This window comes from Coregonus clupeaformis, chromosome 8, assembly GCF_020615455.1.
Source record: "Coregonus clupeaformis isolate EN_2021a chromosome 8, ASM2061545v1, whole genome shotgun sequence".
NCBI classification, from domain to species: Eukaryota; Metazoa; Chordata; class Actinopteri; order Salmoniformes; family Salmonidae; genus Coregonus; species Coregonus clupeaformis.
Window position 1 is genome coordinate 45,115,518 of NC_059199.1, and position 120,199 is coordinate 45,235,716.

The window sequence follows — 120,199 nt, forward strand, 5'->3', positions numbered from 1 at the left end:
ACAAAAGTTTTATCAGTTGGAATTAGCTTTGGTTAGATGTGGTTCTGGGTGCCGAGATTACCTCCATACTGATGACAGTGCTCTTGTCAAAACATATTAATAACTCACTGTTGGAGCCTTGAAGGACTCCGTGGCTGCAATTTGGAGACAGAGGAGGGACTTCTGATTTACAGAGCAGGGCACGGGCCAGACCACCACATGACTAGCCTAAAGGGGGACAAACACTTCTGTACTCAGCCTTCCTCCTCCATCCTCGCACCTGGTTTTCATCAAGAAGGACGATCTCAGTCAGTCAATGTGCTTATCTTTCCCTGGCGGGACACACACACAGACACCACGCACTAACCCCAGCGCCTAAGCTTTAGCATTCAGCACCTGGGTCAGGGATTGGAGGAAATTAGAGGAGTGGGGAGTCTGTGATGTGGATGCATGAATTCTCTGATTCGATAACATCTTCACTGATTTTCACACAACCTGGTCTGAGGTAGGATCACTGGTTTGACCCTCCATCCTTTCTTTGCCTTATCTGAAAAGCTTAAACTCAATCATATCTTTCTGCCATATTTTGTAAAGATAAATGGGATGTGGGCTATGAAAAATAACAGTATGTACCAGGTACCATAAGGCACAAACTACCTGCTGGGATCAACATGTACACTCTTAGAAAAAAAGGTGCTATCTAGAACCTTAAAAGGTTATTCGGCTGTCCCCATAGGAGAATCCTTTGAAAAACCCTTTTTGGTTGTAGGTAAAACCATTTTGGTAGAGCTCCTTTGAACCAAAAAGGATTCTACCTGGAACCAAAAAAAAGTTATTCTATGGAGACAGCCGAAGAACTCTTTTGGAACCCTTTTTTCTAAGAGTGTATCTACAAACAAACTGTTAACATCTGATCCTTGAGTATGCTTTAGAGCCAGTGCCTTGGTTATGCACCACAAACTTAAAATAAGTATACTCAGTACAGAATGTGTTTAGTATGTGTGCATTCATATATAGTAGGTACAAGTTGGACAACAAATTAGCTGCCCACACGTTCTGCTTATGTTCATTTATCTTTTTCTTCATTTGCAACCCATCTGGAGCACAGCTGTTTATGTACTCTTTATGGAAAGAGAGAGTGTCTCCAGCAGACTCCATCTTCTTGATAACCTGTAGTCTGCTTGCTGTCTGGGATGTTACAGGTCATAACTCTTGTGCCGTTTGAATGATGGTACCACGTACTATCCAACCCAGCCAGGTCATTCTGGTTCGTTGGAACCATAAACGTCCTCCCTCAATCAGCCCGTCTCAGGTATTCTTAGAAAACTGCATATATCTTGACTTTCCCTGTGGAAATGTATTCCAAGTTTAAATAGTCTATTTTTGACATTGTCTCTCTTTTGTCTTTAAGGTGAAGTATTTTCTTCCATATGAATGCACTTAGCTAGCTACAAATGGTTGAATAGGCCTTCCATATTTTGAAATGCTGTGACCAAACATACGGTGAGTAATGTAATGTGCATACAATATAAAGGACATTTAAATAGTTTATTTCAGAAGCATTTCTCTCAGTAAGGAACAATTAAAACAATTAAAGGAATGACTCATTGTTTGTCCCCTTTGAGTTTATTTTGTAGTTCTTGGTAGTTATCTTGGTTTATTGTCTCACATAAGTGGAACTTTACAGCGGAATCTGCAAGCAATTTCAGTGCCGGGAGAATGCTGCAACTTTTACACCACACCACGCAGAGCAGACAGGATCATTTGCATATAATATCCTTCTCTCTCTGCATGTGAACTGAGCCGTTTACAGGAAACCTTGTTGACATTCTCCCCAGTGACGAGCGTTGGTGTATTCCTTTAGGTACAATTCTGTACTCTTAATAGTGCTTCTACATCTGCATTGCTTGCTTTTTGGTGTTTTAGGCTGGGTTTCTGCACAGCACTTTGTGACATCTGCTGATGTAAAAAGGGCTTTATAAAGACATTTGATTGATTGATTTTATCAATACTGTATTATTTCCTTTCGGAGAGTGTGATGTCACTGTTTTGTAGATGGCTTGTGTGTAAATGCACTCACTGTCTTGTCAATTGTGTGTGTGTATTCAGCACTACAGAAAGTGCCTGTTTTTGAGACTACCCAGTGTCCTATAGGCTACACTACAAAGGACCATAGCAACCAAATAAGAGACAACAGGCTGACTACCACTGACCACACTGAGCTGTAGGCTATTTGTTCTCTGTGTAGAGCTAAAGGTGTTCTCACTGTATATAAGTAACAGTCACATGAATAGAAATTGACCTTTTACATACGTAGCCTACACTTCAGGGTGCTCCTTACATGTTTAATGGAATGAGAAAAGACACCCAGGGGTTTCGTTTAGAACTCCCAAAACTCTGTTGAGGTTATGGAGTTACAACCACTCTTCTGGAGTCTGGAATGTTTTGTTAGTTTTCCTCTGACTCTCTTGACAGAGTTGGACATGGTTGTATGTGTTGGCTGAGGCTTTTTGTTTGACTTGAAATTACAGCTTGTCATGTGTTGCTGAAAGAGTTTAAAATGTTGTACATTTCAGGAAAGTCCTCCTGCAACAAGGTAATCAAATTAAGATCCTACATCTGTATTGGACAATGATTGAACAATAAACTATATTTGAACTCACTAGCAGCTGCAAGTTCCAAATACATACTACTGATCGATGTTATAGATTATTCTAAGGTTGCTATGTACAGTATAACAGTCAATAGCCTTCCACACTGAGAGTTGATTCTGTTTGTTTCATGAGTAGAGGACAGGGGAATGTATGTTGGCTTCCAAATAGCACTTTACAAAGTCAAGTATATTTGTCCAGGCTTCAATTGTTCCTTGACTAGCACCATTCATTCTCGCTGTCTATAATTCTAATGTTATAACTTCTAATAGTAACTGTATCCACTGGTTAAATGTGAGAGAGTTAGTAGCAGTGCTGCCTGCCAGCAGTAATCTTCTCTGATTGATTGACAGATTCAAGGGGCCATTATCATTAAGTAACATAATAGATGAAAAGCATTGAATATTTAAAATAATTTTGTAACTTTGCCTCAGAAGCATTTAACTGCAGGGCACTCCCACATCATGTGAAGGAATGTGCCTAACTGATTTAGGGGACACAGTGAACCGTTGGGAGTTAGGGCCAATTTCATCGTAAAACGTTTCCTTGGTGTTAAATACAGTCTGTGAACAAACTTAAAATGTATAAATTGATGGTTCGGATTGCGGGATGCCAAGGTCATATTTTTCCATATTCTGTTCCAGTTAAAGCGAGGTTCAGATTCAATTAGATCTGTGGACCATACTTTTTTAATGGCTAGCTCCGAATATTAGTTTTCCGAAAGTTGTTTATATATTATAGAGATCAGTCTTTCAGGAGCCCAGATAGTTTATTTATGAATCCCATCATTGGATGTTTCGGTAGTTGGGTTTCCCAAGGGACTCCATAAGCCAGCATAGCTGACCTAAGTTGTAAATATAAAAAAAAGGAGTTGCCTGGTAATGTGTATGTATCTTTAAATCTTGGAATGATTTCAAAGCATTACTGTCCATGTTATTGGTAAGGGTACGGATTCCACATCTGGAGCATTGGGGGGATGCAAAAGGCCGCCCTCCAGATCGCAAGGCATTATTGTGAAATATTGGAGTATGGGCATGCCATTTTGATTCCCAGTGACATTGTTTTTCAATTTTGCGCCAAATATAAATTGTGTGAGCAATAATAGGACCAAAGCCTAGTTTACATTGTTTAAAGGATAAATCAGTGAAGACCACCTCTTCCAGGGCAATAGGAGACACAATATTACATTGTTTAAGGGATAAATCAGTGACCACCTCTTCCAGGGCAATAGGATACACCATATTACATTGTTTAAGGGATAAATCAGTGACCACCTCTTCCAGGGCAATATGATACACCATATTACATTGTTTAAAGGATATATCAGTGAAGACCACCTCTTCCAGGGCAATATGATAAACCATATTACATTGTTTAAGGAATAAATCAGTGACCACCTCTTCCAGGGCAATATGATACGCCATATTACATTGTTTAAGGGATATACAGTTGAAGTCGGAAGTTTACATACACCTTAGCCAAATACATTTAAACTCAGTTTTTCACAATTCCTGATATTTAATCCTAGTAAAGATTCCCTGTCTTAGGTCAGTTAGGATCACCACTTTATTTTAAGAATGTTAAATGTCAGAATAATAGTAGAGAGAATGATTTATTTCAGCTTTTATTTCTTTCATCACATTCCCAGTGGGTCAGAAGTTTACATACACTCAATTAGTATTTGGTAGCATTGCCTTTAAATTGTTTAACTTGGGTTTCGGGTAGCCTTCCACAAGCTTCCCACAATAAGTTGGGTGAATTTTGGCCCATTCCTCCTGACAGAGCTGGTGTAACTGAGTCAGGTTTGTAGGCCTCCTTGCAGGCACACGCTTTTTCAGTTCTGCCCATAAATGTTCTATAGGATTGAGGTCAGGGCTTTGTGATGGCCACTCCAATACCTTGACTTTGTTGTCCTTAAGCCATTTTGCAACAACTTTGGAAGTATGCTTGGGGTCATTGTCCATTTGGAAGACCCATTTGCGACCAATCTTTAACTTCCTGACTGATGTCTTGAGATGTTGCTTCAATATATCCACATAATTTTCCTTCCTAATGATGCCATCTATTTTGTGAAGTACACCAGTCCCTCCTGCAGCAAAGCACCCACACAGCATGATGCTGCCACCCCCGTGCTTCATGGTTGGGATGGTGTTCTTCGGCTTGCAAGCAACCCCCTTTTTCCTCCAAACATAACGATGGTCATTATGGCCAAACAGTTCTATTTTTGTTTCATCGGAGCAGAGGACATTTCTCCAGAAAGTACGATCTTTGTCCACATGTGCAGTTGCAAACCGTAGTCTGGCTTTTTTATGGCGGTTTTGGAGCAGTGGCTTCTTCCTTGCTGAGTGGCCTTTCAGGTTATGTCGATGTAGGACTCGTTTTACTGTGGATATAGATACTTTTGTACCTGTTTCCTCCAGCATCTTCACAAGGTCCTTTGCTGTTGTTCTGGGATTGATTTGCACTTTTCACACCAAAGTACGTTCATCTCTAGGAGACAGAAAACGTCTCCTTCCTGAGCGGTATGACGGCTGCGTGGTCCCATGGTGTTTATACTTGCGTACTATTGTTTGTACAGATGAACGTGGTACCTTCAGGTGTTTGGAAATTGCTCCCAAGGATGAACCAGACTTGTGGAGGCCTACAATTTTTTTTCTGAGGTCTTGGCTGATTTCTTTTGATTTTCCCATGATGTCAAGCAAAGAGGTACTGAGTATGAAGGTAGGCCTTGAAATACATCCACAGGTACACCTCCAATTGACTCAAATGATGTCAATTAGCCTATCAGAAGCTTCTAAAGCCATGACATCATTTTCTGGAATTTTCCAAGCTGTTTAAAGGCACAGTCAACTTAGTGTATGTAAACTTCTGACCCACTGGAATTGTGATACAGTGAATTATAAGTGAAATAATCTGTCTGTAAACAATTGTTGGAAAAATTACTTGTGTCACGCACAAAGTAGATGTCCTAACCGACTTGCCAAAACTATAGTTTGTTAACAAGAAATTTGTGGAGCGGTTGAAAAACACGTTTTAATGACTCCAACGTAAGTGTATGTAAACTTCCGACTTCAACTGTATCAGTGACGACCACCTCTTCCAGGGCAAAAGGAGACACAATATTCCTCTCTATTCTCAGCCAGGGTATGTCTTAACCAATTTGATGCCTACCCTTCTCATGTGAAAAGGAAAAGTGAAGAATTAGGGTTGCGTCCCAAATGGCACCCTATCTTTTAACCACGGCCCATACAGTAGGGCTCTGGTCAAAGTAGTGCATGTAGGGTATAGGGTGCCATTTGGGTCGTAGCCTAGGTCCTGATGTAATTAAGAAAAGGGGAAAGACATAGTGCCCCTCTTCATGATTGACGAAAGCAAACATTTATCCGGATTTTGTCAAGGCACGCCAGGGTTGAGCATCCAGAGCCTGATGTTGTCAGACGTTTGGACAGCTGGGTCTGCTCTCGCTCTGGGGCTTCTGAGTTGAGGATGTGGCTAGATTAGAAAGGCCTGATTACATAACGCTAACTGCTGCTAGCTCAACACAGCTCTCACTGCCTCTCGGGACGAGAGAGGGTCTAAAGAGATGAGAAAGAGGGGGAGGGGGAGGGGGGGAATGAAAGATGGAGACTTACAGTGTGACACTGGCTCCATCAGCACTCTTTTGTTTTCCTTCTTATTCAGGGAAAATACGTAACGTATTGTTCCACCATGTTTTCCTTGGTGCCTTAGATCCAGTGTAACATCAAACAGACCTCAGGAATGGAATGGTGGAATCAGAACTGGAAGACAGGAGAAAGTGTCGTTTGTTATCTCTCCACAGCCTTTCTAGTCACATCTGAAACAGGGTCGACCTTGAGGTCTATCCGGGATAGAAGAGAACGCCTTCTCCTGTGAGGGTGTCCAGTTCTTCAGTTTGTTAATGTTGAACTGATTCTCATTTCCGCTCTCTTCCCCGTTGTGTCCCTTTGTTTTGGTCGACACATCCTCACGGCTGTGTGATCGTTGGCAGAGTAGTGAGGTATTCCTTTACATATCTGTATTTGTTAAACACTTAAACACTTCCATGATATCTGGGAAATGCAGTCATTTCTTGTTAGATGTTTGCTTGTGAAAATGTGAAATCCATGGGAAAGGGCTTGGCCTATTTTCACATTACAAGGACATTTGTTTCTAAATAACTCATAGCATAAATATAAGTATAAGTCATATTTACTCAGGGTGCTACCACACCTATAAACTTATATTGAAAGTTTATATGAAATCGCCCTTGAAAATACAAGACTGTATTTCAAGGTTCAGAGATCAGCTGGAGTCTGCATCACCAGGCAGGCGATGCTTTAGCAATGACGCTAGCTAATGCATTGTGTTATGCCCTGCTCATAATGCAAAGTACAGCCGCCGACTGTTTCACATACGGACACACACACACACACACACACACAAAATCAGCTGAATTTGTTTGCCTTGCAGATGTTTAATGGGGATATTAAAAGCAGAGAAAACAAATATTTGATCCTGTTATGAATTCAATAAAGAAAAAGTGTTGAGTTTGTCCCAAGGAGTCAGATCTCACTGTGCAGAGTTCCTACAGCTGGCAAAAAAATCTCATGAAATGTAATGAATCAAATGGGCCATGTTGCTGACTTTGTAACACCAATGGGCTCCAGATACAACATTTGCAGCCTGCCAAGTTCAGAGGTAATGATCTTGCATCTTTTGGTATTTTCTGGCTTTCACTGGTGATCATCTTGAGGAAGTGGATGAACGGACAGTCATAAGGTTCCTCGTAAACTTAATGTCTAAAATATAAACTATTTTGGGTTAAGATGGAAAAGTTCACTGTACAAACTTCAGTGAGTCACTTCTAGCAATTTGATCAGCATGAGCAGAGAATTACATGACTACACAGTTTGCATTGTCAGACATGAAAAATGTATGCACTCACTAACTGTAAGTCGCTCTGGATAAGAGCGTCTGCTAAATGACTAAAATGTCAAATGTAATGGTTATCGCTGCTGTCCTCTGTATGACTCAGGTGGACCAGAGTTACCCACAGATTTTGAGATTTCGGTTGTTTTTCTACTTACCCAGAGTCAGTTAACATTTTGATGTCTCTGCGTGCAGTTTGGAGATGATTGAAGTGAGCATATTTTAAGTTTAGTGCATTTGCTGGTAGTGTCCCGGTACAATAGCCAGCTCCTCTCAAAAGCAGGGAAATAGACCTTCTAACTACTCTAAAGCTGGGTGGTTGGTCATTTATAGTTTTACAAAGCTATACATAGTAATCAATAATTTATACATTTGTTAATTTGACTGATAATCATAAGAAACAAGATTCAATCCACTTCCTCATTCTGTCCCGTTGTCACATAGAGATGTATAGAGATCGCACCGTTGCATCTGTCCCATTATGGAGTCTGTGAGTGCACAGGCAGTGCCACTGAGACAGATACAATGTTGTGATCTCTTTACATCTCTATGCAAGAGAACTGCATCAGAGAATTGATTAGTTAACATCCTCAGATATCAGACAGCACCCACTGGGCACAACTGGTTGAAACAACATTGTTTCAATGTAATTTGTCAACATATTGTGACATGGAATCTATTTGGAAAATACATTGGATAAAAAAAAAAAAGTAATCAACGTAAAACTGTTGTTTTGAGCTTTAAATTTCAACCAGAGGATTATGTCAACATGGTAACCAAATTTCAACATAGACAAACCAACGTCCAGATTTTCAACATTATTCAAAAAAATATAGGCTGGGCAGCACCTCCAGCTAGAGAATTGATCTATGTACAGCTACCCTTTGGTCTTCCAATCCAAGGTTTTAACCAAGCCCAGCCCTGCTTAGCTATGATATTTTTCAGTGACTATTGCCAATGTGCTATCGTGAGAATGATTGTTTAGAAAGCTCCACTTAAAAAACGAAATACATTCACTGTTGCAATCGAAGTCATTCCAAAGGGTAGGTTTAACAGAGTAAATGAAATGTGGCCATACTCAATCATCAATTATGATATTTAGGCCTATATAACATTTGCAAAGTCATCAACAGCAACTTTTCAACCCAGAATTCAACTAAATAATAGACAATACAATAGGCCTAGGATTTCAACCTCTGGTTGATTTCAAATGTAATGATATTAAGTGATATTGAATTGTGTTTGGTTGTCAATGCAACCAAATATCAACATTTGAAGGAGATGTATCTTCTGCTTGGATAGTTCCATCTGTGCCACTGACTTTGTCATTTTTAATTAAATCCAGTTTGTCTACAAATAAAAAATGTGTATGTTGGATTCACGTTTTCATCTCAACCAAAAATCTAACTTAAAGAATTTGGCAAAATCATATCAAACTTTATTTAAAGTGCATCAGAGTCTCCAACTCAACCAAAAATAAAAGTAAAATAATGGGATTAAGCCAATTGAACTATCCAAGCAGTAGATACAGTGGCTTGCGAAAGTATTCAACCCCCTTGGCATTTTTCCTATTTTGTTGCCATACAACCTGGGGGGTTTGTATCATTTGATTTACACAACATGCCTACCACTTTGAAGATGCAAAATATATTTTTTTTGTGAAACAAACAAGAAATAATACAAAAAAACAGAAAACTTGAGTGTGCATAACTATACATTTCCCTGTATTTATCACCATCCATCATTCCTTCAATTCTGACCAGTTTCCCAGCCCAGCTCTGTGGAGTGTACGGCTTAAAGTGGTCCTATGGACAGATACTCCAATCTCCGCTGTGGAGCTTTGCAGCTCCTTCAGGGTTATCTTTGGTTTCTTTGTTGCCTCTCTAATTAATGCCCTCCTTGCCTGGTCCGTGAGTTTTGGTGGGCGGCCCTCTCTTGGCAGGTTTGTTGTGGTGCTATATTCTTTCAATTTTTTAATAATGGATTTTATGGTGCTCCGTGGGATGTTCAAAGTTTCACATATTATTTTATAACCCAACCCTGATCTGTACTTCTCCACAACTTTGTCCCTGACCTGTTTGGAGAGCTCCTTGGTCTTCATGGTGCCGCTTGCTTGGTGGTGCCCCTTGCTTAGTGGTGTTGCAGACTCTGGGGCCTTTCAGAAGAGGTGTATATATACTGAGATCATGTGACACTTAGATTGCACACAGGTGGACTTTATTTAACTAATTATGTGACTTCTGAAGGTAACTGGTTGCACCATATCTTATTTAGGGGCTTCATAGCAAAGGGGGTGAATACATATGCACGCACCACTTTCCGTTACTTATTTTTTAGACGTTTCTGTAACAAGTTCTTTTTTTCATTTCACTTCACCAATTTGGACTATTTTGTGTATGTCCATTATATGAAATCCAAATAAAAATCCATTTAAATTACAGGTTGTAATGCAACAAAATAGGAAAAACGCCAAGTTGGCTGAATACTTTTGCAAGGCACTGTACATCTCCTTTAAATGTTGATATTTGGTTGAGTAACACATCCATGGCCACATTTGGAGGTAACTGTAACTATACGTTTCTTCTTATGTAACCATATAAAGCGTGCATCTTCAAGATAGCATGTAGTCATTGCAGGTCTGTGGAGATCTTCACAATTGCTTTAATAATCTGCGCAGAATCTCGAACGGCACTGATCACTTGCAACATGTACTTTTAATGTAATCTCAACTGCAATCCAGGACATTTGGTTCTGCTATTACTGTAGATGAAGTACAGTGATATCACAGTCATCTGTTGTATAAATAAACAAAATATCTGACATAGTATTCCCATTTGAACTTTAAAGAGTGACAACTAAACCAAAATTCTGATGTTGTTTTTCCATTGGAATTTGGTTGTGCTTTTAGATGGTTGAAGTCAGAGTGATGACACATTGGAAATTCAACTAACTTTTGGCTGTCTTTTTGAGTGGGTGAATATAGGTTGTAATCTCATTGATCAAAGTCTCAACCAAATATTATCAAATTATCCATGTTGAAATTTCGTAGTGTGCCCAGTAGGCACCTTTCACAGTCACAATGAACCTATCAGCATCGCATATGGCCGTCATGAGGCCTTGGCGAGACAACAACAGCAAACAACACAATCTACTGAGATTCAGACTGAGGTAAACCAGAGTATTTTCACTGTGCTGTTTTCCCCAATGTTTGTTTGGATTCAGGAATGCTATGTTGATTCTTATTCAATTTGGTGCATACTTGAAGCCCTGGGTTACATTCAAGAGGTCATCTTCTAACGTGATGTTTTATCAACTTATTATGGCTTCTCTGGACATAAATCCCCATTTCCCTTCCAGAAAGAACCTTGTTATGTTATGGCTAGTCGCTCATGACAGACGAGCTGGCCAGACCAGTGCACACACAAGAATTGGTTCTGGGTGCCGAGATTATATGATAATTTACTTTTATTTATATGAACAATGTGTACACTCAACTGAAATCAGTTTGCAAGGGTTAGGCTAAAGGTTCTGAAACTGTAACCATTGACATATACGTGCTGACAGACACACACATCCATAAATTACACATTTACACATACAGTAAACACCCATAACATAGCATTCAAGTCTTACATCGATCAACTGTGATGACACTAACATGTTTGTCACGTTTGTTGAATGACGGGACAGACCAAGGCGCAGCGTGATATACGTACATGTTTATTCAACTAAATAAACACACGACAAAACAAGAAACGAAACGTGAAGTCCTAAGGTAGATACACACAACATACCTTACACGGAACAAGATCCCACAACTCAATAGTGCCAATAGGCTGCCTAAGTATGGTCCCCAATCAGAGACAACGAGCGACAGCAGAACTATGCATACTAGATCCCACATAGAAAATACTACATAACAAAGAATATACACACCCTGACTCAACATATACGAGTCCCCTGAGTCAGGGCGTGACAATGTTTTGTACTCTGGCAGGACACTTGGTCAGTGTTCTGGACTCTGGACGGACTTGAACGTCACTGTTGATTTACCCCACGGAAAATTCATTCTCAGTTCAATCCCAAAGGCTCAGATAAGGACCAATGTGTGCTTTGGTGGAAAAGTAGACTCGTAACAGACATTAATATCCTAAATATAGTAGCTGGCCTCTAAGTCTCTTAGTCCTTCTTTTAAACATATTTGCTGTATGCTTTATGTTATTGAGATAGGACAGTGAAGAGGAGACAGGAAAGATAGCAAGTCAGAAGGACAGTGGTTCAGATTCAAACTCATACCGACTCTGGTAGCCTAGGCCAGCACTTCTCAAACCTCTCCTCTGGGACCCCCAGACGTGTCACAATTGAGTTGTAGCCCTGAACTAGCTCACGTGATTCCCCTAGTCAAGGGCATGTTGATTAGTTGAAAAGTTTAATCAGGTGTGCTAGCTCTAGAATAGATAAAATACCTGGAACATCTGGGGGTCCCTGAGGAGAGGTTTTTAGAATGTAATGTTATGACTATAACTACCCTTCCCTGAAGGAGGGAAACGAGGTACAACATACAATGGGGAGTCGCACTCTCGCGACATTGCTTGAAGGATATACAATTGCGCCTGACAAAGCCAATGAAATCCACACCTCGCTGGAAGACCCGCCTTCCACAGGTGATATGTGTGAGACTCGGATTCATTCCTTCAAACTGCTCTTCACTGAGCCCAGGAATGGGCGGTGTGGGGGCCAAACAGGTGTTTTATCTAATTTCCCTCCTTCAGGGAACAGTAGTTATAGTCATAGCGTTAGATTTCCTTTCAGTCAGTCAACATACTATGGGGAAATATAATCACGCCCCAAGCAGACCCCAACAGATACTAAATGAAACGGCCCATGGTAGACCACCCAGACGTGACCTCACCAGATGCGGCAGTCTGGGTATTGTGCACACGGCATGCTGCCTAGTGACTTTCACCTGTACCAGCTGTAGGCATGCTGTGGGCTACACTGGGAGAAGTGACATCCAAGTGATAAAACTTCACAAAAGTGTGTGGTGATGCCAAACTGGCCGCAGCACAAATATCTCCTAGAGTCAACCCTTTAAACAATGCCCAAAACTCTGCCAGACCCCTGGTGGAGTGGGCGCGTATACCACTAGGTAACCCTTGTCCCTTGCTCTTTTATGGCAGGAGATAGCCTCCACAATCCAGTGGGAGAGACGCTGCTTAGAGAGTGCCCTGCAGCTGAGCTGGATTAACAAAACAGACAAAAAGCTGGTCACACAACCAGAAATCCCAGGTTGTTCAATGTACGTGCGTAAAGCTCGCACCAGACACAGGGCACGTAACCCATGTTGCTATTCAGAAGCAAACGGAGGAGGCGAAAAGGGAAAAACCTAAAAAGCTAAGGACTTGTAGGGCATAGCCAGGACTTTTGGGGCGAAGGCCGCATTTGGACACAACGTCACCTTAGAGTCGACCAGGGCGAACTGAGTACAGGAAGGGTGTACGGATAACGCGTGGAGGTCCCCAACACATTTAGCAAAGGCCTAAGCCATGAGTAGGGAGGTTTTGTAGGAGAGGATTTTCAGATCCACCGACTCCAGAGGCTCAAAGGGGGCCCACACAGTTCCTCCAAAACCACTGCCAAGTCCCATGTGGGCGAAATAGGTTTAGAGACCGATCTGAGAAGACATACACCTTTCAGGAACCGCAACACCAGGGTGTGAGCCCCCGGTGAGGCTCCGTCAATTCCCACATGCTGAGATAGCGGCCTTGTACACTTTTAAAGTGGAGAATGCTTGAAAAGCTCCTGTAGGAACAAAACTATTTCCCTCACAGAGCACTGAAAAGGAACCAGCCTTTTATCTTGGCACCAGAGCTCAAACACTTGCTACTTATACACATACAGCTCTTTCGTGGAGGGAGCACTTGCTGACTGAATGGTAGCAATAACATTCAGACGTAAACCTCTAGCCATCAGATCGGCCCTCTCAGGGGCCAGGTCCATAGTAACCAAATCTCCGGCCTCGCGTGCCAAACCTGCCCGTGCACCTGGGATAACAGATCATTGTGCTACCAGGAGTTGCCACGGGTCCCCACCTAAAAGGCAAACAATCTCCACGAACCAAGGCTGCCTGAGCCACAGGAAGCCACAAGAATCAATGATAAACCTTCCCGCAGCACCCTCTCCAATGTGTGCTGAATCCAAACCACTGGCGGAAATGCATAAAGGAAGGTCTGAGGCCACTGGTGCGCCAGAGCGCCCGTTCCCAACAGGGCACTTGGGTCCCTCATCGAGAAAAATAGACGCCTGCTCGTTTTCTCATGATGCTTAAAGATCTACGTCGGCACTGCCGAACATTTCCCATATTAGGGAGACCACCCAGGGGTGTAGCCTCCACTCCTGAGAGAGAGGGTCCCACCTGGATAAAATATCTGCACCTCTACTAGACACCTCATAGAGCTACAGGCAGGAATCAGCAATGAATCTTAGTAATGAGCCACCTATCGGGGAGGGGTGCCTCCTTGTGGACAGAGACCCAACTTATCACTCTCACCCTGGGGAGATTGATATTCCCCTTGAACCCCGTGAACACTGTGGAATGTGGGGTAACAGAGGGGACAGCATCAAACATGAACAAGTTTCCAATATACGTTGTGGTTCCATGAAACTATATAGCCTGCATGAAGCCCGGCCCCTAAGGGCACAGGGGGCTCTGGCAATGGCTTAGGTAGTACCCCGTTTAGCCAAAAGTGGGGGCACTGTTGTCACGGTAATGTTTTTGTGGAGGGGCACACTGGTCATTCAGATCCGTGCCAAGGCCCCTCGCTCGGGTGGTTACCCCAACCAAGTGCTAGGGGGGCTGCTTCCTCATCGGAGGTGCACGCAAACCCCTCTTCCTCCACTCCCTCCAACTCCAGGAATTGAAAATAGGAATGGGGTTGCCACAATGCCGGGGAAAAGCTAGTAAGTTTCACTCACCAGAAGTTAAGCATGATAGCCAACGTTAGCCAGGAGGCTTTTTATCCTAAGCCAGGCTAGCTAGCCAGGCTTTGATAGCAGCGTAGTCTGTTTAGAATCACCAAGCAACTTAACGGTATGTATACTGAACAAGAGAGCTACCCCAGGAACTTCACCGTGGGGTGACAGGAATAGCTAGTAATAGCTAGCTCCTCTCGGCGAATTAGCCAACCTGACTAGTACCACAGGAGGTTGGTGGCACCTTAATTGGGGAGGACGGGCTCGTGGTAATGGCTGGAGCGGCATAAGTAGAATAGTGTCAAATACATCAAACACATACTTTGATGCCATTCCATTTGCTCCGTTCCAAACATTATTATGAGCCATCCTCCCCTCAGCAGCCTCCACTGGCTAGCACGCTATGCAGCACTCATTTAGCTAGCCCGGTCTCGAAAGTCCACGTAGGACCGGAACACCGAGGTGTAGCTCAGTTGGTAGAGCATGGCGCTTGCAACGCCAGGGTTGTGGGTTCATTTCCCATGGGGGGCCAGTATGAAAAAATGTATGCACTAGCTAACTCTGGATAAGAGCGTCTGCTAAATGACTAAAATGTAAATGTGGGACCGAACCCTTCCTCAACAAGTCTGGGAAGAGAGGTAAGCGGTGCTTGACCGAGGCAGACACAGGTGGCGGGGGGTACCCACCAAACCTGGCCACCCTCTTTCTTCGAGTACCCTCCCGTAACCGGTGACAGAGCGCACAGGTTGATAGTCTCGTTTTCCAATTGTTTCTTTTAGTAGCGTGAATCGTTCCTGTTCACACCAAGGTGAAGAATGGAATAATTGAAAGAATGAATCCGAGCCCCACGTTTATCACCTGTGGAAGGCAGGACTTCCAGCGAGGTGCGGATTTCATTGGCCTTCTCAGGCGTGATTGTATATCCTTCAACCGAAGTAGCGAGAGTGTGACTCCCCATAGTATGTTGTACCGAAGTTGACTGACTGAAGGGAACCACTAGCCTAGGCTATATATGTGTGCTGGGGTCCGCAGAACTAAGTGTTGCACCACCCAGGCCACTACGTCTCATAGTCCTCATCCAGGTGCAAATGGCTGAGGCTGTGGTCGGGTATCACGCAGACAGATTTGCTCTTCTGCTTACGGTTCTTCTTCTGCTGTCCTGGGTCCTGATCCCCGGCCAGAGAGAGGTAAGAGGCCATGCTGTTTCTGACACCGTAACTCACCATGGCATCCCTGTTCTGCTGTCCCTGGGCAGCCCCTGCGCTGATCAGATCTTTCCTGTTGATTGGTTCATAAATATAGAGACAGGGGTGATTAGAACATGTTTGAGCCAATCATCAGGATTCAGGATGCAGAGTCACATCTTCCCAGTTTTCCCACAAGCCAAGTTTTCCATTGGCCAAAAAGCAGGACTACAATTTGATTGCAGAGATAAGAAAGCTACAACGAATGGGTCTGTACCTGTCTACTTTCTTCCAGTCAAAGTTGTTGTGTCGCATCACTACAGGGGGTGGCTGAGAGGTGATGTCGAGGGGGCTGAAAGTCCCAGACAGACACGGGCCAGTGAGAACACAACACAGTCCATCTGCAGAGTCTACAGATCAGAAAAGGACTGTGTTAGACACAGACATATACAAATGCACATACACTACCAGTCAAAAGTTTGGACACACCTACTCATTCAAAGGTTTTTCTTTATTTTGACTTTTTTTTACATTGTAGAATAATAGTGAAGACATCAAAACTATGAAATAACACATATGGAATCATGTAGTAACCAAAAAAGTGTTAAACAAATCAAAATATATTTTATATTTGAGATTCTTCAAATAGCCACCCTTTGCCTTGATGACAGCTTTGCACACTCTTGGCATTCTCTAAACCAGCTGTATGAGGTAGTCACCTGGAATGCATTTAAATTAACAGGTGTGCCTTCTTAAAAGTTAATTTGTGGAATTTCTCTCCTTCTAAATGTGTTTGAGCCAATCAGTTGTGTTGTGACAATGTATAGGGAGGTATACAGAAGATAGCCCTATTTGGTAAAAGACCAAGTCCATATTATGTCAAGAACAGCTCAAATAAGCAAAGAGAAATGACAGTCCATCATTACTTTAAGACATGAAGGTCAGTCAATCGGAACATTTCAAGAACTTTGAACGTTTTTTCAAGTGCAGTACCAAAAACCATCAAGCGCTATGATGAAACTGGCTCTCATGAGGACCGCCACAGGAATGGAAGACCCAGTTACCTCTGCTGCAGAGGATAAATTCATTGGAGTTATCAGAAATTGCAGCCCAAATAAATGCTTCACAGAGTTCAAGTCACAGACACATCTCAACATCAACTGTTCAGAGGAGACTGTGTGAATCAATGGGACCCATCTCGTCCAAAAAGTTGACTCAAGTTTGCCAAAAAGCACCTGGATGATCATCAAGACTCTTGAAAGAACGTTCTATGGACAGATGATTCAAAAGTATAACTTTTTGGACAACATGGTTCCAGTAATGCCTGGCAAAAACCAAACTCTGCATTCCACAGTAAGAACATCATACCAAAGGTCAAGCATGGTGGTGGTGGTGTGATGGTTTGGGGATGCTTTGCTGCCTCAGGACCTGGACCTCTTGCCTTAATAGAATGAACCATTAATTCTGCTCTGTATCAGAGAATTCTACAGGAGAATGTCAGACCAGCCGTCTGTGAGCTGAAGCTGAAGCGCAGCTGGGTCATGCAGCAAGACAATGATCCAAAACACACAATCTACATGAAAATTGCTAAAACCAACAAATTGGAAGTTTTGGAATGGCCTAGTCAAAGTCCAGACCTAATCCCAATTGAGATGTTGTGGCAGGACTTGAAACGAGCAGTTCATGCTTGAAAACCCACACGTCACTGAGTTAAAGCACTTCTGCATGGAAGAGTGGGCCAAAATTCCTCCACAGCGACGTGAGAGACTGATCAACAACTACAGGAAGCATTTGGTTGGAGTCATTGCAGCTAAAGGTGGCACAACCAGTTATTGAGTGTAAGGGGGCAATTACTTTTTCACACAGGGGAATTGGGTGTTGCATAACTTTGTTTATGAAATAAATGAAATAAATATGTAATTGTTGTGTTATTTGTCCACTTATGTTCCCTTTATCTAATATTAGGTTTTGGTTGAAGATCTGATAACATTCAGTATCATAAATATGCAAAAGTAGAGAAAATTAGAAAGGGGGCAAATACTTTTTCATAGCACTGTATATGTAAAAGACAGCCAACAAAGTTTAAATTAAGCCTCTAAAATCGATAGATCAATATATCCCCAAGCAACTGGGAGAGAGCGAGTTAGTTAGGAACAACAGCAAACCAATCATTATTTTTATTTATTATTTTCCCCTAACTCTACCACTCCTCCACTAATTGGAGTAAACTAATGGACAACAACACTTAGGCTTCTACTTCCAGTTTATACATACTATATACATTTTACGGACACAGAATATTGTACATTAGTTTGTTTTTAGTCCCATCCTTCAGCTACCCTCAACCCCTCCCATCTATCTCTGAAGACCATTTCTATTTGCCATATATTTTTCAACTGTGCTGTGATGTTTCACAAATGTTCTGAACCTATATACATTTTACGGACACAGTATATTTTACATTAGTTATCTTGTTTTTGTTATTTTTAGTTCCACCCTTCAACTCCGCTCCACCCCTCCTATCTATCTCCGAACTAATCAGTTGGTAAAGTGGCGCAGCGACACAAATCCAACAAGCCATGGCTTCCCCCAGAGCAAAAGACAAGGAGCAACTTGGAGATGCAAACGAGAGTAATGAATAGCTAAAGGATATCCAGGAAAAGATAGCTAAAATGCTCTCAATGCACACTGGAACAAACAAACTGCTACAATCTGTTGTTAAGAAAGTAGATTTGTTGAAAAGAAAGTAGAGTCTATCGTCAGACATGCACATATGAGGCATGCACAAGAACAAACAAGACAACAAAATTAGCCTTCTGGAAACAAAGTAACAAACTTTAGTAACTGTTGAAAAACAAATGATAGTCCCACTAAGCACAAATCAGATGGGATGGCGTATCGCTGCAGAATGCTGTGGTAGCCATGCTGGTTAAGTGTGCCTTGAATTCTAAATAAATCACAGACAGTGTCACCAGCAAAGCACCCCCACACCATCACACCTCCTCTTCCATACTTCACGGTGGGAACCACACATGCGGAGATAATCCTTCACCTACTCTGCGTCCCACAAAGACATGGGGATTGGAACCAAAAATCTCAAATTTGGACTCATCAGACCAAAGGACAGATTTCCACCGGTCTAATGTCCAATCCTCGTGTTTCTTGGCCCAAGCAGGTCTCTTCTTATTATTGGTGTCCTTTGGAAGTGGTTTCTTTGCATCAATTCGACCATGAAGGCCTGATTCACACAGTCTCCTCTGAACAGTTGATGTTGAGATGTATCTGTTACTTGAACTCTGTGAAGCATTTATTTGGGATGCAATCTGAGGAGCAGTTAAGTCTAATTAACTTATCCTCTGCAGCAGAGGTAACTCTGGGTCTTATAATATAGTCTTCCTTCCCTGTGGTAGTATCTCATGCGAGCCAGTTTCATCATGACGCTTGATGGTTTTTGCGACTGCACATTAAGAAACTTTCAAAGTTCTTGAAATGTTCCATATTGACTGACCTTCATGTCTTAAAGTAATGATGGACTGTCTTTTCTCTTTGCTTATTTGAGCTGTTCTTGCCATAATATGGACTTGGTCTTTTACCAAATAGGGCTATCTTATGTATACCAATCCTACCTTGTCACAACACAACGAGGAAGAGCTTGGATTTGTTGTTTTGAAAAGTTTGTTGTTTTGAAAGTGTTTTGGGAAGTTATTTGTAGCTAGCTAACTTTTTAGTTTGGATCCCGCGACACAGTTGGCATCAGTTGCTGGGATTGCTAGTCTCTGTCCAGTGATCCTGCCGACCAAGGACGAGTCTGAGGAGCTATTTGGCGTTGCAGCTAGCCTAGCTGCTAGCTAGCAGCATATCAAGCTAGCTGGGTTTTCTTGAGGGCTTGAATGCAGCCTGTGACGTGGTTAGCCATTGTGGCTGGGCCCGCGGATTGTTCCGGGTTTGTGGATGTCTTGATCCCTGCTGTTTGTTGTTTTCAATCTTCGCTGTGACCTGCCCTGTCTGGAACTGCGAGGAGTAACAGCGTAACCTACATTGCTAGCTACCATGACAAAGACCAAAGCCGGCGGGAGTACTATTGTCGAGTACAGTGGTGTCTCTCTATCACACGTGAAGGATCTTTTAAACAAACAAAAAGAGTTCTACAAGCAGTTGTTACAACAACAATAAAATAGCTTCAAGTGCTTTGTCCAAATACTGGTGGATTCGACTAATAAAAGAATGTACGACCTGACCAGAGAGGTCCAGGACATAAAGAACAGTTTGCAGTTCTTCCAGGGTCAGATCGATGAGTTGAAACAGGAGAACGGCAAGATTACAGTAATCTGTAAGTAATTGAGAGAGGACATCAGTTCTGTCTGCGAATCATTGATAACAATGACAGATAAATAAGACTATCTCGAGGGACAATCAAGGCGTAACAACATGGTTGTGGACGGAATTGCAGAATCTCCACGAGACCTGGACAGAGTCTGAGGACAAAGTGAGGGAAATTATCTCTGAGAAATTGAAGATGGACCATTCATTCTTTAAACTGGTATCGGGGGACCTTCAGACGAGTCTTGTGAGGCCTGTGGCATCCTAGAGCGCACAGCCGACATGTGCGTGTTCGTGGGAGTCTCACCTTTCCACAGAGGGGTCATATTAGTGTCTCATGGTCTGACAAACATCGCTCTAGCTCTGTAGATAGTAAGTATTGGCTGGAAGTAGAGGCCTGGGCATTGTTGTTCACTAATTTACCCTAAGACAATTACATTGATAGAAGTTACAATCTATCTGCAATATTAAGCTGATCTACCCCCAGAAATAAAAACATTATTAAAAAAATATATCGGCGGATGTGGTGGATTGAGACACATCCAATGCAAACAAACGGATATCTCTAGCATAAATTGATGAATTTGTATGGGGATTTTGTTATTATGCCGCGGAAATCGACTCTAGGTTAGGCTCCTACTCCTCCCCTAATGTACCAAAAATCTGTGGATTATGTCATTGTACATACATTGGAGAAAGACTGCCACTTAAAAGCACTAAAAAGGCATAGCGCCTCAAAGTACAAGGAAGTACTTGCTTTATGTTTTTTGTGTATCCTCTGTTAAATGTTTGCTCAGCCTACATGTTCTTACATGTTCTGGCAATTGAACCACTTGCAGAAAGAATTAGACAGGACCCAAATGTAACAGGTATCAGTATTGATAAACATGAATATAAACTAAACGTATTTGCTGACCGTCTCCTGATATACAGTTGAAGTCGGAAGTTTACATACACCTTAGCCAAATACATTTAAACTCAGTTTGTCACAATTCCTGACATTTAATCCTAGTAAAAATGCCCTGTCTTAGGTCAGTTAGGATCACCACTTTATTTAAGAATGTGACATGTCAGAATAATAGTAGAGATAATTATTTATTTCAGCTTTTATTTCTTTCATCACATTCCCAGTGGGTCAGAAGTTTACATACGCTCAATTAGTATTTGCTAGCATTGCCTTTAAATTGTTTAACTTAGGTCAAACATTTCGGGTAGCCTTCCACAAGCCCATTCCTCCTGACAGAGCTGGTGTAACTGAGTCAGATCTGTAGGCCTCTTGCTCACACACGCTTTCTCAGTTCTGCCCACAAATGTTCTATAGAATTGAGGTCAGGGCTTTGTGATGGCCACTCCAATACCTTGACTTTGTTGTCCTTAAGCCATTTTGCCACAACTTTGGAAGTATGCTTTGGGTCATTGTCCATTTGGAAGACCCATTTCCGACCAAGCTTTAACTTCCTGACTGATGTCTTGAGATGTTGCTTCAATATATCCACATAATTTTCCTTCCTCATGATGCCATCTATTTTGTGAAGTGCACCAGTCCCACCTGCAGCAAAGCACCCCCACAACATGATGCTGCTACCCCCGTGCTTCACGGTTAGGTTGGCATTCTTCGGCTTGCAAGCATTTTTTTCCTCCAAACAAAACGATGGTCATTTTGGCCAAACAGTTCTATTTTTGTTTAATCAGAGCAGAGGACATTTCTCCAAAAAGTATGATCTTTGTCCCCATGTGCAGTTGCAAACCGTAGTCTGTCTTTTTTATGGCGGTTTTGGAGCAGTGGATTCTTCCTTGCTGAGCGGCCTTTCAGGTTATGTCGATATAGGACTCGTTTTACTGTGGATATAGATACTTTTGTACCTGTTTCCTCCAGCATCTTCACAAGGTCCTTTGCTGCTTTTCTGGGATTGATTTGCACTTTTCGCACCAAAGTACGTTCATCTCTAGGAGACAGAACGCGTCTCCTTCCTGAGCGGTATGACGGCTGCGTGGTCCCATGGTGTTTATACTTGCTTACTATTGTTTGTACAGGTGAACGTGGTACCTTCAGGTGTTTGGAAATTGCTCCCAAGGATGAACCAGACTTGTGGAGGTCTACATTTCTTTTTCTGAGGTCTTGGCTGATTTCTTTTGATTTTCCCATGATGTCAAGCAAAGAGGCACTGAGTTTGAAGATAGGCCTTGAAATACATCCACAGGTACACCTCCAATTGACTCAAATTATGTCAATTAGCCTATCAGAAGCTTCTAAAGCCATGACATAACTTTCTGGAATTTTCCAATCTTTTTAAAGGCACAGTCAACTTAGTGTATGTAAACTTCTGACCCACTGGAATTGTGATACAGTGAATTATAAGTGAAATAATCTGTCTGTAAACAATTGTTGGAAAAATTACTTGTGTCATGCACAAAGTAGATGTCCTAACCGACTTGCCAAAACTATAGTTTGTTAACAAGAAATGTGTGGATTGGTTGAAAAATGAGTTTTAATGACTCCAACCTAAGTGTATGTAAACTTCCGTCTTCAATTGTACCTGACCAATATTGAAAACTCAATATTTATTATCGGTAATACCAATTACCCCACCGAAGACATTCTTTAAAACAAGTATACTCAGCACAGTACCATAATATACTTTATATGGGCAAATTAAACTCATAGAATAAAAAGGAAAGTTTTACATCTTTCTAAGTCTAAGGCTGCTTTTAACCTTTCAGACTTGGAATTGTATCAACTCTTTGTAAGGGTTGGTGTGAGGTGTGACCCAGGTGCGGTGCAGGATAGACAGTAGGCAGTAGGCAAGGATGGTGAAAGAAGGATCTTTACTGATGGTCCAAAAGCCAGGATACAAAACAACGGACTAAAACATGAAAACAAATGAGGAGCACATACAGTGGGGAGAACAAGTATTTGATACACTGCCGATTTTGCAGGTTTCACTACTTACAAAGCATGTAGAGGTCTGTAATTTTTATCATAGGTACACTTCAACTGTGAGAGACGGAATCTAAAACAAAAATCCAGAAAAACACATTGTATGATTTTTAAGTAATTAATTTGCATTTTATTGCATGACTTAAGTATTTGATCACCTACCAACCAGTAAGAATTCCGTCTCTCACAGACCTGTTAGTTTTTCTTTAAGAAGCCCTCCTGTTCTCCACTAATTACCTGTATTAACTGCACCTGTTTGAACTCGTTACCTGTATAAAAGACACCTGTCCACACACTCAATCAAACAGACTCCAACCTCTCCACAATGGCCAATACCAGAGAGCTGTGTAAGGACATCAGGGCTAAAATTGTAGACCTGCACAAGGCTGGGATGGGCTACAGGACAATAGGCAAGCAGCTTGGTGAGAAGGCAACAACTGTTGGCGCAATTATTAGAAAATGGAAGAAGTTCAAGATGACGGTCAATCACCCTCGGTCTGGGGCTCCATGCAAGATCTCACCTCGTGGGGCATCAATGATCATGAGGAAGGTGAGGGATCAGCCCAGAACTACACGGCAGGACCTGGTCAATGACCTGAAGAGAGCTGGGACCACAGTCTCAAAGAAAACCATTAGTAACACACTACGCCGTCATGGATTAAAATCCTGCAGCGCACGCAAGGTCCCCCTGCTCAAGCCAGTGCATGTCCAGGCCCGTCTGAAGTTTGCCAATGACCATCTGGATGATCCAGAGGAGGAATGGGAGAAGGTCATGTGGTCTGATGAGAAAAAAATAGAGCTTTTGGTCTAAACTCCACTCGCCGTGTTTGGAGGAAGAAGAAGGATGAGTACAACCCCAAGAACACCATCCCAACCATGAAGCATGGAGGCGGAAACATCATTCTTTGGGGATGCTTTTCTGCAAAGGGGACAGGACAACTGCACCGTATTTAGGGGAGGATGGATGGGGCCATGTATCGCGAGATCTTGGCCAACAACCTCCTTCCCTCAGTAAGAGCATTGAAGATGGGTCGTGGCTGGGTCTTCCAGCATGACAACGACCCGAAACACACAGCCAGGGCAACTAAGGAGTGGCTCCGTAAGAAGCATCTCAAGGTCCTGGAGTGGCCTAGCCAGTCTCCAGACCTGAACCCAATAGAAAATCTTTGGAGGGAGCTGAAAGTCCGTATTGCCCAGCGACAGCCCCAAAACCTGAAGGATCTGGAGAAGGTCTGTATGGAGGAGTGGGCCAAAATCCCTGCTGCAGTGTGTGCAAACCTGGTCAAGACCTACAGGAAACATATGATCTCTGTAATTGCAAACTAAGGTTTCTGTACCAAATATTAAGTTCTGCTTTTCTGATGTATCAAATACTTATGTCATGCAATAAAATGCAAATTAATTACTTAAAAATCATACAATGTGATTTTCTGGATTTTTGTTTTAGATTCCGTCTCTCACAGTTGAAGTGTACCTATGATACAAATTACAGACCTCTACATGCTTTGTAAGTAGGAAAACCTGCAAAATCGGCAGTGTATCAAATACTTGTTCTCCCCAAATACTTGTTCTCCGTCGTCCAGGGTAGGGGAGGGAATGGCCGGCAGGCATGTAGCTCAGTTGGTAGAGCATGGGTTGTGGGTTCGTTTCCCACCGGGTTTCAGTATGAAAAATCAAATAAAAAATAATGTATGCACTCACTAACTGTAAATCGCTCTGGATAAGAGCGACTGCTAAATGACTAAAATGTAAATGTAAATGTCTCCAAAAAACAGGCTGACAACAAACAATACGAAATACTAACTCTGACTGGAAAACACAATCACACAGGAAAGGGTCCGACCTGTCAACAGAGTGATAATGTAGGCCACCCGGCCCTGCTCCGTTGGGAAGGAGGAGGGTTGCAGGCTGAACATCAGGGAACACTGGGTGAGGAATTCCCTGCAGCCCTCTGGACGTCCGTTGTACCTCTCCGGAGGTGGTAGTCGGGGTTCCTGTGATGTCGCAGGCGAGACTGAAGATGCCGCTGCCGCGGCTTCCGCTCCGCCGGCTGCCGGGGCTGGGCAGGTGCCCACCTGGCTCTGCACGGCGATCCCTCCTGGGCACCCCGGACTGCTCCACTGGCCCATAACCCTCCCAGTCCACCAGAAATAGGAGACCCCTCCCCACCCGCCGGCAGTCCAGGATCCTGTCCACCGTAAAAGCTGGCTGCCCTCCGACGAGGCGCAGCGGGGTAACAGGACGAGGAGGGGGAGCCAGGGGACAGGTGGCGACGGGCTAGAGGAGGGACATATGGAACATGGGATGCATCCGCATGGTGGGGGGAAGTTGCAGGCGGTAGGTCACTGGATTGACTTGCCGGACCACGCAATGGCCCGACGGGACCGCCACCTCCTTCTCTTGCTCAGGGAATAGGGGCGCTTGGGGATAGGCTGGGGTCGGAGCAGCCCTGCCGTGGGATGACGTGAGCTCTTCGTGCGTGCGCACACTGGGCAAGCAGCCACGAAGGCGTGCGTATCCCCCTCAGCAGATGGCCACCAGAACCTCCTACGCAGGAACTCCAAAATCCTGGTGCTTTCCGGATGGCTGGTGAGGTCAGACGCATGCGCTCACTGAAGCAGTCGCGAACACGCAGTCTTGGGTACGCACATCCTCCCCGATGGACCTCCGCCCGGATCGGGCTCCCGCCATAGCGCTGCTCTGACCAGCCTATCAATTCCCCATTAAACTGGGGCAGCCATCAGGGCATTGGGGACAATGGGGTCGTCCCTCATGGCCAGCGTCTCCGGCTGGGACAAGAAAAGCCATCGCCCTCGTGAACTGCGACCCAACCCTGTAACAGCTTTTACTTGAAACATATTGTTAAATGGACTAAAGAGGAACAATGGGTACATATTGAAGATGTGCATGCTCATCCTCAGAATATTTTTATGAGTCTATTTTCAAAGTATAAAGCTAAGAACATTAACAACTTCGTAGTTAAGAACACTATAACAATATGGGAGAAAATGAAACAATTCTACAAGAACCAATATCACTCCCTGAAAACAATCCTTAGATATCACTAATAAATCGGAAAAGTGGAAAACTAAAGGCATAGAAACCGTAAATGACTTGGTAATAGGATTTTTATTTATTCCATTTCGGATTGACCAATGTAGACATTTTCAAATACGTAGACATTTTCAAAAAAGTTTATGTCATGATTTTTCGACCTGAAATCTTTGGACATCAGAGCAATGTTGAGGGAATCCTATTTGACTCAGAACAGGATCCTTATATGATAGGCTTTCTGCAAGGTTTTGTATATATTACCTATCTAACTGACAATTTCTTAGAAAAAAAGACTTTAAAATAACGGATATAGGCACAAGATGGAGGGAGTGTTGGAACATAACTAACGAAATTACAGTTAATGAAAATGTACTCTTAATCCAGTATAAACGAATGTATAGAATGTATTATACAAAATACAAAACAAAAAAATTCTACAGCACATTGGCAGAGTCATGTCTTAAGTGTAAAACGAATAATGACTCAATAATCCATGCTTTCTGGGAATGCTATAAAGTCTGGAAGACGTATTACAATGTAAACTTATTTTTAATCCGTCTATCTGCATATTTCAAGACATGGCATATTGGGGTGTAGTGAGATAAGCAATGGGCTGGACCATGCTTTACTCGTCAATGATTTTGAAAAACATTCTACTCAAAAACTGGAAATGGAATGATCCTCCATCACTACGACAGTGGATGAATCAAATGTATTAATATTGAAATATTGAAAAGGTGTGGGCTACGGAGAAAAATAAAACAGTGCAATTTGAGGCCATATGGCATAGAGTGCTACAAGTACAGGAAAGTTGAAGGATGAGGGGGAGTGTGATTGTGAGAAATGTGTGTGTGTTTGTTTATTGTCTTTTGTTTTGTATGGTTGTTATTGTTTGAGAAAATAAATCAAAATAAAACATTAATGTGACAGTCGATATGAAAGACCTAGTCTCAGCACAAATATGTTCAAATGGTCATCATCAACAACACCATTACTTCCTGTTTTGTTCTTAGTGTATGTACTCTCAGAGCTAGGCAACGCACAGTGGAAAGATGGCTAGAATCTGATAAGAACAAAGCTATTTAAAAATGCTTGAGGTTATTTTCAGTGTGTGTGTCTGTCTCGTTGTTGGAATCACTAGAGAAGGGGTTGACCATACCTTCAGGTTATTTTCAGTGTGTGTCTGTCTCTGTGTTGGACCCCACAGAGTAGTGGTTGACCATCTCTTCAGCTTAGTTTTAGTGTGTGTGTCTGTCTCTGTCATGGACTCACCAGAGTAGTGGTTGACCATCTCTTCCAGGCACTGGAAAGTCAGACGAGGAGAGATATAGTACCAGCTGTTCTCCAGGCGATAGATTTTATAGTGCTTGATGGATCTGTGCTTTACAGACATGGAGTAGACACCTGCAAATGTAATATAACATAAAAGGCATTAGATATAGGCCTAGATAGAACCAATAGATACCCATCTCCTATCATCCTACTGACGTCCAGTTAATAACCCCCTTGAGTTGATGTCTGTACCAGGAAAATCAAATTAGCGGAAATCAAATTAGCATAATAATAATAAATAAATAAATAAATAAACGTCTGTTCAATCCACCGCCTCCAGCAATTGGCAGCCTTCCGCATCTGTGGTGGAAGGTGGCTGAGCTACAGCGGTGTTTGTCATGAGACCATGAGACATCCCGAAAATCGGTCTTCTCACTAAAACGTCTGTAGCGTCCGAACGGTTTGACCTAGAAACTAATAATAATGACCACTCTATGATCGGACGAAAGATGAGACACTCACGAACACAATGATGTTCACCGTTTTGCTCTACGACCCTCACAAGCGTCACAGGACTCGTCTGAAGTCGGTACCGCCGATCTGCCAATTTCTTTCTGTAGCATCCAAACAGTTTGGGCTAAAAAACACTAATATGATCCTTCAATGGAAAGGTAACTCTCACGAACACGTACACTACCGTTCAAAAGTTTGGGGTCACTTAGAAATGTCCTTGTTTTCCATGAAAACATACATGAAATGAGTTTGAATAGGAAATATAGCAAAATACATAGGAAATGTAGTCATTGACAAGGTTAGAAATAATGATTTTTAATATAAATAATAATTGTGTCCTTCAAACTTTGCTTTCGTCAAAGAATCCTCCACTTGCAGCAATTACAGCCTTGCAGACCTTTGGCATTCTAGTTGTCAATTTGTTGAGGTAATCTGAAGAGATTTCACCCCATGCTTCCTGAACCACCTCCCACAAGTTGGATTGGCTTGATGGGCACTTCTTACATACCATACGGTCAAGCTGCTCCCACAACAGCTCAATGCGGTTGAGATCCGGTGACTGTGCTGGCTACTCCATTATAGACAAAATACCAGCTGACTTCTTCTTCCCTAAATAGTTATTGCATAGTTTGGAGCTGTGCTTTGGGTCATTGCCCTGTTGTAGGAGGAAATTGGCTCCAATCAAGCGCCGTCCACAGGGTATGGCATGGCGTTACAAAATGGAGTGATAGCCTTCCTTCTTCAAGATCCCTTTTACCCTGTACAAATCTCCCACTTTACCACCACCAAAGCACCCCCAGACCATCACATTGCCTCCACCATGCTTGACAGATGGCATCAAGCACTCCTCCAGCATATTTTCATTTGGTCTGCATCTCACAAATGTTCTTCTTTGTGATCCGAACACCTCAAACTTCGATTCGTCTGTCCATAACACTTTTTTCCAATCTTCCTCTGTCCAGTGTCTGTGTTATTTTTCCCATCTTAATCTTTTCTTTTTATTGGCCAGTCTGAGATATGGCTTTTTCTTTGCAACTCTGCCTAGAAGGTCAGCATCCCGGAGTCGCCCCTTCACTGTTGACGTTGAGACTGGTGTTTTGTGGGTACTATTTAATGAAGCTGCCAGTTGAGGACCTGTGAGGCATCTGTTTCTCAAACTAGACATTCTAATGTATTTGTCCTCTTGCTCAGTTGTGCACCGGGGCCTCCCAATCCTCTTTCTATTCTGGTTAGAGCCAGTTTGTGCTGTTCTGTGAAGGGAGTAGTACACAGCGTTGTACGAGATCTTCAGTTTCTTGGCAATTTCTCGCATGGAATAGCCTTCATGTCACGAACGTCTACTAGGTGAGTGGACCAAGGCGCAGCGTGCGATACGAACATGACTTTATTAAATTAAAGTACTCAATACAAAACAACAAACAATGACGAATCGTGAAGTCCTCAGTTACAATGACTGATACGGAACAAAAACCCACAACACTAAGGTGAACACTGACAGTTTAAATATGGCTCCCAATCAGAGATAACGAGCCGACAGCTGACACTCGTTACCACTGATTGGGAGTCACACGACCAAACAAGGAAACACAACCAAATACAACACAACCAATACCAAACACAACCAAATGAACACACCCTGGCTCAAAATACACAGTCCCGGAGCCAGAGCGTGACAGTACCCCCCCCTAAAGGCGCGGACTCCGACCGCGCCTACACCCCAAATAGGGGAGGGCTGGGTGGGTGTTGCTCCTCGGAGGCGGCTCCGGCTCCGGGCTTGACCACCACCCTACTACAATCCCCCCGTAGTGCCCCCAGTCCGATCTGACCCAGTTAGCTGGATCAGGACTGCCGACGCGCACCCCCTGGCTTGGCGCGTGAGGCAGGAATGGACCGGACCTGGCAGACGATACGCACCCTTTGCATGGTGCGTGGAGCCGGAACAGGCCTCACCAGGCTGAAGACTCGCATCCCTGGCTTGGTGCGAGTAGCAGGAATGGGCTGAATCCGGCTGACGACTCGCACCCTTGGCTTGGTGCGAGTAGCAGGAATGGGCTGAATCCGGCTGACGACTCGCACCCTTGACTTGGTGCGAGTAGCAGGAATGGGCTGAATCCGGCTGACGACTCGCACCCTTGACTTGGTGCGAGTGGCAGGAACAGGCTGAATCCGGCTGACGACTCGCACCCTTGGCTTGGTGCGAGTGGCAGGAACAGGCCGGGTTGGGCCGGCGACGCACACCGTGGACCTAGTGCGTGGAGCAGGGACGGGCTGGACCAGGCTGACGACTCGCACCCTTGGCTTGGTGCGAGTAGCAGGAACGGGCTGGACCAGGCCGACGACGCACACCGTAGGCTTTGTGCGTAGAGCAGGGACAGGCCGGGCTGGGCTGGCGACGCACACCGTAGGCTTTGTGCGTGGAGCAGGGACAGGCCGGGCTGGGCTGGTGACGCACACCATAGGCTTTGTGCGTAGAGCAGGGACAGGCCGGGCTGGGCTGGCGACGCACACCGTAGGCTTTGTGCGTGGAGCAGGGACAGGCCGGGCTGGGCTGGCGACGCACACCGTAGGCTTTGTGCGTGGAGCAGGAACAGGCCGGGCTGGGCTGGCGACGCACACCGTAGGCTTTGTGCATGGAGCAGGAACAGGCCGGGCTGGGCTGGCGACGCACACCGTGGGCTTGGTGCGTGGAGTAGGAACAGGCCGGTCCGTACTGGGAACACACACCACTGGCCTTAACCGGGGATCAGGAACGGGCCGGACCGGACTGGTAACACACCTCAGTCTTTCACGCCGTGCCTCAACTACTTCCCTCCCTCTACTCGCCAATGGCTCCCGTAATCCGGTAGCCTTCTCTCCACGTCTCCCTGTGGCAGCCTCCTGCTGCCCAGCCGCCCAAGCCATGTGCCCCCCCCAAAAAACTTTTTGGGGTTGCCTCTCGTCCTTCCGACGATGGCCCTGCTGACGCCGTTGCTCCTCTCTCAGTCGCCTCTCCACTGTTTTACTCCATGGCCGGCGATCCATCCCCTCCAGGATTTCCTCCCAAGTCCAAGACCCTTTACCATCCAAAATCTCCTCCCATGTCCAGACCCTTGGCTCCTGGACACGCTGCTTGGTCCTGGTACGGTGGGTTTTTCTGTCACGAACGTCTACTAGGTGAGTGGACCAAGGCGCAGCGTGCGATACGAACATGACTTTATTAAATTAAAGTACTCAATACAAAACAACAAACAATGACGAATCGTGAAGTCCTCAGTTACAATGACTGATACGGAACAAAAACCCACAACACTAAGGTGAACACTGACAGTTTAAATATGGCTCCCAATCAGAGATAACGAGCCGACAGCTGACACTCGTTACCACTGATTGGGAGTCACACGACCAAACAAGGAAACACAACCAAATACAACACAACCAATACCAAACACAACCAAATGAACACACCCTGGCTCAAAATACACAGTCCCGGAGCCAGAGCGTGACACTTCATTTCTCAGAACAAGAATAGACTGATGAGTTTCAGAAGAAAGTTATTTGTTTCTGGCCATTTTGATTCTGTAATCGAACACACAATTGCTGATGCTCCAGGGACTCAACTAATCTCAAGAAGGCCAGTTTTATTGCTTCTTTAATCAGCACAACAGTTTTCAGCTGTGTTAACGTAATTGCAAAAGGGTTTTCTAATGATCAATTAGCCTTTTAATATGATAAACTTGGATTAGCAAACACAACGTGCCATTGGAACACAGGACTGTTGGTTGCTGATAATGGGCCTCTGTACGCCTATGTAAATATTCCATTAAATATCAGCCGTTTCCAGCTACAATAGCCATTTACAACATTAACAATGTCTACACTGTATTTCTGATCAATTTGATATTATTTTAATGGACAAAAAAATTGCTTATCTTTCGAAAACCAGGACATTTCTAAGTGACCCCAAACTTTTGAACGGTAGTGTACATGTCAGTACATCTTCTGCTTTAGGATGCCCACAAACCTCCCAAGACTTACTTGTCTGAAGGTAGCTAGGTACCAGTTAAAAAAATGAATGTAAGTACAGTGCCTTCAGAAAGTATTCACATCCCTTGACACTTTGTTGTGTTACACTGTGAATTTAAAATTGATTAAATTGAGATTTGTGTCACTGGCCAACACACAATACCCCATAATGTCAAAGTGGAATTATGTTTTTAGAAATTTTTACAAATCAATAAAAATTAATAGCTGAAATGTCTTGAGTCAATAAGTATTCAACCCCTATGTTATGGCAAGCCTAAGGTCCCTCAGTCGAGCAGTGAATTTCAAACACAGAAACCGAGGAGGTTTAGCAATGCCCCACAAAGAATGGACACCTATTGGTAGATGTGTAAAAAAAACTAAACAGACATTGAATATCCCTTTGAGCATGGTGAAGTTATTAATTACACTTTGGATGGTGTATCAATACATTCAGTCAATACAAAGATACAGGTGTCGTTCCTAACTCAGTTGCCGGAGAGGAAGGAAACCGCTCAGGGATTTCACTATGAGGCCAATGGTGACTTTAAAACAGTTACAGAGTTTAATGGCTGTGATACGAGAAAACTGAGGATGGATAAATAACATTGTAGTTACTCCACAATACTAACCTAAATGAAAGAGTGAAAAGAAGGAACCCTGTACAGAATAAATATATTCCAAAACATGCATCCTGTTTGCAATAAGTTAGTTTTGACTTAAATCGGTTTGAAAATCTATGGCAAGATTTGAAAATAGCTGTCCAACTTGACAGAGCTTGAAGAATTAAACAAGAAATTATGTGCAAATATTGTACAATCCATGTGTGCAAAGCTCTTAAAGACTTACCCAGAAAGACTCACCACTGTAATCGCTGCCAAAGGTGATTCTAACATGTATTGACTCAGGGGTGTGAATACTTATGTAAATTCGATTTTTATGTATTTAATTTTCAATACATTTTTTAAAAAATGGTAAAAACATGTTTTCACTTTGTCAAATCAAATCAAATCAAATTGTATTTGTCATATACACGTGTTTAGCAGATGTTAGAGCGGGTTTAGCGAAATGCTTGTGTTTCTAGCTCCGACAGTGCAGTAATATCTAACATTTACCCAAAAAAGTAAGGAATGGGATTTAAGAATATATACAGATATGGACAAGCAATGACAGAGCGGCATGGACTAAGATACAGAATAATATTATAGAATAGAATGCAGTATATACATATGAGATGAATAGTGCAAGATATGTAAACATTATTAAAGTGACTAGTGATCAATTTCTTAAAGTGGCCAGTGATTTCAATAGGCAGCAGCAGCCTCTAATGTGCTAGTGATGGCTATTTAACAGTCTGATGGCCTTGAGATAGAAGCTGTTTTTCATTCTCTCGGTCCCAGCTTTGATGCACCTGTACTGACCTCGCCTTCTGGATGATAGCGGGGTGAACAGGCAGTGGCTCGGGTGGTTGATGTCCTTGATGATCTTTTTGGCATTCCTGTGACATCGGGTGCTGTATGTGTCTTGGAGGGCGGGTAGTTTGTCCCCGGTAATGCGTTCGGCAGACCGCACCACCCTCTGGAGAGCCCTGCGGTTGTGGGCGGTGCAGTTGCCGTACCAGGCGGTGATACAGCCCGAAAGGATGCTCTCAATTGTGCATCTGTAAAAGTTTGTGAGGGTTTTAGGTGATAAGCCAAATTTCTTCAGCCTCCTGAGGTTGAAGAGGCTCTGTTGCGCCTGTGGACACACTGTCTGCGTGGGTGGACCATTTAAATTTGTTGGTGATGTGTACGCCAAGGAACTTGAAGCTTTCCACCTTCTCCACTGCGGTCCCGTCGATGTGGATAGGGGGGTGCACCCTCTGCTGTTTCCTGAAGTCCACGATCATCTGCTTTGTTTTGTTGATGTTGAGTGAGAGGTTATTTTCCTGGCACCACACTCCCAGAGCCCTCACCTCCTCCCTGTAGGCGGTCTCGTCATTGTTGGTAGTCAATCCTACTACTGTTGTGTCGTCTGCAAACTTGATGATTGAGTTGGAGGCGTGCTTGGCCACGCAGTCATGGGTAAACAGGGAGTACAGGAGGGTCTGAGCACGCACCCTTGTGGGGCCCCAGTGTTGAGGATCAGCGAAGTGGAGATGTTGTTTCCAACCTTCACCACCTGGGGGCGGCCCGTCAGGAAGTCCAGGACCCAGTTGCACAGGGCGGGGTTCAGACCCAGGGCCTCAAGCTTAATGATGAGCTTGGAGGGTACTATGGTGTTGAATGCTGAGCTATAGTCAATGAACAGCATGCTTACATAGGTATTCCTCTTGTCCAGATGGGATAGGGCAGTGTGCAGTGTGATGGCAATTGCATCGTCTGTGGATCTATTGGGGAAGTAAGCAAATTGAAGTGGGTCTAGGGTGACAAGTAAGATAGAGGTGATATGATCCTTGACTCTCAAAGCACTTCATGATGACAGAGGTGAGTGCTACAGGCCGATAGTCATTTAGTTCAGTTACCTTTGCTTTCTTGGGTACAGGAACAATGGTGGCCATCTTGAAGCATGTGGGAACAGCAGACTGGTAAAGGGAGAGATTGAATATGTCCATGAACACACCAGCCAGCTGGTCTGCGCATGCTCTGAGGACGCGGCTAGGGAAGACGTCTTGGCCGGCAGCCTTGCGGGGGTTAACATGCTTAAATGTCTTAATTACGTCGGCCATGGAGTCCTTGGTAGTGGGCCTCATCAATGGCACTGTGTTATCCTCAAAGCGGGCGAAGAAGGTGTTTAGCTTGTCTGGAAGCGAGACGTCGGTGTCGGCGATGTGGCTGGTTTTCTTTTTGTAGTCCGTGATTGTCTGTAGACCCTGCCACATACGTCTCGGGTCTGAGCCGTTGAATTGCGACTCCACTTTGTCTCTATACTGATGTTTTGCCAGTTTAATTGCCTTGCGGAGTGAGTAACTACACTGTTTGTATTCTGCCATATTCCCAGTCACCTTGCCATGGTTGAATGCGGTGGTTCGCGCTTTCAGATTTGCGCGAATGCTGCCGTCTATCCACGGTTTCTGGTTAGGGTAGGTTTTAATAGTCACAGTGGACACAACATCACCTATACACTTCCTGATAAACTCTGTCACCGTTTCAGTGTATATGTCGAAATTATTTTCGGAAGCTACCCGGAACATATCCCAGTCCGCGTGATCAAAACAATCTTGAAGCGTGGATTCCGATTGGTCAGACCAGCGTTGAATAGTCCTTAGCACAGGTACTTCCTGTTCGAGTTTCTGCCTATAGGAAGGGAGAAGCAAAATTGAGTCGTGGTCAGATTTGCAGAAAGGAGGGCGGGGGAGGGCCTTATAACCATCCCGGAAGTTTGAATAGCAATGTTCGAGGATTTTAGGAGAGCGAGTACAACAGTCGATATGTTGATAGAACTTCGGCAGCCTAGTCCTCAAATTTGCTTTGTTAAAATCCCCGGCTACAATAAATGCAGCCTCAGGATATGTGGTTTCCAGTTTGCATGAGGTCCAGTGAAGTTCTTTGAGGGCCGTCGTGGTATCGGCTTGAGGGGTGATATACACGGCCGTGACTATAACCGAAGAGAATTCTCTTGGGAGATAATACGGTCGGCATTTGATTGTGAGAAATTCTAGGTCGGGTGAACAGAAGGACTCGAGTTCCTCTATGTTACTACAATTACACCATGAGTCATTAATCATGAAACGCACACCTCCGCCCTTCTGCTTCCCGGAGAGATATTTATTCCTGTCTGCGCGATGAACTGAGAACCAATCTGGCTGGACCGATTCCGACAGAATATCCCAAGAGAGCCATGTTTCCGTGAAACAGAGTATGTTACAGGCCTGGATGTCTCTCTGGAAAGACATTTTTGCCCGTAGTTCGTCAACTTTGTTAACCAGAGATTGAAGATTAGCGAGTAGAATACTTGGAAGCGGTGGGTGGTGTGCGCACCTCCTAATTCGAACCAGCAGGCCGCTCCGAGTGCCTCTCCTCCGCCTGGCGATGTTTTGGGTCAGCCGCTGGAATCAGTTCAGTTGCCCTGAGGAGATCAAACAAAGGATCTGCTTCGGGAAAGTCGTATTCCTGATCGTAATGCTGGTGAGTTACCGCCGCTCTGATATCCAATAGTTTTTCTTGGCTGTATGTAATGATTCACTTTCTGAGCTAATAATGTAAAAAATAATACATAAAAAAAACAAAATACAGCAAAGAGGCCGCCATCTTCGTCGGCGCCAGGTACGTTTGTGGGGTATTGTGTGTAAAATCAATTGAATCCATTTTGAATTCAGGCTGTAACACAACAAAATGTGGAATAAGTCAAGGGGTATGAATACTTTCTGAAGGCACTGTAGATATGGAAGTAGTTTAGTGCCCCCAAAACTTTTTGGGTGACCCGACTATAGTGAGTTATAGAGCTGTCATTCTTATTGAAAGCAAGTCTAAGAAGCAAGATCTACGCGCGCTATTTCTATGCTTCCCGTTCTTAAGTTTTGTTTTTGCGACTTTTGCATTCGGTTTTGTACACCAGCTTCAAACAGTTGAAAATACAATATCTTTGGTTATTGAAAATATATTTCACAGCGGTTTGCATGGTACAATGATTTTCTACATAAACTGAAATGAGGTGAACTACTATAATTTTAGCAACCAGGAAATGGCGAAGTGATTTCTGCATATTGCACCTTTAAATATAGGTAATAAAAATGTATTATTACCGCTATATATATATATATACTCTACCAGTCAAAAGTTTGAACACACCTACTCATTCAAGGGGTTTTCTTTCTTTTTACTATTTTTACATTGTAGAATAATAGCGTATGGAATCATGTAGTAACCGTTTGAGCCAATCAGTTGTGTTGTGACAAGGTAGGGGGGGTATACAGAAGATAGCTCTATTTGGTAAAAGATCAAGTCCATATTATGTCAAGAATAGCTAAAATATGCAAAGAGAAACGACAGTCCATCATTACTTTAAGACATGAAGATCAGCCAATACGGAACATTTCAAGAACTTTGAACGTTTCTTCAAGTGCAGTACCAAAAACCATCAAGCGCTATGATGAAACTGGCTCTCATGAGGACCACCACAGGAATGGAAGACCCAGAGTTACCTCTGCTGCAGAGGATAAGTTCATTAGAGTTACCAATCTCAGAAATTGCAGCCCAAATAAATGCTTCACAGAATTGAAGTCACAGACACATCTCAACATCAACTGTTCAGAGGGGACTGTGTGAATCAGGCCTTCATTGTCGAATTGCTGCAAAGAAACCACTACTAAAGGATGCCAATAAGAAGAAGGGACTTGCTTGGGCCAAGAAACACGAGCAATGGACATTAGACAGGTGGAAATTTGTCCCTGGAGTCCAAATTTGAGATTGTTGGTTCCAACCGCCATGTCTTTGTGAGACGCGGTGTGGGTGAATGGATGATCTCCACATGTGTAGTTCCCACCATAAAGCATGGAGGAGGAGGTGTTATGGTGTGGGGGTGCTTTGCTGGTGACACTGTCTGTGATTTATTTAGAATTCAAGGCACACTTAACCAGCATGGCTACCACAGCATTCTGCAGCGATATGCCATCCCATGTGGTTTGGGCTTAGTGGGACTATCATTTGTTTTTCAACAGGACAATGACCCAACACACCTCCAGGCTGTGTAAGGGCTATTTTACCAAGAAGGAGAGTGATGGAGTGCTGCATCAGATGGCCTGGCCTCCACAATCCCCCGACCTCAACCCAGTTGAGATGGTTTGGGATGAGTCGGACGGCAGAGTGAAGGAAAAGCAGCTAACAAGTGCTCAGCATATGTGGGAACTCCTTCAAAACTGTTGGAAAAGCATTCCAGGTGAAGCTGGTTGAGAGAATCCCAAGAATGTGCAAAGCTGTCATCAAGGCAAAGGGTGGCTATTTGAAGAATCTCAAATCTAAAATATATTTTGATTTGTTTAACACTTTTTTGGTTACTACATGATTCCATATGTGCTATTTCATAGTTTTGATATCTTCACTATTATTCTGCAATGTAGAAAATAGTAAAAATAAAGAAAAACCCTTGAATGAGTAGGTGTGTCCAAACTTTTGACTGGTACTGTGTATATCTCAGATATAGGACAGACTCTATAAAACAAGCTTCCTTTTGATTAATGTTTTTACTATCTGTTTTTCCATGTATGAATCTGTTATTCAATGTGTTTCTATGGGCTAATAGCAGTAAGGCCAAATTCAATGTTTCATCCAATAATTTGTATATATATATATATATATTTACACCTAAAGGGGTATCAAAAAAATACCCAACAAGCTTAGACTCTTAAGGAATAACTTGGTAGGGCTTTAAAAGTTAATGGACTCACCTCTCTGCTTGGTGCTCTCTCTGACCATGAAGGAACCCACTCTGTTTTCAGGGAGACTAAGTAGTTCCTCTGCCTTCTGCCTCACCACTCCCTCAAACAGCCATCTTAAAACAGCACACACACACACCCACACCCACACATGCACACACGGTGACGGTATACAGTACATTATATCACTGTACAGAACCAAGTCAACACAGCCTTTAATTATGACAATATAGAACATCATTTTTTACATTGCTTACCCATGGTAGACTTTGGTGATGTAGTTATTAGGGATGTAGTTCTCACTTCCTGATTGGACAGACCGGACTCTCCACCAGTTGCCTTCCCTGAAGAACACAGATTAAAGGAGACCTTCAATAGGCTACACTGTAACGGAAACAAAATCTGAAATTGTAGTTCCCCCCCCTATTTGTATAAGTGTTAAGTGTTATGCATCGGATTCATCCCAATGTGTTCATTATTTGTTGTGTGCAAAATGTTAGAGATTGTGTAGTGTTGTTTTGTATTATTGCATGCTTTGTTGTTCTACTGTATGCAGAGCATTGCATTTTGTTTTGGAAAGCACTGTGGCTGTCCTCTTTTGTTATCTCGGTATCTATATCTGTAACTGTGCATCTATCAATTTCTGCCCTAGGTAGCTTTTAGTACATGTACAGTATGTGCAAGGTAGGGTTGCAAAACTACCGGTAATTTACCAAAGTAACTGTAATCTATGGTAATTCATACTCAAATAACTTTTTTAAATATATATTCATACTGTATATAGTATACGTTTTTTATATATGTCCATATTGTCCATGTGTTTCTAGTGGATATATAGACCATATGGTTCAAATATCATAATTAATGAAGAAAGCATCTAATCAACAATGGCATTGTTTTTATTAACTCAGCAACTCTTCCAACTATTGACTTTTTTCACAACTGCCCCCAGTTTGGTGCCAAAACATTTAAAACAAAGACATATTGACATAGTAAAATAAATAAAAGTGTAAAGAAAGAAATAAAGGATATTTCATGCTAAAACCTTCATATTAAACAACAATGTTATTTACTTTTATTTTATTTTTTTTGTCTTTTTTAAATATTATTTTATTTTTTTTGGGGGGGGGGGGATGGATCAGCTTAATATTGCAGATAGATTGTATCTTCTATCAATGTAATTGTCTGCATCACTTCCAATCCCCCATGTTTTTTTTTTTTTTTTTTGTATATATATACTCCCCTTTATTACAAATAAATGCTTCACAGAGTTCAAGTAACAGACACATCTCAACATCAACTGTTCAGAGGGGACTGTGTGAATCAGGCCTTCATGGTCAAATTGCTGCAAAGAAACCACTATTAAAGGACACCAATAATAAGAAGAAACCTGCTTGGGCCAAGAAACACGAGCAATGGACATTAACCAGCATGGCTACCACAGCATTCTGCAGCGATACACCATCCCATCTGGTTTGGGCTTAGTGGGACTATAATTTGTTTTTCAACAGGACAATGACCCAAAACACCTCCAGGCTGTGTAAAGCTTATTTTACCAAGAAGGAGAGCGATGGAGTGCTACATCAGATGACCTGGCCTCCACAATCCACCGATCTTAACCCAGTTGAGATGGTTTGGGATGAGTCGGATGGCAGAGTGAAGGAAAAGCAGCCAACAAATGCTCAGCATATGTGGGAACTCCTTCAAGACTGTTGGAAAAGCATTCTAGGTGAAGCTGGTTGAGAGAATACCAAGAATGTGCAAATCTGTCATCAAGGCAAAGGGTGGCTATTTGAGGAATCTGAAATATAAAATATATTTTGATTTGTTTAACACTTTTTTGGTTACTACATTATTCCTTATGTGTTATTTCATAGTTTTGATGTCTTCACTATTATTTTACGATGTAATAAATAGTAAAAAATAAAGAAAAACCCTTGAATGAGTAGGTGTGTCCACACTTTTGATTGGGACTGTATATTTGATACCCTCCCTTTGCAACCCTAGTGCAGAGACTACGGGTTTGTAATTACCTTAACAGACAGACAAAGTACTGACTCTACTTACTGAGACAAGACCCTCAGCTTCTCCCCCATTCTGAAGATCGGCTCACTGATGTCTGGAGAAGGATAGTCATGGAGAACGACAAGCGTGACTTCTTCTCCTGCTGAAGAACCGCCAGTGTTACCCAATTAGATAGACGTTAACACAGAGACACAATTTGCCTATACACGTTCTGAAATATAGGAAACAACTGTCTTAATGTAACTTCTAATTCAAATGAATGGTATGAAACATTTAGACACTTGGGTAAAGAGTGTGTCGACTAAAAAGTCCTCGAGTCAGCTTTTGAAGCTGTGTGAACATCATATATTTTGTACAGCCTCAACACATTGCAGTATCACAAACTGCAGTATCACAAAGAAATGGCAAATAACTGCTTAATATCTCAAAAAAGATTGAAGCTTTACCCTTTAATGCACTGTCATGGTAGCTTGTATTTGTTTTGTTCTCAGCTTCCTGGCCCCATATCACATTCCCCATAGCCGCACTCTGATGAGCCTGAGGACAGACAGACATACGGTATATCTGGTCATCAAGCTAATCATCATCACGTATTTCCTATAGCAGACAGAGAGTAATCTTGCTGGCCAGTGAAGCCCCCATCCAGCACCTTCGTCCCTGTCATGTGTGTGCATGTGTGCATGTTGTAACTTCCCTATTAACGGCCACAGTGCTATCTCGACCAGGACATACGCAGTAGACCGCAAAACCTGAGGGTTGGCTCTGAGTCAACCACAACTTTCCATCCTACCCCCTCTTTCTAAATAAAGGAAATACTGCAATTAATTTTGCAAAATGCGTTGACAAATTGGAAGGTCCATTTGTGTCTACAGCAGTTGGCTATATTGTGTAGCCTATATGTTTTTACTTCACCCATTACCCACAGTGAAAACTACAGGGTTTCCAAATGATTTGTCGAATCCTGATTAAATTCAGCATTTCCAGGTTTCTATCTAGCACATATTTTAAGCATACAGTGGGGAGAACAAGTATTTAATACACTGCCGATTTTGCAGGTTTTCCTACTTACAAAGCATGTAGAGGTCTGTAATTTTTATCATAGGTACACTTCAACTGTGAGAGGCGGAATGTAAAACAAAAATCCAGAAAATCCAAGATGACGGTCAATCACCCTCGGTCTGGGGCTCCATGCAAGATCTCACCTCGTGGGGCATCAATGATCATGAGGAAGGTGAGGGATCAGCCCAGAACTACACGGCAGGACCTGGTCAATGACCTGAAGAGAGCTGGGACCACAGTCTCAAAGAAAACCATTAGTAACACACTACGCCGTCATGGATTAAAATCCTGCAGCGCACGCAAGGTCCCCCTGCTCAAGCCAGTGCATGTCCAGGCCAGTCTAAAGTTTGCCAATGACCATCTGGATGATCCAGAGGAGGAATGGGAGAAGGTCATGTGGTCTGATGAGACAAAAATAGAGCTTTTTGGTCTAAACTCCACTCACCGTGTTTGGAGGAAGAAGAAGGATGAGTACAACCCCAAGACACCATCCCAACCGTGAAGCATGGAGGTGGAAACATCATTCTTTGGGGATGCTTTTCTGCAAAGGGGACAGGACGACTGCACCGTATTGAGGGGAGGATGGATGGGGCCATGTATCGCGAGATCTTGGCCAACAACCTCCTTACCTCAGTAAGAGCATTGAAGATGGGTCGTGGCTGGGTCTTCCAGCATGACAACGACCCGAAACACACAGCCAGGGCAACTAAGGAGTGGCTCCGTAAGAAGCATCTCAAGGTCCTGGAGTGGCCTAGCCAGTCTCCAGACCTGAACCAAATAGAAAATCTTTGGAGGGAGCTGAAAGTCCGTATTGCCCAGCGACAGCCCCAAAACCTGAAGGATCTGGAGAAGGTCTGTATGGAGGAGTGGGCTAAAATCCCTGCTGCAGTGTGTGCAAACCTGGTCAAGACCTACAGGAAACGTATGATCTCTGTAATTGCAAACAAAGGTTTCTCTACCAAATATTAAGTTCTGCTATTCTGATGTATCAAATACTTATGTCATGCAATTACTTAAAAATCATACAATGTGATTTTCTGGATTTTTGTTTTAGATTCCGTCTCTCACAGTTGAAGTGTACCTATGATAAAAAATTACAGACCTCTACATGCTTTGTAAGTAGGAAAACCTGCAAAATCGGCAGTGTGTCAAATACTTGTTCTCCCCACTGTAAACGCAACATGAACATTTTTGGTCTGAAATAAAATATCCCAGAAATGTTCCATATGCACAAAAAGCTTATTTCTCTCAAATGTTGTGCACAAATGTGTTTACATCACTGCAAGTTAGCATTTCTCCTTTGCCAAGATAATCCATCCACCTGACAGGTGTGGCATATCAAGAAGTTGATTAAACAGCATGATCATTACACAGGTGCACCTTGTGCTGCGGACAATAAAAGGCCACTCTAAAATGTGCTGAAGAGTATTTATGTCTGTAATAAAGCCCTTTTTTCTGAAAAACTCATTCTGATTCGCTGGGCCTGGCTCCTCAGTGGGTGGGCCTATGCCCTCCCAGGCCCACCAATGGCTGCGCCCCTGCCCAGTCATGTGAAATCCATAGATTAGGGCCTAATGAATTTATTTAAGTTGACTGATTTCCTTCTATGAACTGTAACTCAGTAAAATCTTTGAAATTGTTGCATTTTGCGTTCATATATAGGCTTAGTACACTTTTACCATACACATATTGCAATAAATGTATGACATAGCCTGCAAAACTCACCTAGCTGCTCCTGAGTCGTGTGGAGTCGTCAGGCTTAGTGGGCCAGTAGCAGGTGATTCTAGTTGAGCATGGTCTTTGGCTCTGTGTGTTGGAGATCAGACGCATGTCAGCCACACTGTTACACTATTATTAATGACCGTCAGAGTTTCACTGTTCACACCCTCAACTGATGCACTCACAGTGAGGCGAGACCACTTCCTCTGGCCAAACATACACACACACACACACACACACACACACACACACACACACACATGCACACACACACACACACTTCCTGTGAAGAAATAAGAAAGGAGAAGAGAACCAGAACAAAAGACCAATGAAAATGTTCCCGTTACAGAAAAGAGCAAAGAGAACGTTCTGACTAAAAGTACATACTGGTTTTAGCTTTTAGAAATGACACAAAAGTGCAAGGTTATTTCCATCCAAATATGTATGCTGTACGCATCACATACACTACCAGTCAAAAGATTTAGAACACCTACTCATTCAAGGGTTATTCTTTATTTTTACTATTTTCTACATTGTAGAATAGTAGTGAAGACATCAAAACTATGAAATAACACATATGGAATAATGTAGAAACCAAAAAACTTTTTTGGTTACTCCATGGTTCCATATGTGTTATTTCATAGTTTAATCACCAAAACAAAACATAATGATATCTTCTCAATTTTGTTATTTTAACTACCAGTTAATCCAATAGCAGAAAGGTAAGATACATGTTTCAAAATCGCCCTTTGAATGTAGTATGCTACAGTACTGAAAATTACAGTACATTACACTGTTTTCACATTGGCAATACACTTGCACTACCCATAAAAATGTACTGAACATCACATTTCCATTATTTCTATCCCATGTGTGATCAAAGGTGTGATAATTGAAGACATCTTTCACAATGTAATCAAATTAAAGAAATGAAAGAAATATAATGTTTAGCCGGCACTAGTTTGCATCAAGCAGGTCTTGAGCATTTGGCCATAGGTTCTCATTGAAATTGCAGTATATCCTTATTGTTCATGCACCTGGGGAAAAACTCCACTGGGCACACATGATTGAATCAACATTGTTTTCACGTCATTTCAATTAAATTACGTTGCACCAACGTGGGACCTGACATAGGTCTGAATTGATGTCATTGCATGCCTCATCCATGGCCTAAAGGAGGGTCGTAATTCTCATGGGGATGGCAATCACCTGTATTGTAATCATGTGTTTTACAGTATTGTATTGTACTTATGTATTGTAGTGGTCCTGTACATGGCTCAGTTCATAAGAGCATGGCATTAGCAACACCAGAGTTGTGGGGTCGATTCCCACTGGGGTCACGTACCAAAATGTGGACTGTTGTCCCTTTTGGGAAAAATGTGTCTGCTACGTAAATGGTATGTACAGTGGCTTGCGAAAGTATTCACCCCCCTTGGCATTTTTCCTATTTTGTTGCCTTACAACCTGGAATTAAAATGGATTTTTGGGGGGTTTGTATCATTTGATTTACACAACATGCCTACCACTTTGAAGATGCAAAATATTTTTTATTGTGAAACAAACAAGAAATAAGACAAAAAAACAGAAAACTTGAGTGTGCATAACTATTCACCCCCCCCAAAGTCAATACTTTGTAGAGCCACCTTTTGCAGCAATTACAGCTGCATGTCTCTTGGGGTATGTTTCTATAAGCTTTGCCCATTCTTCAAGGCAAAACTGCTCCAGCTCCTTCAAGTTGGATGGGTTCCGCTAGTGTACAGCAATCTTTAAGTCATAGCACAGATTCTCAATTGGATTGAGGTCTGGGCTTTGACTAGGCCATTCCAAGACATTTAAATGTTTCCCCTTAAACCACTCGAGTGTTGCTTTAGCAGTATGCTTAGGGTCATTGTCCTGCTGGAAGGTGAACCTCTGTCCCAGTCTCAAATCTCTGGAAGACTGAAATCTCTGGAAGAATTTTCCTGTATTCAGCACCATGGTGAATACATATGCAAGCACCACTTTTCCGTTCTGTATTTTTTAGAATGATTTGAAACAAGTTCACTTCAAGAACACTTCACCAATTTGGACTATTTTGTGTATGTCCATTACATGAAATCCAAATAAAAATCCATTAGGGGAAGTGTTAGCTAAACATGCTAAGTAGTTGAAAAGTAGCTAAAAAGTATTAAGTAGTTTCTAATTGGCTAAAATGCTACAGTTGTCAGTGATGAGTTTCGAACACGCATTATACGACCACCCATCCACCCTGACCAACCACTCTACTTTCGTTCTTGTCTTAGGTAACCTTCTGTCTTATGTAATAACATATCATAATAATTTGAACTTTCCAGATTTATGTTTCCTATGTTACGTCTAGTCTATGAGACTAGGCTGGAATGATAAATCATGTTTTCCTTCCAGGCTGCCTGCAGTTGCAAGATGTGCTACGCCATTTGGCAAATCTGACCATAACTATATCCTCCTGATTCCTGCTCAAACAGGAAGGACTGTTTTGCTAGCACAGACTGGAATGATCAAGCGTGTGATCAAAGGTGTGATCATTGAAGACATCTTTCACAATGTAATCAAATTAAAGAAATGAAAGAAACATAATGTTTAGCAGGCACTAGTTTGCATCAAGCCGGTCTTGAGGCGGTCAAGCCGTCATCCCCACAGTGACCATATGTATATATCCCAACCAGAAGCCATGGATTACAGGCAACATCCACACTGACCTAAAGGCTAGAGCTGCCACTTTCAAGGAGCGGGACACTAACCCCGGACGCTTATTAGAAATCAAACAGGCAAAGCGCCAATACAGGACTAAGATCGAATCCTACAACACCGGCTCTGACACTAGTCGGATGTGGCAGGGTTCGCAAACTATCACGGTTTATCACGGTTGCCCAGTGACACGAGCCTACCAGACAAACAAAATGCCTTCTATGCTCGCTTCGAGGCAAGCAACATTGAACCATACGTGAGAGCATCAGCTGATCCGGACGACTGTGTGATCACTCTCTCCATAGCCGATGTGAGTAAGACCTTTAAACAAGTTAACATTCACAAGGATTACCAGAACGGATTACCAGGACGTGTTCTCAGAGGATGCGCTGATCAGCTGGCAAGTGTCTTCACTGACATTTTCAACCTCTCCCTGACCCAGTCCATAATAACTATATGTTTCAAGCAGACCACCATAGTCCTTGTGCCCAAGAACGCCAATGTAACATGTCTAAATGACTATTGCCCCGTAGCACTCACATCTGTAGCCATGAAATGCTCTGAAAGGCTGGTCATGGCTCACATCAACACCATCATTCCAGACAACCAGGACCCACTCCAATTCGCATACCACCCCAAAAGATCCACAGATGACACAATCTCTATTGCACTCCACACTGCCCTTTCCCACTTGGACAAAAGGAACACCTACATGAAAATGCTGTTCATTGACTACAGCAAAACTAATCACTAAGCAAAGGTCCCTGGGAATGAACACTTCCCTCTGCAACTGGATCCTGGACTTCCTGATGGTCCACCCCCATGTGGTGAGGGTAGGCAATAGCACATCCACCACGCTGACCCTCAACACGGGGGCCCCTCAGGGGTGCGTGCTTAGTCCCCTCCTGTACTCCCCGTTCACCCACGACTGTGTGGCCTCACACGACTCCAACACCATCGTTAAGTTTGCTGACGACACGGCGGCGTTAGGGCTAATCACCAACCACGATGAGAGGGCCGAGCACGCCCCATTCACATTGACGGGGTTGTGGTGGAGTGGGTAGAGATCTTCACGTTCCTCTGTGTCGACATCACTAAGGACCTATCATGGTCTATTCACACCAACACAGTTGTGAAGAGGGCACAACAACGCCTCTTCCCCCCCAGGAGGCTGAAAAGATTTTGCATGGGCCCTCAGATCCTCTAAAAGTTATACAGCTTCGTCATCAAGAGCATCTTGGCTGGCTGCATCACCGCTTGGAATGGCAACTGCTTGGCATCCGACCGCAAGTCCCTACAAAGGGTAGTGTGTACAGCCCAGTACATCACTGATGCAGAGCTCCCTGCCATCCAGGACCTCTATACCAGGCGGTGTCAGAGGAAGGCCCATAAAAATGTAAAAGACTCCGGCCACCCAAGCCACAGACTGCTCTCTCTGCTACCGCACGGCAAGCGGTACCAATGCATCAAGTCTGTAACCAACAGGACCATGAACAGCTTCTACCCCCAAGCCAACAGACTTCTACAAGACTGATAAATAGCTAACAAAATGGCTACCTGGACTTCCAACTTCTGCGCTTTTTTGCAGTAACTCTCTTGCACTGACTCTATGCACACACACTGGACTCTACCCACACACCAGTGGTGGTCGGTGACGTTTAAGATGAGGGAGGATGATTATTTTTGAGCATGGCCTTATTTCTATTACAGCATATTCGATGACTGTCATTCATATTCCATTCACCCAGCTCAATGTAACATCGATAGGTTTAGGCTACTACATGATACTAGAATTTTCCCTATATCCATCATGAGGTTGCTTCAACCTAGCCTATGAAAGAAAGTTTACAACGTAGGTGCACAGGTCGAGAGAAGAATTAGAGTAATCAAGGGGTGCGTTTGTAAATTCCCTCTGGCTATCTACTCCAATTTCAGAGCACTCTCGTCTGTGTGCCAGAGTGCAGAATAACTGATTAATTTATGAATGCGCAACACCCATTGAATTTGACTGGTGTCAGTAAGCATTCGCAAAAAAACGTAATTACATTGTTGCCAGCAGCACAGTTACAGTCACTAACGCTCTGGATAACATGATAACAGCCTAACCAGCTCTGCTAGGGCGAATAAAATGATCAGAGTGAGGTGTTCTCTCATTTGTGTCTGGAAGTAAATAGCCAACTTTAGCCTGTTAGCTTTGGTGCTTGACTGCAGTTGTGAGGTCAGAACGCTCGGATCAACCCTACTGAATGCTCCCGAAAGCGACACGTCTGAATTTACAAACTGACAATCTGACAACGCTCTGAATTTACGAAACCTTCCTATCATGACCACTAACAGCTATCCAGAAAAATCCAGAAAAACGCATGTCAAAAATGTTATAAATTGATTTGCATTTTAATGAGGGAAATAAGTATTTGACCCCCTCTCAATCAGAAAGATTTCTGGCTCCCAGGTGTCTTTTATACAGGTAATGTGCTGAGATTAGGAGCACATTCTTAAAGGGAGTGCTCCTAATCTCAGCTTGTTACCTGTATAAAAGACACCTGTCCACAGAAGCAATCAATCATGGGCTACAAGACCATCGCCAAGCAGCTTGGTGAGAAGGTGACAACAGTTGGTGCGATTATTCGCAAATGGAAGAAACACAAAATAACTGTCAATCTCCCTCGGCCTGGGGCTCCATGCAAGATCTCACCTCGTGGAGTTACAATGATCATGAGAACGGCGAGGAATCAGCCCAGAACTACACGGGAGGATCTTGTCAATGATCTCAAGGCAGCTGGGACCATAGTCACCAAGAAAACAATTGGTAACACACTACGCCGTGAAGGACTGAAATCCTGCAGCGCCCGCAAGGTCCCCCTGCTCAAGAAAGCACATATACAGGCCTGTCTGAAGTTTGCCAATGAACATCTGAATGATTCAGAGGAGAACTGGGTGAAAGTATTGTGGTCAGACGAGACCAAAATCGAGCTCTTTGGCATCAACTCAACTCGCCGTGTTTGGAGGAGGAGGAATGCTGCCTATGACCCCAAGAACACCATCCCCAACGTCAAATATGGAGGTGGAAACATTATGCTTTGGGGGTGTTTTTCTGCTAAGAGGACAGGACAACTTCACCGCATCAAAGGGACAATGGATGGAGCCATGTACCGTCAAATCTTGGGTGAGAACCTCCTTCCCTCAGCCAGGGCATTGAAAAACTTACAAAATCAGCAGGGGATCAAATACTTTTTTCCCTCACTGTACAGGTCTGCTCTCTATGTGTTTGTGTATGAAGTAGACATGCTGCACATTTCTCTGTGTAGATCAAAAAAGTTCGAAAATGATGAATGAGTGGATTTTTTACTGCTCTGGAAAAATGCTTTTTTTGACCCCAGTAACCGTTTTTGATTGAATATGGTGCCTTGTTTTTTCATAAAATAGTGCCTTAGTGAAACTAATGTGACATTTTCCCTCTTTGAACAGAGGTAGATAATATCTACATAAAGTAGGCCTAAATAATAAGTACCTATAGTTCACACACAATGAAGAATATATTTTATTCCCATTTGTTGCATAATACCAGTCAGGCTGAGCCTGTGCCACCTCTTTTACCCAAGTGCCACTTAAGTTCAATTCACTTCACTCCTAAGACATTAGGTCATTTATTTTCCATTTATAAACTTGGATCTGTCCGTTTGAAACCATCAGGTCTTGTCCCTTTGACACCTTCCTGCCTTTTTATTGGAGGATATACAGTGCATTCGGAAAATATTCAGACCCCTTCACTTTTTCCACATTTTGTTACGTTACAGCCTTATTCTAAAATTGATTAAATACAAAAATCCTCATCAATTTACACACAATACCCCATAATAATGTAGCTAATTTCTAAAAAGCAAACAGAAATACCTTATTTACATAAGTATTCAGACCCTTTGCTATGAGACTCGAAATTGAGCTCAGGTGCATCCTGTTTTCATTGATCATCCTTGAGATGTTTCTAAAATTCAATTGATTGGACATGATTTGGAAAGGCACACACCTGTCTATATAAGGTCCCACAGTTGACAGTGCATGTCAGAGCAAGAACCAAGCCATGAGGTCAAAGGAATTGTCCGTAGAGCTCCGAGACAGGATTGTGTCGAGGGAAGATCTGGGGAAGGGTACCAAACAATGTCTGTAGCATTGAAGGTCCCCAAGAATTCTTAAATGGAAGACGTTTGGAACCACCAAGACTCTTCCTAGAGCTGGCTGCCCGGCCAAACGGAGCAATCGGGGTAGAAGGGCCTTGGTCAGGGAGGTGACCAAGAACCCGATGGTCACTCTTACAGAGCTCCAGAGTTCCTCTGTGGAGATGGGAGAACCTTCCAGAAGGACAACCATCTCTGCAGCACTCTACCAATCAGGCCTTTATGGTAAAGTGGCCAGACGGAAGCCATTCCTCAGTAAAAGGCACATGACAGCCAACTTGGAGTTTGCCAAAAGGCACCTAAAGGACTCACAAGATTCTCTGGTCTGATGAAACCAAGATTGAACTCTTTGTCCTGAATGTCAAGCGTCACGTCTGGAGGAAACCTGGCACTATCCCTACGGTGAAGTATGGTGGTGGCAGCATCATGCTGCAGGGATGTTTTTCAGCAGCAGGGACTGGGAGACTAGACAGGATCGAGGGAAAGATGAATGGAGCAAAGTACAGAGAAATCCTTGATGAAAACCTACTCCAGAACGCTCAGGACCTCAGACTGGGGTGAAGGTTCACCTTCCAACAGGACAACGACCCTAAGCACACAGCCAAGACAACGAAGGAGTGGCTTCGGGACAAGTCTCTGAATGTCCTTCAGTGGCCCAGCCAGAGTCCGGACTTGAACCTGATTGAACATCTCTGGAGAGACCTGAAAATAGCTGTGCAGCGACGCTCCCCATCCAACCTGACAGAGCTTGAGAGGATCTGCAGAGAAGAATGGGAGAAATTCCCCAAATACAGGTGTGCCAAGCTTGTAGCGTCATACCCAAGAAGACTCAAGGCTGTAATCGCTGCCAAAGGTGCTTCAACAAAGTACTGAGTAAATGGTCTGAATACTTATGTAAATGTCATATTTCAGTTTATTTTATTTTACAAATTTGCACAAATTTATAAAAACCTGTTTTGCAACTCAATATTAGGAAGGTGTTCTTAATGTTTTGTAATGTTGAGTGCATTTTTGGAAATAGAAATGTAGTCACTTCTTGAATAGCTTTTCTTACTTTGAGAAAAAAAGGAGTAGTCTTTTGTATTTGGGAATAATAATCTCCAGGTGTCCTGTAAAATATGTGTAGAGATAATGTTCAGCCTCTTTGGAGGTTCCTTGAATTTTCATTTTTTACTGCTATGTCAATATTAGGAAGGTGTTCTTAATATTTGGTATACTCAGTGTATAACTCTTCGTTATCTAAGACTGTCGAATTCATGAAGTTTTGGAAGTTGTTTTGGAACTAAGACTTTTACTGCTTCGAATGAGATAAAGAGGAGAGACTCAGTATAGCATAGAGCAGAAGTTGGCAGGTAGGCTATTGGTTTAAGGCTGTTCCAGTTTTGGACTGCTGCTGTCTCTATCTGGTTTCCTGCACATGTGTGAGGACTGAGGTTAGAGACACTGAGTGATATGTGGACATACCATAGACTGATCCTTTAAGGTCTTACAACCACTAGCGGTTCTGGGGGGCAGGGGGGGCCAGTGCCCCTGTGACAACAAGCTTGGACCCCCTTGTGGCCCCCTAAATGCGGTGTCTGAAATAATTATCACAGAATTAATATCGTTCATCAAGAAGAAGGAAATAAAGAGAGGTGAGCAAAATGTTTAATATGTTGTATTTGTAACATCGTTAACTATTAAATGCATTACAGAAGTGTAACGTTAGATCAGCTAATGTTAACCTGGCCGTTTGTTACTTTCTTTGTGAATTAATTAATGAATTGGCTTGAATCCTGGGCTATGCATTCATTTGCATTGTTTTTGGTTTAGTTTTGTCGGAAATTCTAACAGTCAGGCATCGAAAATGTATGGCAATATAAAAAATTATATAATATTTGATCAAAAATGCATGGTGCTGAGTGCTTTTACTTAAACCACACTCAGTAAACGCATTGTAACGTTAAAAGGTTAGACATGAAATCTAGCTACCTAGCAAGTCAGTTATTTTCAGTAAATGAATGAATAAGCTTGGTCCCCATTGCTTTTGCTCTATAGTTCTCACCAAAATGAAGAGGAAAAAGGACATAATGTCCTTCTTCCAAAGAAAAGACAAGGCAGAAAGTCAGACAGCCAGAGGGTTCAGGTGTGGAGAGAGCAAGAGAGAGCAGAGAGCCTGCAGAGAGAGAGCAGGAAGACTTGTCCATTGGAGAGACTGAGAGTGAAGGCATAGTAGAGCAGGAAAGTGAGACAGATGGAGAGACTGAGGCTGAGGGGGACGTAGAGGCTAAGAGTGAGACACCAACAGAGGAGCCATGTGTGTCCACGAGCAGTGGACCATCAGGTTTGTGATGTTGAATAAATCTGTGGTTACTTGTAAAGCAGTGCAATTAGTCAGTTTATATGGTGTGTAGAAATGTGTCGGTTTATGATTGAAATGAATGATCTCATTTAACATGCTATTGGGCATGTGATATAGATATCAGATGGATTTCAGAAGTTGTCTGATGGCTATGGTATGCGTCTAAAATTACCCAAATAGATACTTTTAATTATAGTTTTTTTTCTTCAACAGATATCAGCAAATCCCGGGAGGACCCACCGGTGCAGCCAGTGATGAACATGTACCCAATAACTCTGATTGGGGACAGGAGGAAGAGCTTCAAGGCGGTCTGGTACCACATCCACCTCTGGCTTGAATATTAGAACAAAAATCAGACTCTGTGTTTTGTTACGCATGCAGGCATTTTAGCCCTCCCAAAGTCTCAGAGACTATTTGATTCAAAATTGGGTTTTAACAACTGGAAGAAGGCAACTTACAAAGAGGGGGGATTTGCAATTCATGCAAGGTCTGAGCGGCACAAACAAGCAATGATTACATGGAGACTATCAGAAAGCTGTAAAAAGTAATGCAACACTGGTAAATGCCCTAAACAAGGAACACAACAAACAGGTTCAAGAAAATCGGGACTATGTTAAAACAATAGGAGAAGTACTGCTACTTACAGCCACACAAAACATTGCACAAAGAGGACACGATGAGTCTGCAGAGTCTGATAATAAAGGGAACTTGATGGCAATCCTAGAAACAATAGCTAAGCATGACACAATTGTGAAAATAAGGTTGACTTCCATTCATAATGCAAAATACACAAGCAAAGGGATTCAGAATGAGGTTCTGAGTTGTTTGGCAGACATGGTGTCACGCCCTGGCTCTTGGGACTCTTATATGTTGAGCCAGGGTGTTAGTTTCTATGTTTAGTGTTCTATGTTCATGTTCTAGTTCATGTGTTTCTATGTTGGCCGGGGTGGTTCCCAATCAGAGGCAGCTGTGGCTTGTTGTCTCTGATTGGGAACCATACTTAGGCAGCCTGTTTTGCACTTGTCATTTGTGGGATCTTGTTCCGGAGAGGTTTGTGTTTGTTAACCTTAGGACTTCACGTATCGTTTTGTTGTTTTGTTATATTTGTAAAGTACTCATTAAAAGATGTACGCATATCACGCTGCGCCTTGGTCCGTTACTTACGACGATCGTGACAGAAGATCCCACCAATACAGGACCAAGCAGCGTGTTCAGGAACAAACGCCGGGTAAGGAACAGGAGGTTACTTTAGTGGATGTCCTCCTCGGTTGGGGGAAGATCACCGAGGAGGAGGCCGTTCGCTACCGGAGGGCGATGAGGGAGGATGCCCAGGCAGGAGAGGAGAAGCGGCGCCAACCGGGCCGTCGTCGGACAGGCGAGAGGCAACCCCAATAAAAAAAATTTGGGGGGGCACACGGCATGGACGACGGGGCTGCTGGAGGCAGCTACAGGGCGAGTTTGTGGATTAGGAGAGGAGGCCACCAGGTTTGGGGGGCTGGAAGGGAGGTTGGCGGAGCCTAGAGGTAGAGCAGAGCCAACTCCCCGTACTCAGGCTAGGCAGCGTGAGACTGGGCAGGTTCCGAGGTATGCGGAGCTGCGTACTGTGCCACGAGTGGTCCGGCACAGTCCTGTACATCCTGTGCTAGCATCACGCACGTGTCGTGCTAAGGTGGGCATGCAGCCAGGACGGAGTGTGCCGGCTCAACGCTCGTGGCCTCCAGTACCCCTCCTCGGTCCCGGATATCCTGCGCCAGTGCCACGTGCTGTAGTGCCAGTACGAGTGCAAAGCCCTGTAAGTCCTGTGCTGATGCCTCACACAGAGTGTGTAAAAATAGGCATTCAGCCAGGACGGGTTGTGTTAGCTCTTCGCTCCAGACCTCCAGTCCGTCTCCACAGCCCGGTCTGGCCTGTTCCTGCTCCCCGCACCAAGCCTGTGGTGCGCGTCGCCAGCCCGGTCCGGCCCGTTCCTGCTCCCCGCACCAAGCCTGTGGTGCGCGTCGCCAGCCCGGCCTGTTCCTGCCCCTCGCACCAAGCCAGTGGTGCGCGTCGCCAGCCCGGTCCGGCCTGTTCCTGCCCCTCGTACCAAGCCTGTGGTGCGCGTCGCCAGCCCGGCCCGGCCTGTTCCTGCACCTCGCACCAAGCCTGTGGTGCGCGTCGCCAGCCCGGCCCGGCCTGTTCCTGCCCCTCGCACCAAGCCTGTGGTGCGCGTCGCCAGCCCGGCCCGGCCTGTTCCTGCTCCCCGCACCAAGCCTGTGGTGCGCGTCGCCAGCCCGGTCCGGCCTGTTCCTGCTCCCCGCACCAAGCCAGTGGTGCGCGTCGCCAGCCCGGTCCGGCCTGTTCCTGCTCCCCACACCAAGCCAGTGGTGCGCGTCGTCAGTCCGGCACAGCCCGTGCCTGTTCCACCGGTGCCTGGTCAGGTACCAGTCAGCTGCTCCACACCGGAGCCTAAGCAATCCGCTCCACCGATGTCCAGTCCAGCTCCAGCCAGCAGGGCCAGACCAGACCAGGGGCGCTACGGGGGGGTAGCTAGAGAGTGGTGGTCATGCCCGGAGCCGGATCCGCCTCCAAGGCGGAATGCCCACCCGGCCCCTCCCCTGTTGGGTTTAGTTGTCGCAGTCCGCGCCTTTGGGGGGGGGGTACTGTCACGCCCTGGCTCTGGTGACTCTTATATGTTGAGCCAGGGTGTTAGTTTCTATGTTTAGTGTTCTATGTTCATGTTCTAGTTCATATGTTTCTATGTTGGCCGGGGTGGTTCCCAATCAGAGGCAGCTGTGGCTTGTTGTCTCTGATTGGGAACCATACTTAGGCAGCCTGTTTTGCACTTGTCATTTGTGGGATCTTCCAATTTGCTAGGTAAATGACATCGCCGAAGTCAAGGATCGGTAGGATAGTCCGTTTCACGAGGGCATGTTTAGCAGCATGAGTGAAGGAGGCTTTGTTGCGAAATAGGAAGCCGATTCTAGATTTAACTTTGGATTGGAGATGCTTAATGTGAGTCTGGAAGGAGAGTTTATGGTCTAACCAGACACCTAGGTATTTGTAGTTGTCCACATATTCTAAGTCAGACCCGCCGAGAGTAGTGATTCTATTCGGGCGGGTGCAAGCAGCGTTCAATTGAAGAGCATGCATTTAGTTTTACTAGCGTTTAAGAGCAGTTGGAGGCCACGGAAGGAGTGTTGTATGGCATTGAAGCTCGTTTGGAGGTTTATTAACACAGTGTCCAATGAAGGGCCAGATGTATACAAAATGGTGTCATCTGCGTAGAGATGTATCTGAGAGTCACCAGCAGCAAGAGCGACATCATTGATATACACAGAGAATAGAGTCGGCCCGAGAATTGAACCCTGTGGCACCCCCATAGAGACTGCCAGAGGTCCAGACAACAGGCCCTCCGATTTGACACATTGAACTCTATCTTGAGAAGCAGTTGGTGAACCAGGCGAGGCAGTCATTTGAGAAACCAAGGCTATTTAGTCTGCCAATAAAAATGCGGTGATTGAGAGAGTCAAAAGCCTTGGCCAGGTCGATGAAGACGGCTGCACAGTACTGTCTTTTATCGATCGTGGTTATTATGTCGTTTAGGACCTTGAGCGTGGCTGAGGTGCACCCATGACCAGCTCGGAAACCAGACTGCATAGCGGAGAAGGTATGGTGGGATTCAAAATGGTCGGTGATCTGTTTGTTAACTAGGCTTTCAAATAATTTCGAAAGGCATGGCAGGATGGATATAGGTCTGTAACAGTTTGGATGTAGAGTGTCATCAGAAGAACAGAGGAGGAATAGAATAAGGATACGGATAAAGGCTTTAAGAACTGGTCTTCTAGTGCGTTGGGTACAGAGAAAGGGGGCAGATTTCCGGGCGTTGTAGAATAGATTCAGGGCATTATTTACAGACAAGGATATGGAAGGATATGAGTACAGTGGAGGTACACTTAAGCATTGGGTAACTATGAAAGAGATTGCATCACTGGAGGTACCGATTGAGCCGGTCTCCGCGTGTATGGGGGATGGGACAAAGGAGCTCTCTGAGGCTGGTTGAGCTGAACTTGGGGCTCTACAGTGAAATTGTATAATAAGATCTAACCCGAACAGCAATAGGCTAGGCATATTGACATGGGAGAGAGGCATAACGCAATCACAGGTGTAATTCGAGAGGGCTAAGACAACAACTGGTAATGGCGATGAAAGTTTGGGCTGAGGCTAAACAGATAAACAGGATGGGGTACCGTGTAAAAGAACAGTCCAGCAGGCATTAGCTGTGTAGCTGAGAGATCATAAGGTCCAGTGAACAGCACTAAGTAAGTCCGGGAGCAGATCGTAGGCTGCTAAAGCACAGGCGAGCAGGAGGCACGGCTGTTGATTGCCCGTGCTAGCGGGCCGGGGCTAGCAGATGGATCTTCGTGGTCGTCGCAACGGGAAGCATGTTGAAACCACATCAGAGGGATACGTCGGCAGACCAGACGTGATGGATCGGCGGGGCTCCGTGTCGACACTAGGAGGTCCCGTCCGGTTGACAGAGAGGTAGATAGCCGGGAGATGGGCCTGGCTCGAGGCTAGCTCAAGGCTAACTGATACGTCGGGAAGTGGATATTAGCCAACAACAGCCATTCGGTTGCAGCTAGCTAGTTGCGATGGTCCGGTGTTAAGGTCCAGTGATTCCGGCAGAAAATCCGATATGCTCTGGGTCGATAGCACGCTGTGCAGACTGGCCGATAATTGTTCAGGCTAGAGCTGGCTGGTAGGTAGTGCAGGCCACGGACAGTGGTGAAGACCGCTAACGGTGGCTAATAGCAAGTAGCTAGTTAGCTGGCTAGTTTCAGCCGTAGGTTCTTGATCAAAATAAAGGAATAATAGAATCCCTTCCACATTGGGTGAGGCGGGCTGGAGGAAAGTATATTTAGATTAAAGGATGGAAAGTGAGATAGAGAAATATATATGAATAAAAGACAAGAAAACTAAAAAAAACAGGCTATTTACACGAGGACACAACACAATACACGACCGCACTACTACGCCATCTTGGAGTAATAAGTGCATCAACAACATCGTCCCCACGGTGACCCTACGTACATTTCCCAACCAGAAGCCATGGATTACAGGCAACATTCGCACTGAGCTAAAGGCTAGAGCGTCCACTTTCAAGGAGCGGAACACTAATCCGGACTCTTATAAGAAATCCCGCTACGCCTTCAAACAAACTATAAAACAGGCAAAGTGTCAATACAGGACTAAGATCGAATCCTACTACATGGGCTCGGATGTGGCAGGGCTTGCAAACTATCTAGGATTACAAACGGAAACCCAGCCGCGAGCTGCCCAGTGACACGAGCCTACCAGACAAGCAAAATGCCTTCTATGCTCATTTCGAGAGGCAAGCAACACTGAACCATGCATGAGAGCTGTTCCGAACGACTGTGTGATCACGCTCTCCATAGCCAATGTGAGTAAGACCTTTAAACAGATTAACATACACAAGGCCACAGGGCCAGACGGATTACCAGGACGCGTACCGACCAGCTGGCAAGTGTCTTAACTGAAATTTCAGTCCCTGACCCAGTCTGTAATACCTACATGTTTCAAGCAGACCACCATAGTCCCTGTGAACAAGAACGCCAAGGTAACCTGTCTAAATGACTATCGCCCCATAGCGCTCAAATCTATAGTCATGGAATGGCTGGTCATGGCTCACATCAACACCATCATCCCAGACACCCTGGACCCATTCTAAATCGCATACCGCCCCAACAGATCAACAGATGACGCAATCTCCATTGCAGTCCACACCACTCTTTCCCACCTGGACAAGAGGAACACGTACAGTATGTGAAAATGCTGTTAATTGACTACAGCTTTCAACACCATATTGCCCTCCAAGCTCATCACTAAGCAGACTGAACTTCTTCCTCTGCAACTGGATCATGGACTTCCTGACGGGCCGCCCCCAGGTGGTGAGGATAGGCAACAACACTTCCACCAACGGAGGGCCGGAAACGGAGGGCCGAGCACGCCCCCATTCACATCAGCGGGTCGAGAGCTTCAAGTTCCTCGTAGTCCACATCACAAAGAATCTATCATGGTCCACACACACCAACACAGTCGTGAAGAGGGCACGTCAATGCCTCTTCCACCACAAAACTCTGAAAAGATTTGGCATGGGCCCTCAGATCCTCAAAGTTCTACAGCTGCACCATTGAAAGCATATTGACTGGCTGCATCACCACTTGGTATAGCAACTGCTTGGCATCCGACCGCAAGGCGCTACAGAGGGTAGTGCCTACGGCCCAATACATCACTTGGGCCGAGCTCCCTGCCATCCAGGACCTCTATACCAGGTGGTACCAGAGGAAGGCCCTAAAAGTTGACAAAGACTCCAGCCATCCAAGTTATACAGTAGACTGTTCTCTCCGCTACCGCACGGCAAGCAATATCGATGCAACAAGTCTGGAACCAACAGGAACCTGAACAGAATTATGTTTTTCAAAATATTTACAAATTAATAACAAATGAAAAGGTGAAATGTCTTGAGTCAATAAGTATTCAACCCCTTTGTTATGGCAAGCCTAAATATGTTCATGAGTAAAAACAAGTCTTATAAGAAGTTGCATGGACTCACTCTGTGTGCAATAATAGTGTTTAGCATAATTTTTGAATGACTACCTCATCTCTGTACCCCACACATACAATTATCTGTAAGGTCGCTCAGTCAGGCAGTGAATTTCAAACACAGATTCAACCAAAGAGACAAGGTTTTTTTTTCCAATGCCTCGCAAAAAAGGGCACCTATTGGATAAAGCAGACATTGAATATCCCTTTGAGCATGGTGAAGTTATTAATTATACTTTGGATGGTGTATCAATACACAGTCACTACAAAGATACTGGCGTCCTTCCCAACTCAGTTGCCAGAGAGGAAGGAAACCGCTCAGGGATTTCACCATGAGGCCAATGGTGACTTTAAAACAGTTACAGAGTTTAATGGCTGTGATTAGAGACAACTCAGCTTGGTTCAACAACAGTGTAGTTACTCCACTACTAACCTAATTGACAGAGTGAAAAGAAGGAAGCCTGTACAGAATACAAATATTCCAAATCATGCATCCTGTTTGCAATAAGGCACTAAAGTAAAATTGCAAAGAATTTGACAAAGAACTGAACTTTATGTCCTGAATACAAAGCGTTATGTTTGGGGAAAAATCCAACACAACACATCACTGAGTACCACTCTTAATTTTTTCAAGCATAGTGGTGGCTGCATCACGTTATGGGTATGCTTGTCATCAGCAAGGACTAGGGAGGTTTTTTGGGGGGATAAAAAGAAACGGAATAGATCTAAGCACAGGCAAAATGCTATAGGAAAACCTGGGTCAGTATGCTTTCCAACAGACACTGTGAGACAAATTCACCTTTCAGCAGGACAATAACCTAAAACGAAAGGCCAAATATACACTGAAGTTGCTTCCCAAGACGACACTGAATGTTCCTGAGTGGCCTAGTTTCATTTTTGACTTAAATCGGCTTGAAAATCTATAGCAAGATTTGAAAATGTCTGTCTAGCAATGATCAACAACCAATTTGACAGAGCTTGAAGAATTTTTATAAAAAATAATGTGCAAATATTGTACAATCCAGGTGTGGAAAGCTCTTAAGCCGTATTCATATTGCCAGTTTGAAGTGACTCAAGTCCTATTTATTTGCATATCCGATTCAACTCTGTTCTTTTTCCAACAGTCTGAACAGCCAAAAAGCAGATGGAATCTGATATTTCAAGCCACATTTCAAACCACCTTTGTAGGTGGAAGACTCACAGCTGTAATCGCTGCCAAAGGTTATTCTAGCACTCAGGGGTTGAATACTTATGTAAAAAATATATTTCATTTTCTATTTTCTTTCTCTGCATTGTTGGGAAGGGCCCGTAAGTAAGCATTTCACCATTAGTCTACACGGGTTGTTTACAAAGCATGTGACGAATAACATTTGATTTGATATATAGATCATGGTAAACAAGATGTTTGCTTTCTGGATCAGTTTGTCTGTCTTGGTTTTATGTTGTATTGTAGCTCATTATCCTCTCAGTAGATTGAGGTGTCATTTCACAGAAACTGAAACTGTCACAGTGTCCACAAAATGACACAGGATGACCCAGTAATAACAGCTGTGAAACTGCATGCCTAACAAGGAATTGAGTCATTATCTTTGAGAAACAAATGGCATAAACGACAGGGACTTTTGGTTTGTAGCTAACCCATAGTCCCTTCCTTCTTACTGGGAATGTGTCTAACGTCATTTCTCCGTAATTTCCTTGTGTCAAAAGTTGAAATGATTTCAACTTCTACGAATGTCAGATGATTGATCGATGTATAGACAGGAAGATGGATGCATAGTTCATTCTTGAATTTCAGTTGTGTCTGTGTGACCGGGGTCTAATTTGGAAAAGTGTTGTTTACCATAATCTATGTGGTTGCTTGTATTTAGGTCACTCTGAGGCACCAAGGCTACAGTGAGGGAAAAAAGTATTTGATCCCCTGCTGATTTTGTACGTTTGCCCACTGAAAAAGACATGATCAGTCTATAATTTTAATGGTGGGTTTATTTGAACAGTGAGAGACAGAATAACAACAAAGAAATCCAGAAAAATGCATGTAAAAAATGTTATAAATTGATTTGCATTTTAATGAGGGAAATAAGTATTTGACCCCCTCTCAATCAGAAAGATTTCTGGCTCCCAGGTGTCTTTTATACAGGTAACGAGCTGAGATTAGGAGCACACTCTTAAAGGGAGTGCTCCTAATCTCAGCTTGTTACCTGTATAAAAGGCACCTGTCCACAGAAGCAATCAATCAATCAGATTCCAAACTCTCCACCATGGCCAAGACCAAAGAGCTCTCCAAGGATGTCAGGGACAAGATTGTAGACCTACACAAGGCTGGAATGGGCTACAAGACCATCGCCAAGCAGCTTGGTGAGAAGGTGACAACAGTTGGTGCGATTATTCGCAAATGGAAGAAACACAAAATAACTGTCAATCTCCCTCGGCCTGGGGCTCCATGCAAGATCTCACCTCGTGGAGTTGCAATGATCATGAGAACGGTGAGGAATCAACCCAGAACTACACGGGAGGATCTTGTCAATGATCTCAAGGCAGCTGGGACCATAGTCACCAAGAAAACAATTGGTAACACACTACGCCGTGAAGGACTGAAATCCTGCAGTGCCCACAAGGTCCCCCTGCTCAAGAAAGCACATATACAGGCCCGTCTGAAGTTTGCCAATGAACATCTGAATGATTCAGAGGAGAACTGGGTGAAAGTGTTGTGGTCAGATGAGACCAAAATGGAGCTCTTTGGCATCAACTCAACTCGCCGTGTTTGGAGGAGGAGGAATGCTGCCTATGACCCCAAGAACACCATCCCCACCGTCAAACATGGAGGTGGAAACATTATGCTTTGGCGGTGTTTTTCTGCTAAGGGGACAGGACAACTTCTCTGCATCAAAGGGACGATGGACGGGGCCATGTACCGTCAAATCTTGGGTGAGAACCTCCTTCCCTCAGCCAGGGCATTGAAAATGGGTCGTGGATGGGTATTCCAGCATGACAATGACCCAAAACACACGGCCAAGGCAACAAAGGAGTGGCTCAAGAAGAAGCACATTAAGGTCCTGGAGTACCCTAGCCAGTCTTCAGACCTTAATCCCATAGAAAATCTGTGGAGGGAGCTGAAGGTTCGAGTTGCCAAACGTCAGCGTCAAAACCTTAATGACTTGGAGAAGATCTGCAAAGCGGAGTGGGACAAAATCCCTCCTGAGATGTGTGCAAACCTGGTGGCCAACTACAAGAAACGTCTGACCTCTGTGATTGCCAACAAGGGTTTTGCCACCAAGTACTAAGTCATGTTTTGCAGAGGGGTCAAATACTTATTTCCCTCATTAAAATGCAAATCAATTTATAACATTTTTGACATGCGTTTTTCTGGATTTCTTTGTTGTTATTCTGTCTCTCACTGTTCAAATAAACCTACCATTAAAATTATAGACTGATCATTTCTTTTTCAGTGGGCAAACATACAAAATCAGCAGGGGATCAAATACTTTTTTCCCTGACTGTATATGCCGTGATGCCATAACGTCTGCTTTTTACGAACAGGCGTCCTCAAACATCTCGTCAAATGTCTCATCCACTGCAGCCTACATTCCTATACAATGTTGCCGCTCCCGCTGGCAGAGTGCAATCCAAAGACTCCCCGGCGGAGGCCCAAACGGCACCCTATCCCAAATGTAGGGCACTACTTTTGACCAGGGCCTATAGGGTAGTAGTGCACTATGTAGGGAATAGGGTGCCATTTGGGACTCAGACCCATCTGTAGAAGTTATCAAATCATTATCTCCCCCCCTTGTTGATCATTCCTCACATTCACATTCCTCAAAGATTTTCAAATATGTCAGCTGGATAAACCCTAAATAAGGATTTATGGCACTCGCATAATGTCTATTTGCTTTCTTAGTGATTTCAATAATCATAATAATAGAAACATTTAGGTCCTTGACCAAATTCAACAGCGTAATTGTGGTGAGAGAGGTAAGAGAGCACAGCTATTTACTGAATATATTTATATAATTGAGTGAAATTAACTTCTGTAACGGGACCATGGGATTATCATACTATAATAACCTTTAGTCACTGGTCTGGTCTGCCTGGTGTAGGGTGAAATACACTGTAGATGCTGATCTTCGGTCAATTTAGCATTTCCCCCACTAATGCTTAAGGCTAGGATTGGGGGTGGGGAAGCTGATCCTAGATCTGTACCTAGGGAAAACTTCACCCCGGAGCCCTGGTAGAGCAGGGAGGTGGTGTTGTTCAGGGAATAAAATACTTTATAACAGTATTATACCTGGCCCAAGATCTATCCTGACCTGGTTGCTTTACTCTCTGATCCAGGAAGTATAATGTACTGTATGTTATAGGGTCCTGATCCAGGATTTCTATCTTGCATTTGATCCTTCCTAGCTCAAGTCTATATTCTGGGTGGTTCTGATCTTTGTTTTTATACTATGGTACTGATCCAGCCATAGGCCTACTGTATATTCTCTAATCTCTATGGCCCCGATCCTTTGTGCTTTATAAATCAAATCTAGTTACACATTCTCCATGGTTTTGATCTTGTCTTGATGCTCTTCAAGAGTGAAGGGACGCTACAGTGGGTACTGAGTGAAATTAGACCTGGGTGCAAATAGCATTCTCTTTCTCATGCTTGATGGAGCTTGCCTGACACAGTGGAACCAATGGGAATAGTCCTAAAAGTGTCCAGTCCTGCAGTCCTCCTCTGGACCCAGTCGAAACTCTTCAAATTGACCCAGAGACAATTAACCCAGCTCACACTATAACCGTCTGATGCCATCTCACTGTGGCTGCAGGATGGTTGTAGGCTACTCAGACGTGGCAGATGACTGTGCTGCTTTAGTCAACCTTATCACTCAGATGCAATAAGACAATATGCAATATGCATTAAGTGTCAGTCCATTTGGTCCACTCATTCACAAATTGGCTCAACTTACTGTAGACACAGAGCAACGTGACCAAATTACTAGCACATTTAAACCACAGAAAGCCCACTCTCTGAGACAGACCCTTATTTAACATGATGATCATTGCCTGACGTTGTTATTTAGCCGAGCTTAACAGGGGTATCCAAGGGGAACATTCGCGTCCATTGCATTTGCATTCATGTTCATTTATATTAGTGGATGCATATACAACTACCTGGCAGGGATGGACATTTATTCTAACAGGCTAACAGCTTGCAGATACAGATGTCGGATCTTAACTTGATCACTCTTTTGTCGCTGAGAATTTTCCTGCTGCATCAGGAAATTCAAATAAGCTTCATGAGTCCCTGAAAAATAGCAGTTATCTTTCTTTCCATGAGGGGACAGTCGAGTCATTGGGTTCATGACTTGCTATCAAAATAATTGTCTCTCTTGCGCGCTCAAACGCTAGGCAAATGTACAAAAATGTATCTGAAATGCAGCCATACACATCAACAACCTTTGTTTTATATAGCTTAATAAGACAAGATAGAAATTGGTCTCCACAAGGATGCAACATAAAAGAGTCAAGTATATTCTAAGGTCATAATGTCTTTCTATTATGTCCCGGGGTGGTCTAGTGATTAGAGTTTCTGCCTTCAGTGCACATAGGCCTACCATGTTGGCGTGGGTTCGATTCTGGCCTATGCCCTTCTGGCAAAAATTACTCAATCCCCGATAGACTAGATTTATTTACACATTTCAAATATGGAAAGTCTTTGGACATTTAACCCCCGATCTTGATAAAAAAAATGACCATACCAGACACTTGGATAACATAAATGGGAAACTAATAAAACAATAACAGTAGGCCACATCAACATTCTTTTCCATTTATACAAAGTGTCGGGTAAATTGCCACAGTAGATTTGCTGTGGTAAACAATGAAATACTTTATTTCTATTGTACAGAATGCTTGTCAAATAGATCAATTGCCCATAGTCTGTTAAAAAAGGATTAAGTTGTTCCGATTACAATACCAACCAGAGGGCGAACATATCTTGAAAGACTTTGGTTACAAGCAGGACTAAGGTAACACCGACATAATCTTTTAGGGAGTGGTAATGAGGAGATCAATAATGGTTGCAATTAAGGTCAGCCGTGCGGGTGAATTTAGCACGTATAGATGGTTTAACGAGACATCAGACTGTCTAGTGCCATCGATGATTGCAATAGGCCCCTTTTTATTTGATTATATTCCAATAGGCTACATTCTGTAGGCTACCTGTTAGCCTATACATTGTTACATAATGAAAGGTGTAAAAAACGATAATAGGCTACTGTTTGAAATGACCTTGTGGACCTAATGTAGGCTCAGGCTGGTTACTGTAACGCCCAGCACTGGACGTGAACACATGAGGCTCGGAGACCGAAGTACGCTGCTTAGACCACTGCGCTACTGCAGTTCACAATGCTGTAGCAAGCACTAAGAATACAATGAATACTGATGATACATAGGCGGGTCATTTTAAATTATTTTATTTTAAGCCTGCCCCAAACCATAGCCCTAACCTTAACCACTCAGAATTAATGCCTAAACTGTTAACCTTTGAGTTGTTTCTGTTTTAACCTTGTAACCACGCAGAATGAACCCTGTACCCACGCAGAATTAATGCATCAAAATTAGACGTTTATCCATGAGTCAAATGGCTGGATTCGAACTCGACTCTGGAATAAGGTGTGCTGGGGTCACTGGCTGTAACTGCTGGACTACACAGGCATTGAGGAAACCTTCTTCAACATATAATAAAACAGTTGATCTAAAACAACAGATTTTCCCTAACGAGAAATACATCTACCCCCTACAACTATGTCAATTTATTATAATCCACATAAGAATTCACACGAGACTCTGTAGCCTGCATGTAGCCTACATAAGGTACTATGTAGGTACGGTGTGCATTGTGTATACAAACACCGCTTCCAGCTGACCCCTGGCGGCGATTCTAAATATTTCTTCAGATATTCAAATCCTCCTGCTGCAGGATTATTTTCTTCCTGCGACAAAAGGGGTCAAATTAAGATCTGACATATGTAGCTATGAGCCTGAGAGGTGCAGCCAATCAGTCAGTCCAGCTGGTGAAAGTGGTCTTAATGGCTGTCTGTAATTAGAACTAGTGCTTACAGCGTATGACAGGACACCTGTGTAAGCGGGCACACACACACACACACACACAAACACACACGCAGCGGCTCCTAATGGCTCAGTGGATATAATGCCAGCCTTCATATCCAGGAGAGTACTGTAACTGTCACGGTTTACTAAGCCAGAACCCAGAAGCAGACCAGGACAAGGTAATTTGAAACAAAGGTGAGTGTTTATTTAATAGATCCACGAGTGAGACTGAATAATCCAGGGAACAGAGCGGGTGGCGTGGATGGGTTGTTGAGGGTGCAGGGGTAGGTCCAGTAATGGCTCGGCAGCCGCCGACCATCAGGCAGAGGTTGGGTGAAGGTTCCGGGTGAGTGACTGCAGATAGAACAAAACGGAGGTAAGTATACAGCAAGTCAAAAAGGTGCAAAACAACAAAACTAACGCTAGAAGTTCCAAGGCTGATACACGGACAAACATACTGTTCATGGCTAACGATCCGGCAGGGAATGGATGTTAGGACAGAGCCTAAGAAGGGTGATGATCAGGACCAGGTGTGCAGATTGCTGATGGGATGCAGGTGCGGAAATCAAGAGAGCTCCCGCCTAGCAACGTTGCCCGGCAACCAGGCAGGGAGCGTTCCAGAACCCTCGGGAAACTGGAGATCCCGAGCAGAAAAACTAGTACCCAGACAGAAACCGACTCAGACTGCAGGGATCGTTACAGTACCCCCCCTCCGGCCGAACGCCACCGGGCGGACTCCCCGGAGCGCTAGGATGGAGGCGGTAGAAGTCACGAATGAGGTCAGCATCTAGGATCTGTCGCCGCGGAATCCAACTCCTCTCTTCAGGACCATACCCCTCCCAGTCCACGAGATACTGGAAACCCCGGCCCCGCCGTCTGGAATCCATGATGCGTCGCACCGTGTAGGCAGGACCACCTCCGATCATCCGAGGAGGAGGAGGAGGAGGCGGAGGAGGCAACAGAGGACTGAGGAGAACAGGCTTGAGGCAGGAGACATGAAAGGTGGGATGGACTCTGAGCGTCCTCGGTAGTTTGAGTCGAACTGCCACCGGATTGATCACCTTCTCCACCACAAACGGACCAATGAACTTCGGTAACAACTTCCTAGACTCAGTCCGTAAAGGAAGATCCCGTGTGGCCAACCAGACCCTATCTCCGATGGTATAGGTGGGAGCGGGGATCCGGCGACGATTCGCCTGGAGCTGATACCGGTCCGAAACTCTAAGGAGTGCCTTTCTGGCCCGATGCCAGGTCCGGTGGCAACGACGAATATGGGCCTGAACAGAGGGCACTGAGAGCTCCTTCTCCTGAGAAGGGAACAAGGGAGGTTGGTAGCCATACAGGCACTGGAAGGGAGACATCCCAGTGGCAGATGTAGGGAGAGTATTGTGGGCATACTCAACCCAAGGCAACTGAGAGACCCAGGAGGTGGGGTTGGAGGAGACAAGGCAGCGTAGCGTGGATTCCATCTTCTGGTTGGCTCTCTCCGCCTGACCATTAGATTGGGGGTGAAAACCAGATGTGAGACTGACTGTAGCTCCAATGGCCAAACAGAAGGACTTCCAGACAGCAGAGGTAAACTGAGGACCACGGTCGGAAACGATATCACTGGGCAAACCGTGGACCCTGAAAACCTCCCTAACCAGGATCTCGGACGTCTCCGAGGCAGAGGGAAGCTTGGCAATAGGCACAAAGTGGGCGAACTTGCTGAATCTGTCCACGATAGTCAGAACGACCGTGTTCCCCTCAGAAGCGGGCAACCCAGTGACAAAGTCCAGGGCCAGATCGACCATGGTCGCCGGGGAATAGGAAGGGGGTGAAGTAGTCCAGAGCTGGGCCGATTGGTACTCTTATTCTGCGCACACACTGGACAGGCAGCAACAAAACCCCGAGTATCCTCGGCCATGGCAGGCCACCAAAAAGCGTCTGCGAAGAAACGCCATCGTCCGAGCCACGCCAGGGTGACAAGCCATCTTGCTGGCGTGGGACCATTTGAGGACAGCAGGACGAACCGACTCAGGCACAAACAACCGACCGGGTGGACCGTTACCGGGACCGGGCTGCGTCCGAAGGGCCGCCATCACCTCCTCCTCAATCTTCCACCTAACTGCTCCCACGACGCAGTTCCGGGGGAGAATTGTCTCGGTCTTGGACCCACTCTCTTCCGTCTTGGAGAACATCCGGGACAAGGCGTCCGCCTTGCCGTTCTTAGATCCAGGTCGGAACGTCAGGGAAAAAATTGAATCGTCCGAAAAACAACGCCCACCTGGCCTGACGGGAGTTGAGAACGTCTAGCCGATTGCACGTAAGCAAGATTCTTGTGGTCAGTCCAGACAATAAACGGTTGCTCCGCCCCTCCAACCAGTGGCGCCACTCCTCCAAGGCAAGTTTCACCGCGAGAAGCTCCCGGTTACCCACATCGTAATTCCTCTCCGCAGGCGAAAGGCGACGAGAGTAGTAGGCGCAGGGATGGAGTTTACTGTCCGTGGAGCATCGCTGCGACAGGATGGCGCCAACTCCCACATCAGACGCGTCCACTTCAACGACGAACTGACGGGCCGTGTCCGGTTGAGAGAGAATCGGTGCGTTGGTGAATCGCCTCTTCAAATCCAGAAACGCTCGATCCGCCTCCGGATTCCACTTGAAGGTCCTGATACTGGAAGTCAAGGCAGTTAACGGAGCGGCCACACGGCTGTAATCCCGGATGAATCTGCGGTAGAAATTCGCAAACCCCAAAAATCTCTGGAGCTGCAATCTCGTACCGGGCTGGGCCCATTCCAGAACCGCTCTAACCTTCTCCTGGTCCATCCTAATCTCTCCCCTGGAGATGATGTACCCGAGAAAGGATGTCGTGTGGGCGTGAAACTCGCACTTCTCGGCCTTCACGAACAGGCGATTCTCCAACAATCGCTGCAGAACCTGCCGGACATGCTGGACGTGGTCGGAAGGTTCCTTCGAGAAGATCAGAATGTCATCCAGGTAAACAAACACAAAGAGACCGATCATATCTCTCAGGACGTCGTTCACCATACTCTGGAATACTGCTGGAGCATTGGTCAGTCCAAACGGCATCACCTGATACTCGAAGTGACCCATCGGTGTATTGAAACCCGTCAACCACTCGTCCCCCTCTCTGATCCGGACCATGTGATACGCATTGCGTAGGTCTAGTTTGGTGAACACCGTAGCACCCTGTAAGGAGTCGAAGGCAGAGCTCATCAAGGGCAGGGGATACTTGTTCTTGACCGTGATGTCATTCAACCCCCGATAATCAATACACGGTCGAAGAGAGCCATCCTTCTTACCCACAAAGAAGAATCCTGCCCCCAGGGGTGATGACGAGGGACGAACGAGACCAGCAGCTAGGGACTCCTTGATGTAGGTCTCCAAAGCCTCACGTTCAGGTCGGGAGATACTGTATAACCTTCCCTTGGGGTAGACAGCTCCAGGGAACAGGTTGATGGCACAATCATATGGTCGGTGGGGAGGGAGTGACAGAGCCTTCTGCTTACTGAACACTTCCCCCAAATCGTGATATGTCTCTGGAACCAGGGTACAAATCTGGGGGTTTAGCCTCAATCACCTGACTGGGAACCGAATGGGGACAGGCAGTCTTGAGACAGTTAGCATGACAATCAAGGCTCCAACTCGTTACCTTGCCCGTCACCCAATCGAACGTGGGATTGTGTTCCTTCAGCCAGGGGTATCCAAGGACCAGAGGAACATGGGAAGACGGCAGAATGAAGAATGAAATCATCTCCGAATGATTCCCCGACAACAGCATCTTAACCGGTTCAGTCCTCATCGTGATACGTGCCAGACTACTGCCGTTCAGAGTGGTCGCTTCAATGGCTTCCGGCAATTGCTCCTTGGAAAGCCCCAGCTGTTCCACCAACTCGGCATCAAGAAAGCTTCCACCGGCACCTGAATCGATAAAAGCGTTAATCGCTAAGCTCTGATTCCTGTTCATAAGGGTAGCCGGGAAACGGGGTCTGACAGAGGTATTGAGAGGTTGAAACTGGCTCGCTAAAAGTCCTCCCAACTTTAGCGAGCCGAGCAGTTTGACGACCGCCGGGAACAAGTGGCGATGTAATGTCCCGAACTACCACAGTAGAGGCAACAGTTGGTCTTACGTCTATGTTGGCGCTCCTCCTTGGTTAACCCGTGCCGCCCCACTTGCATGGGTTCAGAATCGGGAGACAGGACCTCTCCACTAATCCTGTGTGGTGGACAATCATCGACGTATTCTGGTCCACTTCCCGACCCGACTGGGACCTGAGAAGCTGATCGATTGGACGACCCCCATTGCTTCTCCCTCCTTCGCTCTCGAACTCGGTTATCCACCCGAATAGACAAGGCTACCAAGCTGTCCAGGTCACTAGGCTCTGGATAGGAGATCAACTCATCCTTGAGCTGCTCCGACAGGCCCTGGTAAAAGGCCGCTTGCAAAGACTCCTCATTCCACCCACTCTCCACAGCCAACGTCCTGAACTCGATCACGAAGTCGGCAACGCTGCGAGTTCCTTGGCGAAGCGAAAACAGGCGCCTAGCTGCGTCCATCCCTCGGACGGAATGGTCGAATAGCTTCCTCATCTCGGCCGTGAACCCCTGGTATGAAGCCATGCAGGTGTCCTGTCGTTCCCAAACGGCTGAAGCCCACTCCAGCGCTCGACCACGCAGCAACTCAATAACAAAGGCTATCCTAGCCTTGTCTGTGGCATAAGAGTAGGGCTGTAGATCGAACACTAAACCACACTGCATAAGGAAAGAACGGCATCTTCCCAGCTCCCCCTCATATTTATCCGGCGTCGGAACCTTGGGCTCACGGAATGACACAGCTCCAGAAGCGGCAGGCGAGATGGGTGAAACCGGTAGTGGATTCTCCACCGGAAACTTGCGCTGGTTCTGGACCTCCGTCAGACTGGTAGAAAGGTTCCGAACTGACAACGCTATCTCCTGTAGTACCATGCTATGATGTCCCAACATCTTCTCCTGATGGGTAATGGCATGGCGAACAGAGTCCAGGTCCGCTGGGTTCATTACCGGGGCCGGATCGTTCTGTCACGGTTTACTAAGCCAGAACCCAGAAGCAGACCAGGACAAGGTAATTTGAAACAAAGGTGAGTGTTTATTTAATAGATCCACGAGTGAGACTGAATAATCCAGGGAACAGAGCGGGTGGCGTGGATGGGTTGTTGAGGGTGCAGGGGTAGGTCCAGTAATGGCTCGGCAGCCGCCGACCATCAGGCAGAGGTTGGGTGAAGGTTCGGGTGAGTGACTGCAGATAGAACAAAACGGAGGTAAGTATACAGCAAGTCAAAAAGGTGCAAAACAACAAAACTAACGCTAGAAGTTCCAAGGCTGATACACGGACAAACATACTGTTCATGGCTAACGATCCGGCAGGGAATGGATGTTAGGACAGAGCCTAAGAAGGGTGATGATCAGGACCAGGTGTGCAGATTGCTGATGGGATGCAGGTGCGGAAATCAAGAGAGCTCCCGCCTAGCAACGTTGCCCGGCAACCAGGCAGGGAGCGTTCCAGAACCCTCGGGAAACTGGAGATCCCGAGCAGAAAAACTAGTACCCAGACAGAAACCGACTCAGACTGCAGGGATCGTTACAGTAACTGTGGGTTACGTTGCCAGCCCCAGACCATAATAAGCGGCATTGCCAGCCTGAGCCAGCTCAGTCTCCTAAACGACACAGATGCGATCTCTTATCGCCATGGCAACACCCATTACCTGGTCATTATAGGGCTGTTTCTACGATCAATTTTTAGGCTGTTTGTTTTTACTGAGCCCCTGTGAAAGTAGATCCGCCTCCCTGGTTTAGTGCATGTAAAACCCACAGCCCCCAGGCAGCTGTATCTGATACAGGCTCAGTGTAATGCTGTACAGCCCTGTAATCATGATGTTTTTACACCGTAAATTGTGTGCAATAGCACTGTAAATTAGATATCAAGTGGAAAGATTGTAGATATGTTCTTTTTATGGATATTATAGTCTTTCTTCATTGTGCAATATACAATATACACCACATAGTGTCTTTAGACAAATGTGATTAGTTATGTAATAAAGGGATTGGGCAAAACTTGGGATTTAGCAAAATTGCGAAAGGTTTGAAATCTCATTTGCGTTTCTCTTAGAATTACTAATAGGACAACCAGCGTAGCTCTTAAGGCCTACAGAGGAAAGGAAAGTGTCTTAGTTTCCATTGGCTACCTTCAAGAATTATTCAACTGCAAACATTCCAGGAAGATCATTGCTTTATTGCTTTTCTGAGAAATGGACCACAGCAGCAATGACATTTTTTCCCTATTCAGCTTTGAATTTACAATGCATTTATTCTGGTAGCCATGGATACATGTCTGTACTTGCCAGGTTCAGCGATAGATGGACACTCATCTGAACTGCCGTATTAGCTGAAATACTACACTCCGGTTCACTACAAATGCATTTCAATGCAGACTGTGCACTTCTTCCATACAATTGGAGGGTCAAGGGACCTTTGGGCTCTTGCCAACTCCATTGCTCATTGTCAAGCCAAACATCATTTTTGACATGCCAATGAGTGCACAGAGTTGGCATGATAGCACAAGCAGACTGTCAACTGTATTTCTCATTTTCTCTGAACTTTACTTTCCACCCTTGTGTGGACCTAAACCGAGCGTGACCTGACAGCAAAGCGGAGGTGTATCTCAGGATTTAAAGCCCCTGTCTGAGCAGGACCAAAGAGGCGAGACCAATCAGTTTTAGGTCAGTGTCACAGCTCCAACAGGCAGGAGAAAGCAGGGCATTGTGGGGGAGATTAATGTACAGGTCCTCTCCTCCTCTGTGGATTATCCCTTCTTCTGACATTTGACCCTCTGTACTGCCATCATACATATTAAAACATTACAGAGTTTAACATCCAACAGAGACATAGGGGAATGGATGGAAAATATTATATTTATTAGGCTAAATGTACTGTCAAATTCTGGCAAATGGTTGGCAGTTTAAGCTTTTGTGTGGAAAAAATGACATCCACATCTCTCTCTACTCCAAGAGCAAGAAAAAATTGCTAATCCACTGACGTAATCTCCATTGAATACGTGGAGCGATTATCTCACATTCCTCAAATTCCAGACCCATGTCTTAAACTTTGGATTTCACCCTTTCATCTAGGTCCATTGGGGTCCGAGTCAGTGGCTCACTGTCCACCCCCCTTTTCACCTCAGAACTATCAGCCTAGATCCCTGTGTCCCAATTATCTGTTCTTTCTTCCCAAGTAAGTGCACACTTATTCCCTTCCCTTCATGATTTAACAGGAACTGACTGGTATAAGAAATCTGCTGGAAACTCTTTTCATTTTTCTTCATCCAGCCCCTGCTTACACCAATCCAATGCTTTTAAATGCTTGGAGAGACGTGCACCAGCGCACACTCTTGGTGTGGAGAAAAGAAAGGCCAGATCATTTGGACGCAGAAGCTTTGGCCGTGACCGGGACAATTTGTATTCGGCACACTAAGCTACAGTGGGGAAAAAAAGTATTTAGTCAGCCACCAATTGTGCAAGTTCTCCCACTTAAAAAGATGAGAGAGGCCTGTAATTTTCATCATAGGTACACGTCAACTATGACAGACAAAATGAGGGAAAAATATCCAGAAAATCACATTGTAGGATTTTTAATGAATTTATTTGCAAATTATGGTGGAAAATAAGTATTTGGTCAATAACAAAAGTTTCTCAATACTTTGTTATATACCCTTTGTTGGCAATGACACAGGTCAAACGTTTTCTGTAAGTCTTCACAAGGTTTTCACACACTGTTGCTGGTATTTTGGCCCATTCCTCCATGCAGATCTCCTCTAGAGCAGTGATGTTTTGGGGCTGTCGCTGGGCAACACGGACTTTCAACTCCCTCCAAAGATTTTCTATGGGGTTGAGATCTGGAGACTCCAGGACCTTGAAATGCTTCTTACGAAGCCACTCCTTCGTTGCCCGGGCGGTGTGTTTGGGATCATTGTCATGCTGAAAGACCCAGCCACGTTTCATCTTCAATGCCCTTGCTGATGGAAGGAGGTTTTCACTCAAAATCTCACGATACATGGCCCCATTCATTCTTTCCTTTACACGGATCAGTCGTCCTGGTCCCTTTGCAGAAAAACAGCCCCAAAGTATGATGTTTTCACTCCCATGCTTCACAGTAGGTATGGTGTTCTTTGGATGCAACTCAGCATTCTTTGTCCTCCAAACACAACGAGTTGAGTTTTTACCAAAAAGTTATATTTTGGTTTCATCTGACCATATGACATTCTCCCAATCCTCTTCTGGATGCACTCTAGCAAACTTCAGACGGGCCTGGACATGTACTGGCTTAAGCAGGGGGACACGTCTAGCACTGCAGGATTTGAGTCCCTGGCGGCGTAGTGTGTTACTGATGGTAGGCTTTGTACTTTGGTCCCAGCTCTCTGCAGGTCATTCACTAGGTCCCCCCGTGTGGTTCTGGGATTTTTGCTCACCGTTCTTGTGATCATTTTGACCCCACGGGGTGAGATCTTGCGTGGAGCCCCAGATCGAGGGAGATTATCAGTGGTCTTGTATGTCTTCCATTTCCTAATAATTGCTCCCACAGTTGATTTCTTCAAACCAAGCTGCTTACCTATTGCAGATTCAGTCTTCCCAGCCTGGTGCAGGTCTACACTTTTGTTTCTGGTGTCCTTTGACAGCTCTTTGGTATTGGCCATAGTGGAGTTTGGAGTGTGACTGTTTGAGGTTGTGGACAGGTGTCTTTTATACTGATAACAAGTTCAAACAGGTGCCATTAATACAGGTAACGAGTGGAGGACAGAGGAGCCTCTTAAAGAAGAAGTTACAGGTCTGTGAGAGCCAGAAATCTTGCTTGTTTGTAGGTGACCAAATACTTATTTTCCACCATAATTTGCAAATAAATTCATTAAAAATCCTACAATGTGATTTTCTGGATTTTCTTTTCTCAATTTGTCTGTCATAGTTGACGTGTACCTATGATGAAAATTACAGGCCTCTCTCATCTTTTTAAGTGGGAGAACTTGCACAATTGGTGGCTGACTAAATACTTTTTTGCCCCACTGTATATGTCAGCCTGTCAGCAGCCAGATGTGTTTTGGTGCTGGAATCTAAATAGATCTGACCCCAGGTCAGATGACGCTCCTTTAGCTCTGACTAAGGGTCTTGTCATTATCTACAGTCTTGGACCGCTTGCTCATCTCCTCTGACCTCCCCTGTATTTCACAGTCTGGAGGAGTTGATCCCAGATGCAGAGAGAGAGAGAGAGAGAGAGAGAGAGAGTGGGAGAGAGACAGAGAGAGAGAGTGGGAGAGAGAGAGAGAGAGAGAGAGAGAGAGAGAGAGAGAGAGAGAGAGAGAGAGAGTGAGACAGGAGCCCCGTTTATACCTGGTTCTAACACGTGTCCTTTGTCCACATTCTGATTGTGTCAAAAAATTTTGACAGGTTAAAAGACGCATTGTGATCTGATTGTGATCAGGTCTTCCTGACCACCTCCTGAGGTAGTCAGGTACGCATTGTGTCTGGATATCTTACAAGTGTTGATGGATCTGGACTGTGAAAACATTTAAATCATCATTATCTCGCCCTCTAAAATCATTGACAGGTAGAACCATTGACTTATGGCATCAATACGTGTCTTAAAATAAATAAATAAATATTATTTTGAAAGAATATCTGTCAAATAATTTGCATACAGGGAGGGACCAGGAACTCTGGTCATAATGCGGACGCAGTGGACGGATATGAGACACAGTTTCATACCATGTGTACACATATTTCTGAAAATGTGGGCATAACAGAATGTGGATAAGATCTGGACAAAGGACGCATGTTAGCGCCAGGTATAAACGAGGCTAGAGAGGGAAGAGAGTGAGATGGAGAAGAGGGGAGGGAGAGAGAGAGATGGTCAGTCTTAGTGGACTGCCTGCATGTTATTGCATCAGACAAACGGGGTGGTTTGTTTGAAATGTGGTTTTGGCTCCCGCAGGTTAACGAGGGAATGAGCTCAACTCTTAAATTCTGTTTAGGAGCTCACTTTTAGAAAATCCCAGTCAGCCATGAGGGCTTAGAGATTCCCTCCACTTCAACTACTCACATTTGTTAAAACAGAGCCAGGAGATAGGAAAATATGCATGAAAAAGATCTGACCGTATCACACACATAACTCGATTTAATCTACTCTGCCTTCATCCCATATGGAAGGTATGCATATGGCACAAAAATCCAAAATAACAACCCATCAAAAAAAACACATTCACTTGTGGCTGTTACTTAATAGATGCATTGTTAAAATTAACCACACAACTTTCCATAGACCATTACTACTCGGAAATGTATCATTTCCTAATTCCTCCAGTTTTCCAGATAACATCATTACTTCACAATGAGGGAAGAAAAGGAACCAGTGGAAAATAAGGACTATAACTTAATCCCCCATGCATCCGAGGAATGAAAGAAAGGCCATTGAATTGAACTGTTGCCTGACAGCCATTTAAATACCCGCAGCCTCTCAGAGTGATCGTGATAAATAGCTGCTGAAAGCGTTGACAATTCCTCAACCTCTGTCTGTATAATCAGACTTATGTGCCCATCAGTTACTGCTGTCAATCATTAGCTAATTATGTTTTTAATGGGAACTCCTTAAACACACACACACACACACACACTGTAAAGGGGCTGCTGTGAATTTGACTGCTAAATGGCATATTACAGGCCTCTGAGTGGCAAGTAAAATTCTGTATTTCATATTACAGTATGCCTGCTGTAATATAAATATGGTATCAAAGCAAGTACTGTGTAATGACACAGTACAATACCGTAACATTTACTTTATTATACTGTAAAAAAGTCAACGCTACCGTAATCAGAATTAAATTAATTTAGGGGAGCGGTTTGTATTTCACAGTATTTTACTGTAATTACAAGTGATTGGTGCAAGCAAGTTGGCTGCTAGGTAAAGTGTTTACACGTTACAGCATATTAATGAACATTTTATGTTTTATATCTCTTGCACATCTAGAGGCCTTAACACAGGCTTCCAAACTGGCAGTGACTACAGAACAAAACAGACCAAAAGGACATGGCAAAATGCACAACCATTTAAGGTTTAAGACTTGCTGCCACTCCAATCTGACCCCTACACATTTTAAATTGATGAACCACTATAATCACATACAAGTTAAATTGGTACAGCATTCTTACTCACGGGTGCAACAAATATAGCCTCTAACACAGCACGCCTCAAAATATGTTAATGAGCCAGAAACAACAATGCCATGAACCCACTAGTGGTCAAAAGGTTTTTGGCACTCCAAAGATACGGTATGGTACTGTAATAATAATATGCCATTTAGCAGATGCTTTTTTCCAAAGCGACTTACAGTCATGCGTGCATACATTTTTGTGTATGAGTGGTCCCGGGGATCGAATCCACTACCTTGGCATTACAAGCACCGTGCTCTACCAGCTGAGCTACAGAGGACCACAGAGGACCACTGTATTCTGTAGGGTGGAATTAGATTACCATTTGAAATACAGCAATTCTTCCCACAAAACTTTCCCACAATGCACCATAATTTACAATATGCTGCAGTAAAACGTTTCAGAGTTTTTAGCTGCTGACAATACCCCAAATTACCTTATAAATTCCAGTTTTCTGTTACAGTGCACATACACATACAATGCAATATATTGAAAACTGCATTGTTGGGAAAGAGCTCGCAAGTAAGCATTTGACTGTACTTTTTTACACCTGCTGTATCCTGTGACAAATAAACATTAAAACTTGAAACACACATACACACGTGTCCTTAGGCTGGGTCCATGCAGAGGATAGGGGTAGAGGGTCAGCTGTGGTAACGCTAATGGAGAATGAATGCATTCCATTAGTAGGCTTGACTTGATGTACACAGTAGGCTATGTGATATGATTGTGACTACTCACTCAATCAAACACTTTCAACTGAATTCATTTGTCTGTTTTTTTTCTTCTTGTTTGAGATGCATTACAGTATATGGGTGTAGGATTTTCACAGCACATATTAAAGTAGGCTACACAACGTTTAAGGATTACTGTTACTGTTGATATCTGTCTATTATTCAACCAAGGTAAAGCTGAACCAACTACATCTCACAGGGATGCTTGTGGTTGTTCCCCCCCCCCACACACAGAGTGCCTGAGAGGCTGCTTTTGTTTTGAGACGATGGTGATGAATGTTTCTACATCTGCATTGCTTGCTGTTTGGGGTTTTAGGCTGGGTTTCTGTATAGCACTTTGTGACATCTGCTGATGTAAAAAGGGCTTCATAAATAACATTGGATTGATTGAATGTCCTTCGTCGGGCCGTAGGAGGAGAGCTTTGCTTTTGTAGACCTGGCAGCATCCTAAATCCCTGCCTTTGTGTCCGTGTCACCTCTCTCCTGCCAAAAACACCCCACTGGGCACAGACGTCAGTTCAACATTTAGTTTTGATTTACATTTGGTTGAGTTGTCAACTAATGTGAATTCAACATGAAATCAACAAAAAAATTCAACATGTCATTTGATTTAGGTTAAAAGTTGTGTGAAAATTCAGTTTTCTAATCCTAATCAGTATTCCACATTGATTCAATGTCATCACATTAAACATTTTTGTTGAAATGACGTGGAAACAATGTTGATTCAACTTATTTTTGCCCAGTGGGACAGAGAGAAACAAAGCAAAGTAGGCCTCATAAAGACACAGTGTGTCAGGTTTGACAGCAGAGTCCATTACTTGTGCCCTTTAAATTATTGGAAGAGATGAGAAGGGGAGTGGACAAGAACTCTGGCCTGTGGTGGAAGCTGTTTTAGCAATCGTCAAATCCAGTGTCAAAACATATCAAGCACTTCCTCCCAGCTGCCCACTGCACTGAGGCTAGGAAACACTATCACCACCGATAAATCTACAATAATCGAGAATTTCAACAAGCATTTTGCTACGGCTGGCCATGCTTTCCACCTGGCTACCACTACCCCGGCCACCAGCTCTGCACCCTCCGCTGCAACTTGCCCATGCCCCCCGCTTCTCCTTCACACAAATCCAGACAGCTGATGTTCTAAAAGAGCTGCAAAATCTGGACCCCTACAAATCATCTGGACTAGACAATCTGGACCCTTTCTTTCTAAAACTAGCCGCGAAATTGTCGCAACCCCTATTACTAGCCTGTTCAACCTCTCTTTCGTAACGTCTGAGATCCCCAGAGATTGGAAAGCTGCCGCGGTCATCCCCCTCTTCAAAGGGGGTGACACTCTAGATCCAAACTGTTACAGACCCATATCCATCCTGCCCTGCCTTTCAAAAGTTTTTGAAAGCCAAGTCAACAAACAGATCACCAACCATTTCGAATCCCACCGTACCTTCTCCGCTATGCAATCCGGTTTCCGAGCTGGTCATGGGTGCACTTCAGCCACGCTCAAGGTCCTAAATGATATTATAACCGCGATCGATAATAGACAGTACTGTGCAGCCGTTTTCATTGACCTGGCCAAGGCTTTCGACTCTGTCAACCACCGCATTCTTATTGGCAGACTAAATAGCCTTGGTTTCTCAAATGACTGCCTCGCCTGGTTCACCAACTACTTCTCAGATAGAGTTCAATGTGTCAAATCGGAGGGCCTGTTGTCTGGACCTATGGCAGTCTCTATGGGGGTGCCACAGGGTTCAATTCTTGGGCCAACTCTTTTCTCTGTGTATATCAATGACGTCGCTCTTGCTGCTGGTGACTCTCAGATCCACCTCTACGCAGACGACACCATTTTGTATACATCTGGCCCTTCATTGGACACTGTGTTAACAAACCTCCAAACGAGCTTCAATTCCATACAACACTCCTTCAGTAGCCTCCAACTGCTCTTAAACACTAGTAAAACAAAATGCATGCTCTTCAACCGAACGCTGCTTGCACCCGCCCACCCGACTAGAATCACTACTCTAGACGGGTCTGACCTAGAGTACGTGGACAACTACAAATATCTAGGTGTCTGGTTAGACTGTAAACTCTCCTTCCAGACTCACATTAAGAATCTCCAATCCAAAGTTAAATCTAGAATCGGTTTCCTATTTCGCAACAAAGCCTCCTTCACTCATGCTGCCAAACATGCCCTCGTAAAACTGACTATCCTACCGATCCTTGACTTCGGCGATGTCATTTACAAAATAGCCTCCAACACTCTACTCAGCAAATTGGATGTTGTCTATCACAGTGCCATCCGTTTTGTCTCCAAAGCCCCATATAATACCCACCACTGTGACCTGTACGCTCTTGTTGGCTGGTCCTCACTACATATTCGTCGCCAAACCCACTGGCTCCAGGCCATCTATAAATCACTGCTAGGCAAATCCCCGCCTTATCTTAGCTCATTGGTCACCATAGCAACACCCACCCGTAGTCTGCGCTCCAGCGGGTATATCTCACTGGTCATCCCCAAAGCCAACACCTCCTTTGGCCGCAATTCCTTCCAGTTCTCTGCTGCCAATGACTGGAACAAATTGCAAAAATCTCTGAAGCTGGAGACACTTATCTCCCTCACTAACTTTAAGCATCAGTTGTCAGAGCACCTTACCGATCACTGCACCTGTACACAGCCCATCTGAAATTAGCCCGCCCAACTACCTCATCCCTATATTGTTGTTTATTTTGCTCATCTGTACCCCAGTATCTCTATTTGCACATCATCTCTTGCACATCATTCCAGTGTTAATACTAAATTGTAATTATTTTGCACTATAGCCTATTTTATTGCCTTACCTCCATAACTTGCTAAATTTGCACACTGTATATTAATTGTATTTCTGTTGTATTTTTTTTGATTTTTGTTTTGTTTTACCCCATATGTAACTCTGTGTTGTTGTTTTTATCGCACTGCTTTGCTTTATCTTGGCCAGGTCTGTCACGATCGTCGGAAGGAGCGGACCAATACGCAGCGCGTGGAGTGAACATGATGACTTTATTTATAAAGCAACCACGTAAAAACAACAAAAGACGATAGTGAAGTCCTAACGTAACAATACACTGAACTTGGAACAATAACCCACAAAACAAAGGTGAAAACTGACAGTTTAAATATGGCTCCCAATCAGAGATAACGAGCCGACAGCTGACACTCGTTACCTCCGATTGGGAGTCATTGACTACAACATACAATACCTAGAAAACCAACCCACAGACCTGCAAACATAGAAATACACCCGACAGAACTACCAACATAGAAAAACACCCAAATCCCCAACAAAACAACATACACTCTAGCTCACATACAAGAGTCCTAGAGCCAGAGTGTCACAGTACCCCCCCCTAAAGGTGCGCACTCCGGGCGCACCAGCATACGCTCTAGGGGAGGGTCTGGGTGGGCGTCTGTCCACGGTGGTGGCTCTGGCCCCGGTCGTGATCCCCACCCCACCACAGTCACAAACTGTTTAGTAGGCAGTACCGGACTAAGGGACAGCACCTGACTAAGGGGCAGCACCGGACTAAGTGGCAGCACCGGACTAAGGGGCAGCACCGGACCAAGGGGCAGCACCTGACTAAGAGGCAGCACCGGCCTAAGGGGCAGCACCGGACTAAGGGGCAGCACCGGACTAAGGGGCAGCACCGGACTAAGGGGCAGCACCGGACTAAGGGGCAGCACCGGACTACGGGGCAGTACCGGACTACGGGGCAGTACCGGACTAAAGGGCAGTACAGGACTAAGGGGCAGTACCGGGCTAAGGGGCAGCACCGGACTCAGGGGCAGCACCGGACTAAGGGGCAGTACCTGACTAGATGGCGGATCCTGGCTGGCTGACGGATCTGGCGGATCCTGGCGGGCTGACGGATCTGGCTGCTCATGGCTGGCTGACGGATCTGGCTGCTCATGGCTGGCTGACGGATCTGGCTGCTCATGGCTGGCTGACGGATCTGGCTGCTCATGGCTGGCTGACGGGTCTGGCTGCTCATGGCTGGCTGACGGATCTGGCTGCTCATGGCTGGCTGACGGATCTGGCTGCTCATGGCTGGCTGACGGATCTGGCTGCTCATGGCTGGCTGACGGATCTGGCTGCTCATAGCTGGCTGACGGATCTGGCTGCTCATGGCTGGCTGACGGATCTGGCTGCTCATGGCTGGCGGAAGGCTCTGGCTGATCCTGTCTGGCGGAAGGCTCTGGCTGATCCGGTCTGACGGAAGGCTCTGGCTGCTCCTGTCTGGCGGAAGGCTCTGGCTGATCCTGTCTGGCGGAAGGCTCTGGCTGATCCTGTCTGGCGGAAGGCTCTGGCTGCTCCGGTCTGACGGAAGGCTCTGGCTGCTCCTGTCTGGCGGAAGGCTCTGGCTGATCCTGTCTGGCGGAAGGCTCTGGCTGATCCTGTCTGGCGGAAGGCTCTGGCTGATCCTGTCTGGCGGAGAGCTCTAGCGGCTCCGGTCTGGCGGACGGCTCTGAAGGCTCATGGCAGACGGGCGGCTTTGCAGGCTCAGTACAGACGGGCAGTTCAGACGGCGTTGGGCAGACGGACAGTTCAGACGGCGTTGGGCAGACGGGCAGTTCAGACGGCGTTGGGCAGACGGGCAGTTCAGACGGCGTTGGGCAGCCGGGCAGTTCAGGCGCCGTTGGGCAGACGGGCAGTTCAGACGGCGTTGGGCAGACGGGCAGTTCAGACGGCGTTGGGCAGACGGCCAGTTCAGGCCGGCTGGCGACGCACATCGTGGACCTGGTGCGTGGAGTAGGAACAGGCCGGACCGTACCGGGAACACCCACCACTGGCCTTAACTGGGGATCAAGAACGGACCGGACCAGACTGGGAACACACTTCAGTCTCTCATGCCGTGCCACAACAACTTCCCTCCCTCTACTCGCCAATGGCTCCCGTAATCCGATAGCCTTCTCTCCTTTTCTCCCTGTGGCAGCCTCCTGCTGCCCAGGCGCCCAAGCCATGTGCCCCCCCCCAAAAATGTTTTGGGGAGTAACCACGGGCTTCCAGCCTCGACTCCGCGCTTCCTCTTCATACCACCTCCTCTCGGCTGCAGCTGCCTCCAGCTCTTCACGAGGGCGGTGATATTCCTCCTCAGACCACCTCCTCTCGGCTGCAGCTGCCTCCAGCTCTTCACGAGGGCGATGATGTTCCTCCGGTTGTGCCCAAGGACCCTTTCCAGCCCGAATCTCCTCCCATGTCCAAAAGTCCTTAGGAGGCATCCATAACTCCTGTGTCCAGACCCCTTGCTCCTGGACGCGCTGCTTGGTCCTCTTTTGGTGGGTTATTCTGTCACGATCGTCGGAAGGAGCGGACCAATACGCAGCGCGTGGAGTGAACATGATGACTTTATTTATAAAGCAACCACGTAAAAACAACAAAAGACGATAGTGAAGTCCTAACGTAACAATACACTGAACTTGGAACAATAACCCACAAAACAAAGGTGAAAACTGACAGTTTAAATATGGCTCCCAATCAGAGATAACGAGCCGACAGCTGACACTCGTTACCTCCGATTGGGAGTCATTGACTACAACATACAATACCTAGAAAACCAACCCACAGACCTGCAAACATAGAAATACACCCGACAGAACTACCAACATAGAAAAACACCCAAATCCCCAACAAAACAACATACACTCTAGCTCACATACAAGAGTCCTAGAGCCAGAGTGTCACAAGGTCGCAGTTGTAAATGAGAACTTGTTAAATAAAGGTGAAATAAAAAAAATATAAAAAAAATCCAGCCAGGATCATTTGGTAGCCTCCCAAATGGCACACAATTCCCTATGTAGTGCACTACTTTTGACCAGGGTGCATAGGGAGCTTTCTTTGCCTATTGGGTTTTAGATATTGATTTATATCTTCCAGAGCTGTGTTGTGATCAATTCAGACTAATGTTGACAGGAGAGGCTCATAGCACACATCGGGGTATAAGCCCTACGGGGGCAGCTGGGTCTCAGAACAAGAATTCCTCATTAATCATATTGGATTATCTACTGAAAGAGTGATCTACTGAATGGAAATAATCTACTAAGGAAAAGTGATATTTTGAATGGAAATAACAAACTACTGATTTAGAGAGAAAAGTATGATAACTCTTGAAAGTGTTTGGAACGCAAGGCAGCAGCTACTCTTCCTGGGGTCCAAACACATTAAGAGTAGCTGCTGCCTTGCATTCCAAACACTTTCAAGAGTTATCATACTTTTCTCTCTAAATCAGTAGTTCATTATTTCCATTCAACATGTCACTTTTACATTTAAGGGCCAGCCGTGCTGCCCTGTTCTGAGCCAATTGTAAATCTGAGCCAAATTTTCCTAAATCTCCTCTTTGTGTCACCTGACCACATGACTGAACAGTAGTCAAAGTGCAACAAAACTAGGGCCTGCGTGTGTGTGCCTATTTTTCTGTGTGTGTGTGTGTGTTCTGTGTGTGTGTGTGTGTGTGTGTGTGTGTGTGTGTGTCTCCACATGTTCAGATAGAGATTCTGAGTTGTTTGCTTTGGTCCCAGTCCCAGGGCACAGAGCCGATACTCGGAGACTTTTAAATAAAATAACTGTTGTTTTTGGCAAAGCTGTGGCTCGCAAATGTTTGCGCAACATGTCAGGACTTTCCATTCAACAACAAATAAATATATACATTTTTTTATGTAAATGGTCATTAACAGGATTTTGCAATCTATAAATACCAAATACTAATGGCCAATGATTAACACAGTGTTACTGTTCCCATTACTTAGTATTGTGGCCACACATCCCTAAAAGAAATTTTGCACATTGTATAATTCCTTCTCGCATCTACACACTCTCCTCCTCTCACCTTTTCCCTTCGTTGTAGACTTCAGTTCACAACACATCAGCTGTCCGTGACCAGGCGGAAAAAATATTTACAAGCCAAACCTTCATATCATAACCGCTAACCACTACACACAGCCTACATCGTTGTCACCATACTAGCTAACGTCATAGTCAGCATAGCTACTAGAACTAACGTGTTAGTAAATCCCCTACAATCATGCAGTACAGTGTACAGTCAGCAAGCAGTTTAGCAGTTACAACGGCGGGCCCCGGTGGCAATACATTTATAAAACCAAAAGCTTACCTTGACTTGGAAAAGTTCCAGTGTTGGATAGCCATAGCCAGGTAGCTAAGATGGCATCCCTCTCTGTTTAAGCCGGGTGTTTCAGTAGGCTAAACTAGCTAGCTGCATTCACTAGCTAAGTAAGTGAAAGTGAAAAGAAATACAACTTCATTCTCCTTGATTGATCTGATCCTTTGATTGGGTGGACAACATGTCAGTTCATGCTGCAAGAGCTCTGATAGGAAGGAGGATGTCCTCCATATGATGCAAAACGCAGCTTCAAATGCTGCAAAACGCAGCATCATATGATGCAAAATGCATCACACAGGGATTATTTCTGTATTTTGAAAGTTACATATCTTGAAAACTTGATTCCTGACAAGCAAAATATTTTGGGACTATGTCAACAATGTATTAATGAAACAAATACCAAAAGATCGTTTTTGGGTGGAATTTTCCTTTAACATCTTTGTTCTATACACAATATTTCATGTCATAACGGTTGTTATGGAACATGGAACACCTGACCTCAATCAACTTTCACTTTCCCTAATTACTCAATTATAATCATTGACATGTACAGTACCAGTCAAAAGTTTGGACACACCTACTCATTCAAGGGTTTTTCTTTATTTTTACTATTTTCTACATTGTAGAATAATAGTGAAGACGTCAAAACTATGAAATGACACATATGGAATCATGTAGTAACCAAAACAGTGTTAAACAAACAGATTTTATATTCTTCAAAGTAGCCACCCTTTGCCTTGATGACAGCTTTGCACACTCTTGGCATTCGCTCAACCAGCTTCACCTGGAATGCTTTTCCAACAGTCTTGAAGGAGTTCCCCCATATGCTGAGCACTTGTTGGCTGCTTTTCCTTCACTCTGCAGTCCAACTCATCCCAAACCATCTCAATTGGGTTGAGGTCGGGTGATTGTGGAGGCCAGGTCATCTGATGCAGCACTCAATCACTCTCCTTCTTGGTAAAATAGCCCTTACACAGCCTGGAGGTGTGTTGGGTCATTGTCCTGTTGAAAAACAAATGATAGTCCCACTAAGCGCAAACCAGATGGGATGGCGTATTGCTGCAGAATCCTGTGGTAGCCATGCTGGTTAAGTGTGCCTTGAATTCTAAATAAATCCTTTAGTAGTGGTTTCTTTGCAGCATTTCGACCATGAAGGCCTGATTCACACAGTCTCCTCTGAACTGCTGATGTTGAGATGTGTCTGTTAGTTGAACTCTGTGAAGCATTTATTTGGGCTGCAATCTGAGGTGTAGTTAACTCTAATTAACTTATCCTCTGCAGCAGAGGTAACTCTGGGTCTTCCTTTACTGTGGTGGTCCTCATGAGAGCCAGTTTCATCATTGCGCTTGATGGTTTTTGCGACTGCACTTGAAGAAACTTTCAAAGTTCTTGAAATGTTCCGGATTGACTGACCTTCATGTCTTAAAGTAATGATGGACGGTCGTTTCTCTTTGCTTATTTCATCTGTTCTTGACATAATATGAACCAAATAGGGCTATCTTCTGTATACCTGCCCTACCTTGTCACAACACAACTGATTGGCTCAAGTGCATTAAGAAGGAAAGAAATTCCACAAATTAACTTTTAACAAGGCACACCTGTTCATTTAAATGCATTCCAGGTGACTACCTCATGAAGCTGGTTGAGAGCTGATGTGCAAAGCTGTCACCAAGGCAAAGGGTGGCTACTTTGAAGAATCTAAAATCCAAAATATATTTTAATTTATTTAACACTTTTTGGATTACTACATGATTCCATATGTGTTATTTCATAGTTTTGAAGTCTTCACTATTATTCTACAATGTAGAAAATAGTAAAAATAAAGAAAAACCTTTGAATGAGTAGGTGTGTCCAAACTTTTGACTGGTACTGTATATTGATTAAAATGGCTGATACTAGATATGGATACTTTTGATAGATGACATTTGGATTTATGATTCAGCTGTTATGAGAGGAGAAGGTGTGAATGTCAGTTGGAGAATCTAACATCTGGAAACATTTCAGTTCATACTTCCTTCACTTTTAGGCCTGTATATGTTAAATGAATATTGTCATGGATCCAACTGTACAGTATGATTGATGTTTTATTTAAACTGATTTAAGAAAACTTTCCCAGGCGAAAGTACTGTATGTATTACCAAGGAACAATTTTCATATGACCTCTTCCTTTCTTTTTAGTTTCTATTGCTGTTGCAAACTCACTGGATTAAGAATCCTGCTTAACTTTGAAGCTAAAGGATTTCCAAAACAAGGTTTAACTTCAAGGCGTTCTCAGCTCAGGACCACAGAGCTCTGAGACTTTAAGGAGGGATTTTCATTTCGCAAATGCTTCATGCCAAATGGCACCCTATTCCCTTTATAGTGCACCACTTTTGACCAGGGCCCATAGGAAATAGGGTGCCATTTGGGACGCCCTCTAAAAGTACAGGATACTTTTAGACATGGACAGCCAGGCTGATTCTGCAGTCAGGCAATTTATGAAATTGGTTTCTGCATCACTCAACCCATCAGATCAAACCCTTCTTTAATGGTCCATGGGAGAGATAGTCCCTTAGAACAGTCCCTTGTGTATCAAATGTCTCAGAGTTGGAGTGCTGATTCAGGGTCAGTTTAGGCTTTTAGATCACATTTAATAAGAATACATGGACAGGGAGGAACTGATCGTAGATCAGCACTCCATGAGCCTCTTTGTCAATAAGGGTCCAGATCTTAAACCAGTTAAAAGCTACCCCAATCCTAACTTTAACCATTGCTGTGTTTGACAAAAAGAATATCTTAGGTCAGCCAACTCTCATTGGGCTGAAGCATAGCAGACTCATTCATCATCCTGGACTGTTGTACTAGGGCCCTGTGTTTTGCACAATTACGTGACATGCCTGGAATTTAACCTTTATTTAAACCTTTTCCATGAAACTGTATCTCCTTTTCTTTTTATGCCAGATGGTCCAGCACCATCCTCAGACAATAGTCATAGTCATTTTTACACTTTACAAAGCACTACTTTACATTCAAAAGTTTTATTTCCAAATGATGTAAGTATAGTGAAGACTTCAGTAGGAAGCTTTCAATTTTGTACTCCCATCTGCATCCATGAACTACTCCACCACTTCCTGAGCCTGCAAGGCTAACCAACAGACCAGTTTAACTACAACGACACTCTCAGTAACGGTTACAATTTCTTTTCACTTTTTACATGTGGTTGTTCATCTACCTTAGTTGAATGCATTGACTGAAGTTGCTGTCGATAAAAGTGTCTACTAAATGACCAAAATGTACATGTAAAATGTAGAAATGTATGGTTGCAAAGAATGCTGGTTATTATTATAATTAGCTCTGCCCAAAAATACAAACGAAATTTGGTCAGTTCATTTCTACATGAATGAATCTGGTGCACATTTTTTGGGTTGCATGCACGCACCAACCTTGTCATCTTCTCTGGCCCAGTAAACATCCTAACTATCCACTTCCAGAGAACAACATCCAGGACTAAACACATTTCAGGCACCTGGTGTACTGGTCATAAACCATTCATCATGCATCTGCTACTAATTTGAGTTTTTAACACAATAGTGGGAGCCAGTGTGAAGCTGTGCATCATGAAGATGTCCATGTGTTTGAAGCTGCGTTGTCAAACTGCATGTTGTGAAGAGATTCGGATGACTACCTAACTGTAAATCGCTCTGGATAAGAACGTCTGCTAAATGATTAAAATGTAAAATGTAAAAATGACTATGTAAGCAATTGTCTGAGGATGGTGCTGGACCATCTGGCATAAAAAGAAAAGGGGACAGTTTCATGGAAAAGGTTTAAATAAAGGTTAAAGGTTAAACCACTCAAGTGTTGCTTTAGCAGTATGCTTAGGGTCATTGTCCTGCTGGAAGGTGAACCTCCGTCCCAGTCTCAAATCTCTGGAAGACTGAAAGAGGTTTCCCTCAAGAATTTCCCTGTATTTAGCGCCATCCATCATTCCTTCAATTCTGACCAGTTTCCCAGTCCCTGCCGATGAAAAACATCCCCACAGCATGATGCTGCCACCACCATGCTTCACTGTAGGGATGGTGTTCTCTGGGTGATGAGAGGTGTTGGGTTTGCGTCAGACATAGCATTTTCCTTGATGGCCACAAAGCTCAATTTTAGTCTCATCTGACCAGAGTACCTTCTTCCATATGTTTGGGGAGTCTCCCACATGCCTTTTGGTGAACACCAAACGTGTTTGCTTATTTTTTTCTTTAAGCAATGGCTTTTTTCTGGCCACTCTTCCATAAAGCCCAGCTCTGTGGAGTGTACGGCTTAAAGTGGTCCTATGGACCAGTCAATCTCCGGAGCTAATGCCCTCCTTGCCTGGGCCGTGAGTTTTGGTGGGCGGCCCTCTCTTGGCAGGTTTGTTGTGGTGCCATATTCTTTCCATTTTTAATAATGGATTTAATGGTGCACCGTGGGATGTTCAAAGTTTCAGATATTATTTTATAACCAACCCTGATCTGTACTTCTCCACAACTTTGTCCCTGACCTGTTTGGAGAGCTCCTTGGTCTTCATGGTGCCGCTTGCTTGGTGGTGCCCCTTGCTTAGTGGTGTTGCAGACTCTGGGGCCTTTCAGAACAGGTGTATTTATACTGAGATCATGTGACAGATCATGTGACACTTAGATTACACACAGGTGAACTTTATTTAACTTCTAAAGTAATTGGTTGCACCAGGTCTTATTTAGGGGCTTCATAGCAAATGGGGTGAATACATATGCACGCACCATTTTTTCCGTAATTTATTTTTTTGAATTTTTGGAAACAAGCTATTTTTTTCATTTCACTTCACCAATTTGGACGATTTTGTGTATGTCCATTACATGAAATCCAAATAAAAATCAATTTAAATTACAGGTTGTAATGCAACAAAATAGGAAAAACGCCAAGGGGGATGAATACTTTTGCAAGGCACTGTAGTTCTAGGTATCAACAGCCAATCAAGGAGGGGCTGGAAAATATAGTGAGCTTCGATTGGTCAGTAGCAACGCGATGTCGCAGAGTACGCAACAAACGTTCAGCTTTCCCCAAGTTTGGTCCCGCCCATGCTTGCATTGCCCAACGGTTCCCCCGCCCACTTGGCTTCCCTACATTGAAAATGAATGTGGCTCCATTGTTTCATCGCCCTCAACGTGCTAGATGGATTTCCGTTGCAACTACTGTCCAAAATGTAGATCCAAATGCGTTTGTGTGTTTGTGTGTGTCCATGCATGTGTGTGCATGCTCTGAGGGGTAATGTACTATGAGGGGTAAGGTCGATGTGGTAAGTGTGGAAAGATCACCTCTCAGATCACCTCAGAGCCTGACAATCCTGTGCTGGGGATTAGGATGCCGAGGGTAAATAATTGGGGTTCAGGCATGGGGCACGTTGTTCCATGACATTGTGGTCATCCTCTCTCTCTCTCTCTCTCTCTCTCTCTCTCTCTCTCTCTCTCTCTCTCTCTCTATCAATTTACCTAGCTTTACACATGTCCATAATACACCAATCAAACCTTTGATTTGGTTCAGTTGTAAGAGGCTTTTTCATAGGGTGAGATCTCCCTTTGTTGGAGAGTGTGACTGTGAGCTGTCCATAAGTGACTCATGGATCTCAGAAATAACCACCTTTCACATTCCCACATGATTACGAATTGCCCTGCCTAGGGAACTGTAGGACTATTTTCCAGCATGTGTGGTGGTTATTTATGTCCGGCTGGCTCCGCAATGTCTAGCTCTCACCCTTCTCCCCCCTCACCTGAGAGATCACTATCTCCTTCAGCTCGTGGCTCCTGCCAATCAGAAAGTTCCCATGTCTCACCCCTTACCATGCACGAGCCGTGCAATCTCTCTAGGCCCTGTTTGGCCAGACAATCTGACACACACTCTCCAAGGGTATAAATATGGCCCAGACCTGGACAGTCTTTTTCCAGTCTGTGAGCGTGGTTGGACTTGTGCGCATGGGATGGGTGAGAACACCTAAGTTGTTATCGTTATTGTGTTTAGTTGGCTATGTGCTACAAGTAGATGTTGCCTATTTGTGTTTAGCTTCATTGTATTCATTGAATGTTGTTAGGTAACATGTTTACATCAACACTGCTGCTTATTATTGTTAACAATTAATACATTAATGCATTACTATGTAATACCTGGTTATCATATACAGTCCTTACTAATTGTGCTATTGTAGTTCTATGCTTTTACACGGTTGTAGCTCATCATATCCATCCACTAATGCTCTATTTCTAGTATATTTATTGTTCCTTTCATTTCTGAATTACAGATCCATCCCCCATGTACATCTCCATATGTGTGTGAATAAAGTTCCTGCTTGTGTCATCTCTTGGGCTGCCTTATTCCCCTTTAACTGGGGGCGGTGCCAGCAAACACATAGAGCCGGGTCGCTCTCTGTCACGTATAAATCACATTTTCTTAACACATTTTCCACAGCAAAGGTAATCTTGGTTAACCCATAATTAAAATCTTGTGTAATTTGGTCAGCTGCGTGATTAACGTCTGGGTCTATACGTGTTAGAAATTGAGAGTTCTGGCGGTTTGCGAAGTCTCGATTCTCGCAAAAGGAGACTCTCAGCCAAAGCCCTCCACCCCGATCCACGAAGCACTCGAAGCTAAGCACTTAAGCACCGCCTTCGCCCAATCCTGATACGTCCATATAACCAGTGACGAAAAAAACAAAGATTGGCCCAAAGACCAGAATTACTGCAGCTCATTATCTCACACATCCCATTCAGTCCCGGCAGATTCTTTGGGGTACACACAGAATCTGCCCACAGGAGATTACAGCAAAGGCTATGTAGAAAATATTTGTCTCTTTAACAGCAAAACCTGTTAATTCCAGACATTTAAAAATAGGAGTTATAAAGGACATGATGAACATGGACGATGACATCATTGTGATTTGAACTGAACATCTGTGAACCAGACAATAATAAACCAGAAAGTTTCATTTAATTAATATGTAGGCTAGATGAGGGAAATTCAACTCACCTTAGTCATATAAAACATCATAAATGACATCTGCCTTCTTTAGAGAATGTATCCCTACCTAGTCATTACAGCTACATGACAGCACCCACATTTTAGATATTGTACAAATTATTTCTGACTTACAGTTATTATTATTCTTTACAACGCTACTCCTCTTACCCTGTTTAAGCTAGAAATGCTGTTCAAACTTTAAAACGTGTAGACTAGTCTGGAATAGTGCTTGCATAAACATTTTTAAATATATTTTATACTTTTAAACGATTAAACTTTTTGTCATTTTTTTGTCCTACATCCACTTTCATTAGATTTCCTTAACATTCTAAAGGTCCCATTGTGACGTCATCACTCCCAACATTATATTCTATTCAATGTAAACAATGTAATATTTGACACATATCAGCTACTTTGACCACTTTCCCAACAAATTAAACAGAAAGTTAGAATGAAATCTTCATCTACTTCACTGCTATTCAAATCTGAAATCAGAACTCGATTATCTGGTACCGATCAAACGTTACAGTTGTTTAAATAACCGTATCAACAACATTTTCTCTAACTTTTTATAAACAACTAACATTTTGACCACATTCTCAACAAGTTAGACAAAAAGCTAGCGGATATGACATATTTTTCTACTTCTCTGCTATTCAAATCTGAAGTCAGAAAAAAAGATATCCTACCGATCTAACGATACAGCTGTTTTAGTAACCACATTAACACCTTTTCCTCCACCTTTTTCCAAACCACTGAATTTTTTACCACTTCCGCAGCACTTTAGACAAAAACATATATGGTCTGACATCTTGGTCTACTTTTCTGCTATTCAAATCTGGAATCAGAGCAGAATTATCTGCTACCAATCAAAAATTACTGCTGTTTGTCTGAGTTTAGAGTGATGAAAAGTAGCTAGCTAATGTCAGCTAACAGCTCTCTCATGTCTCATCATTGAGCAGCCCAAATGGAGCTGTTGCTATGGATACCAATGCATTTCAATGGCTTAAAATGGCCATATACACGACTGGTAAAAAAAAGCAAAAATATTTGACCTATCTCCTCTTTCATTGAGATAGGCCATCCTACAATCTAAACTAGATGCCCTCAATCTCACACAAATTATCAAGGAACCTACCAGGTACAACCCTAAATCCGTAAACATGGGCACCCTCATAGATATCATCCTGACGAATTTACCCTCTAAATACACCTCCGCTGTCTTCAACCAGGATCTCAGCGATCACTGCCTCATTGCCTGCTTCCGTAATGGGTCCGCGGTCAAACGACCACCCCTCATCACTGTCAAACGCTACCTAAAACACTTTAGCGAGCAGGCCTTTCCAATTGACCTGGCCCGGGTATCCTGGATGGATATTGACTTCATTCCGTCAGTAGAGGATGCCTGGTTGTTCTTTAAAAGTGCTTTCTTCTCCATCTTAAATAAGCATGCCCCATTCAAATAATTCAGAATTAAGAACAGATATAGCCCCTGGTTCACCCCAGACTTGACCAGCACAAAAACATCCTGTGGCGTACTGCATTAGCATCGAACAGCCCCCGCGATATGCAACTTTTCAGGGAAGTCAGGAACCAATATACACAATCAGTTAGGAAAGCAAAGGCTAGCTTTTTCAATCAGAAATTTGCATCCTGTAGCACTTGTGGTATCTGAGGAATTTATGACTTTGCTAATGGTTTCAAATGGTTTTAGAGGATGTTGACTCAGCTTAAAGGGAGCATCTGGGGAGTAGTTCTATAGGGGCACCCTAAAGCCGAGGAAGTCTGTTAGGTGGCCTCCTGGGATTGGTCGGTAGGAAAAACCACTCATATTATGTTACATAGGGCATAGGATATAAATACCACAGTTAAGACAAAGGAGGGCAGAATAATCATATTTGAGATCGGGCGATTATTCTCCAGATGTCTGCAGATATCTGTAAATTGAAGCTGTAACCCTTTGACATAAATAAACCTTTTGTTAGGCCTACTGCTGCTAGGTAGCTCTCTCTGCTCTCTCCCTCCCCTCTGTCTGTCCTTGATTGCAGGAGTGAAGTCTGGTGTGCGGGAGTCAGGGTTCCAGCTGCAGCTCATTCACCATAATCACCTCAGCCTTTAAGACCCGGTCAAACTTACCACTCATCGTCAGATCATAGTCAAGACGACCATATATTTGGAACCTGACTCCTGCCTCCGCTTCACTCCTGCCACCACCATCCTGCTCTCCAATACCGGACCTCTCTTTTGGACTCATCACGGACACTAGGACATTACGGTACCACACCTGCCCTGATCTGGATCTGTTACCCTCCCTGTAACCTGGACTTGCTCTTCCCATATATTTGGAAACCTGGACTTTGAACATTGTAAATAAACCTGTTAAAACTTCTATGGCTTCGTGTACTTGTCTGCATTTGGGTTCTTATCCAGTTAAATCATAACAGTATGATCTGACCAACATGAACCCAGCAGACAGTAGCTCGGATACCACCCCAGAGTGCACTGAAATTTGGACTGCCATAGCCAATCAGGGCATTTTACTTGGCCGACATGATACCCTGTTTAAGACGATTGCTGAGGACAGTCAGGTGCTGCTTAATCAGGTTCAATTACTCACCAATCAAGTGTCTGCCCTTACTACCCCTTCAGCCCAGATCAGAGAGCCTTTTGTTCCTGCTCCAGAGCGCTATGACGGGAACATGGGAACCTGTGGCGATTTTTTGACTCAATGCTCGTTAGTGTTTGAACAACAGCCCCTCACCTACGCCTCAGAAAGAGCCCGTATTGCCTACCTTATTAACTCTACTAGCGGTTCCGCTCGTGCCTGGGGATCCGCGGTATGGGAGAGTCAGTCGGACATTTGCAACGCTTACGTTGCCTTCACCACGGAGATGAGGAAGGTTTTTGACCACCCCGTACGAGGCAAGGAGGCTGCGAAACGGTTGTTCTCTCTTCGACAGGGGGCTCGTAGTGTGGCGGAGATGGCAGTGGAGTTTCGGACTTTAGCAGCAGTGAGTGGTTGGAATGACGAGGCATTACAAGGAGTGTTCATCAATGCTTTGTCTGAGACTTTAAAAGATGAATTGGTGTCATATGATGAATCGGCTACGCTGGATAATCTTATTTCACTCACTATCAGGTTGGATAATCGGATTCGGGAGCGCCGCCGGGAGAGGAGTGTTAGTTCCAAGCAACCTGTCTGTCATCAACAAACTCCTCCCTGCATCTTCCCTACGGAGAAAGCCGTGTCTTCCCGAGTCGATACGAGGAGCACTGAACCCGAAGCCATGGAGGTGGGTCGTGCACGGTTGTCCTCAGAGGAGCGTGCACGTCGTATTCAGGCTCGGGTCTGCCTGTATTGTGGAGAAGCTGGTCATTTCGTTCCTTCCTGCCCAGTTCGTCCGGGGAAAAGGGCCGGCTCATCATTAATGGGAGAAGTTTTGGTGAGCCGAGCAGCGGATTCTTCCTCTTCTCCCCGCATTCTGCTCCAGGCATCCCTCCAGTGGCAGTCCCAGAATTTCTCTGTTAGTGCGCTGATTGACTCTGGTGCCGACGAAAGCTTTTTGGATAGAGAGTGGGCTCAACAAATGGATTTGGAGACTGTTCCTATGGACTGTCCGCTGCAGGCTAAGGGTCTAAATGGACAATTGTTGACCCGTATTACCCATCAAACTGTTCCTGTTTGTCTTAGAGTGTCGGGAAATCATCAGGAGAACATTCAATTCCATATTATCGACTGCCCACAGACACCCCTGGTCCTTGGTATCCCCTGGCTCATAAGACACAATCCACACATTGATTGGGTGACAGGTAACATTGTTTCATGGAGCACATTTTGTCATGTGAATTGTTTGTGTTCTGCTCAGACTCCTGCCAGTACTGTGCCTCAACCTCCACTGGAGTCCATGGATCTCTCTGCTGTCCCTGACGCGTATCATGACCTGGCATCCGTTTTCTGCAAACACAGAGCTACTTCTCTTCCTCCTCACCGGCCTTACGACTGCGCCATTGACCTCCAGCCAGGAGCCCCGCTCCCCAGCAGTCGCCTGTACAATCTCTCCCGGCCGGAGACGGAGGCTATGGAGAACTACATTCGGGACTCCTTGGCGGCAGGTATTATGCGTCCTTCCTCGTCACCTGTAGGAACGGGATTCTTTTTTGTTGCTAAGAAGGATAAGACCCTCAGACCCTGTATTGATTACCGTGGTCTTAACAACATCACCATTAAGAACAAGTATTCTCTGCCTTTGATTAATTCTGCTTTTCCCCTCCTTCATGGTGCTACCATCTTTACGAAACTGGATCTACGAAATGCGTATCACCTGGTGCGCATTCGTAAGGGTGATGAATGGAAGACTGCCTTCAACACACCCTTGGGACATTTTGAGTATCTGGTTATGCCTTTTGGGTTGTCCAATGCCCCTGCTGTTTTTCAGGCACTAGTCAATGATGTCCTTCGGGACATGTTGAATCGGTTTGTTTTTGTCTATCTGGATGATATCTTGATTTTCTCAGAGTCCTCCCAGGAACATGAACTACATGTGCGCCAGGTGTTGCAAAGGTTGTTGGAGAACAAACTGTTTGTGAAGATGGAGAAATGTGAATTTCATGTGTCTGAGACCTCTTTTTGGGTTACATCATAGCTCAGGGGGAGTTGCGGATGGACCCAGCTAAGATCTCTGCTGTCACGGACTGGCCAGCTCCCTCTACCCGCAAAACAACTTCAACGATTCCTGGGGTTTGCGAACTTCTATAGGAGGTTCATCAAGGACTACAGCCGCATTGCGGCGCCACTCACCGCTCTCACCTCCATCTCACGACCGTTCGCTTGGAATGAAGGGGCCGAATCAGCGTTCGAAGAACTGAAACATCGCTTCGCCTCGGCTCCCATTCTGATGCAGCCGGACCCCGACCGCCAGTTTGTCGTGGAGGTGGATGCATCCGACACTGGGGTAGGTGCAGTGTTGTCACAACGTTCTCCTGAAGATAACAAAATGCATCCCTGTGCTTTTCTCTCAAGGAAACTTTCTCAGGCAGAGAGGAATTATGATGTTGGCAATCGTGAACTGCTCGCCGTTAAGCTGGCTCTCGAGGAGTGGCGACATTGGTTGGAGGGGGCGGAACAACCCTTCATCGTTTGGACGGATCATAAGAATCTGGCTTACCTCCAGTCAGCGAAGCAGCTCAACCCCCGTCAAGCCAGGTGGGCACTATTTTTTGGGAGATTCAATTTTTCTCTGTCTTACCGTCCTGGGTCACGCAACGTCAAGCCTGACGCCCTGTCTCGTGTTCATTCGGCTGTTGATACTGGTAGTAACCCTGAACCCATTTTGCCTCCTACCTGCAGTATTGCAGTCATCACATGTGACATCGAGGGGATTGTTAGACAGGCTCAACATCATCAAGCTGACCCTGGGAGGGGTCCTCCTAACCGGATGTTTGTCCCTGAGTCTGCTCGCTCCCAGGTACTTCAGTGGGCTCACTCGTCTCCCCTTACCTGTCACCCTGGAGTTTCGCGGACCCTTGACTTTGTGCGACGGAAGTTCTGGTGGGCCACGATGGAGGCGGACACTCGAGCCTTCATTGCTGCTTGTACGGTATGTGCACGAAGTAAGAACTCCACCCAGGCCAGCGCTGGTCATCTACGACCTCTACCTATACCCAGCCGGCCCTGGTCGCATATCGCTATGGATTTTGTCACTGGACTTCCCCCCTCGTCTGGTAAGACTGTCATTCTTACGGTGATTGATCGTTTTTCTAAGTTCGCTCATTTTTTGGCCCTACCTAAACTGCCTACTGCCAGAGAGACGGCTGATATTTTGGTTGAACATGTGTTCCGCTCTCATGGTCTACCCACGGATATTGTCTCTGACAGGGGTCCCCAGTTTGTCTCCCAGGTGTGGAAAGCTTTCTGTAAAGCTTTGGGCATTACATCCAGCCTGTCCTCTGGATATCACCCCCAGACCAACGGGCAAGCCGAGAGAGCGAACCAGGAGATGGAGACCGCTCTTCGCTGTGTCACTGGGTCTAACCCTGGGTCATGGAGCTCCATGCTCCCCTGGGTGGAATATGCTCATAACACCTTGACTAACGCTTCCTCTGGTTTGTCTCCTTTTCTGTGTGCTCTGGGTTATCAACCTCCCCTGTTCCCTTCCCAAGAGAGGGAACTGGCGGTACCCTCGGTGCAGTCCCACATGCGCCGCTGCTTCAAGGTCTGGAGGAAGGCCAGGGTAGCTCTGTCCCGAGCTTCGGGCGTACATGCAGAGGCAAGCCAACCGTCACCGGTCCCAGGCTCCCGGTTACTCTCCTGGTCAAGAGGTATGGCTGAAGTCACGGGACCTTCCATTGAAGGTGGAGTCTAAGAAGATGGCGCCTCGTTTTATAGGACCGTTCAAGATACTGTCTATTGTTAACCCCTGCGCGGTTAAGCTACAGCTTCCTGCCTCCCTACGGGTTCATTCCACCTTTCATGTTTCCCAGATTAAGCCTGTGTCGGTTAGCCCTCTGTGCCCGCCCTCTCGTCCCCCCTCCTCCGCCCAGGATCGTGGGTGGGGGTCCGGTCTACACTGTCCGGCGACTTCTGGATGTTCGCCGCCGAGGTCGTGGTTTCCAGTACCTGGTGGATTGGGAGGGTTATGGTCCCGAGGAACGTTCCTGGGTGCCCAGGAGCTTCATTGTGGATCCTGCTCTGGTCCGAGAGTTTCATAGGTTACATCCCGATAAACCCCGTCGGCCGCCAGGTGGCGTCCGTAGAGGGGGGGTACTGTTAGGCCTACTGCTGCTAGGTAGCTCTCTCTGCTCTCTCCCTCCCCTCTGTCTGTCCTTGATTGCAGGAGTGAAGTCTGGTGTGCGGGAGTCAGGGTTCCAGCTGCAGCTCATTCACCATAATCACCTCAGCCTTTAAGACCCGGTCAAACTTACCACTCATCGTCAGATCATAGTCAAGACGACCATATATTTGGAACCTGACTCCTGCCTCCGCTTCACTCCTGCCACCACCATCCTGCTCTCCAATACCGGACCTCTCTTTTGGACTCATCACGGACACTAGGACATTACGGTACCACACCTGCCCTGATCTGGATCTGTTACCCTCCCTGTAACCTGGACTTGCTCTTCCCATATATTTGGAAACCTGGACTTTGAACATTGTAAATAAACCTGTTAAAACTTCTATGGCTTCGTGTACTTGTCTGCATTTGGGTTCTTATCCAGTTAAATCATAACACCTTTATAATCAAAGTACAGCGTCAGCGGATTTCCTTGGTCTCACAGCATAATTAGCAACGTTTTCTCGACACCACAAAATGGCGACGAGGTATTTGGGACGAATTGCGTTTTTTCTCAGCGTTCCATTCATGGGTGCCGAGCTGACTTTCGCTCCAGAGTCCAGCAGAGAAGGGTGAGTTTTCTCACTACTTTGGGCACTGGTCAGTTCGTGTGTCTGTGTGTGTGCGTTGAATGAATGCACCGTTAAGAACTTGCGTGTGTGCTTTGCTGTTATTTGCTGTGGGATAGGAGTCCGTTCTAAATTCGTTTGCGCTGGTAAACGACGCAAAAAGGGGGGAGTGTCTATAGGGATATTTTGCTTGAATAAAATTCAAAAAGAATACAATGAAGGTAAGGCCAGGAACTAAGATAAATGTATACAAATTAGACCATTGCGAATCTATGGAAGCCCTCTAAGGAGGCGATCATTAGGATGGGCCGAAAATCCTAAAAACACGTTAGGTGTATTTAGGTAAGTCCTAGGGGACTTGAGGCTGTGGTATATATATTTGGTTGCAAGTTACCTCTCAACATGTGGTTGACGAATTATATGATTGATGTGACCGCTCATCGGATGTCCACGGAACTCGTGGTAGCAGAAATTTAGAGACAAAGGAAAAATGGCGCAATGGAGGTAGCATACTGCCTTAGAGGTCCATAGGAATGGGATAAGCCTCTTAAACTGTATGTACAGTGGGGGAAAAAAGTATTTAGTCAGCCACCAATTGTGCAAGTTCTCCGACTTAAAAAGATGAGAAAGGCCTGTAATTTTCATCATAGGTACACGTCAACTATGACAGACAAAATGAGAAAAAAAAATCCAGAAAATCACATTGTAGGATTTTTTATGAATTTATTTGCAAATTATGGTGGAAAATAAGTATTTGGTCAATAACAAAAGTTTCTCAATACTTTGTTATATACCCTTTGTTGGCAATGACACAGGTCAAACGTTTTCTGTAAGTCTTCACAAGGTTTTCACACACTGTTGCTGGTATTTTGGCCCATTCCTCCATGCAGATCTCCTCTAGAGCAGTGATGTTTTGGGGCTGTCGCTGGGCAACACGGACTTTCAACTCCCTCCAAAGATTTTCTATGGGGTTGAGATCTGGAGACTGGCTAGGCCACTCCAGGACCTTGAAATGCTTCTTACGAAGCCACTCCTTCGTTGCCCGGGCGGTGTGTTTGGGATCATTGTCATGCTGAAAGACCCAGCCACGTTTCATCTTCAATGCCCTTGCTGATGGAAGGAGGTTTTCACTCAAAATCTCACGATACATGGCCCCATTAATTCTTTCCTTTACACGGATCAGTTGTCCTGGTTCCTTTGCAGAAAAACAGCCCCAAAGCATGATGTTTCCACCCCCAATCTTCACAGTAGGTATGGTGTTCTTTGGATGCAGCTCAGCATTCTTTGTCCTCCAAACACGACGAGTTGTGTTTTTACCAAAAAGTTATATTTTGGTTTCATCTGACCATATGACATTCTCCCAATCCTCTTCTGGATCATCCAAATGCACTCTAGCAAACTTCAGACGGGCCTGGACATGTACTGGCTTAAGCAGGGGGACACGTCTCGCACTGCAGGATTTGAGTCCCTGGCGGCGTAGTGTGTTACTGATGGTAGGCTTTGTTACTTTGGTCCCAGCTCTCTGCAGGTCATTCACTAGGTCCCCCCGTGTGGTTCTGGGATTTTTGCTCACCGTTCTTGTGATCATTTTGACCCCACGGGGTGAGATCTTGCGTGGAGCCCCAGATCGAGGGAGATTATCAGTGGTCTTGTATGTCTTCCATTTCCTAATAATTGCTCCCACAGTTGATTTCTTCAAACCAAGCTGCTTACCTATTGCAGATTCAGTCTTCCCAGCCTGGTGCAGGTCTACAATTTTGTTTCTGGTGTCCTTTGACAGCTCTTTGGTCTTGGCCATAGTGGAATTTAGAGTGTGTCTGTTTGAGGTTGTGGATAGGTGTCTTTAATACTGATAACAAGTTCAAACAGGTGCCATTAATACAGGTAACGAGTGGAGGACAGAGGAGCCTCTTAAAGAAGAAGTTACAGGTCTTTGAGAGCCAGAAATCTTGCTTGTTTGTAGGTGACCAAATACTTATTTTCCACCATAATTTGCAAATAAATTCATTAAAAATCCTACAATGTGATTTTCTGGATTTTTTTTCTCAATTTGTCTGTCATAGTTGACGTGTACCTATGATGAAAATTACAGGCCTCTCTCATCTTTTTAAGTGGGAGAACTTGCACAATTGGTGGCTGACTAAATACTTTTTCCCCCCACTGTATGTATGAATGTATGTGTGTGTAGAATAGAGTAGGATTTGTGTTCTATGGTTTGTGAGCTCTGTTAAGTGTTACTGTTTTCTATGGGGGGTAAAAGAGAGGAAGTACAGTGGGACTGTCTACTTTCTGTTGTCTAGCTTGGAGAGAGCTGGGAGAGAGCTCCATCCACTCTGAAATCGCACTGGTGAATGTACTACGCATGCGTGTGATTTTATGACTTTAGAGTTACGTAGGGCAAATGTGCCACTCCTCTGCCTGCACTGAGTTGCTGGGAAATGCAGACTCAGAACAGAGCAGACAGAGAGAGAGGAGTGGGGGATTTGAACACAAATGGAGAGTTCTGTTTGTTAAATAGGCTGTTGCTTAATGATGAAACTATTTGTTGAGATCTATTGAATTGATTAATAAGAGAGATATGTTGACGGATAAAAAATAAAATAATTAAATAAATAAATAAAATAAAATGTTATTGAGCTATTTATACTATTCCTGAGTTAAGTTGTTTGCTTATTTCTTAGAGCGAGTATGACTAGAGGAATATTGAATGGTTGAAATAACTCAGTGAGTGCATAAACTACTAAATGATTGTCTGTTTCTTTGTTATTCTGTCATATGAGAGACGAGAAAGAGAGACGATGAGAAGGAGAAGGATGCGACAGAATGTGCTGCAACAGATCAAGTCAAACTAAGGCTAGTACTGTTCTATTTACAAAACGTACCTTCCCATAGAGGATATTTTGTGTGCCTAGCATATTTGATGTTATGACAATTTGACAAGGACTTGATCAATTGATGTAATTAAGAATTGCATTTTGGAGTTTTTGTGCATGAGTGGGTTTGATTAGAGTTGAGTGGGGAATCGAGTACTGACATTATTCTGTAAAATTAAGGTAATTGGGTGCTTATTAAGCAATGGGGTTTGTGAGTACTGTAGTGTTGCAGGATTAGAAGTCTTTTATTTTTTGGATTGCTCTGAAGTTGACTACTTTCATTTACTTTCCTGATTGGATGTGGTAAGATTGCCACTAATCAATAATTTGGTAAAATAAAATAAAATAAAATGAATAAATAAATAAATTGATGAATAAATTAATTGATTAATTAATTAATTTAGGGAAGAAGAAAAAAGAGGGAACTATAGGCTACATAGTCTAAAATAATGAAATAATTCACAATAAAGGAATATAAAAGAGTTGTTACAAGGGGGAAAAAGGACATAAAAACTATGAAAGTAATTACTCCTGTTGATATAGTAGAAAATAGTAATCCTTTAGTTAATGGTATTGCAAGGTTATCTGGAAAAGGGAATAAACGTTGGCATGACATTGAACAACCATGGCTAGTGGAAGGGACTCTTAACCCTGACGTCATCAACATGATGAAAGTGATTGAATAATAGAGAGAGGAAAAGCAGAAACGACCATAAAGATGAATCCAAAACTCCAAAAGTAAGAAGAAAACGAGATGTCTGGAAACTAAGAGTGGAGTGAGGTTAAGGAAGATGGAACTTGAAGATGAAGATGAAGATGATGATGATGATCAGAGTGATTGAGAAGAGATCATGGGTGGATATGACTCTGTGATCAGAAGGAAGTTGGCAAGAGAGGAAAGAAGAAGGATACTAGAGATGTGATCTCTGATGGATGTTTGAAGAAGAAGAATACAAGATATTCCAGTTCTGAGGAAAGTGAAGATGGAGAAAGCAATGAAGATTTGGAGATTAAAGGTGCTTTATGTTCAAGAGGATTTTATCCTACAATGATTAGCACAGAAGAAATAGAAAGAGATATAGACTGATGTGTATCATGCCTGGATAAGGGGAATAATTTAGAAGAGACAAAGAGAACTGGAAGAACAACTCAAGAAGATACAGAAGAGAATAAAAAACTGCTGAGAAAAGGATCCCAAGAATTGGAGGAGAATAATACATTGAGGCCAAGGAAAGAGGGCACCAGTAAGAAGATGATATTCCGAGGACAAAACCTAGAATATAAGCCTTTGAAGAATACCGATATGTCAACAACTAGAAAGAACAGGACCAAGAAACTCTCAGAAAACTTGATGAAATACAACTGGGGGGAGAATAAGAAGGAGAAGAAACGCTTTGGTTATGAAGAATCAGTGTGCACCAAATCAACAATCACTGCCACAGCTTTTATTTTATTTTTATTTTTATTTCACCTTAATTTAACCAGGTAAGCCAGTTGAGAACAAGTTCTCATTTACAACTGCGACCTGGCCAAGATAAAGCAAAGCAGTGCGATAAAAACAACAGCACAGAGTTACATATGGGGTAAGACAAAACAAAGTCAAAAATTCAACAGAAAAAAAATATATACAGTGTGTGCAAATGTAGCAAGTTATGGAGGTAAGGCAATAAATAGGCTATAGTGCAAAATAATTACAATTAGTATTAACACTGGAATGATAGATGTGCAAGAGATGATGTGCAAATAGAGATACTGGGGTACAAATGAGCAAAATAAATAACAATATAGGGATGAGGTAGTTGGGCGGGCTAATTTCAGATGGGCTGTGTACAGGTGCAGTGATTGGTAAGGTGCTCTGACAACTGATGCTTAAAGTTAGTGAGGGAGATAAGTGTCTCCAGTTTCAGAGATTTTTGCAATTTGTTCCAGTCATTGGCAGCAGAGAACTGGAAGGAATGGCGGCCAAAGGAGGTGTTGGCTTTGGGGATGACCAGTGAGATATACCTGCTGGAGCGCATACTACGGGTGGGTGTTGCTATGGTGACCAATGAGCTAAGATAAGGCGGGGATTTGCCTAGCAGTGATTTATAGATGGCCTGGAGCCAGTGGGTTTGGCTACGAATATGTAGTGAGGACCAGCCAACAAGAGCGTACAGGTCACAGTGGTGGGTAGTATATGGGGCTTTGGAGACAAAACGGATGGCACTGTGATAGACTACATCCAATTTGCTGAGTAGAGTGTTGGAGGCTATTTTGTAAATGACATCGCCGAAGTCAAGGATCGGTAGGATAGTCCGTTTTACGAGGGCATGTTTGGCAGCATGAGTGAAGGAGGCTTTGTTGCGAAATAGGAAACCGATTCTAGATTTAACTTTGGATTGGAGATTCTTAATGTGAGTCTGGAAGGAGAGTTTACAGTCTAACCAGACACCTAGGTATTTGTAGTTGTCCACATACTCTAGGTCAGACCCGTCGAGAGTAGTGATTCTAGTCGGGTGGGCGGGTGCAAGCAGCGTTCGGTTGAAGAGCATGCATTTAGTTTTACTAGTGTTTAAGAGCAGTTGGAGGCTACTGAAGGAGTGTTGTATGGCATTGAAGCTCGTTTGGAGGTTTGTTAACACAGTGTCCAATGAAGGGCCAGATGTATACAAAATGGTGTCGTCTGCGTAGAGGTGGATCTGAGAGTCACCAGCAGCAAGAGCGACATCATTGATATACACAGAGAAAAGAGTCGGCCCAAGAATTGAACCCTGTGGCACCCCCATAGAGACTGCCATGGGTCCAGACAACAGGCCCTCCGATTTGACACATTGAACTCTATCTGAGAAGTAGTTGGTGAACCAGGCGAGGCAGTCATTTGAGAAACCAAGGCTATTTAGTCTGCCAATAAGAATGCGGTGGTTGACAGAGTCGAAAGCCTTGGCCAGGTCAATGAAAACGGCTGCACAGTACTGTCTATTATCGATCGCGGTTATAATATCGTTTAGGACCTTGAGCGTGGCTGAAGTGCACCCATGACCAGCTCGGAAACCGGATTGCATAGCGGAGAAGGTACGGTGGGATTCGAAATGGTCGGTGATCTGTTTGTTAACTTGAATTTTCAAAAACTTTTGAAAGGCAGGGCAGGATGGATATGGGTCTGTAACAGTTTGGATCTAGAGTGTCACCCCCTTTAAAGAGGGGGATGACCGCGGCAGCTTTCCAATCTCTGGGGATCTCAGACGTTACGAAAGAGAGGTTGAACAGGCTAGTAATAGGGGTTGCGACAATTTCGGCGGCTAGTTTTAGAAAGAAAGGGTCCAGATTGTCTAGCCCAGATGATTTGTAGGGGTCCAGATTTTGCAGCTCTTTCAGAACATCAGCTGTCTGGATTTGTGTGAAGGAGCTTCAACTGAACAAGGTCAAATGCAATTGTACCAGCCACAACTAGTGGTACAAGTTGTTTCATATCCATAGATAGTTTCTGGACTGAAAGAATTGGAGAGGAAGAGGACGAGAAGGCTTAGGAAGAGGAAGAGGAGGAAGATTCAAGCTATACTTCCAGCAATCTTAAGAAGTGTGTTATGATTGTGGAATGGTTGGTGACTTTGCTGTGAGTGTAATGGGCCAGAAGGAAACACAAGAAAGAATTTCAGAGGAAGATACAGGAGCAAGTCAAGATCATCTGGAGGACCGGTGAACCCTTATAGGGGCAAGGAGCAAGGATTCTAGGGGTGCCTAGAAGATCCGAAAGGGGGGTGTCAGCTGGTAGCACCAGTTAGGGAAAAAAGATCCAACAATTGAAGTAAAAATAAACAATGGACTATGAGAAGTGATGATGGATAGCGGAAAGGCTTTTATCTGTGTTCAGCCTGAAGAGGTTACACATCTCACTATGTAAAATTAACTAATTAGGATAGGGATTTGAGTAAAACAGTTGATTACTCTTAAGGAACCAATTGAGCTCTGCTATGAAAATGAGAAAATTACAATACCCATACTGGTATCAGAACATATACCTATTGCATTGTTGGGAAGAGATCCATTGTGGAAATTGAATTGTACAATAAGATGTACACCAAACGGTTGTCTGGTAGAAGTGCCAAAGGAAAAGGTTTACCAATTGTTGATGATGACAGAGATGGATTTGTCTACAGTATTCTGGATTGGAAATCTCAGTGAAGATTTTGAGGAGGCAGACCTCCTTGGAAGAATCAGTATCCATTGAAAGATGAAGCAATTCAAGGGATTGAACCAGAAATTGAAGGACTTTCAAAAGCAGGTGTTTTGAAGACAAAATAAAAATCCTTAGAGTAGGAATCAATTGTTGTTTTGGGGAGAAACCATGAGGGGTTGATAGTAGCGCCTCTGGACCTATTAGGTCTGATGATTTAGGAAGCTAGGGGTTAGCTAATGTTGCAAGGCTAAGATTAGGAGGAAGATCATAAAGGAGTAGGGTTTTTGGGAACCATATTTGCTTGAAAAGATGGACTATATCATAGGAAGGAAGACAATCTGTCTGAAAAGTTATGTTTACAGGGGTGACTGTTATTCTTGGTTACATTCCTACACCAAGAGATTTCAAACTAGGCTAAAAGATGCTCAATCGTTTGCCAAGTTTTTGTGTAAAGAAGTCATAAGCAGGTGGGGACTTCCGATCAAATATCCTAAAATTAGTGGGAGAGGAATTTGTGGATAAATCAGTGAAATTGTTTTTGAAAAAATTAGAGGGAAAGGAATTTGTGGATAAATCAGTGAAATGGTTTTTGAAAAATTAGGGGAAAAGTCAGACTAAAAAGGTTTTGAAAACTAGGGTTGAAGGAACTCTAGGACAGTCAGCTAAGCTTCAATGTTAGTAGGAAGAGAGAGAGAACAGTGGTGAATGGAAATGTAGAGTTCAGTGGGAAGATAGATATGGTAGGAGTTTAGATCTGTTAGGAGCAGATGCATTGAGAAAGTATGCGTTGCTGAATAATAAGAGAAGATTGAGGGTGATTGCAGTATCTATGTGTACAATTCCCAGCAGGAAGATCAAGGTGATTATAAATGTATTTTTTATAATCAACAGTTTGAAAGTGAGGGATTAGAGTTGGGACTGAGAGTTAATGTAGTGACACTAGTGGTGATAGATGGAAATACAAGTAAAGAGTTCAAAGCTTTAGGGAGAATGGATGAATCAACAACAATGACATCAACACTTCAGCATATTAAAACAACAGTGAGAAGCAATTCAACTCTTTCAACATTGACAGTTATTAAAGCTATAAATGTATCACATTTGATTACAAGGGAGCCAATTGCTCCAGCACCAATTTTAGAGGAAAAGACTGTCATTAGGGTTAGGATGGGTGGTACAGCTCATCTTCCTTGTAGATGTGAGAGAAGGAATGTGTAGAGGTGAGATTCCTCTCATGTGGAGAGATAATTATGGAGAAGAAGTGTGGTTATGAGGATAAGAAGTAGAAGCTGTTTCACCTAGTGAAAGGAAGTATATTTTGTAGAACGATATGAAGTGGAAGAGGGTTATGAGTGATTGCTAACTTATTTTGAGTAATGTTAGAGGGAGAATACTATCATGGAGGTACAGGATGAGTTGTTAGATTTTAATGGAAGACAAGAAGATATATCTGATCAATACTGTTCGTTAGGGAAGAGAGAAACTAAATGGAAGGCATTTGGAGTTGATTTTTCTGGTTTGGAAATTAAAGATGGATGGGCAGGTAGGAATCTTTAGTTCAAGGAGTTACCTCATTTTGTAAGATCAGTGAGGAATCTTGAGGGTGCATGTCTGTTGAGAATTCTAGTAAAAGGAAAATGGGGTTGAATTTTAGAGAAGGTAGCTAAACCTATATAAAGTATGTGTCAATCTTATGTTTTATAAGGGATGTTGTATCAGCAACAATCATTAAGAGATAAAATAATGTAGTTGTGGAAACATTTGTTTAGGCCTAGGTTTAAGTGTTCTTGGTTAAATGAATTAACCTATGTGAATTTGTTAGATGGGAAGGAAAATCAGTTAACAGCGCTTCATGAAGCATTGGAGGTGAAACCAGTGAGGGCTAAAAGCTGTTTTTGTTGAAATAAAACATATGATGGAAAGAGGATGTTTAGGGGAATATCAGATGGTGATGATTATATGATGACTTTGGGGTAAGCATGAACATAAGGTTAGTAATGAGAAATATAATGTAACTTTTGATGTTTCATTTAGTAAGAAGAGAAGGACTTTGATGGTGAGAGAAGTTTTGAATGATAATGTAACTATTGGGAATTTTGGAAACATCTGGGGTTTGTGGTGAGAGTATATATTCTTACCCTATGGATGGATAGGATGTTGTTACATGTTGAAGTTGAAACTTCCATATGAGGTTTTAAAATTAAAAGAGGGGAAGCACAGGGAAAGAGAAATCTGATTCTGAAAGAGAGAAGTTTCATAGTCTGGGAAGCCTACCATTGGAGGATAAGTCGAGGAGAGAAGTGGGGATTTTTCCATGGTATGGTGTAAAATTTGGGGAGATAACATAGATAATATTACCTATAATTTGAAGGGTTTTGCAAATGAAACGAAAAGAGGGTTTAACCTTCTGTCAAGACTCAAAGGAGTATTGATGGATAGATATCAATTTTGTATTTTTCAAAGGGGTTTAAATATTATGGTGATAGTTAGTATTGTGATGAATCAATCATTATGGTGATAGTTAGTATTGATGTTTTAATTTGAATGTGTTGTTTTGCAAAATATACTGTTTGGTCTTTTCTTTTCTTCCAGAAGCATATGGGGGAATGTGTAGAGGGGATTCAAATACTCAAACAAGGACAATATGAAGGGAAAATAAGAAGGGACTGGAGGAAGTGGAACAAGGAAGGTATGGAAAGGTTCAGATTCCATCATCGAAGATGCATTGAAAGTCGACACTGCTGAGGAGATGAAGTGTAGTGGACTACATTCCAGTGTCTGCAATGATATATAGACATATTTGCATGTGTAATACATAATTTTGTCACGAACAGAAGAGGACCCAAGAGCGCAAGTTCAAATTCAGAGTTCTTTATTCAAGGTTACAGGCGGGAAGAGGAGTCCCAGGGGTGTCAGGGGTCTTTCAGGGTCCTCCTGTGGGTACCTGTGCTCCGGGGGTCACCAAATGTCCGGGGGTGTCCAGTCCAAGTGCTTAGTGTGTGTGTTCCCCAGTGATGGAGCGGCGTATCGGGCTGAGGGTGGTGAAACGTCTGGGCACGCTCATCTGGTGGTCGGAGACCTGGGGGAACACACACACACAACAGCAATATGAATGGCAGGCAGAAGTACAGATCAGGGCTGGGCAAATATCGTGGTGAGAGACAGAAGGCAGAAACGAGTTACCGGAGGGGCTGAAGATCGGAGAGTAGTCGAGGTCCAGAAGGCAGGTTGGGATAGACGGGGCAGTAGAACAAGGAGGCAGTCAAGAAAGGATCGGTATCACAAACAGGAGTCAGAGCGCAGACAGGCAGGTTACTGGTCCGGGTTTGAAGACGATCTGACAGGGCTTGGCTGAAAACCAGGGCTTGATATACTGGGAGAGGTAGTGGGGAAATGCAGTTCAGCTGGCAGAGTAATTAGAACAGAGTGAGGCAAGGTGAGGATGGTGAGTGGGAAATGCAGTGCAGCTGGCCAGGTAACAAGAGCAGAGCAGGGCAGGTGGAGCTAGTTAGGCTGAGTAGAGAGAGGGAGGTGAGCAGAGTGGAAGATAATTGAATGCAATTAATGTTGCTACCAGGGAGAGAGAGAGTGCTCATGACAGGACCCCCCCTCCAAGGGACGGCCCCAGAAGTCCCAAGAACAACATCATGCCGGGAGGGTGGAGGGGAGCAGGCGGCGGGTCAGAACTCCTCCGAGCGGTCCGAGTGAATCTCCTCATCCTCAGAAGGAGCTGGAGGGTCACGGTCGGGAGACAGGACAGGCACTGAGACAGGAGCAGGGCGGGCCGGACGGCTAGGAACCCCTCTTGGACGGCCCCCTACGGATTGCAGGCTGATCAGGATGTAGTCGGTGGAAGTCAGTGATAAGGGTCCGGTCCACTATCCTCCTGGCCGGGATCCAGGTCCTCTCCTCTGGACCATATCCCTCCCAATCAACGAGGTACTGGAGACCCCTACCCCTTCGCCTAGAGCGGAGCAGCCGCCGGACGGTGAAGACAGGACCGCCATCTACGAGGCGCGGAGGAGGTGGCGCCGGAGCTGCAGGGACCAGGGGACTTTCATGGACCGGCTTGACCTTGGAGACGTGGAAGGTGGGGTGGACCCGCATGGAAGCGGGCAACTGAAGTCGGACCGCCGTTGGACTGATGACTTTCTGCACAGGAAAAGGACCAATGAAGCGAGGGGCCAGCTTTGTGATACAACCCGCAGCGGCAGATCCCGGGCAGACAGCCAGACCTTCTGACCAACCCGGTAAGTAGGTGCTGGGGTCCTCCGTCGGTTGGCACCGACGGCGTAGCTGGTTCCAGACTTCAGGAGCACCGTGCGAGCCTGGGCCCAAGTGCGGCGGCAGCGGCGGGCATACGCAAGAGCAGACGGACAGGTGGCATCCGCCTCCTGGCTGGCAAACAGTGGAGGTTGATACCCGTAGACACACTGAAAAGGGGGAGAGCCCGGTGGAGGAACTGGTGAGTGAATTATGGGCATATTCCACCCAGAGCAGGTGTTGAGCCCAGGCCCGGGGATTTTGGGAAGCCACACACCTCAGTGCCTTCTCCAGCTCCTGGTTCATGCGTTCAGTCTGGCCGTTTGACTGCGGGTGGAATCCAGACGATAGGCTGGCGGTGGCCCCAAGGAGATGACAGAACTCCTTCCAAAAGGTTGCTGAGAATTGCGGGCCCCGGTCTGACACTATATCCTGGGGTAGGCCATGGATACGAAACACATGTTCCAGGACCACCTGGGAGGTCTCTTTAGCAGAGGGTAGTTTGGGAAGGGGCACGAAGTGGGTCATCTTACTAAAGCGGTCAACAATGGTAAGGATGACTGTGTGTCCGTCAGAGGGCGGAAGGCCCGTAACAAAGTCCAGTGAAACGTGGGACCAGGGCCTCTTGGGTATGAGTAGGGGTTGCAGCAACCCAGCAGGAGGCTGGTTGGGAGTCTTGTTTCGGTTACAAGTGGGACAAGCTCGGATGAATTCTCGGACATCCCGTCTCATCCCCCGCCACCAGAACCGCTGGCGGACCAGATGAAGGGTGCGAGTGATGCCGGGATGACAGGCCAGACGGGATTCGTGCCCCCACTGAATCACAGGTGACCTGAGACTTGCTGGAACAAACAGACGGTTGGGGGCGCTGGTGCTTGGACCTGGCTGGTCCCGAAGAGCCTCCATGACCTGCTTCTCGATCTCCCAGGTGAGGGCCGCTACGACCAAGTGGCTGGGAAGAATGGGAGCTGTCATGGCGGTGGTCTCGTCCTTCTGAAACATCCGGGAAAGAGCATCAGGTTTGATGTTGCGAGATCCCGGGCGGTAGGAGAGCGTGAAATTGAAGCGCGTAAAGAACAGAGACCACCGCTGTTGACGGGAGTTCAGCCTCCTGGCTGTTTGGATATACTCCAGGTTCTTGTGGTCTGTCCACACTACGAATGGTTCCTTTGACCCCTCTAACCAGTGCCGCCATTCTTCAAGGGCGAGCTTGACAGCCAACAGCTCGCGGTTCCCAATGTCGTAGTTGCATTCGGCAGGGGTTAGCCGACGGGAGTAGAAGGCACAGGGGTGCATCTTGCCATCCTCAGCTGCTCTTTGAGAAAGCACTGCACCCACTCCCACGTCCGAAGCATCTACCTCCACCACAAACTGCCTTGCTGCATCTGGCATCTGGAGGATGGGAGCAGAAGTGAAACATGTCTTGAGGATATTGAAGGCCTTATCAGCAGCTGATGTCCATTGGTACGGTTGTTTAGTGCTGGTTAGCGCCGTGAGGGGTGCAGCCACTGTGCTATAGTTTCTGATGAATCTCCTATAAAAGTTGGCAAAGCCCAGGAACTGTTGCAACTTCTTCCGAGACTCAGGAACTGGCCAGGAAGTGACAGCCGACACCTTCGTGAGATCCATCTGAATGCTGCCCTCGGTCACCACATACCCCAGGAATGAAACGGTCTTGGCATGGAACTCGCACTTCTCTGCCTTCACGAAAAGAGAGTTCTCCAGCAGGCGGCGCAGGACCAACCGGACGTGGTGCGTGTGTTCTGACAGAGTCTTTGAGAATATTAAAATATCGTCAAGGTACACAAATACGAACGTATTTAGCATGTCCCTGAGGATATCATTCACTAGGGCTTGAAAAACTGCTGGGGCATTGGTGAGGCCGAAGGGCATGACGAGATATTCATAGTGGCCGGTTGGTGTGTTGAACGCTGTCTTCCATTCGTCTCCCTCCCTCATCCGCACCAGATGGTAGGCATTGCGAAGGTCCAGCTTAGTGAATACAGTGGCTCCCTGCAGCAGTTCGAAGGCAGACGAAAGTAAGGGCAGTGGGTAGCGATTCTTAACCGTGATGTCGTTCAGACCCCGGTAATCTATGCATGGACGAAGAGAACCGTCCTTCTTGCCGACAAAGAAGAATCCCGCTCCTGCGAAGGGAAGACGACGGTCTAATTATCCCGGAGGCAAGAGAGTCGTTAATGTAGTCCTCCATGGCCTTTCTTTCCGGGGCTGACAGTGAATACAGACGACCCTTGGGAGGTGCTGTGCCAGGCAGGAGATCAATCGCGCAGTCATAGGGTCTGTGTGGGGGTAGAGATGTCGCCTTGGATTTGTTGAACACCTCTTTCAGGCTGTGGTAACAGGCCGGAACATTGGATATGTCGGAGGTAGCGCTAGATCCTTCCCGGTGAACGGGCAGGGTGGCCCCCCTTAAACAGGTCTGGTGACAACTCCTTCCCCACTCACGGACTGTTCCTGTCTCCCAGTCGATGTGGGGGTTGTGCTGACGGAGCCACGGGTATCCAAGAATGAGTGGTTGGCCAGGTGAGTGTAGGAGGTGAAACTGGATGGACTCCTGGTGGTTTCCTGACAGCAGGATTGTCACAGGGGCGGAGATATGAGTGACAGTGCCAAGATGATGCCCATCCAGGGCTCGTGCAGGAATGGGTTGTGTCAGTTGATGATGGTTCACGCCCAGTTGCTGTGCAAGCTCAGGGTCCATGATGTTTGCTTCGGCCCGGAATCCACAAGGGCGGCCAATGTATGAGTCTTGTCAGAAAGCTGAAGGCGGAGATGAAGCAGGGTCTTTCGGATGGAGGGAGACTGAAGGCTTGTTGAGCTCACCCGGATCTCCCCTACACCTGGTGAGCTGCGGCTTTTGCCGGACAAGTAGCGACACGGTGATTCTCGCCACCACAGTAGAGGCAAAGGTTGGAGCTTAGACGGCGCCGACGCTCCTCGGGAGTCAGAGAGGCACGGCCAATCTCCATGGGCTCAGGCTGATTGAGTTGGCTATGGGACTTGACAGGCAGGGGCTGGACAGAAGCGGTATCGACCCGAGTACGGATGGCAGGTTGACTGAGACGGCCCTTCTCCCTCCTCCGGGTCTGTATACGGCGGTCAATGCGAACGGCAAGGTCAATGGCGGCATCAAGCGTTGAGGGCGGGTCATGGGAAACAAGCTCGTCCTTGATATAGTCCGCCAGGCTATGGAGGAAGGCTTGCACCAGTGCCTCTGGGTTAAACGAGCTTTGACTGGCCAGGGTACGAAAGTCAATGGAGAAGTCTGCCACTGTCCGATTGCCCTGACGGATGGTGAGCAGAGCTTGTGACGCTTCGGCTGTTGGCGAGCCTAGGTCAAAGACCTTTAACATCTCCTCCTCAAAGGCACTGAAGGAGGCACAGGCTGGGGTTTGCCGGTCGAATTCCGCCCGTTCCCCACAACCGAGCTCGACCGGTGAGATGTGTGATGACATACCCCACCTTGGCTCCCTCTGTTGAGAAAGTCCTGGGCTGTAGTGCAAACTGGATTCGGCAGCTGCTCAAGAATGGTCTTACTTGCTTCTGGTTGCCATCAAAAGCGTTCCGGGTTCCCAATCCTTGGTTCAGGAGCGTGGGGATCTGGTGGCAGCACTGCCGGGCCTGCAGCATTGGGACCTCCAGCGGAGGGATGAAGGAGTATCGGTGGTACAGGAACAAAAGGACCAGGGGGGTGCAGGTGGAGTAGCCGGGCTTGAGAGTAGTTGCAGGGCTTGGGCTAGCTGTTGTTGCTGCAGTTGGAACTGTTGTTGCTGCTGGTTGAATAGCTGGAGAAGGGAAGCGATGTCGCCAGCCATCCGATTTATGTCTCCCTCAGAGCGTTCCAGTCGCTGTAGGGCAGTCCTCTCTGGCTCTTCCTCCATCGTGGTCAGGGAGTGCGCTGGGTCCATGATGGTCAGATCGTTCTGTCACGAACAGAAGAGGACCCAAGAGCGCAAGTTCAAATTCAGAGTTCTTTATTCAAGGTTACAGGCGGGAAGAGGAGTCCCAGGGGTGTCAGGGGTCTTTCAGGGTCCTCCTGTGGGTACCTGTGCTCGGGGGTCACCAAATGTCCGGGGGTGTCCAGTCCAAGTGCTTAGTGTGTGTGTTCCCCAGTGATGGAGCGGCGTATCGGGCTGAGGGTGGTGAAACGTCTGGGCACGCTCATCTGGTGGTCGGAGACCTGGGGGAACACACACACACAACAGCAATATGAATGGCAGGCAGAAGTACAGATCAGGGCTGGGCAAATATCGTGGTGAGAGACAGAAGGCAGAAACGAGTTACCGGAGGGGCTGAAGATCGGAGAGTAGTCGAGGTCCAGAAGGCAGGTTGGGATAGACGGGGCAGTAGAACAAGGAGGCAGTCAAGAAAGGATCGGTATCACAAACAGGAGTCAGAGCGCAGACAGGCAGGTTACTGGTCCGGGTTTGAAGACGATCTGACAGGGCTTGGCTGAAAACCAGGGCTTGATATACTGGGAGAGGTAGTGGGGAAATGCAGTTCAGCTGGCAGAGTAATTAGAACAGAGTGAGGCAAGGTGAGGATGGTGAGTGGGAAATGCAGTGCAGCTGGCCAGGTAACAAGAGCAGAGCAGGGCAGGTGGAGCTAGTTAGGCTGAGTAGAGAGAGGGAGGTGAGCAGAGTGGAAGATAATTGAATGCAATTAATGTTGCTACCAGGGAGAGAGAGTGCTCATGACAAATTTGTGTCATATTCTTTCTGTATTAATTTTTGTAGAATGATATTTGCTGTTGTTGGGTACATGTGGGGATCTCAGCTGTTTTAGTTTATTTCGTGGATGCTTAGGGATATTGGGTCTAGGCAGGGATAGAGAGAATCCACAGGAGGGTCCGATGGGTTGACCAGCCTGAATGTGGACATTTTTGATTGTATTTTGTTTGCTGAGGCTTTCATGTGTATTCAAATTGCATCATAGTTTTAAATGCATTGATAAAGATTTATGAATTGATCTGGAGTACTTAAGTGGTTGCCTGGGGCAGAGGGGCCGTGAGAGAATTTTACTGTCTTGATTGATGGATGGATATTTGGAAAGAAAGCTGCCAGACAGGTTTTTCGCTCTCACACTCCATAAAGATTTGTTCATATTTCATAGAAATGTATTCACACTCCATAAAGATTTGTTCATATTTCATAGAAATGTATTCACACTCCATAGAGATTTGTTCATATTTCATAGAAATGTATTTACACTAGAAAGAAAAATGTGTTTTTGGTTTATTGTTAAAAGATACTCAATAAGAGAAATTGTTATTTGTCATAATCCTATTATTTTTGTTTTCTAGACTTAATTTGTCTCGAAGGGGGGAATATGTGGTATCTGAGGAATTTATGACTTTGCTAATGGTTTCAAATGGTTTTAGAGGATGTTGACTCAGCTTAAAGGGAGCATCTGGGGAGTAGTTCTATAGGGGCACCCTAAAGCCGAGGAAGTCTGTTAGGTGGCCTCCTGGGATTGGTCGGTAGGAAAAACCACCCATATTATGTTACATAGGGCATAGGATATAAATACCACAGTTAAGACAAAGGAGGGCAGAATAATCATATTTGAGATCGGGCGATTATTCTCCAGATGTCTGCAGATATCTGTAAATTGAAGCTGTAACCCTTTGACATAAATAAACCTTTATAATCAAAGTACAGCGTCAGCGGATTTCCTTGGTCTCACAGCATAATTAGCAACGTTTTCTCGACACCACACACTAACTTCAAAATGTTTTGTGACACTGTAAAGTCCATGGAGAATAAGAGCACCTCCTCCCTGCTGAGGCTAGGAAACACTGTCACCACCGATAAATCTACGATAATCGAGAATTTCAACAAGCATTTTACTACTGGCCATGCTTTCCACCTGGCTGCCCCGGCCACCAGCTCTGCACCCTCCGCTGCAACTTGCCCCCCCCCCTCGCTTCTCCTTCACCCAAATTCAGACAGCTGATGTTCTGAAAGAGCTGCAAAATCTGGACCCCTACAAATCAGCTGGGCTAGACAATCTGAACCCTCTCTTTCTAAAATTAGCCGCCGAAATTGTCACAACCCCTGTTACTAGCCTGTTCAACCTCTCTTTCGTATCGTCTGAGATCCCCAGAGATTGGAAAGCTGCCATGGTCATCCCCCTCTTCAAAGGGGGTGACACTCTAGATTCAAACTGTTACAGACCTATATCCATCCTGCCCTGCCTTTCGAAAGTATTTGAAAGCCTAGTTAACAAACAGATCACCGACCATTTCGAATCCCACCGTACCTTCTCCACTATGCAATCTGGTTTCTGAGCTGGTCATGGATGCACCTCAGCCACGCTCAAGGTCCTAAACGATATTATAACCGCGACCGATAAAAGACAGTACTGTGCAGCCGTCTTCATTGACCTGGCCAAGGCTTTTGACTCTGTCAATCACAGCATTCTTATTGGCAGACTAAATAGCCTTGGTTTCTCAAATGACTGCCTCGCCTGGTTCACCAACTACTTCTCAGATAGAGTTCAATGTGTCAAATCGGAGGGCCTGTTGTCTGGACCTCTGGCAGTCTGTATGGGGGTGCCACAGGGTTCAATTCTCGGGCCGACTCTATTCTCTGTGTATATCAATGATGTCGCTCTTGCTGCTGGTGACTCTCAGATCCACCTCTACGCAGACGACACCATTTTGTATACATTTACATTTACATTTACATCATTTAGCAGACACTCTTATCCAGAGCGACTTACAAATTGGTGCATTCAACTTATGATAGCCAGTGGGACAACCACCTTTTTTTTATGGTGGGTGGTGGAAGAAGGATTACTTTATACTATTCTAGGTATTCCCTAAAGAGGTAGGGTTTCAAGTGTCTCCAGAAGGTGGTCAGTGACTCCGCTGTCCTGGCGTCGTGGGGGAGCTTGTTCCACCATTGGGGTGCCAGAGCAGCGAATAGCTTTGACTGGGCTGAGCGGGAACTGTGCTTCCGTAGAGGTAGGGGAGCTAGCAGGCCAGAGGTGGATGAACGTAGTGCCCTCATTTGGGTGTAGGGTCTGATCAGAGCCTGAAGGTAAGGAAGTGCCGTTCCCCTCACAGCTCCATAGGCAAGCACCATGGTCTTGTAGTAGTGGAGTGTGCGGAGGAGTGGGGTGACATGAGAGAACTTGGGAAGTTTGAACACCAGACGGGCTGCAGCATTCTGGATTAGTTGAAGGGGTTTAATGGCACAGGCAGGGAGCCTAGCCAACAGCGAGTTGCAGTAATCCAGACGGGAGATGACAAGTGCCTGGATTAGGACCTGTGCCGCTTTCTGTGTAAGCTAGGGTCGTACTCTGCGAATGTTGTAGAGCATGAACCTGCAGGATCGGGTCACCGCCTTGATGTTAGCGGAGAACGACAGGGTATTGTCCAGGGTCCATCCACACTGATATGTCTGCCAGACATGCAGAGATGCGATTCGCCACCTGGTTATCAGAAGGGGGAAAGGAGAAAATTAATTGTGTGTCGTCTGCGTAGCAATGATAGGAGAGACCATGTGAGGATATGACAGAGCCAAGTGACTTGGTGTATAGAGAGAATAGGAGAGGGCCTAGAACTGAGCCCTGGGGGACACCAGTGGTGAGAGCACGTGGTGCGGAGACAGCTTCTCGCCACGCCACCTGGTAGGAGCGACCTGTCAGGTAGGACGCAATCCAAGAGTGAGCAGCGCCGGAGATGCCCAACTCGGAGAGTTGGCCCTTCATTGGACACTGTGTTAACAAACCTCCAAACGAGCTTCAATGACATAAAACACTCCTTCCGTAGCCTCCAACTGCTCTTAAAAGCTAGTAAAACTAAATGCATGCTCTTCAATGGAACGCTGCTTGCACCCGCCCGGCCGACTAGAATCACTACTCTCGGCGGGTCTGACTTAGAATATGTGGACAACTACAAATACCTAGGTGTCTGGTTAGACCGTAAACTCTCCTTCCAGACTCACATTAAACATCTCCAATCCAAAGTTAAATCTAGAATCGGCTTCCTATTTCGCAACAAAGCCTGATTCACTCATGCTGCCAAACATGCCCTCGTAAAATTGACTATCCTACCGATCCTTGACTTCGGCGATGTCATTTACAAAATAGCCTCCAATACTCTACTCAGCTAATTGGATGTACTCTATCATAGTGCCGTCCGTTTTGCCACCAAAGCCCCATATACTACCCACAATTGTGACCTGTACGCTCTTGTTGGCTGGCCCTCACTACATATTCGTCGCCAAACCCACTGGCTCCAGGTCATCTATAAATCACTGCTAGGCAAATCCCCGCCTTATCTTAGCTCATTGGTCACCATAGCAACACCCATCCGTAGTATGCACTCCAGCAGTTATATCTCACTGGTTATCCCCAAAGGCAACACCTCCTTTGGCCACCATTCCTTCCAGTTCTCTGCTGCCAATGACTGGAACGAACTGCAAAAATCTCTGAAGCTGGAGACTCTTATCTCCCTCACTAACTTTAAGCATCAGTTGTCAGAGCAGCTTATTGATCACTGCACCTGTACACAGCCCATCTGTAATTAGCCCACCCAACTACCTCATCCCCATATTGTTATTTATTTTGCTCATTTGCACCCCAGTATCTCTATTTGCACATCATCTTCTGCACATCTATCATTCCAGTGTTAATACTAAATTGTAATTATTTTGCATTATGGCCTTTTTATTGCCTTACCTCCATAACTTACTACAGTTGCACACACTGTATATAGATTTTCTATTGTGTTTTTGACTGTACGTTTTGTTTATCCCATATGTAACTCTGTGTTGTTGTTGTTTTTATCGCACTGCTTTGCTTTATCTTGGCCAGGTCGCAGTTGTAAATGAGAAATTGTTCTCAACTGGCTTATCTGGTTAAATAAAGGTTAAATAAAATAAATAATAAAAATTGTTTAAGCTATCAGCTCCAAACCAACATTGAGATGTTCAGACAGACCCTTCTTAGATTGCTTGTCAAAATATTTTTGATACTATATAGACTTTTTGAACTATAACCATTTAACATTTGCATAAATTAACATGAGTTTGAATGAGAACCACAGGAATACAGAGGTAGCTATTCAAAATGGTCCTGCTCCTTGACCAATTAAGCTACAAGAACAACTTTAAAACATTCAGGCTACCCTAACTTCAAATGATTTTAAACTTGTATCAACTATAACTATATGAAGTTTTCAGATACTACGGTGAACGTTTCATCCCAGCTGCATCTATTTTGCATACTTCCGGGACAAATTTCCAATGTGGAAACTGTCAGCTTATTGAGGAATATATGTCTGAGTTGGACATGATAATATGCCATTTAGCAGACGCTTTTATCCAAAGCGACTTACAGTCACGCGTGCATATATTTTTACGTATAGGTGGTCCAGGGGATCGAACCCACTACCCTGGCGTTACAAGCGCCATGCTCTACCAATTGAGCTACAGAGGACCACATCCGGAGTAAGGCTTGCAAGCCGAAGGACACCATCCCAACCATGATGC

At 44.8% G+C, this 120,199-nt stretch overlaps 1 protein-coding gene across 2 annotated transcripts; it reads right to left on the bottom strand.

Annotated features, from left to right (window-relative positions):
- Window positions 1–15,058: 15,058 nt before the first annotated feature.
- On the bottom strand, window positions 15,059–43,123 carry LOC121571814 (src-like-adapter). 2 transcript variants are annotated; one of them, XM_045222029.1, is made up of 8 exons: window positions 42,973–43,123; window positions 40,635–40,725; window positions 40,231–40,327; window positions 38,421–38,507; window positions 38,176–38,279; window positions 27,300–27,431; window positions 15,993–16,125; window positions 15,059–15,809 (listed from the first exon to the last, which is right to left on the bottom strand). In XM_045222029.1, exons 2-8 carry the CDS (start codon window positions 40,705–40,707, stop codon window positions 15,590–15,592), a joined length of 846 nt encoding a protein of 281 aa, XP_045077964.1. In that variant the 5' UTR covers window positions 40,708–40,725; window positions 42,973–43,123; the 3' UTR covers window positions 15,059–15,589. The 2 variants fall into 2 exon arrangements, with proteins under 2 accessions (XP_045077964.1, XP_045077963.1); XM_045222028.1 differs by having other exon boundaries at window positions 40,231–40,330.
- Window positions 43,124–120,199: the final 77,076 nt, after the last annotated feature.

Excerpts from the sequence above, each read along its gene's own strand:
- LOC121571814 (XM_045222028.1), bottom strand. The coding sequence starts at position 40,707 with ATGGGGAATGTGATATGGGGCCAGGAAGCTGAGAACAAAACAAATACA. Across the intron at positions 27,432-38,175 it reads AGAGAGCACCAAGCAGAGAG|GTGTCTACTCCATGTCTGTA; the intron begins GTGAGTCCATTA and ends TTACATTTGCAG. Across the intron at positions 15,810-15,992 it reads GACTGGAAGAAAGTAGACAG|GAAAGATCTGATCAGCGCAG; the intron begins GTACAGACCCAT and ends ACCAATCAACAG.